The sequence below is a fragment of the Oncorhynchus nerka genome, linkage group LG7, assembly GCF_034236695.1.
Source record: "Oncorhynchus nerka isolate Pitt River linkage group LG7, Oner_Uvic_2.0, whole genome shotgun sequence".
NCBI lineage: Eukaryota > Metazoa > Chordata > Actinopteri > Salmoniformes > Salmonidae > Oncorhynchus > Oncorhynchus nerka.
In genome coordinates, this window is record NC_088402.1 from 47,177,640 (window position 1) to 47,321,818 (window position 144,179).

A 144,179-nucleotide genomic window follows, 5' to 3' on the forward strand; every position below is an offset into this window, starting at 1 on the left:
ACCCCCGAGCACCGCCTGAACAAGGAGAGGCAACGACTTCGGCAGAAGTCGTGACAGTACCCCCCCCCCCCTGACGCATGGCTCCAGCAGCGCGTCGACACCGGCCTCGGAGGGCGAGGTGCAGGGCGATCCGGATGGAGACAGTGGAAATCTTTTAACATGGAAGGATCTAACACGTCCTCTACCGGAACCCAGCATCTCTCCTCCGGCCCGTACCCTCCCGGTCCACGAGGTACTGAAGGCCCCTCGCCCGACGTCTCGAATCCAAAATGGATCAAACAGAGTACTCCGGGACCCCTCGATGTCTAGAGGAGGCGGAGGAACATCACGCACTTCAGCCTCCTGGAGCTGGCCAGCCACCACCGGCCTGAGGAGAGACACATGGAACGAGGGGTTAATACGGTAATTAGTGGGCAGTTGTAACCTATAACATACCTTGTTCACTCTTCTCAGGACTTTAAACGGCCCCACAAACCGTGCGTCTGCCTTGACGTTCTGTGAGCCTGGTCTGTAAAGAAAGAGTAAACACAAAACGAGTGAAAAACATGGCCCACCTTTCCTGGCGAGGATTCAGTCTCTTCGCCTGCCGGATGTACTCCAGATTGTGGTGGTCAGTCCAGATGAGAAAAGGGTGTTTTGCCCCCTCAAGCCAATGCCTCCATGCCTTCAAGGCTTTTACGACAGCTAACAGCTCCCGGTCCCCCACATCATCATAGTTTCGAGCTGAGCTTCTTAGAAAAGACAGCACAGGGGTGAAGCTTCAGTGGCGTACCTGAACGCTGAGAGAGCACTGCTCCTATCCCAGCTTCGGATGCGTCCACCTCCACTATGAATGGCAAAGAGGGATCCGGATGACTCAACACAGGCACCGAGGTAAACAGAGTCTTCAGGTGTCCAAAAGCCCTGTTCTCCTCAGCCGACCACGGCAAGCGCACCAGACCCCCCTTTAGCAGTGAAGGGTAAAGGGAGCAGCATCCTGACCAAAACCTCAGATAAACCTCTGGTATTAATTGGCAGACCCTAAAAACGCTGAACAAAACGAATTGTTGGAAGATATATAGATCATATAGATCATGCTCCAACAGGCGACCAAGCACCAGGGACACCTGCTCGGCGCGTGTAGCGGAGTATATCAGAATATCATCGATTTACACCACTACACCCTGCCCGTGCAGGTCCCTGAAGATCTCATCTACAAATGATTGGAAGACTGATGGAGCATTCATCAACCCATATGGCATGACAAGGTACTCATAATGACCTGAGGTGGTGCTAAATGCCGTCTTCCACTCATCACCCTTCCGAATACGCACCAGAATGTACGCACTCCTGAGATCCAATTTTGTGAAGAAGCGTGCCCCGTGCATTGACTCAATAACCGTATTTATCAGAGGTAGCGGGTAACTATATTTCACCTTGATTTTATTTCGACCTCGATAATCAATGGCCCATTCCTCCATGCAGATCTCCTCTAGAGCAGTGATGTTTTGGGGCTGTTGCTGGGCAACACAGACTTTCAACTTCCTCCAAAGATTTTCTATGGGGTTCAGATCTGGAGACTGGCTAGGCCACTCCAGGACCTTGAAATGCTTCTTACGAAGCCACTCCTTCGTTGCCCGGGCGGTGTGTTTGGGATCATTGTCATGCTGAAAGACCCAGCCACGTTTCACCTTCAATGCCCTTGCTGATGGAAGGAGGTTTTCACTCAAAATCTCACGATACATTCATTATTTCCTTTACACGGATCAGTCGTCCTGGTCCCTTCGCAGAAAAACAGCCCCAAAGCATGATGTTTCCACCCCCATGCTTCACAGTAGGTATGGTGTTCTTTGAGCTTTTGAGTTTTTACCCAAAAGTTATATTTTGGTATCATCTGACCATATGACATTCTCCCAATCTTCTTCTGGATCATCCAAATGCTCTCTAGCAAACTTCAGACGGGCCTGGACATGTACTGGAGAAGGGGGACATGTCTGGTACTGCAGGATTTGAGTCCCTGGCGGCGTAGTGTGTTACTGATGGTAGGATTTGTTACTTTGGTCCCAGCTCTCTGCAGGTCATTCACTAGCCCCCCCCTGTGGTTCTGGGATTTTTGCTCACTGTTCTTGTGATCATTTTGACCCCACGGGGTGAGATCTTGCGTGGAGCCCCAGATCGAGCCATAATTTGCAAATAAATTCATTAAAAATCCTACAATGTGATTTTCTGCATTTTTTCTCATTTTGTCTGTCATAGTTGAAGTGTACCTACGAAGAAAATTACAGGCCTCTCTCATCTTTTTAAGTGGGAGAACTTGCACAATTGGTGGCTGACTAAATACTTTTTTGCCCCACTGTAAGTTTTCATGTACAGAATAAAAATCTAAAGTTCAATGTGTTTTCATCACATTTTCAACTGATAGTTCTGTCACAAACTGTTGCGTTAAATAGCAAATGTGCCTACTCTACTCTTGGCACATGCGCTCTAGACAACAGTTAGCTGAAACAGACCTTAACATCCATCACCCAATGACACAACAACCCAGGCATTGTGTGGTGGCAGTCATGCATGTCAGAGAGATGGGTGGGGAGACAAGTCAAACTTGCCGTCTTTTCCAGGTCAGTTACACCTTTCATTATACGATTCATTGGGTGCCTGAAGCATATATTTATTTACTTATCTCTGACAATGACATGTTCTATCATGTTTCTGACTCTGAGCCATTTAATGAAATAATGGTTTCTCTTATGTCTTCTCTCATTTTATAAGAAAATAATTCTGACATTTCAGCACCAGTCTTCTTAATCCAAGTACAAGCTAAACTGAGGACGGTTGAACATAATCACTTGTGGAATGTTTTAACAGCAGTTGCAAGTGATGAAGGTTGTGATTGATTGCCTGGCACAATGGAGAGAAAGTTCCATCCCACATGGGTGTGTGGGAGGGACTGGTGGAAACTAGTGTTCACTTCTGATGTGAAAGACCTCTCCGTGACAACACTTATGAGCCACTTATGAGCCACCAAGTCTTTCATTTCGAAGGGAATCATCACCAGACTGATGTCATTGCCTAGATTCATGGCACTCTCTGGGTGCAGACGTGGTGTGTTGGCCATGCGCCTGACATTTTTCTCATATGAATCGTGCCACACATTTACTGTAGGACTACTGTATTTCTCAGACCATTATGACTATAATGTCCATCATTTAGGTACATTCAATGTACGAGTTGTAAGTGTAGTTTAGGTACACAATAGCTATATTAGGATATATTAGTGTATATTTTTATTTCCTTTGTTTTGTCTTTATTTAGTATGGTCAGGGCGTGAGTTGGGGTGGGCAGTCTATGTTTGTTTTTCTATGTTTGGCTTCTGTTTCGGCCTAGTATGGTTCTCAATCAGAGGCAGTCTCCCGCCTGTCCGGCGCTGCCGGAGTACCCCGCCGTCCGGCGCTGCCGGAATCTCCCGTCCATTTGGGACCCATGGCTAGGGTCCCCAGTCAGAGGTCGGCGGCAAGGGTCGCCGCTCATAAGAGGCCACACGGGTGGTTGAGGAGGTGGACAAAAACTGTGGTGAAGTGGGGTCCACGTCCCGCGCCAGAGCCGCCACCGCGGACAGACGTCCACCCAGACCCTCCCCTATAGGTTCAGGTTTTGCGGATGGAGTCCGCACCTTTGGGGGGGGGGGGTACTGTCCCGTTCTGACCTTTATTTCCTTTGTTTTGTCTTTATTTAGTATGGTCAGGGCGTGAGTTGGGGTGGGCAGTCTGTTTGTTTTTCTATGTTTGGTTTCTGTTTCGGCCTAGTATGGTTCACAATCAGAGGCAGGTGTCGTTAGTTGTCTCTGATTGAGAATCATACTTAGGTAGCCTGGGTTTCACTGTTGTTTTGTGGGTGTTTGTTTCCTTGTGTGTGTTTGTCATCACACGGTACTGTTTCGGTTTTTGTAGATTTCACGTTATCGTTTATTGTTTTTGTTCGAGTGTTCATTCGTCTTTATTCAAATTATTATGGACACTTACCACGCTGCATCTTGGTCCGATCCTTACTTCTCTTCAGACAAAGAGGAGATCTGCCGTTACAATATTGATATTAATTTGTTTCAAATATATATTCAATACGCACCAGTCACTGAACTTCCACCACTTGAGGGTCTCTGTTGACATTGCTTTCGGACAGCAACATATGGATAGAATAGTTAAAGTGCTTATCAAACCATTAAGAGATGTTAGTCTGGGTTACACCGTGTCTGCAGGCCGTGTCTGGAAATAGATTCCGCTAGTGTGGTCCGACTGAGTATGTTCTCGACTTTGAGTAAATACGGTTTGTTGCAAACATCATACAGCAACAAACCAATAGGACAATGACCAATAGGCATTTCACTATATAATCTTTTTCTCAATATGAGCTGCATTGCTAGACCTCAAGCAGTTGATGAGTGTCCTGAGAATTGTTTTGGGGGGGAAATGTTGAGTCTTATGATTTTAGGTACGATGTACAACTACATGAATAGTTGATATTTCAATATCCAAAATAATAACTGTGATATGTATTTCCCAATGTGCAGAGATGATACCTATAGCTCCCTGTAAACAATAAATTGTGAAAAATATAGTTTAGATTAAGATTAATTTCTAAATTAAAAAATGCAGAGTCAAAAATGCAATGGAAATAGATTGAACTTTAAATTTTTATTTGGTACATGAAAACTAAGTGAAAAGCTACATTTTGTGTGCATATGTCAACATGCACTGATTTTTATCTGCAAGAAGTCCGTTTGGTGGAAACACCACTGGTGGGAAAATACACATATTTTCTTAATGCGGATTTTTTAATATTCACATGAGAATCTGTCACCAATTGGATGGAATATTCTAACACCTCATTTGACACTTAACAGTGACAAAAATATTAGATAATATGTAAACTGTGGCTCAATTTCACTTGTGCTGATGTAAAGATAGAGTTCCACACCTTTTGTATTGTATTATTGTCTGTGTCATTAAATAATTCAGAAGAATTAGAAAGCTATTAAGAGCAAGTGAGTTGTGTATAGTGTTTGAGTACAAAACATTACTGGAGGTGACAACTGTCTAAGAGCAATGCATTCAAACCTTAAAATACTGATTCTCCAATTACATCCATAAAGCCCTTATTCTTGTGTTGAATTCCACTGAATTAAAGCTACAGTTATTGGGCGAGCTGACAAAATACACATAGAAATGTGAGTTATATATCTATCATTCTCATTGAAAGCAAGTATAAGAAGCGTTAGATCTGTTCAATGTGTGCTATTTCTATGCTTCCCGTTCTAAAGTTTATTTTTTGCATCTTTTACTTTCGGTTTTGTACGCCGGCTTCAAACAGCTGAAAATACAATATTTTTGGTTGTGAAAAATATATTTTGCAGCAGTTTACATGGTACAATGATTTTCTATACAAAACTTACTTGTTTGGTTAAATAAACTGAAATTAGGCAAATAATTATACATTTTAGCAACCAGGTTATGGTGGAGCGATTTCTGCATAGTGCATCTTTACATAAAGATTTGTTTGGAGTGCAAAAATCTTCACTCGAACATAAAAAAATGTAAATACTCAAAAGACATTGCATTTCGTATTGATACCTCATAAGTTTATTTTCATTCTTAAGGTCTTAACATTAAAATACAATGTCACCCTTTCAATACACCATTTTAACCATGCCCGATAACCCAACTTTAAAGTACATCCTTCAAACCATTTTAAAGGCTTCACAACGAAAAAATGGATACAACTATTTATATTGCATATTTTCAACCAGGTTTGTACAACATGCAAAGCAAAAATAAAATGTATCATATGAAAATATAATGAATATTGAGATAGAACATGATGATTTACAAAGGAAAGTACTTCTAAGGAAGAAAAAAAAACAAGCAATTGTCTTGGGAAATATGAACACTGGTTCACGAGGCAACAAGTGACGAAGCTAAAATATATTTTCCAAATATGTAGAATACAGTCAGTAACGATTGTCTTATACATTTCAAAACTGAATCATTTTTGTGATAAACATTTATTTAAATCTTAGCCTTGTACAAATCTTCTTAGTTTAATCTAGTGAAATAAAAGGGTGTTGATGCGGTATGAAAATATTCATACCGCCTCAACACCCTTTTATTTCACTAGATTAAACTAAGAACATTTGTATGACTGCCATGAATTTGGGAAATACCTGATGATAACCATATTATTTTTCCAGTTCTGAATCACTCAATTTACAGTATTATTCACACCTTGTAGTGTGTGAAACCCTTTCATGCATTGAATATGCAGGCACTAACAAAAACATTACAATACAGCAATTGTGATTCATGTGGTGGTGGTTAGGGCTGTTACCATATGAGATCAGATATATTAGTAGGCAGGTGTAGGGTAGAAGCAAGGCAGTACAATGATTCATTATATTTTGCATAATAAACATTAAGATCTGCCTTTTCAGAGTTATTTGTTAATAATTATCTGAAAAATAAAAAGGCTAAACTGAATTATGTAAACGTATCTCGGTGTAGTCTTAAGTGTTAACGCTAACGTTTATTTCAGCTAAGTTCTTCGTTTTGACTTGACGGTCTCAGGAAAACATAGGCTTCAACAAAATGAAGAAAAAATTACTTGAATATACAGAATTGATTTAAGATTTGTGTCTGGCAAAACGATTTCTGCTGAGAAGTTATTGCAGCTTGAGATGAGACCAGGAGTGTCCAATGGTGTTTCATGGTGATGTGAGGCATCTTTTACTTCAAGTGTGTTGGTCCATGTTTTATTATGTTGGGATTGCCATCCTTGGAATGCTCTCTCCAGAAGGATGCTTAACTGTATAAAGACTGCATATTTTTAACTGTTTGATAGTCCCTTGTAATATCACAAGCAGGGGATAGGTAGAATCCAGACATTGGCACAGTATTAGGGACAGTACAGCAGAGATAAGAAAAGATTTTGAGGCTTGGTTTTCTTGAAGCATTTGCTCCAGTATTATAATAATACATTGTTCTGTGACTCTTTACTCTGCTCTGCAGATTGGAAGTTTTGTATCTATTTCTAGATATTCTAAATGTCCTCCTACCAAACAGTTTAACAGCTTTCACATCTAATTTGGTTTGCTATAAAAATGTATACTTTAACCAAGATACTTTCTTTGATGGAATTTAATAGAATCCAAATATAATTTTAACCCAAGTCAGAAAATGTTAATTACAATTAATAACAAGCTGACTTAAAAATACAACATTTTCAATATGTCTAATATTGAAAAGGTTATTATTAATATCATTATAGTTGCTAAAAACAGTCAGCTCTTCTGTATTTAAGCATATAAATAATGCAACAAAAATGGACTTTGAAAATGTAAAACTGAATCAAATTTTGACCAAATTAACTTAAAGCCAGCAAAAATAATTACAACATATTGCTGAAAAGCCCCATAATAACCACATGCAGAGCAGAATAAAGGTAGATTATTTTTCTAATAAGAATTAGGCAACTGGGGAGTAATTGGTTTGTATTGTGGTAAAAATTCTCTCTTCAGAATTGCAGTTCCTGCCCATTGCTAATGATGTCAGGGCCTGTGCTAGCGCATCCATGCTAAATCCGCTGTGTGATCCTGCATCATATCTGCGCCCATAGCTTGTGGAGCTGAAGGATGAGGAAGATAAATTAGTGGAGAAGCCAGAGCCTGTGGCATCAAAGCTCCCTCGTCTGGAGCCTGACCTGGAGCCCGTTCTTGAGTCGGGCCGGGAACCGGATGCTGACCCAGAACTGCTAACACTGTAAGGACTGTAAAGGCCTTTACTTGACTGAGAAGACCCTTCCAACAGACGCAGGCCAGAACCCTCCTCAATCATGCTTCTATCCATGGCATCCTTGTATGAGATCTTAAGCTTTGTCTTGGGGCAGGTGAGGTATTTGGAGTATCCACTGATATCCCGTAGCTTCTGTGCAGTACGTGCATCTAGGGTGCCCTTGTTGATAGCAACATCCAGTGGAACTCTGCCATTGACATCTGGTTCGATCAAACCACCAGTTAGATATTGTACTTCTAGGAATCTCTGTCCCGCCTCATAATACAACCACCCCTTTTTTAATGCTTGTGCAGCAGACATTTTTGTTTTGGTTCGGGGATCCTCAAATCCATTGAAGGCCTTCTGTGCCAGGTTGATTCGGTCAACCATGATCTTATCCACAAGTCCCATGTTCACTGCATCTGCAACTGAGAATTTCTCTCCAGTATTTGGATCAATGATGCCACCAGTGGAAGCCTGAGCCTCCAGCAATCTTTGACCTGTGATATTGTCCACAAGATTTCTGTGCATTGCTTCTGTCACTGACACCTTATCCAATGTGTCAGTATCTAGTATTCCAGCCACAGGGCCCGATTCTTCTGTTGGGTCATTCCATATTGTTGCTGGGGGTTTGATAGAGGGGGCTGAACTATTGGAGTAAGATGATGTGGACCCAAAGGAGGATGACCTAGATCTGGTGCCACTTACGTTTCCGGACAGCATGTCCGCAAACTCTGTGATGGACAGAGTGCCAGCACGGTACTGATCCAGAGCAGACTGGTCAATGAGGCCCTTTGTGGTGGCATCATCAATATCATACTGTTGGCCAGACCTTCTATCAATGATCATGGACTTCACAACACCATCAGATGAGGAGATAGTAATCTCCTCCCACTCACACTCCTGCTCTGCAAGCTCCATGTAGGTCTGGTGATCAATAAGTCCTTTGTGATATGCCTCATAAACAGACATCTCTTTGCCTGTCTCTGGGTCAACAATGACTACTCTACGTTTACGCACAGACGATTTGGAGGATGTCTTCCTCTCACGTTTCTTTTCTTTTAACAGCAAAAGTGCAAGTCCAGTTTCCGGGTCAATCAGGCATCGCTCCATCAGCTGCAGGTAAGTGAGGTTCTCCTCAGTGTTAGGGTCAAAGAAGCCTTTAGTGTCATCAGATGGGTCTGTAAGAATGCCATTCATCTCCTCATCAAACAGACCACGTGTGTAGGCCATCTCAACTGGCAAGCGGTGACTCTCTTCTGGATCAACGATCCCACCAGTGGCAATTTGGGCTTCCAATAGTCGAATGCCATGGTCTTTCAGAATGAGACCCTTTTTCATAGCCTGGAATAGAGAGATGTTCTTGCCAGAGTACGGATCCCTGTAGCCTGTAACGGCACGCTCAGCAGAGATGAGCTTGTCTTTGAACTCTGAACCAACGACTCCCATTTTAACAGCTTCACCAACATTCAGCTTCAGGTTCTGTATTGGGTCAATTATATATCCTGTTGCTGCTTGAGCCTCAAGAAGTTCAAAGGCTGTCCCGGGTCTTATCATGTTCTTTTTCATTGCTTGGTAGATTGACAGACGATCTTTGCTAGATTCTACATATACTCCGGCAATGCAGCTTGTGCCCTCAAGGTACTTCTTCACTTCTCTGCTGACCTCTTCCACTGAGATAAGGCCTTCAGTGAGATCATTGTATGTCTTTTGGTCAATAATCTGCGAACAAAGCAGCTCATCCAAGGTAACTTGCTTTCTGAGACCCTTGAAAAGCAGCCTTCTGTCTGCCATCGAAAGTAATCGCAGACCACTCTCTTTATCAACTTTGCATCTCTTCAGCAGTTGGGCATAAGTCTGTCTCTCCTCTGTGGTTGGATCAACATAACCTTGTATATCACAGTTTGGATCAGTGATCCTGTCAAATGTTTCCTTATTGATGTACCCGCGTTGCATGGCAACATCTGTGGGAAGGTGGAAGTAGTATTCTGGATCCATAAGGCCTCCAGTGGAAGCCTGGGCTTCAAGGAGCCTCAGGGCATAATCCTCAGGAACAAGGTATTTTTTCATCGCTTGGAAGAGAGAGATTACTTTTCCACTGTAAGGATCCTTGTAGCCAGTGACTGCCCTCTCGGCAGAAAGAAGTTTGTCATGGATTTCAGGGCCGATTATCCCTTTGCGCACAGCCTCGTCAACAGTTAGCAATTCATCTTTCACAGGGTCAATGATGAATCCTGTTGCTGCTTGGGCCTCCAGGAGACTGATAGCAAAATCAGGCTTAATGAGACCTCTCTTCAATGCCTGGTAAATACTGACCTTAGAGGGGGAGTCCGAGAGGATTCCAGCAATACTGCCAGTGCCAAACAGATACTGCTTTACAGATGGCATTTCCATAACCTCACGGATAGTTTTCTTCTCTTGCTTCAACAGATTGTATGTTTGAAGATCGATAATGCGAGAACTATAGAGCTCCTCAATAGTGACTCTTCGTCTGATCACATCACAGGACATGCTCTGCTCTACTTTCAGTATGTCCCTTTGTTCAATGACTTCAATGACGATGATGATCATTCTCTCCTTTGTGATTTGCCCACGGCGATACTGTTCCAGGAGCCTTAGCTTTTCCTCCTCAGGGAGCAGGTTTGACATCATGACATCCCATAGGGTCATTACCTTCCCTCCATAGGTCTGATGAGGGATATCCACTTGACTGTTAGTCAAGTCTGTCTGTGCCTGTTCTTCTGTGTATACGTAGGACTTATCCACTGGACTTTGAGCTTCAGCTTTTGATAGTGGCAGGAAGCACAGACCAGTATCTGGATCTCTTATGCATTTCTCTTGCAGTTGTTTATACGTGTAACTTTCATTAGTGTTGGGGTCAACGAAGGCTTTGATATCCCCTGACAGGTCAGTAAAGGTCTTAGCTATCTGCTTATTGAAATAGCCACGTTGGAAGGCCACATCATTTGGGACACGGTGACTGCTGACTGGGTCAATAATCCCTCCTGTGGCCATCTGAGCTTCCAAAAGGGGAATGGCATGTTCTCGTAGCACAAGCTCCTTCTTCATGGCTTGGAAGAGGGAAATAATGTTGCCTGTGTATGGATCTCTGAAACCAGTCACTGCTTTCTCAGCTGAAAGAAGTTTCTCGTGAACCTCAGGACCAACAACTCCTGCTTTCACAGCATCATCCACAGTGTACCGCTGGTTTTTGACAGGATCGATAATGAAACCAGTTGCTGCTTGTACCTCGAGTAATGCAAGACCTGTATTTTGTTTCAATATATTCTTCTTCATTGCTTGATAAATGCTAACCTTTTCCTTTGAGTCACCCATATAGATGCCTGCAATCTGTCCATCTGTTCCTTGCAAGTATTTCCTGACTGCGTTCATGTCACTGATTTCTTTCGGTTTCTTTTCGCCCTGTTGGAGTTGATCATATGTAGCTTCATCAATTATTTTGGATTCAAACAATGAGTTGGCAGTGACAGGTGCTCTAAGACCTTCAAAGCTGGCCTGTTCTTTTTCCTGTTTCTTGGTCTCCTTTGTATCAACCATTGTGACAAGGATTGTAATAATTTGTTCAATAGTCACTGTTCCAGTTCTGTACTGTTGAATTACCTCGATTCTTTGTTCCTCTGTAATATATTCAGAGTTTATGATCTCCCAAATAGTGACTTTCCTTCCTTTGAAAGGTCCATACTGCAGCTCCATTGTTGCCTGATTCAAGGCATCTTTGATCTGGAGCTCAGTGTATTGATGATCCTCTTTTGACTTTTGTTTCTCTTTTGACTTTTGAATTGCATTCTCTGAGAGCGGAAGAAATGGAAAACCAGTCTCTTTGTCAGTGACACATTTTTTCATGAGTTGTACATAAGATGCATTCTCCCACATGTTAGGATCAAAGAATACTTTAGTTTCATCAGTGTGGTTGCTCAAGGTCTTGTTCATTTCTTCTTCAAAATATCCACGTTTACAGGCAACATCATGTGGGATGCGATAACTTTTGACTGGATCAATTATACCTCCAGTTGCAAGCTGAGCCTCTAGCAGACGGATACCCTGGTCTTTCTTAATAAGGTCTTTCAACATTGCCTGAAATAGGGATACATTCTTTCCAGTGTAGGGATCTTTGTAGCCATTAACAGCTCTCTCTGCAGACAGAAGTTTTTCATGCATCTCTGGGCCAACAAGACCTGATTTAACAGCCTCATCCACAGTGAGCTTCTGATTTTTGACAGGGTCAATTATAAATCCAGTCCCAGCTTGAGCCTCAAGAAGAGTCAATGCAGTCTCGGGAGAGAGCATCTGTTTCTTTACAGCTTGATAGAATGGTATTTTCTCCTTGGTTGACTCAACGATCACTCCAGCAATGCTAGGTGTTCCTCTTAAGGCTTTCTTAACACACTCCATCTCAGAGATTTCAATGACAGTTGTTTTGCCATTATGCAATTTGTTGAACAAGTCTTTATTGATGATCTTTGATTCTAGAAGTTCAGCTGCAGTGACAGGAGTCCTCAGACCATCAAACACAATTTCATTCTTCTTCTCTTTGTCTTCCACAACACTAATGACAATTTTGATAAATGTTTCTATTGTGATTTTTCCGGTCTTATACTGATGAATCAGATCCTTCCTCTGTAGCTCTGTAAAATACTCTGAGTTAATGATTTCCCAAATGGTCACAGTCTTTCCTTGGAATCTTCCAACTAGAACAGAGATATTTGCTTTAGTGAGTACATCTTTAGTCTCTTCAGTTGTGTAGGTCTTGTCACTTTGTGCAGCGTTCTCTGTGATTGGTAACACAAGTAGGCCTGTCTCTGCATCTGAGGTGCACCTCTCCAATAGTTGCTGATAAGTGAGGCTCTCCTGAGTGCTTGGGTCAAGGAATAACTTTGAGTCAGCAGTAGGGTTTGATAAAGTTCTGTTAATCTCAGAATCCAATTGGCCCTGCTTATAGGCTGTCTGGAGTGGTACACGGTGACTATTGACAGGGTCAATTATTCCACCAGTTGCAATCTGAGCATCCAGAAGTCTAACGGCCTGGTCTTGTTCAATCAAACCCTTTTTCATTGCCTCAAAGAGTGAGATTTTGTCTCCAGTATAAGGATCTTTGTAACCAGTAGCTGCTTTTTCTGCAAAAAGCATTTTGATATGGAGTTCTGGACCTATTAATTCCTCCTTTACAGCTTCATCCACAGAGAGCATTCTGTTTTTCACTGGATCAATGAGGTACCCAGATGCTGCCTGAGCTTCAAGAAGCATTGTGGCAGCACCAGGAGAAAGTTTATTCTCTTTCATGGCCTGATACACACTCATTTTCTGCTTGGCTGGGGTCAAGACTCCGCCAACACTATTCTTGCCTTTGAGACATGTTTTCACTTTCTCGGTCTTGCTCAGGTCTTGCACTGTGGTTTTCCCTGTTTTCAGCTTGTCAAAGTCCATTTTGTTCAGTATACCAATATCATGGAGCCTGCTGGCGGGAACCTGGTCCCTAATCCCATCAAAAGCAAATGGTGCATCTTTGTTTGTCTTTGCACCATCTACTACTTCAGACCCATTGAATACTTTATTTGTAGTCCCCACCATTGTCATTGCAATTAGCTGGTCTTCAGGGACCTCCTCAGTTTGAATCTCCCTTTCTTTAGTGTGGGGTGTTACTGATTTTTTAGGTGTAGAAAGTTGCTGCAGCTTCTCACGAAGCTTTTTATTCTCCTCACCCAACAAATGCTCTTGTTCAAGCCTTTTATTTTCAAGATCCTGCATCTCTTTCTGCTTATTGCACATCTCCTCAGCATCCTTCTGCTTTTTCAAAACGGCATCCATGGTAGCCTGGAGTTTCTTCTTCTCCTGTTCCATCTGCTTCATTTGATGATCCTGCTCATCTTTGAGGGCTTTGGCCTTCTTAACCTCATCTTCAAACTGTTTCTCAAGCTTATTTCTCTCTTCCTCAATGAGCTTTTCTTTTTTCAGCAACGTTTGTTTTTCTGTCAGGATAGTCTGCTCAATAATTATCTTTTCCTTTTTAATTTGTTTTTGTTGGGCATTGGCCATCTAATTTGGAGAGAAAAAAATAAAGATAAAATTAATACAACTTTAAAGACATTTTTGCACATGGTCTTAACATTATATTATTCTGATTATAGTTAACTGCTACATAATATAATCAAAATATGAATATATAAATATTATATATTATATACGACATGTAATATTCTTAAATGTATTCGAAATCGGTTTCATTTGAAAAACATTTGCTAGAAAATACCATTTAATTTACAAAACGCTGCAACATTCAGTTCATGAGCTGGACACTTAGTATTGATGACAGTCTCTGCAATTCACATGAATAGGACATTTGGATCTCCTTTATGTGTTAGTGTTTTTGAGAAGCTTATGGTTATTTGCAAATGGATTTTCACAAGATTATTTTACATTTCACAATACCTCTTTAGACTTAGTCTGTAGATCTGCAGCCTCTTTTTGTAATTTCTCCTTTTCTTTCTCAAGGTCAGCTATGGTTTTACATAAATCATCAGACTGTTTGCTTCTCTGTAATCTCTGCCCCTCCAGTTTATCTACAATTACTTTTTCTGAAGCATTTTGCTCTTTCTCTTGGAGACAAACTCTTATCTCATCAGCTTGTTTTTTGAATTTCATGGCCTCCTCCTCTGCTTTGGACTGAGCATCACTGAGCTGTGTCACCCTAAGCTTCAATTTCTCTGCTTCTGCAGTTGTTTCACGCTGCCTCTTGCGCTCAGCCTCTAGAGATTTTTGGAAGCCCCTTGTCTCCTCATCAAGACGCTGCTGCATTTGCTGCTTGTCCTCCAGCAGTTTTTGGGCCTGCTCCTGAGCTTTGTCCTTTTGTTTCTGGAGCTTCTCTGCCTCAGCTTTCAGTTTAGTTGCTTCTTGGATAGCCTGCATATTCTCCTTCAGCATTTTGTCAGCAAGAGCCCTCTGTTCGGCAAGCTCGGACTCTGCAATCTGTCTCTCTTGGGCTGCCTCCTGAGCTTCTAAGCTTAGCCTGGCAGCATCCTCTGCTAACTTCTTCATGTTCTCAGCTTCCTCTTCCAGGAATTTCTGAGCATTAGCTTTGTCTTTACTCATGAGACGCTGATTCTCATTCTCAATTCTAAGCTTAAGTTTGACCAGCTCCTCCATCTGGACCTTGACCTTAAATAGCTCATCCTCAACTTGAACTTTCTGCTTGACAGCATTGCTAACTTCATCCTTTTGGCGCTGAAGCTCCTCATCTAAAACATATTTCTGCTTATCAGTCTCATCCAGTCGCATTTTCACCTTTGCTAGCTCCTGCTCAACTTGTGTCTTCTGCTTCAATGTCTGTTGAGCTAACTCTTTGTGCTTGGCCATCTCTGCGCCTGCCTGCTGCTTCTGTTTCAGAGCAGAAGCCTCAGCTTCTGCTCGCTTTGCAGCCTCCTGCTCTGCTTCCTTCTTCAGTCTCTCAGCATCCCCCTGAGCCTTGGCCTGTTTGGCAGCCTCAGCTTCAGCTGCTTTCTTCTGTTTCTCAGCATTCTCTGCTTTTTGACGGAGTAAAGCAGCCTCTTTCTCAGCTTTCTCCTTGGCCTTCTCAGCTTCTTGTGCAAGTTTCTTAGCCATGTCAAACTCCTCTTTGAGCTTGGCCTGGGAAAGATTGTCCTCTTTCTGCTTGACCAGAACATCCTGTGCTCTCTTTTCTGCATCACTACATTTCTGTGCAGCCTCTTTGGCTAGAATAATCTGTCTCTCTGTTTCTTTGTCAGCATTGTCCTTCTGCTTGTTAGCATCGGCAGCAATCGTTTTGAGGCGCTCAACTTCTTTCTGAGCTACATGGCATTGTTGCGCTGCTTCTTCCTCTGCTGCAGTGATCTTTTTAACTTTCTCTTCAGCTTGCTTTCTTTTGTTCTCCTCCTCTAAAGCAAGCTTTCTGAGTTTCTCTGCCTCTTCCTCAGCATTGACTCTGTTCTTATGCGTCTCATCTGCAATGCCTTTAAGCTTGTTCAACTCCAACTCAAGATCCAACTTGCCTGTTGATGCCGTCTCAAAGTTTAGTTTTAGGATGCAAATCTCCTCCTCGACCACCCTCCTCTGATTAAGAGTTTCCTCTACAATCTTCTTCTGTCTCTCCAATTCAGAATCAGAAGTCTTCATAAGCTGGGTGATCTTTTCATCAATGTCTTGCTTGTGCTGTTTTGCTTGGTCTTCTAAGACCTTTCTCTGATAACCCTCATCTTCGGCTTTTCTCCTAAGTCTCTCATTTTCTGCCTCTTTATCCTTCAGGGCAATCTCAGCTTCAGTTTTCAGGCCAGTTGCTTCATTAATGGCTGCCAGTTTTTCCTTGAGTATCTTCTCAGCCTCTGCTCTTTGCTGAGCCGCATTATTCTCCGCTACCTGCCTCTGCTTCTTTGCCTCTTCAGCGATTGATCTCAGCTTAGTCGCCTCTTCAGCTAGATGCCTCATTTTTGATGCCTCAGACTCGAGGAGATTTCTGCTTTTCTCTGTTGTAGACATGGTCTCCTTCTCAGCTTTCAACTTCAACTGAAGAAGAACTTCCATTTCACTTCTCACTTTAGCCAGTTCGTCTTCTAGCTGTTTCCTTTCTTTTACTGAAGCATTCACCTCATTTTTCAGGCGCTGGAGCTCTTCATCCAATAAAGACCTCTGTTGCTTACCATGGTCAAAGTCAGACCTTAGGCGAATTAACTCTTGTTCTGCAGAGAGTTTCTGCTGTGCTGTTCCCTCTGCCAATTTCCTCTGTTTATCCAGCTCCTTCTCTGCCATTTCCTTTTGCTTAAGAGCAGCCTTTTCAGCCTTAGCCCTTTTCTTTGCCTCTTGCTCAGCTTCCTCTTTCTGTTTCTCTGCTTCCTCCTGAGCCTGGCTCTTCATGTGGGCTTCTTCCTCAGCCTGGAGCCTCAAACGGAGTGCCTCATTGGCTTTCTGCCTCCACTTCTCAAGCTCCTTCTCTGCTTCCTCCCTGGCTTTGTTGGCTTCTTCTTGTTGCTTCTTGAGATACTCTGCCTCTTCCTGCAACTGAATAACAGTGTCCTGTTCTTGTTTCAGCGATGCCTCAAGCTTTACTGCCTTCTCATTAAAGGACAAGCGTTTGGTCTGCAGTTCGGTGGCGGCACTCTTCTGTGCCACCTCCTCCGCAACCATGACCTGCCTATGCTTCTCCACTTCTGCCTGTTTCATGCGCCTCTCTGCCTCTTCAGCTTGCATCTTGAACTTCTGCAACTCATCCAGGGCCTTCTGCTTTTGCTTGGCAGCTTCTTGTTCTGCCTCTGTTTTGCGATTCAGCTCCTCCTCTGCGTTGCGCTTTTTCTGAGTCTCTTCATTCACCTGCTTGCGAAGCTTCTCTGCCTCCTCCTGAGTAACTTTCCTCAGTCTCTCAGCCTCGGCAGCCATGTCCCTGAGCTGCTGGAGTTGGGCCTCAGCTGTGGCCTTTTGCTTTATGGTAGTCTCTAATTGGATTCTGATGATAAGGATCTCCTCCTCCATCTTGGTACGACTATACAGTGCCTCCTCAACATGCTGGCTCTTGGTTTGGATCTCCTGCTCTGACAGGTTCTTGAGTTTGTGCAGCTCCTGCTGTATGTTGTGCTTCTGTTTCTCAGAATCTACTTTCACAACCTCTCTCCTGCTGACCTCTTCTTTCATTTTCAACTTGAGTACCTGGGCTTCTTGTTCCGCTTTAGTGATAGCTTTGATGTGTGCCTCAGCCAACTGCCTTTGTTTGTCTAATTCAGCCTGCATCTCAGCCAACTTTTTTCTCTCCTCCTTCTTTAGTATTTCAGTAGCTGTCTGTATGAGTGGAAGCAAACAGAAAAGGGTAAAACAATGTTTAAGAATTACAGTGTTAGAATATAAATGTTTGAGCTGTTTGAAATACTCAAAAAAGTTAAACGTTTAAGTACATGTAGGTAGACAGTGTGGGGTCCACATTTATTGACACCCTTGATAAAAGATGAGCAAAAATGACTGTATAAAATACATAGTTCAAATACTGACAGCTACAGTGCATTCGGAAAGTATTCAGACCCCTTCACTTTTTCCACATTTGTGACTCACCACCTGGATTTGGTCTTATGTAGCAAAAGCTGAAATTGTGTTTTTTTACATTGGATAAATTAGAGGCTCAGAGCTACACAATGGTATATCATACACTGCATTTGAGGAACAATGGGAAAGTAATTCTGCTTTGAAAGTTGATCAACTTGTAAACTCACTTTTGAGAAAATCACCTTCAAATGTTTTGATATCAAGTGATGAGCTCTTCTTTGTCTACACCGATTCAGCATCATTCACACCCTCTTAAGCTTTAGCCCCACCCATCTCGTTTCGCTCTTGGAGCGCACACTTGACGCTCTGGCTGATGATTTGTTTACCCAAATCAAATCAAATCAAATGTATTTGTCACATACACATGGTTAGCAGATGTTAATGCGAGTGTAGCGAAATGCTTGTGCTTCTAGTTCCGACAATGCAGTAATAACCAACAAGTAATCTAACTAACAATTCCAAAACTACTGTCTTATGCACAGTGTAAGGGGATAAGAATATGTACATAAAGATATATGAATGAGTGATGGTACAGAGCAGCATAGGCAAGATACAGTAGATGGTATCGAGTACAGCATATACATATGAGATGAGTATGTAAACAAAGTGGCATAGTTAAAGTGGCTAGTGATACATGTATTACATAAGGATGCAGTAGATGATATAGAGTACAGTATATACATATTCATATGAGATGAATAATGTAGGGTATGTAAACATTATATTAGGTAGCATTGTTTAAAGTGGCTAGTGATATGTTTTACATAATTTCCCATCAATTCCCATTATTAAAGTGGCTGGAGTTGAGTCAGTGTGTTGGCAGCGGCCACTCAGTGTTAGTGGTTGCTGTTTAACAGTCTGATGGCCTTGAGATACAGTGCCTTGCGAAAGTATTCGGCCCCCTTGAACTTTGCGACCTTTTGCCACATTTCAAGCTTCAAACATAAAGATATAAAACTGTATTATTTTGTGAAGAATCAACAACATGTGGGACACAATCATGAAGTGGAACGACATTTATTGGATATTTCAAACTTTTTTAACAAATCAAAAACTGAAAAATTGGGCGTGCAAAATTATTCAGCCCCTTTACTTTCAGTGCAGCAAACTCTCTCCAGAAGTTCAGTGAGGATCTCTGAATGAACCAATGTTGACCTAAATGACTAATGATGATAAATACAATCCACCTGTGTGTAATCAAGTCTCCGTATAAATGCACCTGCACTTTGATAGTCTCAGAGGTCCGTTAAAAGCGCAGAGAGCATCATGAAGAACAAGGAACACACCAGGCAGGTCCGAGATACTGTTGTGAAGAAGTTTAAAGCCGGATTTGGAAACAAAAAGATTTCCCAAGCTTTAAACATCCCAAGGAGCACTGTGCAAGCGATAATATTGAAATGGAAGGAGTATCAGACCACTGCAAATCTACCAAGACCTGGCCGTCCCTCTAAACTTTCAGCTCATACAAGGAGAAGACTGATCAGAGATGCAGCCAACAGGCCCATGATCACTCTGGATGAACTGCAGAGATCTACAGCTGAGGTGGGAGACTCTGTCCATAGGACAACAATCAGTCGTATATTGCACAAATCTGGCCTTTATGGAAGAGTGACAAGAAGAAAGCCATTTCTTAAAGATATCCATAAAAAGTGTTGTTTAAAGTTTGCCACAAGCCACCTGGGAGACACACCAAACATGTGGAAGAAGGTGCTCTGGTCAGATGAAACCAAAATTGAACTTTTTGGCAACAATACAAAACGTTATGTTTGGCGTAAAAGCAACACAGCTCATCACCCTGAACACACCATCCCCACTGTCAAACATGGTGGTGGCAGCATCATGGTTTGGGCCTGCTTTTCTTCAGCAGGGACAGGGAAGATGGTTAAAATTGATGGGAAGATGGATGGAGCCAAATACAGGAACATTCTGGAAGAAAACCTGATGGAGTCTGCAAAAGACCTGAGACTGGGACGGAGATTTGTCTTCCAACAAGACAATGATCCAAAACATAAAGCAAAATCTACAATGGAATGGTTCAAAAATAAACATATCCAGGTGTTAGAATGGCCAAGTCAAAGTCCAGACCTGAATCCAATCGAGAATCTGTGGAAAGAACTGAAAACTGCTGTTCACAAATGCTCTCCATCCAACCTCACTGAGCTCGAGCTGTTTTGCAAGGAGGAATGGGAAAAAATGTCAGTCTCTTGATGTGCAAAACTGATAGAGACATACCCCAAGCGACTTACAGCTGTAATCGCAGCAAAAGGTGGCGCTACAAAGTATTAACTTAAGGGGGCTGAATAATTTTGCACGCCCAATTTTTCAGTTTTTGATTTGTTAAAAAAGTTTGAAATATCCAATAAATGTCGTTCCACTTCATGATTGTGTCCCACTTGTTGATAATTCTTCAAAAAAAAATACAGTTTTATATCTTTATGTTTGAAGCCTGAAATGTGGCAAAAGGTCGCAAAATTCAAGGGGGCCGAATACTTTCGCAAGGCACTGTAGAAGCTGTTTTTCAGTCTCTCGGTCCCAGCTTTGATGCACCTGTACTGACCTCGCCTTCTGGATGATAGCGGGGTGAACAGGCAGTGGCTCGGGTGGTTGTTGTCCTTGATGATCTTTATGGCCTTCCTGTAACATCGGGTGGTGTAGGTGTCCTGGAGGGCAGGTAGTTTGCCCCCGGTGATGCGTTGTGCAGACCTCACTACCCTCTGGAGAGCCTTACGGTTGTGGGCGGAGCAGTTGCCGTATCAGGCGGTGATACAGCCCGCCAGGATGCTCTCGATTGTGCATCTGTAGAAGTTTGTGCTTTTGGTGACAAGCCGAATTTCTTCAGCCTCCTGAGGTTGAAGAGGCGCTGCTGCGCCTTCTTCACGATGCGGTCTGTGTGAGTGGACCAATTCAGTTTGTCTGTGATGTGTATGCCGAGGAACTTAAAACTTACTTCCCTCTCCACTACTGTTCCATCGATGTGGATAGGGGGGTGTTCCCTCTGCTGTTTCCTGAAGTCCACAATCATCTCCTTAGTTTTGTTGACGTTGAGTGTGAGGTTATTTTCCTGACACCACACTCCGAGGGCCCTCACCTCCTCCCTGTAGGCCGTCTCGTCGTTGTTGGTAATCAAGCCTACCACTGTTGTGTCGTCCGCAAACTTGATGATTGAGTTGGAGGCGTGCGTGGCCACGCAGTCGTGGGTGAACAGGGAAAACAGGAGAGGGCTCAGAACGCACCCTTGTGGGGCCCCAGTGTTGAGGATCAGCGGGGTGGAGATGTTGTTGCCTACCCTCACCACCTGGGGGCGGCCCGTCAGGAAGTCCAGTACCCAGTTGCACAGGGCGGGGTCGAGACCCAGGGTCTCGAGCTTGATGACGAGCTTGGAGGGTACTATGGTGTTAAATGCCGAGCTGTAGTCGATGAACAGCATTCTCACATAGGTATTCCTCTTGTCCAGATGGGTTAGGGCAGTGTGCAGTGTGGTTGAGATTGCATCGTCTGTGGACCTATTTGGGCGGTAAGCAAATTGGAGTGGGTCTAGGGTGTCAGGTAGGGTGGAGGTGATATGGTCCTTGACTAGTCTCTCAAAGCACTTCATGATGACGGAAGTGAGTGCTATGGGGCGGTAGTCGTTTAGCTCAGTTACCTTAGCTTTCTTGGGAACAGGAACAATGGTGGCCCTCTTGAAGCATGTGGGAACAGCAGACTGGTATAGGGATTGATTGAATATGTCCGTAAACACACCAGCCAGCTGGTCTGCGCATGCTCTGAGGGTGCGGCTGGGGATGCCGTCTGGGCCTGCAGCCTTGCGAGGGTTAACACGTTTAAATGTTTTACTCACCTCGGCTGCAGTGAAGGAGAGGCCACATGTTTTCGTTGCAGGCCGTGTCAGTGGCACTGTATTGTCCTCAAAGCGGGCAAAAAAGTTATTTAGTCTGCCTGGGCGCAAGACATCCTGGTCCGTGACTGGGCTGGTTTTCTTCCTGTAGTCCGTAATTGACTGTAGACCCTGCCACATACCTCTTATGTCTGAGCCGTTGAATTGAGATTCTACTTTGTCTCTATACTGACGCTTAGCTTGTTTGATAGCCTTGCGGAGGGAATAACTGCACTGTTTGTATTCAGTCATGTTACCAGTCACCTTGCCCTGATTAAAAGCAGTGGTTCGCGCTTTCAGTTTCACGCGAATGCTGCCATCAATCCACGGTTTCTGGTTAGGGAATGTTTTAATCGTTGCTATGGGAACGACATCTTCAACGCACGTTCTAATGAACTCGCACACCGAATCAGCGTATTCGTCAATGTTGCTGTCTGATGCAATACGAAACATATCCCAGTCCACGTGATGGAAGCAGTCTTGGAGTGTGGAATCAGCTTGGTCGGACCAGCGTTGGACAGACCTCAGCGTGGGAGCTTCTTGTTTTAGCTTCTGTTTGTAGGCAGGGATCAGCAAAATGGAGTCGTGGTCAGCTTTTCCGAAAGGAGGGCGGGGCAGGGCCTTATATGCGTCGCGGAAGTTAGAGTAACAATGATCCAAGGTTTTTCCCGCCCTGGTTGCGCAGTCGATATGCTGATACAATTTAGGGAGTCTTGTTTTCAGATTAGCCTTGTTAAAATCCCCAGCTACAATGAATGCAGCCTCCGGATAAATGGATTCCAGCTTGCAAAGAGTCAAATAAAGTTCGTTCAGAGCCATCGATGTGTCTGCTTGGGGGGGAATATATACGGCTGTGATTATAATCGAAGAGAATTCTCTTGGTAGATAATGCGGTCTACATTTGATTGTGAGGTATTCTAAATCAGGTGAACAGAAGGATTTGAGTTCCTGTATGTTTCTGTCATCACACCATGTCTCGTTAGCCATAAGGCATACGCCCCCGCCCCTCTTCTAACCAGAAAGTTGTTTGTTTCTGTCGGCGCGATGCGTGGAGAAACCCGCTGGCTGCACCGCCTCCGATAGCGTCTCTCCAGTGAGCCATGTTTCCGTGAAGCAAAGAACGTTACAGTCTCTGATGTCCCTCTGGAATGCTACCCTTGCTCGGATTTCATCAACCTTGTTGTCAAGAGACTGGACATTCGCGAGAAGAATGCTGGGGAGTGGTGCACGATGTGCCCGTCTCCGGAGTCTGACCAGAAGACCGCCTCGTTTCCCTCTTTTACGGAGTCGTTTTTTTGGGTCGCCGAATGGGATCCATTCCGTTGTCCTGTTTGAAAGGCAGAACACCGGGTCCGCTTCGTGAAAGTCATATTCTTGGTCGTACTGATGGTGAGTTGACGCTGATCTTATATTCAGTAGTTCCTCTCGACTGTATGTAATGAAACCTAAGATGACCTGGGGTACTAATGTAAGAAATAACACGTAAAAAAAAAAAAATGCATAGTTTCCTAGGAACGCGAAGCGAGGCGGCCATCTCTGTCGGCGCCGGAAGTAGAGACATTATACCTCTGGATAACATGAAAACAGCCGTTACTGACACCGGCCATATTCAACTGGTGTTATACACACGTCACGTAATGTTTGCTAACGAGCCAGCCAGCTAACATTAGCTAGTTAAGCAACAATGAACAAAGTGCCAACAACGAACAAAGTGCCAACATTAATAAAAAAATACATATATTTAACTAGGCAACAAACTAACTAAGAACAAATTCTTGTTTACAATGACGGCCTACACCGGCCAAACCCAGACAACACTGGGCCAATTGTGTGCCGCCCTATGGGACTCCCAATTACATCCGGTTGTGATACAGCCTGGATTCGAACCAGGGTGTCTGTAGTGATGCCTCTAGTACTGAGATGCAGTGACTTAGACCGCTGCTCCACTCGGGAGCCACATTAGGTTCTAACTAGAAAAGAAAACAGCTCTGGGAAATGAATAATAACGTCCGCTAGGGAGCCAGCCAGCTAACGTTAGCTAGCTAGCTAACAGTACACCTTAGCTTAAGACATATACAGTGGGGCAAAAAAGTATTTAGTCAGCCACAAATTGTGCAAGTTCTCCCACTTAAAAAGATGAGAGAGGCCTGTAATTTTCATCATAGTTACACTTCAACTATGACAGACAAAATGAGAAAAAAAATCCAGAAAATCACATTGTAGGATTTTTTATGAATTTATTTGCAAATTATGATGGAAAATAAGTATTTGGTCCCCTACAAACAAGCAAGATTTCTGGCTCTCACAGACCTGTAACTTCTTCTTTAAGAGGCTCCTCTGTCCTCCACTTGTTACCTGTATTAATGGCACCTGTTTGAACTTGTTATCAGTATAAAAAACACCTGTCCACAACCTCAAACAGTCACACTCCAAACTCCACTATGGCCAAGACCAAAGAGCTGTCAAAGGACACCAGAAACAAAATTGTAGACCTGCACCACTTGGTTTGAAGAAATCAACTGTGGGAGCAATTATTAGGAAATGGAAGACATACAAGACCACTGATAATTTCCCTCGATCTGGGGCTCCACGCAAGATCTCACCCCGTCGGGTCAAAATTATCACAAGAACGGTGAGCAAAAATCCCAGAACCACACGGGGGGACCTAGTGAATGACCTGCAGAGAGCTGGGACCAAAGTAACAAAGCCTACCATCAGTAACACACTACGCCGCCAGGGACTCAAATCCTGCAGTGCCAGACGTGTCCCCCTGCTTAAGCCAGTACATGTCTAGGCCCGTCTGAAGTTTGCTAGAGAGCATTTGGATGATCCAGAAGAAGATTGGGAGAATGTCATATGGTCAGATGAAACCAAAATATAACTTTTTGGTAAAAACTCAACTCGTCGTGTTTGGAGGACAAAGAATGCTGAGTTGCAGGAGCATTCTTTAACCCATAGCTAGCTAGCTAGATAAACAATGCACCTAATGCACCTAGCTAGCTAGCAACATTTAAGATCACATACATCACATAACGTTAGCTAACAAATCCAGCCAGGTAACGTTAGCTGGTTAAACAACAACAAACAAAGTGCCAACAATGTCACAGTGCTGGGAGCTAACCAACCAGGGCCAATGTTAGCTAGCTAGCATTAGGCTTTAACTAGAAAAGAAAATGCCTCTGGGAAACAAATAATAACTGAATGAATAATAACGTCAGCTAGGGAGCCAGTCAGCTAACGTTAGCTAGCTAGCTAACAGTACACTTTAGCTTGACATGAAACCACTTTCTGTCAAAATTACAAACGTGTAATATCTAAAAATGTAGCTAGCTATCGCTAGACTATCTCACCTGTATACATCATCATGCCTGATGGACGCGTCTCCCTGTCAGGAATGCCATACCACAGTTGCCCTTAGTTTGAAAATGTAATCTGGAGACAGCTGTTTTCTCCATCTCTTTAGCTATCATACTCATATTTCAAAACTTGATCCTCCAGAAAGTGGAAAGCAACACTTATGCAGCTCCACTACACAATACCTAAAAAAAAAGGCTGTGTTCGACAGGATTACCAACACATACTGATGAGCTCAAATAGACAGAAGCCTTCAATATGGCAGACCAATCCAAACTCCTCTCTCGGCATGTCCAGCCCACTCATTATCTCAGTCAATCATGGCTAGTGGTAAGGTTTGCCTCCTTTTTCTGTGGCTTAACTAACAAGGCTCATCATTTAACAATTGTTTTCTTATTTACAAGTTTGTTTGGCACATGAAAGTTCACATGTACGAGAAGGCATTTCTGCCAAAAAAAACACATTAGTTGCGCTTAGTTTCCTGAATCGGGTCAAATTTTGTTACGTTACAGCCTTATTTAAAAAATAATAATAATAATTAAACTCAGCAATCTACAACCACAATACCCCATAATGACAAAGCATGAACAGGTTTTTAGAAACTTGATTGATTCAATGGATTGGACATGATTTGGAAAGGCAGACACCTGTCTATATACAGTCCCACAGTTGTCAGAGAAAAAACCAAGCCATGAGGTCAAAGGAATTGTCTGTAGAGTTCAGAGACAGGATTGTGTCAAGGCACAGCTAAGGGGAAGGGTACATTTCTGCAGCATTGAAGGTTTCCAAGAACTGAGCAATCATGGGAGAAGGGCCTTGGTCAGAGAGGTGACCAAGAACCCGATGGTCACTCTGAAAGAGCTCCAGAGTTCCTCTGTGGAGATGGGAGGACCTTTCAGAATGACAGCCATCTCTGCAGCACTCCACCAATCATGCCTTTATGCTAGAGCGGCCAGATGGAAGCCACTTCCTCAGTAAAAGGCACATGACAGCCGCTTTGAGTTTTCCAAAAGGCATCTAAAGGACTCTTGGACCACGAGAAACAAGATTCTCTGGTCTGATGAAACCAAGATTGAACTCTTTGGCCTGAATGCCAACCTTCACGTCTGGAGGAAACCAGGCACCACACATCACCTGCCCAATACCATCCCTACGGTGAAGCATGGTGATGGCAGCATCATGCTGAGGGCTTGTTTTTCAGCGGCAGGGACTGGGAGACTAGTCAGGATCGAGGGAAAGATGAACAGAGCAAAGAGAGATCCTTGATGAAAATCTGCTCCCAAGCGCTCAGGACCTCTGACTGGGTTAAAAGGTTCACTTTCCAACAGGACAACAACCCTAAAAACACACAGCCAAGACAACGCAGGAGTGGCTTGAATGTCTCTGAATGTCCTTCAGTGGCCCAGCTAGAGCCCAGACTTGAACCCGATCTAACATCTCTGGAGAGACCTGAAAATAGCTGTACAGCGATGCTCCCCATCCAACCTGACAGAGGTTGAGAGGATCTGCAGAGAAGAATTGGAGAAACTCTCCATATACAGGTGTGCCAAGATTGTAGCGTCATACCCAAGAAGACACGAGGCTGTAATCGCTGCCAAAGGTGCTTCAACAAAGTACTGAGTAAAGGGTCTGAATACTTATGTAAATGTTAAATTTCCGTTTAAAAAAAAAAGACATATGCAAACTTTCTAAAAACATGTTTGAACTTTGTTATTATGGAGTATTGTGTGTAGATTTATGAGTAAACATTTTTTTTAATACATTTTAGAATAAGGCTGTAACGTAACAAAATTGTATGCTAAAAAAGTTATAATGTTTTTGAGCACACAATTTATTTTATACAGTCATTTTTGCTCATCTTTATCATGGTTGTCAATAATGTCGGAACCTAAATGTATTTCAAATGAATAAATATTCGTTATCTAGGGACAGAAATGTTTGCTATTTGCTTTGAGAAAATAATCCCATACTTAATGTATGGCTCACATAGTGAGACTTTACATTGCAACAACACTATTGAAATCTTGAATAGCATAATGCAGTTGAGGTATTTTTCCTTGTTTTTTCTTGTAGTAACCATTTCATCTTTCATTACTAAAATCAAATAAGAATCAATCAAAGAACACGTTCAATGTACTGACTTGGCTACTACTCTTGAACTTTACCTTGGACTAAGATTGTATTATATTTTACCTTCTTCAAATTCAATCCACCATGTTTTAAAATTGGAAATAAACTTGAAAGGACAGAAGCAGAGAAATAATAATGTGCAAAGACCATGCAAAGTGTATTACCCACAGAGGCTAAGTTCCAAAAATGGGGATTTGATGTCTTCACTATTATTGTACAATGTAGAAAATAGTAAAGAATTAAGAAAAACTGGTGAACTGGTGTTCTGACTGGTGCTATATACTGACAAGGATATATTTGATTTTCCATAAAGAGAGTGTTATAGCCTGCGTATGTGAGCCTGTTCGTGCCATCATGCCACTCCTTGACATGCCACAAAATGTTTGGCATGGAAAAGAGTTGACATGATAGCACAAACAGATCTTGGACCAGGATATTGTTGTTATGGTTAGTGGATAAGCAGGGAGCTGCTGCCTATTTTCAATCTGTCCCTCAATTACCTCCTCATCCTCAAGTCGGTGCTGTGTCTCCATTATAAACTTGATGTACTGGCTGGTCAGAGTCATCAATTCACTGTAGCGGGTTCTCAGAGTCACATACTGAAAGACAATTCCAGATGTTTAAAGTCCTGAAACAATTGTGAATAATGATCATACCTCCAAGACATGCTAGCCTCTCACCATAACAATAACAGGAGAGGTTAGCATTTTTGGGGGGTATGATATTTATGCCTGCATTCATCATTATTCACGACTAATTCAAGATTATCCATAATCATGGTAGCATCCACATTAATGTAGAAGTGTTAGAAACATTCTTATTCTTATTTACAATAAAAGTGATTCCAAAATGACACAAGACATTATTTACCATTCATTTCTATTGGGCAAAAAATAAGCTGAAACACAACTAAAACAAACAGCAAATGCATCCAACAAGTTTGTAGAGTCACTAGCTTAATGTAATTATTGTGTGCTAGGAATATGTGGCCAAATACTACATTTCTGACTGTTGATGATGGACTACTTTAATACACATATAATTTCTCCCAATACCTTTGATCCCCTAAAACTATGTACAAAACCTGCTGCCATTTCTAAACGGTTCACCCAATATGGATGAAAATACACTCATATTAAAGCTGTCAGTCTGCACCTTTATTTCATAATCATTGTTTAATTAAAACTGTCCCAATACTTTTGCAGCTCACTGTAATTGTAAACAACTTTAAAGCTACTGAAGCTGTAAAAGACTATTAAATAAATTCCCCATCATGTCTATATGTCTACCTCTTGGATGATATTGTCAGATGCACACTCCATTTTGGTTTTCTTTAGGGGCGAAGCCAGAGGTGTCCTCAGAGCTTTGTACGTCAACAACTGAAGCTCATAGTCCTGGGGAAAACACATTGACATAATATACAAATATCATTGATGCAACAAATCATCATTTGCATAATCTTATTTTAAGTGACATCTGATCTGCATACGCACCTTGACCGCATCAATATATGATCTTGCATGTTTTTGACACTCCTCAACCTTATCTTTGTTTTTCTCAATCTCTTCTAGGAGTTTCTGCAATAATAAAAGATTGTAAAACTGAAAAACCGAGTCTTGATAACGTAACATTACATTACATTCCATCATCGAGCTAAGAATCTTCAGCTCCCCTATTTGTAATGGAAGCCTCCTGATACCTAGTCCTGGGTGCCTCACATCGATGGTGGATTAGGTGAGTTTCCCTGTTACTATGTAAAACACTGAGCATCTTGGTAGAATTATTATTATTATCAGTTGTACAGTACCTTCTCCTGTGCCAACTGCTGCTTGAGGGCCTCGCTGTCACCGATGGGCACAGCCTGGATTTTCTCCTGCCTCTGCTTGGCATCATTGAGCCATCTGATGAGCCAGTCATAGCTCTCGCGGTAGGAGCGCATCTGCCTCCCCAGCAAGTCCAGCTCGCGTTGGCGCAGGTCTATCTGGGCGAACACGGCCTGCCAGCGCTCCTCTAGCACAGCCACTACTTGGCGAAAGTGTTCCAGCTCGGCATCGTGCTCGCTGTGGACCTGCGTCATCCGCTCGTTTACGACCATCGCCTTCTGCAGCTTTTCCTGGAGAGTGTCGAACGTATTCTGGTCATCCTCGGCCTCGCCAAGCATTGTCTACCAGAGAGAGAGAAGGAGAGAAAGAGAATAAGAGGGAGACAGAGAGCGAGTGAGAGAGTTAGAGTAAAAGAGAGAGAGTAGACAGAGAGAGAAAGCGAAAGATATATAAAGAGAGTATATATATATATATATATATATATATATATATATATATATATATATATATATATAGAGAGAGAGAGAGAGAGAGAGAGAGAGAGAGAGAGAGAGAGAGAGAGAGAGAGCGCAAGAAAGAGGGGGGGGAAGCAAGAAAGAGCGGGAGAGAGAGGAACATTGCTAGAAATGCATAGAAATCATTAAGTCACTGTCTGATAACCAGTCCATATGAAAGCATTGTCTACACACCAACGGATAGAATACAGTTAATTCTAACAGAGATACTGTACCTTTAGCTGGGTGCGGTAGTTCTCCACCTCTTTTTCGTCTGTTGGCATCTTGTTGACATCTCGTAAACGGGCTTCGTACTTTTTGAGGGTGTCCTCTACACCCTTTGTGCTGCGGATCACTATGTCGATGGTTTGCAGTCTAAACAAGGAGTGGTGTATAGTGTTAGCTGTGTGTGTATTATGATTCAGATAAACTATTTAGATTAAAGATGGTTTTGATATGCATGTAGTAACAATCAGAGTTAGCGAGGGACTCACTTGTCCAGGTACACGGAGGACAGGCTGTAGATGTGCTCCATCTTCTTCAGCGTAATATCCAGCTCAGAGCACAGTACTAGGGCGGAGCTGGACTGCTGAGCGGATGTCAGTACCTTCTGTGTCTTCTCAGCCACATTGGTCAGGTCTTTCTTCAAGTCCTCCAACACTGACTGGACTTTCTATGAGCAGAAAAGGGAATAATGGACCATAACTAGCCATTCCACCTGCAGTCTTTTTTTCATGGAGTTGCTAACAAGCAAAATAGGAAAACAAAGGTCTTCTGAAATTATTACGACAAGAATCGAGCAGATGTAACATACTACACAGCATGTCTGATCTAAAAATGTTAGTTTGCCCTTCTACTGTCTAACTTAATTTACTTGACACAAGGGAACTTGAAATAGTTTCCTAAACAATAACCCTCTGTTGAATGTGGCCTGGCTCTGTTTCAAATAGGCATGTTATCTATTTTGGGATGACAATTCATCACAGATCTACCATTAACTTCAGTCTGTTTACTTTGGGATTGGATGTGTGATTTACGGTAACCATTGCAGTGGCATGGTGACCCCCTGAATCTAAATTACATACAGTCATGTGAACAAATAAGTACACCCCCTGCAAAGTGTTTTTTATTTTGTTTTACATATTTGGACACCTGGATATTTGAGCTAAATTCCAACCAAAGGTAAACCAATTAACAAATCACTCACAAAAAAGTTAACTTTTATTGAAAAAAAGTCAGTATACCCCTACCTTTACCATGACATAAAATGGCAAAGATTTGAATCAGGTGCACCACAACAAGTGCAAATAATTAGAAAATCATTAGAGAGTAACTTGGGAAGGTCCAGAAACGTGGTCTGGTAACCATATGTGTGTGTGGTAACACATCATGCCAAAATCAAAAGACCTATCAAAGGCCCTTAGAAAAGGATTATTGATGCCCATGAGTCTGGGAGGGGTTAGATATCATTTTCCAAGCAATTCGAAGTACATCATTCCACTGTCAAACAGATCATCTACAAATGGAGAAAATTCCAGACCACTGGCAATCTACCTAGGACAGGTAGTCCCACAAAATTCAGCCCAAGAGCTGACCGAAAGATGCTCATGGAAGTCTCAAATAACCCCAGGGTAACATCAAGAGATTTACAGGCTTCTCTAGCCACAATCTATGACAACTGTCAGAAAGAGACTAACTTGGCCTACATGGGTGGTCAGGAAGGAAGAAACCTCTGGCAAGACTTGAAAATGGCTGTCTAGCAATGATCAACAATCAACTTGACAGAGCTTGAAGTATTTAAAAAACAATATTGGGAATATATATATATATATATATATATATATATATATATATATATATATATATTGTAAAATCCAGGTGTGCAAAGCTCTTACGCAAAAAGACTTACAGCTGTAATCACTGCCTGTAACATCTGTTTCCAACTCACACCCTCAAAAACGTAGATGCCCTGAACGCAGCTCACTTTCCAGCTCACACTCTCAAACACCTAGATCCCCATGAACGCAGCTCACGCTCCAGATCCCAATCAACGTAATTTTAATCACCTGGTCACACACCAAAATGTCATTATCACACACTATTTAGATCAGTTTTTTGCACCCAATCACTGTGAAGTATTGTTTGTTTTTGTGACGCGTCTTTCGGAGCGCTGGTTTCACTGTGATTTACTCCTCCGCGTATGATAGTTTTTGCCTGACTCACTAACAACGCCTTTTGCTATTCCCTGCCTGTAGTTTAGCCTATCGGATTTCCTGTTATCTACCTATTGCCTGATCTTACTAGCCTTTTCCCTGCCTGTACTGTTGCCCTTTTGGACCCCCTGTGTATGACCTTCTGCCTGCCCCTGGACCCAGCTATCTGCCTCCTCCTGTGGCCCTTTGCAATAAACATCGCCCTGCGCTTGAAACCAGCTCTGTCTCCCCTCGTGTTCATTACACCACCAAAGGTGCTTCTACAAAGTAGTGACTCAGGGTGTGAATATTTTACTTTTGGTGGGAAAATATATACTGTACACTACCGGTCAAAAGTTTTAGAACACCTACTCATTCAAGGTTCTTTTTTTTTGTTGTACTATTTTCCACACTGTAAAATACTGAAGACAACAAAACCATGAAATATCACATATGGAATTATGTAATCAAAAAAGTGTGAAACAAATCCAAATATATACTTGAGAATTCAAAGTAGCCACCCTTTGCCTTGATGACAGCTTTGCACACTCTTGCCATTCTCTCAACCAACTTCATCAGGTAGTCACATGGAATGCATTTCAATTAACAGGTGTGCTTTAAGATAATTTGTGGAATTTCTTTCCTTCTTAATTTGTTTGAGCCAATCAGTTGTGTTGTGACAAAGTAGGGGGGTATACAGAAGAAAGACATATTTGGTAAAAGACCAAGACCATAATATGGCAAGAACAGCTCAAATTAGCATCGACCTCCAGAAATCTTTTCAAACTTTATCCTATCTAGGTATTCCTTAAAGTGGGGTTTCAGGTGTCTCCGGAAGGTGGTGATTGACTCTGTCCTGGCGTCGTGAGGGGTGGAGTTTTGACAGCGGAACTGTTTCAGTGGTAGGGAGGCGAGGCAGGCCAGAGGGTGGATGACAGTCCAGCATTACTTTAAGACATGAAGGTCAGTCGATACGGAACATTTCAAGAACATTGAAAGTTTATTCAAGTGAGGTCTCAAAAACCATCAAGCACTATTATGAAACCATTTTATTTGTAAACTACACGGTAATGTAAAAGTAAAAAAAAAAAAAAATGTGATCCAATATGTAACATAGTACATGTATCATCATTTGGTTTTAATCCAGAGAAAAGTATAGAGATCCTCTGATGGTGTGGAGGGATTCTAATTGTGGATTTAAAAGAAAACATCAATCGAACAATAACACCTTTGTTTTTAAGCCCTGCATTTCTAATCCCTTCATATTATTGTTGGATCTGATTTTAACACCTAACATTAATAATAAATAGATATGCTGATATTTGACAAACTTACTTTACTCTTGACAGTTTTAAACTTTCTGAGATGTAGCCATTATTTACTATTTTACACCTATTTTACACATAACTTTAACCAATTGTATACGAGATTCTCAAATTGAAATATTCCAGGTATTTATACACTGCTCAAAAAAATAAAGGGAACACTTAAACAACACAATGTAACTCCAAGTCAATCACACTTCTGTGAAATCAAACTGTCCACGTAGGAAGCAACACTGATTGACAATACATTTCACATGCTGTTTTGCAAATGGAATAGACAACAGGTGGAAATTATAGGCAATTAGCAAGACACCTCCAATAAAGGAGTGGTTCTCCAGGTGGTAACCACAGACCACTTCTCAGTTCCTATGCTTCCTGGCTGATGTTTTGGACACTTTTGAATGCTGGCGGTGCTTTCACTCTAGTGGTAGCATGAGACGGAGTCTACAACCCACACAAGTGGCTCAGGTAGTGCAGCTCATCCAGGATGGGACATCAATGCGAGCTGTGGCAAGAAGGTTTGCTGTGTCTGTCAGCATAGTGTCCAGAGCATGGAGGCGCTACCAGGAGACAGGCCAGTACATCAGGAGACGTGGAGGAGGCCGTAGGCGAGAATATGGAGGGCTGTGCAGCCCCCCAAAGAAATGCCAACCCACACCATAACTGACCCACCGCCAAACCGGTCATGCTGCAGGATGTTGCAGGCAGCAGGACGTCCCCCACAGCGTCTCCAGACTCTGTCACATCTGTCACATGTGCTCAGTGTGAACCTGCTTTCATCTGTGAAGAACACAGGGCGCCAGTGGCGAATTTGCCAATCTTGGTGTTCTCTGGCAAATTCCAAACGTCCTGCACAGTGTTGGGCTGTAAGCACAACCCCCACCTGTGGACGTCGGGCCCTCATACCACCCTCATGGAGTCTGTTTCTGACCGTTTGAGCAGACACATGCACATTTGTGGCCTGCTGGAGGTCAGTTTGCAGGGCTCTGGCAGTGCTCCTCCTGCTCCTCCTTGCACAAAGGCGGAGGTAGCGGTCCTGCTGCTGGGTTGTTGCCCTCCTACGGCCTCCTCCACGTCTCCTGATGTACTGGCCTGTCTCCTGGTAGCGCCTCCATGCTCTGGGCACTACGCTGACAGACACAGCAAACCTTCTTGCCACAGCTCGCATTGATGTGCCATCCTGGATGAGCTGCACTACCTGAGCCACTTGTGTGACAGTCCACCTGGCCGTGCTGCTGCTCCAGTTTCAACGGTTCTGCCTTATTATTATTGGACCATGCTGGTTATTTATGAACATCTTGGCCATGTTCTGTTATAATCTCCACTCGGCACATCCAGAAGAGGACTGGCCACCCCACATATAGCCTGGTTCCTCTCTAGGTTTCTTCCTAGGTTTTGGCCTTTCTAGGGAGTTTTTCCTAGCCACCGTGCTTCTACACTTCGTTGCTTGTGGTTTGGGGTTTTAGGCTGGGTTTCTGTACAGCACTTTGAGATATCAGCTGATCTACGTAGGGCTATATAAATTAATTTGATTTGATTTGTGGGTTGTAGACTCCATCTCATGCTACCACTAGAGTGAAAGCACCGGCAGCATTCAAAAATGACCAAATTATCAGCCAGGAAGCATAGGAACTGAGAAGTGGTCTGTGGTCACCACCTGCAGAACCACTCCTTTATTGGGGGTGTCTTGCTAATTGCCACCTGTTGTCTATTCCATTTGCACAGCAGCATGTGAAATTTATTGTCAATCAGTGTTGCTTCCTAAGTGGACAGTTTGATTTCACAGAAGTGTGATTGACTTGGAGTTACATTGTGTTGTTTAAGTGTTCCCTTTATTTCTTTGAGCAGTGTATATTTCACTCCCCCCCAGTCCTTTTCATCTAAAATTTTAGCCAGGTAAATACTAACTGTCTTTCCTTATCTGTAAGCCATTACAATTATAACTAGCTATATTTATTTCAGCATTTACCATTTATTTATTTTTACCTTTATTTAACTAGAAAAGTCAATTAAGAACAAATTCTTATTTTCAATGACTGCCTCGTGGGTTAACTGCCTGTTCAGGGGCAGAACGAGAGATTTGTACCTTGTCAGCTCGGGGGTTTGAACTTCCAACCTTCCAGTTACTAGTCCAACACTCTAACCACTAGGCTACCCTGCCGCCCCAGGAAGGATAATGAAGTACACGTTACAAATCTATTTATCATTCAGAGGGGTTGGGTTAAATGTGGAAGACACATTTCAGTTGAATGCATGCAGATGTACAACTGACTAGGTATCCCCCTTTCCCTTTCCGTTTAATATATATTTGTAAACTCACCATTAAATGTACCACAGTGATTGAGTGTCCATATAGCTATACCATGATATTTGCATTGCTACTAAATTAACCTCCAATTGTTCCTCACTATTACACCCGCTAAAACCCCTCCCCATCCCAAGTTGGGTTGTCATCTCAGTGACCGGCAAACCACCCCTGTCCCCCCGGATACCAAGGCCCCGAAAGATCAGGGCCAATCCTTCGAAAAGAGCAGAGAGTGTCACCTACAGAACAGAAGCAGAATCAGCCACCAAAAGCATTTCCATCGCCCTCACCTGTATTTGTATTATATATAGCTATTAAGAAATAAAACATCCTGCTTATCTTAATTTTCATAAATAACAATTCATATTTGTCATAATGTAGGTGGTTCATGCAAAGGATTGTTACCTCTTATCAGGATTGACATTACAAAAATTACATTTTGACAAGCAATTATTATCTTAGCAAACAATTATTGTGATTCATCCTATATTGTTCCTAACATCTTTACTCCCTAGCAACAGTTGTGTGACACACACACACACACACACACACACACACACACACACACACACACACACACACACACACACACACACACACACACACACACACACACACACACACACACACACACACACAACCCCTTTCCCCCACAAACAACCATAAACACAGATGCTAAACAGTTGTTCCATCCCAGATCCCAAATCAAGAAGGGACTTGATTTATAAATACATATGCAGTTGAGAGATTTAATTAACCATTGTCAAGTCCTAGGTGATGGAGATCAGATACACCCCCTTCCCCTGAAACACCCACACGCTGGTTCCCCGTTGTGACCCTATTCCAAAGCATCTCTGCAGTCAGACCGTTGATGATGATTTTGTGCCACCAGGGCCACAACAATATGCCCCCTCTCTGAATGTCCGAGTGTGACCCCCTCCCCATGGGTTACTGCAGCTAGTGTTGCCAGCACTGCCACTGCCTGGGTGGGGACCACCAACCGGCTAGGTACAAGGTTGTCAAGGTTTTCATTAGCAGCTTTCTGATTTTCCTTCTATGTTATGCTCTCCTATCAGTAGGCTTTGGCTTTGTAGGACCAACCCTGCCAGGCAGGCTCAGAATCTTGAGGGGGCGGTGCTGCTTTAGTAGGTCTCTGACCACATTCATCTTTCTGATTTGGCTGCGTATAGGCTACTTACAGTAGGCCCATAAAATAGATAAGAACTTCTCCTTATTGTATGGGTCACTCATTTGGGTGTCTAGGGTATAGGGTTGTGGATCATTCCACCATGACAGTAAATACATCAACTATATTAATAATTTATTTTAAAATGTGTATCCCATATCTGCACAAAATTGAAAGCTCTCTCTCACAACCCCTGTTCACAAACACACATGGGCTCTGGGATTTGCTGCCCCTATCCTTTTTCACTTAACTCCACACTTTTCCAAACACAAAAACACACCCCACCTTCCATCAAAATACACATACCCACATACTGTGCCTTCTATGTCCTCTGTGTTTTATCTCTTCCATGTTGATTCAGTACTTTTGTGTTCCAGTTCCTTTATATTTCATGATGTATTATTTCACTAATGATCCTTTCTTCTAATGATGTCTTATCAATTTATTAAATACTGTAAATGGAAAGTCTAAAACATTTTTTCCCCCAATATTCCCTAACTAGAAGAGTATAGTGTAGTTGTAGTTTATTTCTTTAACAATTGTTGTATTTTATTGCTTTTCTATATATGTTTTATTACAATCTCTATCATGGCTAGTTTTGGGTCTTCCATTATTCGACGACTCTATGGGAACTTTGAAATATTTCGAATAGCCTTGGAGTAGTTTTTGTGTCTCGGAACATTTGGTTATCAATATACAGTTTGTCGACTACGAGAGCTACACTTTTTCCTTTCAATCTATTTTCCTTGAAGATTGGGTACAGAACTTTGCGCCGTTCTGCAATTTCCTTCGGGAACTGATCATTCATGTCTATTTTCGTGCCAGCAAGCCTTTTACCCAGTCTTTTAACTATTATTTTATCTTTAAAGAAAGCAAATTTGGCAACGATTGGCCGCTCATATCTCTGTCCGAAACGGTGTACACGTTCCAAGAACTTCTCCTTCTTTCTCTTGGAACCAGTAAGTACCAGATGTTCTATCATGGATCTAGTCTGTATGTCAAGTAAGGCTTCTCTCAAAAATATGTTTTCCTTTTTAAGTTCATTAACGTTGGTTTCAATCTTGTTGACTGTCCCTTTTAGCCTGTTTGTTTCTTTCTCCAATGTCACAGTTTTTTCATCACTCATCTTGAGCCTTGCCTTCAACTCCTTTATATCCTTACTGACTCATTTGAGTGTGCCCAATTTGTCATTTATCGATTTTAACAGATCAGTTCCCACCCTTACCATTCCCGGTTGTGAAAAGCGTAAAATATCTGTGTCAGTCGAAGAGTCACGTTTTCTTTCGGGATTGGTTCTCCTTTTTTACTCTCCGTCATGTTTGGGTATTGCTTGTTTTGGTAATATTTGTCGATAAATTTCTCTAGCGTTACGATTTGTTTTGTGTTGTTATCCAGATTGAAGGTTATTACCCACCAGTTTGTGATGTGTTAATATTTAGTCTAACTTACCGATATTGAATATTACGTTTTGATCTTGAGGTGATCTACACTACTGTGTTCAGTCCACCATCTTGCTCAATCTAGGGTGTGAATACTTATGTAAATGAGCTATTTCTGTATTTCATTTTCAATACATTTGCAAAAAAATCTAAAAAACATGTTTTCACTTTGTCATTATGGGGTAGGGTGTAGATGTGTGAGAAAAACATATTTAATCTATTTTGAATTCCGACTGTAACACAACAGAATATGGAATGAGTCAAGATATATGAATAATTTCTGAAGGAACTGTATTTTTGTGTCGACCACAGGAAGACTAGCTGATGCATGTGCAACAGCTAATGGAGATCCTAATAAAGAAAACAAAACAATGTCACTTAGGGGTGAAGTCACTGCAGTACCTTCTGCTCAGTGGTCCTCTGGGCGCAAGCCATGAGCGGGTTCTTGTCCACGGGCTGACGCAGACGTGTAACAGTGCGAGTCTCACAGATCTCCAGCTTCAGACGCAGGTCCTTGATCTTGGTCAGGTAGCTCAGGCACTCAGATTCTTCTTCCTCACCTGAACAGAATGGAGAAACCATTACAAAGGTGTATAAAAATATTAATTTACAGCTCAAGAGGACCAGAATCCCAGATCATAAAATAGTGCTCTGATCGCTGATTAACCTCTTAGACTATAACACAGTGTTAAGAACCTCAATGAACCGTAAAGGAAATCACCTCATTCCCTTAATATTGAATAATACAAAGAGCATATTTTTGCTTAAAATGATCAGCTTACATGGGTTGCATCCCAAATGGAACTGTATTCCTTATATAGCGCACTACTTTGGACCAGGGTTCATCTCACAGCAAGAATTGGCAAATCTGGTGCAGTCCATGAGGAGGACATGCACTGCAGTACTTAATGCAGCTGGTGGCCACACCTGATACTGACTGTTACTTTTGATTTTGACCCCCCCCCCTTTGATCAGGGACACATTATTCCATTTATGTTAGTCACATGTCTGTGGAACTTGTTCAGTTTATGTCTCAGTTGTTGAATCTTGTTATGTTCATACAAATACTTACACATGTTAAGTTTGCTTAAAATAAACGCAGTTGACAGTTTCTTTTTTTTTGCTGAGTTTATGTCATTTGTTCTTTTACTTGTGAGACACAGCTGAGTGAGCATAATCATTTGCTTCTTTTATTTTACTTGACTGATGGCCTGCATCTGATGGTCAGTCTGAGGGGAGGGAGCAGCGGTGAGGCTCTGCCTCTCACCCTATTCATCGTCCCTCCCCTCTCCCTCCCTCCGCTGAGAAAAGGGGACAATGTCTTCCACTTCCTTATTTATGCCTCATTCACCAATTCATCTTATTACTCATAATAACAACAACGCAAGCTTATCGAAACACTTTGCTACTCATTCATCGCAGCGTGAGTGGAAGTAGGGAGATTGAGCATTTCATGGCTTATAAAAGTGTTGAACAAAATGTTGACTGTGGTGAATAACAACTTAAACACTAACTTACACATAAAAACAACAGCTTCTTTGCTGTATTTGTTGAGTCTCTCTCTAGTCATAGATTTAAACGTTTATAAATCTCACAGTATCAACTTTGCTGTGTGCTCGAGGATTATTTTAAGTCAATGGCTCAAGGAAACTGCAGACACAGTTGTCTGAGCTACCTGATTGGCCCGTGGTAGTCCTATAGGTGCACGTGATTTGCTTTCTGGGCCTGCCGAATAGGTGGAGTTTTACCTTCAGACACATGTAATGATTCAAAATGGGAACACATTGCCTTCTCGGCACTAGGGCTGATGAATCAAGTGCACCTACCGCCAACAGCGCAAAATTATATATATCCAGGTGAAAGCTATGATCCCTTATTGATGTCATTAAATCCACTTCAATCAGTGTAGATGAAAGGGAGGAGAGAGGTTAAAGAAGGATTTTTAAGCCTTGAGACAATTGAGACATGTATTATGTGTGTGTGCCATTCAGAGGGTAAATGGGCAAGACAAAAGATTTAAGTGCCTTTGAACAAGTTATGGTAATAGGTGCCAGGCACACCAGTTTGAGCATGTCAAGAACCACACCGCTGCTGGGTTTTTCACTCTCAAAATCAAACTCAATCAACTGCCAGCTCATGCAGGAGAAAAATTCAGAATTATTACACATAATTAAACAACACAATGCATCAACACAGGCAAACTCATGCGATTTGACAAGGTGGCTAACACAATGAACAGCGAAGTTAGAGAAAATCTTGGATGGTGATCAATGATGGTTAGAAAGAGAGAAGTTGATGGAGTGAATCAGAACGGCCCTATTTCCAGCCTTAACTATCAAGCTTAGCCAGTCAACACTGCAGTCTGACACTGCAACCAGGACGGACACCTTACCTCCAGTGGGCACCACATTGCCTGTAATGTGAATTCAACAGTTAACCACTATTTGTAGACAAATGGCTGTGATGAAATTCAACATTTCTAACAACACATATTGAAATCATGATGTTCATGAATGGAAAATGCAACAACAACTCAGAAGGTATGCAACAAAGAGTGCAATAAAGTGTGCATAACAAAGTGCAATACTGATGTCATCAAAAATAACTTGGTTGGATGCTTCTTCTTGTACTATACAGGCCCTCTCAATGCTCGCACTCACCTTTCTCCACAGAGTGCAGCAGTCCTTCGTAGTGCTGGCTGGCCTTTTTGTAGCCACTCTCCACCTGCATTCGGTCGTCTGCCCCAAAGAGCTGGGAGTCCTGGCTGTCTCTTAGAAAGTCTTGGAGGTGGAGCTCCAGGTTCCTCAATGCTAGCCTGTACTCCTCCACCGTCAGAGTCCTAAACTGCAGTGATGGGGAAGAAAGATAGGGAGGGTGAGCCTGATCAGGAAGAGTGTTATATTCTCTTTTCCTGAATTACATTAGAAAATCCCCCCCATTCTAGAACCTTTGGAATTGTATAGCTAACAATAAATAATTCTGAGGGAGTAATATAATTCTACAACCAAGAGACACCATCTAATGACAAAAAAATATGTCCTTTATTCTCTGATCTACTGTCTCCAAAAGTGTATATTGTATGTCCCAAATGGCACCCTATCCCCTATGTAGTGCACTACCTTTGACCAGGGCCCATAGTGCTCTACATAGGGAATAGGGTGCCATTTGAGACACAACCTGTGTGAAACCTTGAGCTCACCATGGTAATGTCCCATAAGCTGATGAGGTGGATGTCTCTCATCAGGTACTGCCAGGACATGAGGCTCTTCATGTCCACGTGCAGCATCTGCCACAGGACCAGCAGGTTCTGGTGACTTTCGTTCAGCCTGTGGAGGAGGTTTGAGGTTAGTGAACCATACAAGTGCTGGGGTCAAATGTCTTTACGAGGCATCAAATGTCTGACAAAGGTTAAATCAAAGGGCTAAATCAGAAGTTCTATCCACCTTATTTTAGCCTGGTAGCCATTCTGTATCTGCTCTCTTGCCAACTCCTTATGGAATTGTCATTGCAAACAACAATGGAGTGGACAAGAGCACAAACAGATCTGGGACCAGGATAATGTTGTTAATGGTAAGGCTAAATCAAAGATTTTGGCCATGTTGTTTATGGTAAGGCTAAAACAAAGGTTTTAGTCATATTGTTTTAAGGCAAGGAGATGATTGGTTGCCTCACCCTGAGACACCGCTCACTGCGTCCTTATTGGTGGGTGGAACCAGGAAACAGATGGAGGGCACAGTGGCCTCGCTGCCTTTGGGGTTCTGTACTTTCCACTTGTATGGTTGAGAGTTATCCATCAGCGCACACTCATCCCCTCTGAGGACTGTGATCTGGAAAAAAGAAAAAGAAACTCCCATGTTGTACTGTATCTGACCAGTTCTAATGACAGGCCTTCGAACATGACTAATAAGATAAATAAAATCAACAGATACTATTGCTGTTATACTTCTAAGTGTCACTAATCTATGTTTTGAATAAACACTCAATTTCCACAGATTCTGATAAGATGCGCTTATACTAAGTAGTAACCTACGAGTGTTTGCTCCTCCACTGGAAAGCTGGTCACATGAACAGTAATATCTCCTCACCTCCATCTGTTTGAAGTCGCAGATGGCCTGGACAGGCACTTTACCCTTGACTGGTGTACCAGGGTTACGTGGCTTCAGCTGGACAATGGTCTTGGCCCTCCGGTTCAGCCCATTCAAGTGGGTCTTAAACTCTTTCAGTTGCTCCTTCTCATCCTATATATGAACCACCACAGGGGTATTTAACAAAACAGACAATGAAAGATGCTGTTGCTTTAGTAATGTCACTGAATCAGAGTTGCTGTATTTTCTCTTCACTTCTTCAATAAAGTAGAATAAGTCAACCTACAACTGCGTCCTGTAACAAGTCCTCGAGTCGTGTGACAGTGATGTTACGGTCACATGTGTATTTCTTCTTCATAGTCTCCTGCATCTTTTTCATCTTCTCCTCTGCCTCTTTCACGTCTGAGAAAAACTACCAGGGTAGAAAAAGAGGAGCACAAACCGTTTTAGAGATAGGATGATGCATTTTAATTGGACTATCTGAGGGGGATATATGAGTTGGCATACTTGGAAGTAGGAAGTGTTCTCTTTCAGGTGGGACTCGATGCAACAGCAAAGCTGCAGGATCCAACTCCACTGGGTCTGCAAGGCTTTAGTGAAGGCCTTTGGTGGGGAGAGAAAGAAATAGCTTAAAAAACCACCTATTCTCATATCCTCTGCTCTTAGAAGTAAAAGACAAAGTCAAATCCATGTTAAATATATACTGTAATGCAGGGGTAGGTGGGACAATTTTTGCGGATTTTTGCAGATAGAACATAATTACAAAATTTTGAACACCACAAGTAAGCCCAAAAAGAGATTGTATTTGAAAATAACATGATCATTTCATACCTTGATTACATTGAGGAACAATCACAAATCTTAATTTTATTAATGGGTAAATATTTTCTGAATACATTTTTTTAGCTGAATTTTTTTAAACCAAAAACGAAAATCTGAAAAACTTTGCGGTGCCAAAACAAATCACTTGTGGGACGGTTTTGGTCCATGGGCCCCCTGTTAACGACCCCTGCTGTAATGTGTGTGTTTGTATAGTGGTCAGGAAATTACAACAACTTAGAAACTCGAGTGATTGTGTTCTCACCTCTACAGACTTCTTGGCAGGGTGACCCTCCTTCAGCAGTTTGTCTCCTTGGATCTGGACACTGTTGACCCGCTTCTCTCTGTGCTCCAGCTCTTTCATCACCCCCTGAAACAAAAAAACAAAAAACAGAGTGTTATGGCATTAGGGGGGATATTACTAGATATGAAAGTGCATCCACCTAATCATAATAAATTACATTTCATTGTCAAAATAATAATTTAACATAATCTGATCAAAATCAAATTAAAGATGGGAGTACTACTGTTCTGTACAGTGCAGTACCTTTTTACTTTACCCTACAAGATCTGTATTGTGCCTAACTCTATTTAGCTAATGTTGAACTTTCCAGGTTGGGTGAGGATGAGAACAGCCATACCGAGTAGTTGTCTTTCTTTGCATTCATGTTGGTATTGCGTTCGCTCCAGTCATAGTTAACCTCCTCCTCCTCTTTCTCATTCAGCCACATAAACTCCTTGGTGGCTGCAGTGACAAAGGCATGAAGCTCATCCAGGCTGCACAGACGAGCCTTGGAAGAACTCTGAGGAGAAAAGAATTACAATGAGATTGGAGAAGCATTAGATAAATGGAAGATTGTTGAAAAGTTGTAGTTGTACGTTAATATTTTGAGTCAATAACTTACCAGAAGCTTGCTATAATGCAACTCCAGCTTGAGTAAGTAGTCTCTGTAGGCACATTTGCTGACAGGGGAGAGCTGACTCTGAAGGGGAATAGAAAAATACTAAAGATTAGAGAAGAAGCATGGCTAAAAAAAAGAAGCGATCATTTTGGCAGTAACCAAAGAGGATCAATGATGGTATGACTCAGTCTAATTTTCCCCTAACTCCAATCCCATCCCAGGTAGTTTTTCACACTGTACCTCGTCTGCTTTTGCTTTGTTGATCTTAGCATGGAACTCCTCCACTGACTGGTGCAGTCTGCGGTGGCTGCCCAGCCGGGACTCCACGGTGTGCAGGTCCGAGCCCCATTCCCCCTGGTCCACCCACCTCTGGTTCTCCTCAACCCAAGCCAGCAGGTCCTGGATGTAGCACAGGGTCACCTCATCCAGCTCGGGACGCACCCTCATTGGAACCTGCTGAAGGGTCTGCATCTGGGACATGGGTATTTGGGTGGTAGTCACTCCGGACTTCAGGCTCAGGTTGTACTCACTGCAAAGGTTCACCAGCCGCTCGTGGAGACGGTACACTCTGGAGGTAAAACAGGAGAAACAATGCTGAATTGTTCAATGACAACAAAACAGGTATTTCAATCAATTGGATTTAACAAGTTGGTTTAACAATATAGTAAGGGCTTAGGTTTCATTGCGTGTCACACAAGGCCTCACAATATTACAGTAATGCTCTGAGTGGATAAGACTGCGGAATCGCCAGACTGCTAAATAGTCAATTAATGGTACCCGAACTATCAGTACTGACTATCTTGCACTGACCCTACTCAAACTCACTAGACTATATATACACACTCACTCACACACACTACATTGACACTCCAACACAAAAACCCACACACACATTCACATACACTACTACAACCCCCCCCACACACACACACACACACATTACAAACTCACACACTTTTACAGTCATGGTTTGCGGCTGCTACTCTGTTCTTTATTTTACTATTACTATTATCTATTCTGATGCCTAGTCACGTTACTCTGCCTTCATGTACAGTACATTTCTACCTCAAATACCTCTGCACATTGATCTGGTAACTGGTACCTCCTGTATATAGCTCCATTCTTGTGTATTTTATTTTATTTATTTTTTGTTACAATTATTATAATTTTTTAACCATCGTTGGGAAGGGCTCGTAAGCAGGCATTTCACGGTAAAGTCTACACCAGTTGTATTGTGACACAAAGTTAGATTTTATTTTGATGTGGTTTTACTCAGTGGTTGTTCTGACCTGCGGTACATCTGTTCAGCTTGTAGATGGCGTCCGTTCTTCAGCAGCTGCACGTCATTGAAGAGGTACCGGATCATGCCCTCTGCCTTGTCCAGGTCTGTCTCTACCTCTGCTGTGTGCTTAGCAGGCTTTGCTGAGCTCAGCAAACGGAGATCCTAGAACATAGATACAGTATAAACACTATGACACCATGTGTTCCATCTTGAATACAGCATTAGTAGACATCAGTCCATGAGCCTGAGAATGCTTTTGAACATCCGAACACATCCAATCTCACATAACTGTGGGGTATTCAATCACTGTATCATTGACTACTCAGTCTAGCAGCATGGATTTGTGGTGACAAATCTGTAGGGCCACAGATTGTACATTATAAAGTCTACATTGGCTGTGACTGTCTGCCCCGGCAGGGTGTGAGACTCACCATCTGTAGCAAACCCTCAACCTGGTTGAGCTGCTCCTCACACAACCCAGACTCCATCTGGACCTTACTGACAATCCTCTGCAGCTGCTCCAGCCTGAGGGTCAAAGGTCAACACATCAGGTCAACACATGTTCCACAGTCTCTCCTAAATCAGCTCTGAGGCTGGGGTATTTGTCAGGATTTGGCCAGGGTTGTTCCGGTTTTTGGTCACTAGATGCCCCCATTGTGCCTTTTGACCTTTTGTTTTCCCTTGATCCCCATTATTATTTGCACCTGTGCCTCGTTTCCCCTGATTGTATTTAAACCCTTTGTTTTCCTCAGTCCTTTGCTCTGTGTTTGTATGTTAGCACCCAGCCCTAGTATTCTGTTAACTCTTGTTGATCCCGGTGGATGCTCTTGTGGAATTCTGTTTTTTGTTCTTGTTTATTTATTTTTTGAGTATCTTTTGAGGCTTTTTGTGCAATACCTACCACCTTGTGGATTTACCTTTTTTGTCTTGGAGGATTACCTTTGTTCTTGTGGAATTCCTTTTGAGGTTGTGGAGTTACATGTGTTCCTGAAGGACTTCACTTTTTACTACATTAAATACACCGTCTCAAGTACTGCTGTGTCTGCCTCATCTTCTGGGTTCTGCCGACTATTCGTGGCTCAGTTGGTTAAGTGACTGTTTCTCACTCCGGAGACCCGGGTTCGTAACCGGGTCCTGACAGAAACAACAGAGCCAAAAATGAACCCAGAGGCAGCCAGTTCCCAGGACCTTGTTGCCATGCTGTCCCACCACCAGGAGACTGTCCAACGCCACGAAGCCGCCCTGGTTCAGCAAGAGGCCTTAATGGCTAGACATTCTCATCTTCTGTCGGAGATGCTGACTTCTATAAAGCAGATATCTGATCGACTTACCTCGGCAACAGTTCCCGTCCCAGTACCTCAGATTCACGTACCCATGGCAGTTAACCCTCTGGCTGAACCTCGTCTTCCACCTCCCCAACGGTTCTCAGGTGATCCAAGTGCTTGTAAAGGGTTTCTCACCCAATGTTCTCTCTCCTTCGAGCTGCAACCCTCGTCGTTCCCCACCGACCGGTCTAAGATCGCATATATCATCACCCTGCTGTCGGAAAAAGCCCTGGCCTGGGCTACTGCTGTGTGGGATGCCCATAGTTCCTGCTGTGCCAGCTACTCTGCCTTTGTTGAGGAATTCAAACGAGTGTTTCAAGGCCCAAGCAGTGGTCCTGACTCAGCCAAACAGCTCCTGACTCTCCACCAAGGTCGGCGCAGCGTGACGGACTATGCCATCCAGTTCCGCACGGTGGCAGCAGCGAGTGGTTGGAACAACGAGGCGCTCACTGTGTGCTTTCTGAAAGGCCTTTCCGACACTATCCAAGATGAACTGGCCACTCGGGAACCACCGGACAATCTCGAGTCCCTGATCAAGTTGGCCTCACGCATTGACCAGCGTCTGAGAGAGAGAACTCAACCGTAGACCTCTAGCCCCTATCAGTCCCAGCTCCGAGTCCCCACCTTTATCCTCGCTGGCTCCACTGGAACCCATGCAGATTGGACGCATCTCCCAGGCTGAGAGAGACCGCCGGATGAGGGAGCGACGCTGTCTATATTACGGCAAACCGGGCCATTTCCGTTCCACGTGTCCCGGGCTCCAGGGAAACGCTCTGTCCCGTACAGACCGGGGGGAACTGTAACGGGAAAGATAACCTCCTCCCATCCGTCCAACTCCCGTCTGCTCATTCCAGTCACCCTTTCCTGGGACAACCACAAGCTTCACCTTCAAGCCTTGGTAGACTCTGGAGCCGCAGGTAACTTAATGGATGGGGTCTGGGCGAAGGAGAATGGCGTTCCCTTTGAACCTCTAAGTGACCCCATGAGGGTTACTACATTGGATGGAAGCCCTTTGGGATCTGGACTTGTCACTCATGTCACTACCTCCTTGCGACTTTCAGTTTCACAACACAAGGAATTGATGAACTTTCATTTGATCTCCTGTTCCGAGTTCCCTCTCGTCCTTGGATACCCCTGGCTTCACAGCCATAACCCTCACATCGACTGGTCTGTGGGCACTATCAAGCAGTGGGGTCCTACGTGCCAAGCTACATGTATTTTCCCGAATTCCCGAGTTCTACTCCCGAGTCTTTAGAATCCATCGACCTGACCCGAGTTCCCGAGTGTTACCATGACCTCAAACTGGTATTTAGCAAACAGAGGGCCACCATACTACCACCCCATAGACCTTTAGATTGCCCAATCGAACTGTTTCCGGGCACTTGCCCCCCCAGGGGTCGGATCTTTTCCCTATCTCCACCCGAACGAGCTGCTATGGATACCTACATCAAGGACGCTCTGGAAGCAGGCCTCATGCGTCCATCCACCTCCCCGGCGGGAGCAGGGTTTTTCTTTGTGGCCAAGAAAGACGGTGGATTACGTCCTTGCATCGACTACCGGGGACTCAATGCCATAACCGTCCGTAACCGTTACCCGCTACCCCTTATGGCCACAGCCTTCGAACTGCTCCAGGAAGCAGTTGTTTTCACTAAGCTTGACCTGCGGAACGCATACCATCTTGTGCGGATCAGACCTGGTGACGAGTGGAAGACCGCGTTCAACACGCCCTACTGGTCACTATGAATACTTGGTGATGCCCTTCGGCCTGACCAACGCCCCAGCGGTGTTCCAAGCGCTCATAAACGATGTGCTTAGGGATATGCTTAACATATTTGTGTTTGTTTACTTGGATGACATCCTCATCTTTTCGAGCTCTCTTCAAGAACACACAAAGCATGTCAGACAAGTACTCAAACGCCTCCTAGACAGCCATCTGTACGTTAAGCCGGAAAAATGTGAATTCCATTCATCCAGTACAATTCCTGGGATTTGTAGTGGAACCCGGTCGAGTCCAAATGGACCCCAGGAAGGTAGGGGCGGTAACGGATTGGCCCACCCCCAAATCCGTTAAGGAAGTTCAGCGTTTCCTGGGCTTCACAAACTTTTACCGCAAGTTCATCAAGAACTTCAGCTTGGTGGCAGCCCCTCTCTCAGCTTTAACCAAGGGTGGCAATGCAAGGTTTTTGTGGGGAAGAGAAGCTGAGATGGCCTTCCAAGGACTCAAGCAGCGCGTCCTCTCTGCTCCCATCCTGATACTACCGACTACGGATGAACCGTTTGTGGTGGAGGTAGACGCCTCAGAGGTTGGTGTTGGAGCTGTCCTGTCTCAGAGGGGTGAAGACAAGAAGCTTCATCCGTGCGCTTTCTTCTCACACGGCTTACCCCGGCTGAGAGGAACTACGATGTGGGGGATCGTGAACTCTAGCGGTTAAGATGGCATTGAAGGAATGGAGACACTGGCTCGAGGGGGCTTCTCACCCATTTCAAGTGCTTACGGACCACAAAAATCTGGAGTATATCCAGCAGGCGAAGCGGTTGAACTCTAGACAAGCTAAATGGTCTCTTTTCTTCAATCGATTCCAGTTTATCCTCACCTATCGGCCCGGGTCGAAGAATCTCAAACCGGATGCCCTGTCCCGAGTCTACGCTCCTGCCATTCGAGATGACACGGACATGCCTGTCCTTCCTGCTGCTAAGATCGTGGCTCCGATTTCGTGGCAAGTTGAGGATACCGTGAGACGAGCTCAAGCTATCGAACCGGACCCGAAAGGGGTCCTGCCAATCGGTTGTTTGTCCCCAAGGCAGTGAGGACTCAGGTCCTTCTGTGGGGGCACTCCTCTCGCCTCACCTGTCACCCGGGCGTAGGTCGCACCTTGGAGTTCATCCAGCGTAAGTTCTGGTGGCCTACCATAAGAGAAGACGTTGCCTCTTTCGTCAATGCCTGCCCCGTGTGCTGCCAGGGCAAATCTTCTCACCTCTGCCCTCAAGGACTCCTTCACCCTTTACCTATTCCCCACAGACCCTGGTCCCATATCTCGTTGGACTTTATTACTGGCCTTCCTCCATCCCATGGCAATACTACTATCCTAGTCATAATCGACAGGTTTTCAAAGGCGGCCAGGTTCGTCCCTCTGACTAAGTTACCTTCTGCCAAGGAGACGGCTGAGTTGGTAATTAATCATGTGTTCAGTCTTCGGCATTCCTCAAGATATGGTTTCTGACAGAGGTCCCCAGTTCGCCTCAAGGTTTTGGAAGGCCTTCTGCCAACTCATGGGTACTTCTGCCAGTCTATCTTCAGGGTACCATCCGGAGTCCAATGGCCAAACAGAGAGGATGAATCAAGAGCTGGAAGCCACCCTCCGATGTATGACTCGTAACAACCCGTCCACATGGTCGTCCTTCATTGTTTGGGCCGAATACGCGCACAACACCTTGCGCTCCTCCTCCACTGGTATGTCCCCGCACGAGTGTCAGTTTGGCTATGCCCCTCCATTGTTCCCGGACCAGGAGGCAGAAGTCAGAGTGCCTTCAGCCTTGAAGTTCGTCAGACGCTGTCGGCTTATGTGGAGGAAGACCCGTCTTAATCTTATGCGTTCCTCACAGAGGTACCAACAACAAGCCAACAGACGTCGCCGTCCCGGGCCTACCCTGCGCCCCGGCCAGAGAGTCTGGCTCTCCACAAGAGACTTACCACTACGGGTGGAGTCTCGCAAGCTGTCCCAAAATACATCGGTCCCTTTAAGGTTGCCAGGAGAGTTAACCCAGTTTCTTATCGCCTACACTTACCCAGATCCCTTAAGATTAATCCCACGTTTCACATTTCCTTATTAAAACCTGTTGTTTTTCTCCCCTTGTCCCGGCAGACAGACCTCCCCCTCCGCCTCGTGTCATTGGAGGCCAGCCGGCTTATACCGTCCATCGGATACTGGATTCCCGCCGGGTGCAGCGGTCCTGGCAGTATCTGGTGGACTGGGAAGGCTACGGTCCCGAGGAGCGCTCCTGGGTTCCTGCCAAAGACATACTGGACCCTGACCTCATTCGTCAGTTCAGGGCTCTCCACCCTGAGAGAGCTGGTAGGAACGTCAGGAGCCGTTCCTAGGGGGATTCTGTCAGGATTTGGCCAGGGTTGTTCCGGTTTTTGGTCACTAGATGCCCCCATTGTGCCTTTTGACCTTTTGTTTTCCCTTGATCCCCATTATTATTTGCACCTGTGCCTCGTTTCCCCTGATTGTATTTAAACCCTTTGTTTTCCTCAGTCCTTTGCTCTGTGTTTGTATGTTAGCACCCAGCCCTAGTATTCTGTTAACTCTTGTTGATCCCGGTGGACGCTCTTGTGGAATTCTGTTTTTTGTTCTTGTTTATTTATTTTTGAGTATCTTTTGAGGCTTTTTGTGCTATACCTACCACCTTGTGGATTTACCTTTTTTGTCTTGGAGGATTACCTTTGTTCTTGTGGAATTCCTTTTGAGGTTGTGGAGTTACATGTGTTCCTGAAGGACTTCACTTTTTACTACATTAAATACACCGTCTCAAGTACTGCTGTGTCTGCCTCATCTTCTGGGTTCTGCCGACTATTCGTGGCTCAGTTGGTTAAGTGACTGTTTCTCACTCCGGAGACCCGGGTTCGTAACCGGGTCCTGACAGTATTGTCTAATGAGGTAATGAAATAACTAGATGATGGTACTGTAAATCATGACTGGTAATACTTTACTCAAAGACAACAGTGGCCCTTTGGCCAGATCCCTTGTGAAACAAGCATTTTGACCTCAATGGGACAACCTAGTAAAATAACGATAAAATAAAATAATAATGTTGGTATAAATTTAAATCCAATGGACATAAATTTCAATACATTTCAAGAGCATCAATACAAATATCTGGAGAAAAAAAGACGTTAGGGAAATTAGAGCAAACATTACACAATCTTCTCAGAAACATTATGCAGGCAGGGTAAAAAAAACTCACTCCTTCTCCTTCTTCTTGCGAAGTAAATACTCTAAACCGTAGCTCTGACTGGCAAAGGCCATGATGGATTCTCTGATAGCTAGTCCTCCCCAGTTGCTATGATGACAGTCCATAGGATGTTGTAATGCGATAAGGTTTTGTGAGGTTAGCTGTGCTGTGACTCACAGCCCACAGTAGCTTCCCTGACTACTGCCCTGACTGCTTACTTTAAGACGGGAAGTCTTGTGATGAGGGACCAACCCTTAACAAAAATGACATATGCCCTGCTTTCTTGTGATTTGGTAAGGATGGTCCTATAATAACTTACTTATGACGTAAATAATCACATTATTGAACGTTTTTGAACTCTTAGATCCAGACATAAGTTCTGGATCTTTCAGTGTATCATCATGTGGTTGTCCAGCTATCTTTATCTCACAATGTCTTCTCACATCCACCAAACTGGTTATAATCCACATAGTTACAGTACCAGTCAAAAGTTTGGACACACCTACTTATTCAAGGGTTTTTCTTTATTTTTTTACCATTTCTACATTATAAAATAATAGTGAAGACATCAAAACCATGAAATAACACATATGGAATCATGTAGTAACCAAGAAAGTATTAAACAAATCAAAATATATTTGAGATTTGAGATTCTTCAAAGTAGTCAGCATTTGCCTTGATGACAGCTTTGCACACGCTTGGCCTTCTCTCAACCAGCTTCATCAGGTAGTCACCTGGAATGCATTTCAATTAACAGGTGTGCCTTTTTAAATGTTCATTTCTGGAATTTCTTTCCTTCTTAATGTGTTTGAGCCAATCAGTTGTGTTGTGACAAGGTAGGGGTGGTATACAGAAGATAGCCCTATTTGGTCCATATTATGGCAAGAACAGCTCAAATAAGCAAAGAGAAACACACGTCCATCATTACTTTAAGACATAGGTCAGTCAATCTGGAAAATGTCAAGAACTTTGAAAGTTACTTCAAGTGCAGTCACAAAAACCAGCAAGTGCTATGATGAAACTGGCTCTCATGAGGACCAACAGAAAAGGAAGACCCAGAATTACCTCTGCTGCAGAGGAGAAGTTCATTAGAGATAACTGCACCTCAGATTTCATCCCAAATAAATGCTTCAGAGTTCAAGTAACAGACACATCTCAACATCAACTGTTCAGAGGAGACTGAGTGAATAAGGCCTTCATGATCAAATTGCTGCAAAGAAACCACTACTAAAGGACACCAAAAAGAAGAAGAGACTTGCTTAGACCGTTGGAAATCTGTCCTTTGGTCTGATGAGTCCAAATGTGTGTTTCCCACCATGCAGCATGGAGGAGGAGGTGTGATGGTGATACTGTCAGTGATTTATTTAGAATTCAAAGCACACTTAACCAGCATGGTTACCACAGCATTCTGCAGCGATACGCCATCCCATCTGGTTTGCACTTATTGGGACAATCATTTGTTTTACAACAGGACAATGAACCAAAACAACACCTCAAGGCTATGTAAGGGCTATTTGACCAAGGACATGTGATGGAGCGCTGCATCAGATGACCTGGCCTCACCTGACCTCAACCCAATTAAGATGGTTTGGGATAAGTCGGTCCTCAGAGTGAAGGAAAAGCAGCCAACAAGTGCTTGGCATAAGTGGGAACTCCTTCAAGGCTGTTGGAAAAGCATTCCAGGTGAAGCTGGTTGAGAGAATGCCACGAGTGTGCAAAGCTGTCATCAAGGCAAATGGTGGCTACTTGAAGAATCTCAATATGAAATATATTTGGACTTGTACTTTTTGGTTACTACATGATCCCATATGTGTTATTTCATAGTTTTGATGTCTTCACAATTATTCTACAATGTAGAAAATAGTAAAACAATTAAGAAAAACCCTTGAATGAGAAGGTGTGTCCACACTTTTGACTGGTACTGTAGTTACAGAGGACTTTGGGTGTGAATGCTCTTTTTGACAATGTTTTATGTCCTGTTTAATGTGTTACTTCTAATAGACATTGAGCTTTTAATTTAACAACTGAAATACAACAGAAACACCAGTTCCCAAATCAAGAATTTCTCCTCAGAACTGCATCTAACAAAAACATCTGTAACGGAATTCAGCATCATCTCAAAGATGAAGGTATAATCTCAAACATCATTGACCCTCCACAGTGTTGTACGTACATATAATGGCAGTCTCACCTCTCATATTCTGTCCTTAGAAGACACTCTCTCTCCAGTATGACTACATGGAGACGACCCCACTCCTTCTCCACATCAATAGGCTGGTACCCAGGGGGAACCTTGACATTACCCACCTGAACTGCACCCTACAAGGACAGACAACGACAGGCACAGGCGGGAACATTTTCAAAAAAGGGCCAGCATTTACTTGATGCATTTAGATTATTGAACTATTCTTCAGATGTGTCCCAACATTCACGCTGGGCGTTGTGGTTTGCACCTTCTTCTCCTTTTAGTGGTTTAATTGCTAACCTCAAAAGACATATAGATGTGTTTGGATCGATTCTTGTCTGCTTCCTTTGCAGGCAGCTCTGTCTCCTTGAACTTCAGAAACTGGCGCCAAAGAACCTGTGGTTTTAAGATGTTGCTGAATTAATTCAACATGACAATTAAACATACGAAGCTCTTGTTTCATCACATCGCCCAGACAATTTTCAGAAATCAGAGACAAACAGGTAGATTATTTCCTTACCAAGCAAGACATAAGTTATGGAGGCTAGTACCCTTTACCAGTGACTTATTTTCTCATTGCAGACCACTTCCATAACTGTTACCCCACTGGCCCCAATAGGAACAAATTATGCTAAATGAATTCACTGTTACAACTGAACATAGCCTTTGTCATACATCAAGTCTCTAAGACAATTATAACAAATTTGGAGCAGATAGAATATTCACTTACATGTATCAAGAGATTTCCCTAATAGGTGAGGAGACTTACCTCAATCTCCTCATAGCTGGTAGGGAACTTCCTCTCCTCAAACACGATGATGTGGTGTCTGATCCACTGCAGCAGCAGGGTCACCAGCTCATAGTACTCCTGCCAGCACAGCTCCAGCTCCTGAGGGACACACAGGAGACAGAAAAGGGTTCATTAGAGAAAGGTTGAATAGACTAAATCAGTTGCGGGTAGTCACCATATCACTGCATTAAACATCACTCCACTGGTTAAACATGGTGTAGGGTGAGGTTTCCTCTAGATGCTGATCTTGGATCAGTTTTGCATTTACCCCTCTAATGGTTAATGTTAGTATTGGGGGAGGAGAAGCTGACCCTATACCTGTACTTAAGGGAAAATTCACTCCGGAGCATCAAAGACATCTTACATTTTGGGAAGATGTGATCTCAAAGGTGAGACCAGGAGGATTCCCCCTAGTGGTGATGGCCTATATGGTTCCAAGAAGACGACACTTACATTGGCTTTCACCTCATCCTGGACGTCAGGTACACGGGGCATGACGTCATACAGGGAGGAGACGTATGTGATGATGGACTTCTCGTCTGGGTGTGGCACATCCACATCTTAATAGAGGGGAGACAATGAACACCAGTTAAAAAGTGATTTTAGAAAAAGATAAATGCAAGTATTCATACAAATACGCCTATAATAGTATTGAGAGTAATTGAGAAAACGATACAAGTGAGTTCCCTTACCTTCTGGGTCGAGCAGCCGAGTGACTCCCAGGTCTCTCTCTGCCACACTGAAGGCCTGCTCCAGGTTCTCTACATGGGTCTGTCGGTACACCTTACTCATGTCAATCAGAGTAGGGCTGGGGACAGAACATAGAAAAGACTACTAAAACTATCAAATTGCATCTCAGACACTGTATTTTCTTATAGGATATAGGACAAATGGTTGTATTATATTCATCTTTGCAACCCCAAAACATTCAGGTAAAACCAATAAATTGAGGTTATTTTCTAAAAACATGAGGATAAAACATAATATAATTATATAATAATATATATAATATTGTTATGGCCTACATCATTTTGCCCCTGTCAGGCATCTGTACAACAATCAAACCCATTGACTGATCCAGCAGTTTGTTATTGTAGGCCAGGGATCATCAACTAGATTCAACCGCGGACCGTTTTTTTAACGTTTTTTTAACCGAACTTAATTATAATTAACTTGTAGCCTGAAAATTGACTGCAAGAAGCCTAAACAGATATAATATTTGACCAAAACACAATCATTTCAAACCTTGCTTGGATTTGTATACTATCACATATCTCTCTGTTATGCATGGGAATATTTGGGAACAGATTTCCAAAATGAATATCCCTTGGAGCTGATTTCATGGTGTCTTTTATGTCCAACAATGAAAATTCCCCCCAAAATAACCGCCAGGTGGGGAACCCTGCTGTAGGCAGTTTAATTGTGATGGACTGACTGCATTAGATACTTATCGACATTCCTCTCTCAGAGGAATGTTTATACAGACAGGGGCAGGCAAAAACAAGAGCTCCTACTAACAACCAAATCGTTTGAAATTCCATGTACAACTTGTTCCATGTACATTGCCAATAAAGCTAATTGCAGTCAAATAGTGTGCAGATACAAGATTTGACTGCTTGGAATGAGCACAGGGCATCTCATATATTCCAATGGATTTAGCCTAGCGTGGTTAAACAAAATACAGGGGCTTTGTAAACAATAGGCGAAAATAACTAGTGTCTAGAAGTAGCATAAAAAAGGAAACGGCTATCAAAATGTATCCCAACCACCACCTTAATGAAACAATGACATAAACCCTGCATACCCTTGCACGACTCTCTGCACATAGTAGTCTCCATGGCCCCTGGGGTAGTGCTCCATATCAGAGTAGAGGACCTGTCTATAGGAGTGTCTGTCCCTGCTCAGGTGCACTATGCGTGGGTCTGATCCTGACCCAGACCCTGCCTCCTGCTCCCCGATCTGGGAACCTCGGCTGGAGGAGAACTCCCCCGGGTTCTGGAACCCCCGATTCGAGTCAAAAGTGCTACTCTCAGCTGAGATGTCCTCACACAGCATGACAACCCGGTCTTCCAGGTCACTGACAGAGCCCTGGGTGCTGCTGGAGATGCTGTTCAACCGTCTCTTGGAGGAGCGGAACTTCTTCTTTAGACTGTGCATCATGTTGATGGTGTGTGTCCTCAATTGCAACAGTGTCCAAACTCTCCTCTTGCAGTTTTTCTTTTCAGTCTTACAAATCCATCCATGAATGAGACTATGACTTATGTTTTTCAGATTTAGCTCAGATGTAGCATCCCCTTTCCACGGCTAGATGATGTGCAAGCCTTGACTGTTGACGGTCATAGAATTGAGAGATTACTTTCTCATGCATTTCTCTCGTTCAATTAGTTGTACATGAGTCCAGACTGCTTTGTTGCTTTGTCGTTCTGCAGAGTGTGCTTCTGTCTTGCTCTTGGTCTGTGTGAAGTTTGTATGGCAGACACACCTGAGACACCTGGGCATACCTTAGCTGTGCTGCTACTTGCTGAGACTTAAAAGCACAGCCCCTGTGGGCATCTTATTTTCAAATTCATGGCACACACACCCTCAGTCACAATCTTCTCTCTTTTCATGCAACTAAATAAAACCACAAAGCTGCCTCGCCTAGCCACCTCCTGTGCCTTTCTCCTGAGTCCTGTGTGTAGTGTGCGAGCATACAGGGTGTGTGTTTGTACAGTATGTGCAAACATGAAAAGTCTCTTGTCAAACTCTATCCTGACCCCTTATGGTAGTTGTTATGCATATTCTTTTTACACAGACATTTAGCCAACTTTTTCATTGTAGATTGAATGTTACTGCTATGTGAGGTGTTGGATTTGCACCTACCTGCCTCGGTGGATGACCGTGGAAGATCTTTCACCCAGAACTGTCAATAGGCTAATTGAAATGTTGGGTTTTGTTGTTTCTTGCTGTAGTGAAAAGTCCTATACAAATTACATCTATTATTATTATTATTATTATTATTTATTATTGCTATGTACGTGAATGCATACCTGGTTATGCATGATTGCTACATCAAATGAAAACAAATAAAATAACGAGAAGTACTTGCAACTGACTGCATAACTGTAGCAGAAGAATGAGATAAGGTGATACTTGCGACTAGCGACTTGCAGGCGCTGAGAACCAGCGTGATGACTCAATCACGATTTATGCCATTTGGATGGTTGACCATTTGTGGGCTATCACAGGGGTCAAACACAACTTATCTGTGGCTTTCTCTGGGGTGGGACATTCCCCCAAAACCCTGGGAGCATGGACACCGTTGGACAGATGAAATCCACTAAATGAATGTTACTATGAATTACATCACTGCAACTCTAAGTTCCGCGATGCATACAAAGCCCGCTCTCCCTCCGGAAAATCCAACCATCTTGCATCTACAGTCTTATAGGCAGAAACACAAACAGGATGTACCAGTGACGAGAACCATTCAACGCTGGTCCAACCAATTAGAAACCAAGCTTCAAAATTGTTTTGATCACGCGGACTGAAATATGTTCCAGTCAGACTCAGAGAACAACATCGACCTATACACTGACTCGGTGAGTGCGGTTATAAAGAAGTGCATTGGAGATGTTGTACCAACTGTGACTATTAAAACCTACCCTAACCAGAAACTGTGGATGGATAGCGGCATTTGTGCAAAACTGAAAGCGCGATTCACCTTCCATTTAACCATGGAAAGAGGTCTGGGAATATGACTGAATATAAACCGTGTAGTTATTCCCTCCGCAAGGCAATCAAACAAGCGAAATGCCAGTACAGAGACAAGGTGGAGTCGAAATTCAACGGCTTAGACACGAGACGTATGTCTACTGGAAATCACGGACTACAAAAAGAAAACCACCGACGTCACGCTCCCAGACAAACTAAACACCTTCTTTGCCCGCTTTGAGGGTAATACATTATCACCGCCGCAGCCCACTGACAAGGACTGCCCCCCCCCCCCCCTCTTCTAGGTTGCTGACGTGAGTAAGACCTTTAAACATGTTAACCCTCGCAAGGCTGCTGGCCCAGACGGCATCCCTAGCCGCGCCCACAGAGCATGCGCAGACAAGCTGGCTGGTGTGTTTACAGACATATTCAATCGCTCCCTATCCCAGACTGTTGTCCCCACATGCTTCAAGATGGCTACCATTGTTCCTGTACCAAAGAAGGTAAAAATAACTGAACTAAATTACTACTGCCCTGAAGCACTCACTTCTGTCATCAAGTGCTTTGAGAGACTAGCCAAGGATCATATCACCTCCACCTTACAGGCCACCTTAGACCCACTTCAGTTTGCATACCGCCCCAACAGGTCCACAGACGATGCAATTGCCATCACACTGCACACTGCCGTATCCCATCTGGACAAAAGGAATACCTATGTTAGAATGCTGTTCATTGACTACAGCTCAGCATTCAACATCATAGTACCCTCCAAGCTCATCCTCATGCTGGAGGCCCTGGGACTAAACCCCGGCCTATGCAATTGGGTCCTGGACTTTCTGACGGGCCGCCCCCAGGTGGTGAAGATAGAAAATAACATCTCCACTTCACTGACCCTCAACACTGGGGCCCCACAAGGGTGTGTGCTCAACCCCCTCCTGTACTCCCTGTTCACCCACTACTGCGTGGCCATGCACGCCTCCAATTCAATCATCAAGTTTGCAGACGACACAACAGTAGTGGGCTTGATTACCAATAACGATGAGACAGCTTACAGGGAGGAGGTGAGGGCACTCGGAGTGTGTCAGGAAAACAACCTCTCTCTCAACGTCAACAAAACAAAGGAGATGATCATGGGCCAAAGGACACAGCACTGGGAGCACCCCCCTATCCCCATCAAAGGGACAGTAGTGGAGAAGGTGGAAAGTTTTTTAAGTTCCTCGGCGTACACATCACAGACGAACTGAAATGGTCCACCCACACAGACAGTGTGGTGATGGAGGTGCAACAGCGCCTCTTCAACCTCAGGAGGCTGAAGAAATTTGTCTTGTCACCCAACCCCCTGACAAACTTTTACAGATGCACAATCGAGAGCATCCTCTCGGGCTGTATCACAGCCTGGTACGGCAACTGCACCATCCTCAACCGTAAGGCTCTCCAGAGAGTGGTGCGGTCTGCTCAACGCATCACCGGGGGCAAACTGCCTGCCCTCCAGGACACATACAGCACCCGATGTCACAGGAAGGTCTAAAAGATCATCAAGGACATCAACCACCCGAGCCACTGCCTGTTCAAACCGCTACCATCTAGAAGGTGATGTCAGTACAGGTGCATCAAAGCTGGGACCGAGAGACTGAAAAACAGCTTCTATCTCAAGGCAATCAGACTGCTAAACAGCAATCACTAACTCAGAGAGGCTGCTGCCCACATTGAGATCACTAGACACTTTATTTAATGACACTCTAAATAATGCCACTTTAATAATGTTTACATATCTTACATTACTAATATCACGTGTATATTGTATTTTATATATTGTATATTATTATATATTATTGTATTCTATCTATTGCATCGCTCATCCATTTACTTACATGTACATATTCTCATTCACCCCTTTAGATTTGTGTGTATTAGGTAGTTGTTGGGGAATTGTTAGATTACTTGTTAGATATTACTGCACTGTCGGAACTAGAAGCACAAGATTTTCGCTACACTCACATTAACATCTGCTAACCATGTGTATGTGACAAATACATTTTTATTTGATTTATGTTTGGATTGTTTCAAGTTCAAATGTTGATATACTTTATTGTACAGTAAGTGCTATGGATTTATTGTTACAGGGAAACTGTGTTATTTGTTCGGTGGACTGAGGAGATTTCAAAGAGGAGTGACACATGGGTGCTCTCCAATCATTTACATTTAGTTGATTCGATTAGGATCTGGGTGTGTTGTTCCTGTCTATTGTTTTTCTAGCAAAGTGCAAAGAAATTTAAATTTAGCTTGAATTGGGAAAAAGGATGGTGAATTTAAGAACTTGTCAGAAAGCTCCATACTTTTTTCTCTTAGAGAATATTCTGAACTGAAGACAAGTCACCATCTTAGGTCTTGACGACCTACCCCGGCCAAACCCTAACCCGGACGATGCTGAGCCAATTGTGCGCCGCCCTATGGTACTTCAAATCACGGCCAGGGTCTGTTGTGACGCCTCTAGCATCACTACATGTACACTGTAATAGTTTGAGGGTTAAATCTTTCGTGGCTAATAAATTATATTAGTTGAATTGAGGAAATGCATTCTTCATTTTACAGAGTAATTATTTTATTGACTATACGCTAATAATTTAGTAGGTCTATTGGTAGTTGTTATTTACACTATACAAATAGCATATGATTGGGTAACACCTTGACATCCCTGATCTGCTTGCCTCAATAAATTAATGCCAGAACATTGGCCATCAGGATTAGCTATTTGTATCTAGTCTCTTAATAATTGCGTGCAAATTAATAGTAACGGTGCAAATTAGACACGTTCATTATAGTCATACTAAGTGGTGACGCAAGGCTCACTACCTTGACTAGATCCTCTAGGGAGGCATAGGGCCTGTTGCATTTATTCACATAATATTGGAGTCAGATTGCTAAATGTAGTTTATTATTATATTCAACATTTCTACATAATTGTTGGATAATTTCCATCCAACTATAAATGGTGACCCCTCCTCAGTTGACAGGGATTTTTACACCCTTACATAACTACCTGAACAAGTCAGCCTTTCTGCAGTGCACAGCAACTATGAATTTCACAATCCTCTCTTTGTGTGTACAGTAATAAAGAAAACATAACATGTATGTGGAGACTTGCAAGGATCACAGGGGTTCACTACGTCCAAAGGATGTATATAATAGCAAGTCCAGGCAAGCGCATGATCAGGCATAGCTAAAAAAATTTTTATTGCATGTCCATTTAGCCCCCTGGCACAACCTTCATCCGTGACCCCATAATTTCCTCAATCCCCAGTCAGATCACCTCAACACTACTTCTTCAAGGCTGCATCTCACCTGTGTTTGTGTATGACAGCGTTGAAGAGCTTGCCGTCCCTCCAGCTGGTGGTGAAGTTGTCGCAGCGCATCCCATGGTATCCCTCCACCATTCGCTGGGACCACAGCAGCAGCTTCTCCTTCGCCGTCATTTCGTCTGACTGGCCATTCACCTGGATGTCTGAGATCTGGGGGGGGGGGGGGTATTGGTATTGGTATTCTATAGAGTATTCTTTAATTGTGGGATCCATAGGGTATCCCAATAGTATTAACACATCCGATTTGAACTAGTTTGATGATTAGTACATTTTTTGAATCGGGTGTGTTGGTACTGGGCTTAATCAAAAACCTGCACAACTTGTAGGTCTGAATAACACTGTTATAGATGGTTCAAGGTGTGCTGGTTTGGCAAAAAGGCTGGCAAAAAGGGCAGTGGATAAAGTGCACATACTGGAAGAGAACTGTACATGCTTTAGTCATTATGCATGGATTTAAAGTTCAAAGCCACTTGACTTGACCCAGGCAGATGATACATTTTCAACCTGAATAACCAACAGTCAGATGTAAAAAGCACATGGAATTCATTGAAGTTTACTGCTGTGAAACCCTCCTGAACAGCTTTATGTTCCCGGGTGCAGAATCCAACTTGTGAAAGTAAAAACATCCATGGGGTACAGAATTGAAGGTGAAGCAAATTACTGCAGTGAATTCCTGCTTGAAAGAAGATGGAAGACAAAGCTATGAGTCACAGGTACAGCCTTTTGAATCTCTCAGCAGTCTATTTCCCTCAGTAGTCTATGGTGGAGCTGTGTTTACTTTAGTGTTTTGTTTCTGATGCTCAACGCTCAATACTATGTGTGCATTGCGTACTGTGTTCAATGCATTGTTAAATAATTTATGTATTTTTATTTATTATTTTACCTTTATTTAACCAGGCAAGTCAGTTAAGAACACATTCTTATTTTCAATGACGGCCTAGGAACAGTGGGTTAACTGCCTGTTCAGGGGCAGAACGACAGATTTGTACCTTGTCAGCTCAGGGGTTTGAACTCGCAACCTTCCGGTTACTAGTCCAACGCTGCATAATATTTCTAGCATGGCATGGGGCGGCAGGGTAGCCTAGTGGTTAGAACCACTAGGCTACCCTTGCCGCCCCATGCCATGCTAGAAATATTATGCATAACTCAACCCCTCTCAACCACCAAAAATAAAACAATAACCAAAGAAAAAATAGATGATCAATGGAGTCATGGTTGATTTTAGTCATAGCAAGAGACTTTATTGAGCTTTATTAGAACAACAAAGATTACTTTATGACCAATGTGACATTTCCAATGTGGCACACTGTCAGGCGTTCTAATATTACTTTCAGGTTTTTGTTATGGTAAGGGTGGAGAGCGAAAATATTTAGGACTTACCGTCTCATCCCTCTCGCTTCTTCTCTGTAGTGGGGGAACCCCACTACTATGTACACTCTCACGATGTGACTCACACCACATTGAAAGAGGCCCTCTGACCTCTCAATTCACCTTCATGAGAATCTAGAGAGATTCCTGCTTCCTTCCACTTCATCAAGGCATCATGTTTTGATGAGAGGACTCAAAGGACTAAAATAACATAGAGTCTGCATCTCAAATAGCCCCCTATTCCCTATAAAGTGTGCTACTCTTGACCAGAGACCTATGGGGTCCTCTCATCAAAAAATAAGTATAGCCAATAGTGGGACTAGAGCCGCTACCTGCCACACCCACCTCTCCTGCCTGTCAACGGGAAGCACTGAGTCCCCCTGAAGTGGACGGAATCCCACATGATGTTAATCCCAGTATAACCAGTATACCCATTATAGCATCAAAAAATATCCTTGTGCCCTTCTTTTTCCATATTTCAAAATAGTCTCAACTGCTAAACAAATAACCAAATGCTCCTGGCGTCTTCCATTCGGGGAGAAATAAGTTCCATCCGAGTTATATTGAGGATGAAAACCTCACATGGTCTTCAAATAAGTGTTTCAATATGTTTTTTCAATGTTCAGTCTGAAATCCCTCAGACATATGGTAATCATGAGAAGTAGAGTTGTATATAGATAGTGGGTGCCAAATGCTAAAAGTTGCCGATTTGGAATAATTGAATTTTACTCAAATCTGCACTGTCAACATAAGCGGTGGGCTTGGGAATTGATTAGTTGGCCAAGACAGGTCATACTGTAGCTTTTCCTACTATTATAGGCAAGGATAACAAATTATCCTTCCAGGTGAAATATACCAAACAATATACCAAATAGGATGTTGTACCTGGATCCCATCACCCTGGCCAGGCTTATCATTTTAATGATAATAAACATATTGGTTGTTGTTATGCTATGAGTGAAGCATGATATACCTGGAAGTGAAGGATGATGGTCCATATCAGGCCCAGGGTCAGCTTGGGGTTTCCATCGGCGATGTCATCATTCCTGATGTTGACCAGTTTAACCTGTCACAAAGGGGACACAAAGTATGTACAAGCATCTTAAAGAAAATTGTCCCTCTAGATGAAGTTATATCTAGATGGTTATCTAATGAATTATAAGGTATTGGGACTGTTAGTTTACATTATGAGAATCAGTTCAAAGTGAAAAAAATATGTTAAAAAACACTGAGTGTACAAAACATTAGCAATACCTGCTCTTTTCATGACATAGACTGACCAGGTGAATCCAGGTCAAAGCTATGTCACCTGTTAAATCAACTTCCGTATAGATGAAGGGAAGGACACAGGTTAAAGAAGGATTTGTAAGCCTTAAAACAACAGACACGGATTGCACCACTCAGAGGGCAAGACAAAATATTTAAGTGCCTTTGAACGGGGTATGTTAGTAGGTGCTAGGCACATCGGTATGAGTGTGTCAAGAACTGCAATGTTGCTGTTTTTTTCACGCTCCAAAGTGTCCTGTGTGTATCAAGAATGTCCCACCACCCAAAGGACATCCAGCCAGCTTGACACAACTGTGGGAAGCATTGGAGTCAACATTGGCCAGCATCCCTGTGGAACGCTTTCGACACCTTGTAGAGTCCATGTCCTGAAGAACAGAGGCTGTTCTGATGGCAAAATGGGGAGCAACTCAGCGTTAGGAAGGTGTTCCTAGTGTTTTGTAGACTCAGTGTTGATTGACGCAATTAATCATTACATTGTACCTGTCTGTGTTTGAGGAAGTCCAGTCCGATCTGAACATTCTGCAGTTTGTGGAAGCGCATGCGCCCCTTCTCCCTGGGCTGTGAGAAGAGAACAAACTTTAGAGGGAGAAGAGACAGCACATACAATACCAATAGGGAAAGGAAGAGAAGGCCCCATGACTGCAGGCAAAGTATTTCAGATTGAGAAAACATTTTATATGGATAACAAGCAGCAGTCATGGTCCTATATAATCAACCACACTGAATGGACATTACAGAACAGTTCATAATAACAGAGCAAATGGAATAACACCAAACACCTGAAAACCATGTGTTTGATGTATTTGATACCATCCCATCTATTCCGCTCCAGTCATTACCAAAAGCCCGTTCTCCCCAATTCAGGTACCACCAACTTCCTGTGAAGGACATTGAATTTGAGATTTGACTCCAAATTTCATTGAGTTGTGGTCAGAGATGAACACAGTATCTCATGACTGTCCAGTCCCCCCATCATTTTACACCTGGCTTTACATGGCCCTATTGAAAAGCATTGTAATAAGATCCAGGCATGAACATTCTAAGGAAAATGGGTGAAGATGAGAATGTTAAACCTGGACCACATGCTACTGGATTCTTCCAATCATCAATCACTTCCATGTTCAATGCATCGATCTAAACATTACAAAATCAAAAAAAGACATGAAAGCTACCCTTTAGCCCAGGAGTTGGACCCTGAGAAAAACTACAATTATTTTTGCAGATAAATGACACCTAAATGACATTATTACCATTTGATCTACAACACAATCCATTCTTACCTGAAGTTAAGCAGAGGTGCTAAGAGACTTTATGCTTCTTAATCTCTAGATAATGGTCAAGTGTGCAGGAGACCTGCATATTTGGTCCACCATTACATGCATCGGTACAGCAAGTCACAAGCTCTCAGTCAACCACAAGCTCAACTAGCGTACAGGTCGATCTCTTATTGGCTTGCAGTATCACTCTGGCTTCTGTTTACAGTAAGTTGGGTCAAATGAACGGATGCCTGCATCTCTTTCTCAGAACTCAGACTAATACGCAAAGACTTGGAGGGAGGGCACAGACGAAACTAGAAGACTGAACATGAAATGATCTAGGGCTGAAACTGAAGGAAATATCCCATCTTTATTCATAATGTTTTTTATACAATGGGTGGGGCTAATCCTGAATGCTGGGTGGTTAAAATCGCATTCTAGCCGGTGTCAATTCCACAAGTTACCACCAGCTAAATCTATGAAGTTAAAATGCATATTTACTCTGTTCCTTCTGACTGCACAATCCACTGTCTCATCAGTCCAGCCAGACAATTTATAAACTTGATCTCCACTATAGAAAAACATTTAGACATTCTCACATTTATTTTAGACTAACATTTCATTTTCAACAGCAGAGATTTGTTTAAACCTTGCTGTCTATCTCTCTGAAATTTGCAACCTTGTTTCAATATTCCAAATCGATCTTCAGCTGTCCCATAGTAAGTTGGGTCGAAAGCACATATTTCTTTGCCAGGCAATATCACGCCTCATTAGCTCATTGTTATGGATGTATCCAAATAAATGTCACTAGAAAACATCTTAAACAAATGCAAATGCAGCTACTTTGCTGTTATTCTGGCTAGATAGCAAGCAAGGGATTAGAACATTGGAACATTTAGAATGAACCACATAGATACAGAACAAAAAGACTGAACGACTGAACGTCTCTGGCTACCGAACCGATAGAACGAATGACCAGTCGGCTTGGGTAGCAACCCTAGAATTGTGTCGGGACTATATCTAGTTGAAGGATGAAATAGTGTGAATAAATTAATCAAATTAATGTGTTTAATGAAAATATGTCAATCATCATGAATATGTTGGTATACAAGTGATAATGTCTCCAAAGCCGGTGTTTGGAGGATATATTGACTTGTCTCAGGCCTAACGACACCCGTGCCAATATATCTTACAAACACCAACTTCTCAGGCATTATAACTTAAATAAGTAAACAAGAAACATTCTCCACCCACATAGCTTATCACAGCACAATGACTAGGGACTACCAGTCATTTACCACACAATATCCCAAAATCGAACACAAAAAGGACAATCTCATATTTTCATTCCCTACTCAGTGATGCTCAGCTCAACCTTTTTGCAGAGTTGGGTTGGATTTCTTCTTGCAGAGTTGGGTTTCTGTGATGCATCCCAAATGGCACCCTGTTCCCTACATAGTGTACCACTTTTGACCAGGGCCCATAGGGAAAGTATTCAGACCCCTTGACTTTTTCCACATTTTGTTATGTTACAGCCTTATTCTAAAGAGCATAAATAAATAAATAAAAAATCCTCATTAATCGACACACAATACCAGATAATGACAAAGCAAAAATAGTTTTACCATTTTTATTTACCCCTTCTCCCCAATTTTGTGATATCCAATTGGTAGTTACAGTCTTGTCTCATCGCTGCAACTCCCGTTTGGACTCTAGAGAGGCGAAGGTCAAGAGCTGTGCGTCCTCCGAAACACAACCCAACCAACCTGCACTGCTTCTTGACACAATATCCACATAACCCAGAACCCAGCCATACCAACGTGTCGGAGGAAACTACGTACACCTGGCGACCGTGTCAGCTTGCACTGTGCTCGGCCCACCACAGAAGTCGCTAGTGCGTGATGGGACAAGGACATCCCTGCCGGCCAAACCCTCCCCTAACCCGGACAATGCTGGGCCAATTGTGCCCGATGAGTCTCCGGTCACGGCTGGCTGCGACAGAGCCTGGACTCCAACCCAGAATCTTCAGACCCCTTGACTTTTTCCACATTTTGAAGATGTTTTCAAGATGTTTTCTAGTGACATTTATTTGGATACATCCATAACAATGAGCTAATGAGGCGTGATATTGCCTGGCAAAGAAATATGTGCTTTCGACCCAACTTACTATGGGACAGCTGAAGATCGATTTGGAATATTGAAACAAGGTTGCAAATTTCAGAGAGATAGACAGCAAGGTTTAAACAAATCTCTGCTGTTGAAAATGAAATGTTAGTCTAAAATAAATGTGAGAATGTCTAAATGTGGCACAGCTAGCACTGGGATGCAGAGCCTTAGACCACTGAGCCACTTGGGAGGCCCCAATTTTTACAAACATTTAAAAATATGATACAGAAATACCAGGTGCATCCTGTTTCCATTGATCATCCTTGAGATGTTTCGCACAACTTGATTGTGCATGTCAGAGCAAAAAACAAGCCATGAGGTTGAAGGAATTGTCCATAGAGCTCAGATACATTATTGTGTCGAGGCACTGATCTGGGGAAAGGTACCAGAACATTTCTGCAGCTTTGAAGGTCCCCAAGAATACAGTGGCCTCCATCATTCTTAAATGGAAGTAGTTTGGAATCACCAAGACTCTTCCTAGAGCTGGCTGCCTGGCCAAACTTAGTAATCGGGGGAGAAGGGCGATGGTCACTCTAACAGAGCTCCAGAGTTCCTCTGTGGAGATAGGAGAACCTTCCAGAAGGACAACCATCTCTGCAGCACTCCATCAATCAGTCCTTTGTGGTAGAGTGGCCAGACAGAAGCCACTCCACAGTAAAAGGTACATGACAGCCCACTTGGAGTTTGCCAAAAGGCAACTAAAGGACTCTCAGACCATGAGAAACAAGATTCTCTGATCTGATGAAACCAAGATTCAACTCTTTGGCCTGAATGCCAAGTGTCACGTCTGGAGGAAACCTGGCACCATTCCTATGGTGAAGCATGGTGGTGACAGCATCATGCTGTTTTTTTTTAGCGGCAGGGACTGAGAGACTAGCCAGGATCGAGGGAAAGATGAACGGAGCAAAGTACAGAGAGATCCTTGATGAAAACCTGCTCCAGAGGGCTCAGGACCTCAGACTGGGGTGAAAGTTCACCTTCCAACAGGACAATAACCCTAAGAACACAGCCAAGACAACACAGGAGTGGCTTCAGGACAAGTCTCAGAATGTCCTTGAGTGGCCCAGCCAGAGCCTGAACTTGAACCTGATCTAACATATCTGGAGAGACCTGAAAATAGCTGTGCAACAACGGTCCCCATCCAACCTGACAGAGCTTGAGAGGATCTGCAGAGAAGAATGGGAGAAACTCCCCAAATACATGTGTGCCAAGCTTGTAGCATCATACCCAAGAAGACTCGAGGCTGTAATTGCTGATAAAGGTGCTTCAACAAAGTACTGAGTAAAGGGTCTGAATACTTATGTAAACCTGATATTTCATGTATTTTTTATTAAATTACTAAAAATGTGTAAAAACCTGTTTTTGCTTTGTCATTATGGGGTACTGTGTGTAGATTTATTAGGGGGATAAAACGATGTAATCAACTTTAGAATAACGCTGTAACATAACATGTGGAAAACGTCAAGGGGTCTGAATACTATCCGAATGCACTGTATGTAGGGAATAGGGCGCCACTTGGGACACAGTCCTAGTCTCTACAAGCTCGTCGACAAATGGAAAAAGAGGACTACGTTGCATACACAGAGAGGGCAAGACAAGGAGGTGACATCAACATGCACAACCCGGCAGCCACCTGGGGGAGTGACACATGCCACGCCTGAGGAGGCACTACACAGTCCACGCCCACTCACCAACCGCAAGTTCCTGGCAATGTCACGCTCCATCGGCTACCACAAGCAAGATCATCACAAGAGAAGAGGCAAAGGAAAAGGGGGCAAAGGTTAGGGCAAGACGGGAAGTAGAAAAGGAAAAACAGGGGTCAAACAAGTGCAAAGGCAGAGAATTAGAGAGAGTGAGAGAGAGAGAAAGAGCGAGCGACAGAAAACGACACGCAAATTATGAAATAAGTGTTAAATTAATGCTATGAGATATTATTTCCAAAAACACCTTCAAATCAGTACTATGTATAGGCTAAATCAAATTGTGAGGAATTCTTAAACATGTAGTGTATTGTTCGTGGACCACATACTGTATCTCTGCAGGTTTTAACACGAGCTGGTAAAGGTAAGGTGGTAAAACCAAAACCTACCAGCCTAGGTTGTGTAAAATATATAATGCATAATCATGATTCTTTATAAACTCAGCAAAAAAAGAACTAAGGCAGGTCCTAACCAGACATCACGGTCAACAACGTCGCCTATGGGCACAAACCCACCGTCGCTGGACCAGACAGGACTGGCAAAAAGTGCTCTTCACTGACGAATCGCGGTTTTGTCTCACCAGGGTTGATGGGGGAATTCACGTTTATCGGCGAAGGAATGAGTGTTACACCGAGGCCTGTACTCTGGAGCGGGTTCGATTTGGAGGTGGAGGGTCCGTCATGGCCTGGGGCGGTGTGTCACAGCATCATCGGACTGAGCTTGTTGTCATTTTGCAGGCAATCTCAACGCTGTGCGTTACAGGGAAGACATCCTCCTCCCTCATTCCCCCTTCCTGCAGGCTCATCCTGACATGACCCTCCAAGCATGACAATGCCACCAGCCATACTGCTCGTTCTATGTGTGATTTCCTGCAAGACAGGAATGTCAGTGTTCTGCCATGGTCAGCGAAGAGCATGGATCTCAATCCCATTGAGCATGTCTGGGACCTGTTGGATCGGAGGGTGAGGGCTAGGGCCATTCCCTCAGAAATGTCCGGGAACTTGCAGGTGCCTTGGTGGAAGAGTGGGGTAAATCTCACAGCAAGAATTGGCAAATCTGGTACAGTCCATGAGGAGGAGATGCACTGCAGCACTTAATGCAACTGGTGGCCACACCAGATACTGACTGTTACTTTTTTGACCTCTCCTTTGTTCAGGGACACATTATTCCATTTCTGTTAGTCACATGTCTGTGGAACTTGTTCAGTTTGTCTCAGTTGTTGAATCTTGTTATGTTCATACAAATATTTACACATGTTAAATTTGCTGAAAATAAAACGCAGTTGACAGTGAGAGGAGGTTTCTTTTTTTGCTGAGTATACAGCATCATGACAGATATTTAAAAAAAGATAGTATAATGGACTGAAAAGTAGGATGGGGAAAAGGGACAGAAGGAAAAGAGAGTTTGGGAATGAAGGTTGGATAGGTTGTAGAAGAAGCAGAGGTCCTTCTCCTTCCAGTCAGAGGTCAAAGGTCATAGGGACTCACCAGTGTCTCTCCAGAGAGCACCTCCAGCAGGGAGATGAGGTTGTGTCCATCTCTGAGGTCCTCGTACAGATCAGTGATATGCCGCTGGGCCTGGGGAGGGGAGAGGTCAAGAGAGACAGTTTGAGACTATTCACAGAGATGCAAAATGGGTTCATTATGACTCAATGCACTTGAAGTTAAGGTATTGTCTCTGTATTCAATACACTGATCAGCTATGAGGAATGAATCATGTACTGTAAATACTCATGATCCAACAAGACCAGTGCTCAGAAAAGCTCTGTTTGTGAAGGAACAACATAGTTCCTGAGAATTGAATCTGGGATTTATGGGCCAATTTTCAGTAAACCAAATTCGCAATCACCACTTTGACAGACTGGAGTGGCCTTAGTATTTATAACTAAAGAAACCTCTAGTAATGCTATAGTATCTCTGTCAGTATATCTTGATTGTAATCATACTCCACTACTCACACACGGCAAAATGATCACACAATTGTTTTATTTTTTTAAATTAAAAATGGTATTTGTCACATGCGCCAAATACATCAGCTTTACAGTGAAATGCTTACTTTACAAGCCCTTAATCAACATTGCTTTAAGAAGTTAAGAAAAATAAATGTTAAGTAAAAAAATCGATTTTTTTTTTTACAAATAATTAAACAGCAGCAGTAAAATAACAATAGCGAGGCTATATACAGGCAAGGGGTACCGGTACAGAGTCAATGTGCTGAGGCAACGGTTAGTCAAGGTAATTGAGGTAATATGTACATGTAGGTAGAGTAAAAGTGACTATGTATAGATAATAAACAGAGAGTAGCAGCAGTGTAAAAGAAAAGTCTAGGTAGTCCTTGGATTAGCTGTTCAGGAGTCTTATGGCCTGGGGGTAGAAGCTGTTAAGAAGCCTTTTGGACCTAGACTTGGCATTCCGGTACCGCTTGCCGTGTGGTAGTAGAGAGAACGGTGGCAGCAGCGTAGCCTAGTGGTTAGAGCGTTGGACTAGTAACCGAAAGGTTGCAAGATTGAATCCCGAGCTGACACATGTACAAATCTGTCGTTCTGCCCCTGAACAAGGCAGTTAACCCACTGTTCCTAGGCCATCATTGAAAATAAGAATTTGTTCTTAACTGACTTGCCTAGTAAAATAAAAGAGAGAACAGTCTATAACTAGGGTGGCTGAAGTCTTGGACAATTTTTAGGGCATTCCTTTGACACCACCTGGTATCAAGGTACTGGGTGGCAGGAAGCTTGGCCCCAGTGATGTACTGGGCCGTACGCACTACTCTCTGCAGTGCCTTGCGGTCGGAGGCAGAGCAGTTGCCATACCAGGCAGTGATGCAACCAGTCAGGATGCCCTCGAAAGTGAAGCTGTAGAACCGTTTGAGGATCTGAGGACCCATGCCGAATATTTTCAGTTTTCTGAGGGGGTATAGGTTTTGTCGTGCCCTCTTCAGGACTGTCTTAGTGTGTTTGGACCATGATAGTTTGTTGGTGATGTGGAAACCAAGGAACTTGAAGCTCTCAACCTGCTCAGTCCTCCTTTTCCTGTAGTCCACAATCATCTCCTTTGTCTTAACTACGTTGAGGTGGTTGTTGTCCTGGCACCACACGGCCAGGTCTCTGACCTCCTCCCTATAGGCTGTCTCATCGTTGACGGTGATCATCATTGTGTCATCGGCAAACTTGATGATGGTGTTGGAGTCGTGCCTGGCCATGCAGTCATGAGTGAATGGGGAGTACAGGAGGGGACTGAGCACGCACCCCTGAGGGGCCCCCGTGTTGAGGATCAGTGTGGCGGATGTGTTGCTACCAACCCTTACCACCTGGGGGCGGCCCGTCAGGAAGTCCAGGATCCAGTTGCAGAGGGAGGTGTTTAGTCCCAGGGTCCTTAGCTTAGTGATGAGCTTTGAGGGCACTATGGTGTTGAACACTGAGCTGTATTCAATGAATAGCGTTCTCACATAGGTGTTCCTTTTGTTCAGGTGGGGAAAAGGGCAGTGTTGAATGCAATAGAGATTGCATCATCTGTGGATCTGTTGGTGCGGTATGCGAATTGGAGTGGGTCTAGGGTTTCTGGGATAATGGTGTTGATGTGAGCCATGACCAGCTTTTCAAAGGACTTCATGGCTACAGACGTGAGTGCTACAGGTCAGTAATGATTTAGGCAGGTTACCTTAATGTTCTTGGGCACAGGGACTATGGTGGTCTGCTTGAAACATGTTGGTAATACAGACACCGTCAGGGACAGGTTGAAAATATCAGTGAAGATGCACGTCCTGGTAATCCGTCTGGCCCTGCGGACTTGAGAATGTTGACCTGTTTAAAGGTCTTACTCACATTGGCTACGGCGAGTGTGATCACCCAGTTGTCCGAAACAGCTGATGCGCTCATGCATGTTTCAGTGTTACTTGCCTTGAAGCAAGCATAGAAGTAATTTAGCTCGTCTGGTAGGCTCTTGTCACTGGGCAGCCAGTGGTTGTGCTTTGCTTTGTAGTCTGTAATAGTTTGCAAGCCCTGCCACATCCGACGCGCATCGGAGCTGATGTAGTACGATTCAATCTTAACCCTGTGTTAACACTTTGCCTGTTTGATGGTTCATCGGAGGGGATAGTGGGATTTCTTATAAGCTTCCTGGTTAGAGTCCTGCTCCTTGAAAGCGGCAGCTCTGCCCTTTAGCTCAGTGCGGATGCTGCTTGTAATCCATGGTTTCTGGTTGGAGTATGTACATACAGTCACTATGGGGATGACGTCATCGATGCACTTATTGATGAAGCCAGTGACTGATGTGGTGTACTCCTCAATGCCATTGGAAGAATCCCGGAACATATTCCGGTCTGTGCTAGCAGAACATTCCTGTAGCTCAGCATCTGCTTCATCTGCCCACTTTCTTATTGACCGAGTTACTGGTGCTTCCTGCTTTAGTTTTTGCTTGTAAGCAGGAATCGGGAGGATAGAATTACGGTCAGATTTGCCAAATGGAGGCCGAATGAGAGCATTGTACACTTCTCAGTGTGTGGAGTAAATGTGGTCTTGAGTTTTTTTTTTTTACCTCTGGTTGCACTTTTAACATACTGGTAGAAATGAGGTAAAACGGATTTATGTTTCCCTGCATTAAAGTTCCCGGCCACTTGGAGCGCCGCCTCTGGATGAGCGTTTTCCTGTTTGCTTATGGCCGTATACAGCTCATTGAGTGCGGTCTTAGTGCCAGCATTGGTTTGTGGTTGTAAATAGACAGCTACGAAGAATATAGATACACTCTCTTGGTAAATAGTGTGGTCTACAGCTTATCATGAGATACTCTACCTTAGGCGAGCAAGACCTCGAGACTTCCTTAGATTTCGTGTACCAGCTGTTTTTTGTTTGGTGCAAATATAGATCGTGTGTGCTAAGCTGGCATCAAGGCAAAGGTTGGCTATTTGAAGAATCTCAAATATAAAATATATTTTGATTTGCTTAACAATTGTTTGGCTACTACATGATTCCATATGTGTTATTTTATAGTTTTGATGTCTTCACTATTATTCTACAATGTAGAAAACAGTAAAATGAAGAAAAACCCTTGAATAAGTAGGAGTTCCAAAACATTTGACCGGGAGTGTATAGCTCAAACTCTTTTGGGGAGGGTGGGGATAGCAGGCGTAATTGTTCATCCATACTGTAAGAGGCCCTAGAGGCCCTTTGCTAGGGGCCTCAGCATTTACTGAGAGTGACAGAAACATCTCTCTGCAAGCAGTGATTACTTATCAATGACACAAGTCATGTGAATGTGCATAGAGGCACTGCAGATAGTCCAGATGACTGGGAACTCGCCCCCAGTGATGAACTGGTCTGTCCACCCAAGCCCAGCTCAGTTAATGCCTACCATTGTGTCATTGAGTCGTCATAATACTTTAGCAAATGTATGTTATACCAGGGGCATTGGTAGACACAATGTAAGTAACCTAATGTATGTCCCTCTAACGTCCCTCTCTGCCTCTGCTGATCTTACAGTTATTGTATGCAGCAATCATGTGTCTATGAATCCAGATGTATGCTGTTAGCACTGAGGCGGTGTGCCCTAGTAGGAAGTCCACTGTGTGCAGCTCACCCTGCACTAACATGAGAATCCAGGAAAAGTCCTCAAAATAGCCCACGTTAACATATGTCGCTTAAGAAACAAGGTTCATGAAATGTATAACTTGCTAATAACAGATGACATTCATATTCTGACTATCTCTGAAACTCACTTAGACAATACATTTGATGGTACAGTGGTAGCAATACAGGGTTATGTCATTTATACAGAAAATACAGAAATGCCAGTGGTGGAGGTGTTGCTGCTAATATTCAGAACACTTGTGTTCTGCTTGATAATGTATGTGATATCAACAGAGAGGTATATTTTCTGGGTGATTTAAATATTAACTGGCTTTCATCAAGCTGCCCACTCAAGAAAAAGCTTCAAACTGTAACCAGTGACTGCAACCTGGTTCAGGTTATCAGTCAACCTACCAGGGTAGTTGCAAAACAGTACAGGAATTAAATCATCAACATGTATTGATCAGATCTTTACAATTGACGCAGAAATGTGCTTGAAAGCATATATCCAGATCCATTGGATATAGTGATCACAATAAAGTAGCCATATCTAGGAAAACCAAAGTTCCAAAGGCTGGGCCTAATAGAGTGTATAAGAGGTCATACAATACGTTTTGTATCTATTCCTATGTTGTTGATATAAATAATTTTTGTTGGTCGGTGGTGTGTAATGAGGAGCAAACAGATGTTGTACTTGAAACATTCATGAAATTAATTATCACAGTTACAAATAAGCATGCACCCATTAAGAAAAGGATTGTAAAAACGTACATCTCTGTGGCTTGATGAGGAATTGAAAAATGGTATGGTTGAGAGGGATGAGGCAAAAGGAATGTCAATGGTGAAGGCTTGGTGAATGGCGCTGAAGGAGATGGCTGCTGTTTTACGATCCCGTAAACAATTGTGCTAAACCCTAGACCCACTCCAATTTGTATATTGCTCCAACAGTTCCACAGATGATGCCATCTCTATTGCACTCCACACTGCCCTTTCACACCTGGACAAAAGGAACACCTATGTGAGAATGCTATTCCTTGACTACACTTCAGAGTTTAACAACATAGTGCCCTCAAAGCTCATCACTAAGCTAAGGACCCTGGGACTACACACCTCCCTCTTCAACTGGATCCTGGACTTCCTGACGGACCGCCCCCAGGTGGTATAAGGGTAGGTAACGACACATCTGCCACGCTGATCCTCAACACGGGGGTCCCTCAGGGTGCGTACTCAGTCCCCTCCTGTACTCCCTGTTCACTAATGACTGCATGGCCAGGCACGACACCATCATCAAGTTTGCAGATGACACAACAGTGGTAGGCCTGATCACCAACAACGATAAGACAGCCTATAGGGAGGAGGTCAGAGGGCCTCCTCTGTGGGGGCACAGGACAACAACCTTTCCCTCAACATTATCAAGACAAACGAGATGATAGTGGACTACAGGAAAGGAGGGCTGAGCACGCCCCCATTCTCATCGATGGGGCTGTAGTGGAGCTTCAAGTTTCTCCGTGTCCACATCACCAACAAACTATCATGGGCCAAAGACAGTCGTGAATAGGGTACAACAAAGCCTATTCCCGCTCAGGAGACTGAAAAGATTTGGCATGGGTCCTCAGATTCTCAAAAGGTTCTACAGCTGCACCATCAAGAGCATATTGACTGGTTGCATCACTGCCTGGTATGGCAACGGCCTAGTAGTGCGTACGGCCCAGTACATTACTGGGGCCAAGGTTCCCGTCATCCAGGACCTCTATACCAGGCTGTGTCAGAGTAAGAACCTAAAAATTGTTGAAGACTCCAGCCACGCTAGTCATGGACTGTCCACTCTACAACCGCACGACAAGTGGTATCGGAGCACCAAGTCTCGGTCCAAAAGGCTTCTTAACAGCTTCTACCCCCAAGCCATAAGACTTCTGAACAGCTAATTAAATGGCTACCCAGACCCCTCTTTTACTCTGCTGCTACTCTCTGTTTATTGTCTATGCATAGTCCCTCCCTACCATGTACATGATACCTCAATTACCTTAACGGTACACCTTGACTCTGTACTGGTACCCCTCGCCATTGTTATTTTACTGCTGTTGTGAATCATTTGTTACTTTCTACTTTTTACAAAAAACATATGTATTTTTTTACTTCTTAAAGTATTGTTGGTTAAATGCTTGTAAGTAAGCATTTCATTGTAAGGTCTACACCTGTTGTATTCGGCGCATGTACAAATAACATTAGATTTGAAGTCTGGCTGTACAACCGATTGGCAAACATACTGCAAATTGAGAAATCAAATGACTGAACGGAATAAAAAGAAACTACACAATGAAACTAAGTTAAATGGCATATCGAATGATAGTAAAAATGTCACGATCGTCATAATGATTGGACCAAGATGCAGTTCCATCCCTTTAATTAGGAATAGAAAACTCAAAGAACAAAAACAACAACGCGAACAAAACGAAACGTGAAGCTCAAAATAGTGCTAACAGGCAACTATACATAGTCAAGATCCCACAAAGCACAATGGGGAAATGGCTACCTAAATATGATCCCCAATCAGAGACAACGATAAACAGACATTTAATTGCCCTAGATAACCCACCCTTAATCGCGTGACAAAAAAGCTTTGGAACATCTTGAATGACATTTTGGGAAAAAAGGCAAATTCAGCTCCATGATTCATTGACCAAACAGACTGATATTGCCAACTACTTTAATGATTTTTTCATTGGCAAGATTATCAAACTTAGGCATGACATGCCAGCAACAAATGCTGACATAACACATCCAAGTATATCTGACCAAATTAAGACCAAGACATGAATTGTCATTTTGAATTCCGTAAAGTGAGTGTGGAAGAGGTGAAAAAATGATTGTTGTCTACTAATAATGACAAGCCACCTGGGTCTGACAAATTGGATGGAAAATTAATGGATGATATTTCCACTCCTATTTGCCATATCTTAAATTTAAGCCTACTAGAAAGTGTGTCCTCAGGCATGGAGGGAAGAAAAATTCATGTCGCACTACCACATCTGTGATGACAGGTGACAGAGCTAGAGCGGTGTTTGTCAGACCCTGAGACATCCCAAAAATCGGTCTTCTCATAACAACGTTTGTAGCGTCCAAACGGTTTGACCTACAAACTAATGTGAACCCAATGTGGAAAGAGGAGATGGAACATGATGGTGTTCTCAATTTTGCTCTACGAACCCCACAAGTGTTACGAGACTCGTCTGAAGGTAACCAGTACCGGTTTCAAAAAGTTAATGGAGGTTCATACCTTGTGCCCACACAAAAAAGGGAATAAATATGTTCAAAAATGCACTACCGTTCAAAAGTTTGGGGTCACTTAGAAACTTTTTTTTGTCCATTAAAATAACATAAAATTGATCAGAAATACAGTGTAGACATTGTTAATGTTGTAAATGACTATTGTTGCTGGAAACGGCTGTTTTTTAATAATGGAATATCTACATAGGCCCATTATCAGCAACCATCACTCCTATGTTTAAATTGCATGTTTTGTTGGCTAATCCAAGTTTATAATTTTAAAAGGCTAATTGATCATTAGAAAACCCCTTTTCAATTACGTTAGCACATAATCCCTGTTGTGCTCAGGGATAGGCGTCACGTAATATTAAATATTCATGAACATCTTTAAAAGCTTAAATTCGTGTTAATCGAACTGTGTTGTCCGATTCAGAATAGGCTTTACAGCGATGGCATACCATGCGATTGTCTGAGGACAGCGCCCCACATCAACATATTTTTCAACCAGCACAGGCTTCACAAAATCTCAAATAGCGATTAAATAAATCACTTACTTCTTCAAATCTTTCTTTGTTTGCAATCCCATGGGTCCCAGCTACAACATGAATGGTCGTTTTGTTAGATAAAATCCGTCTTTATATCCCACAAAGTCAGTTTAATTGGCACCATTGATTTCAGTAAGGAGTCCAAAAAGCTACGGCTAAACTTCGTCCAAACAAGTCAAACAACATTTCTATTTAATCCTCAGGTATCCTACAATGTAAATAATCTATAATATTTCATACGGAAAGTAGTATGTTCAATAGGAAAGTAAAATTAGTAAGTGAGCGTCCTATTCTACATGCGCCGAAAGACTGATATTGTCCTGGTGCTCTCTTCACCAGAACTCAAAATTCTTGCTTGGTTTTCAAAAAACAAGCCTGAAACCTTGAATTAAGAATCTAGTGGAAGCCATAGGAATTGCAATCTAGGAGCCGGAATTACATAGCCTGGGACCTAAAAAAAAGAAAAAATCTGGTTGGTTTTTCTTTGGATTTTCAACTGCCAAATCAATTCTGTTTTGTAGTCTTAGACATCATTTGAACAGTTTTAGAAACTTCAAAGTGTTTTCAACTATATGCATATCCTGGCTTCTGGGCCTGAGTAACAGGCAGTTTACTTTGGGCACATCAGTCAGGCGGAAATTCATAGAACACATAACACATTTTAAAGAAGCAGTAAAACTGGCCTTCTTTAGACTAGTTGAGTATCTGGCATTTGTGGGTTCGATTACAGGCTCAAAATGGCCAGAAACCAAAACTTTTTTCTGAAACTCGTCAGTCTATTCTTGTTCTGAGAAAGGAAGGCTATTCCATGCGAGAAATTGCAAAGACATTGAAGATCTCGTACAACGCTGTATACCATGGTCGCCTCTGTACGCCTACGTAGATATTCCATTAAAAATCAGTCATTTCCAGCTACAATAGTCATTTACAACATTAACAATGTCTACACTGTATTTCTGATCAAGTTAATTTTAATTGACAAAAAAAACGTGTTTTTCTTTCAAAAACAAGGACATTTCTAAGTGACCCCAAACTTTTGAACGGTAGTGTATATATATTTCCTGAGCTTTCTGATATCTCAAATAGGACAAAACACTTCAAAACCTTGTTTCTTATGATTTATTTTTTGACTGTATTTTTTTGCCATTCATGAATGTGTTAATGTTATGAATGTGTTTCTCTGGACTATAGTAGTAAATGCCAAATTCAATATTTGATCAAATATATATTAATTATTTAATTCCTAAATGGGTCCAAAAAATCAAATAGCTAAATGATCCATCGTATGACCATGTTTGTCACGCTCTGACCGTAGATTGCTTTGTATGTTTCTATTTTTTGTTTGGTCAGGGTGTGATGTGGGTGGGCATTCTATGTTTGTATGTCTATGTTTTGTATTTCTATGTTTTGGCCGTGTATGGTTCTCAATCAGGGACAGCTGTCTTTCGTTGTCTCTGATTGAGAACCAACAGTGTTTTCCCACTGTTAGTTGTGGGTGGTTATTTTCTGTTTAGTGTTGGTTGCACCTTGCAGAACTGTTTCGGCTATTCTTTTTGTATTCAGTCAGTTCATTATATTAAAGATTAACACGTACCCCACTGCATTTTGGTCCAAATGCTTTTTCTTCTTTTTGCAAAAAAGTTGTGTGTAGTTCCAGTAGTTGGCTACATATTGAGCGATTTCAGTGCCAACAGAAAATGGATTTGGGTTCTATAATTTCTTATTTCTATTAGGATATTGACTTTCAATATAATATTTGTAATGCACACATTTAATCATTGAATTCATGAATTAACTTATTTCATGATTTGAAACTGAATTGAGTGAATATTGCATTACATTTTCAAATTCAATTTAACCTTTTCACAGGTACCAACAAACGGGTGTGATCCTTCTACAGTGGTCCCTGTGATTTAGAATGCTTATTCAGAACGTGCAGTTTTGATTGACGCAACAGTCAGCATTTGAGCTAGCCAAATTGTTTTTTCACATAAACATTTTGCACAAACACAGTCCTTACAAAGTTATGTCCAGAATGTGACCAGTTTATTTTGAATGGAGACATTTACAGAAGTAGCTACAGCATAACACAATCATCCAAACTGGAAAATGTAGGCTAAATATGTCTTAGCGCTAACTGAGTAAAGTTTGATGTAATACAAGAGGTCATATTTTTATCATTCTCGGCTGACAGAAACTACAATATAAATTGGGTAATAGCAATTACTATTTATAATTAATCACATCATGGGTGAGCTTACCACTGATCGAAATTATTGAGTAAAACACTTTCTAGAAAGTAATACGACGATGGTTACTTTGTGCGCGCTGCCATGTTTTTTTCTCGCATCAGCCAAAGATAATAAGGAGTCAAGATGAGTTTGGTCTGTTCATAGTATGCATGTTGAAGGGGGTGTATGTATGGTCTACACCCCATCATTCAAGTTTGTGAGTGAACCCTCCCTCATGTCATTTTGTTATAATATCTTTGGTCTGATAGATATTTACTTGTCAACAAACATGTCTCCAAAAAATAGCTGGAATTAGCTTAGCTCATCATAATCAGTACAACCTTCAAAAAAGTAGCTGGTGGGAGACATCGTAGAGGAGACCAATTGCTATGCCTTGGAGCTACAGGAGAAGAGAGAGACAGGAGTGAGGGGGAAACTTGCTAAATGGGTGACAACCACAATTAGTGAAATGTACACCTTCCTGGTGACTGTCCTCATGGGACACATTCTTTTGGAGAGATTGGAAACCCAAATTGGTCTACACGGACAAGTTCTGGCCTGGTTTAGATCTTATCTGTCGGAAAGATATCAGTTTGTCTCTGTGAATGGTTTGTCCTCTGACAAATCAATTGTAAATTTCAGTGTTCCTCAAGGTTCCATTTTAGGACCACTATTATTTTCACTATATATTTTAAATCTTGGGGATGTCATTCGAAAACATAATGTTAACTTTCACTGCTATGCGGATGACACACAGCTGTACATTTCAATGAAACATGGTGAAGCCACAAAATTGCCCTCGCTAGAAGCATGTGTTTCAGACATAAGGAAAGTGGATGGCTGCAAACGTTCTACTTTTAAACTCGGACAAAACAGAGATGCTTGTTCTATGTCCCAAAAAACAAAGATCTTCTGTTAATTAATTAACAATTAATCTTAATGGTTGTACAGTCGTCTCAAATAAAACTGTGAAGGACCTCGGCGTTACTCTGGACCCTGATCTTTTCTTTTGAAGAACATATCAAGACTGTTTCAAGGACAGCTTTTTTCCATCTACGTAACATTGCAAAAATCTAACTTTCTGTCCAAAAATGATGCAGAAAAATTAATCCATGCTTTTGTCACTTCTAGGTTAGACTACTGCAATGCTCTACTTTCCGGCTACCCGGATAAAGCACAAAATAAACTTCAGTTAGTGCTAAATACGGCTGCTAGAATCCTGATTAGAACCAAAAAATAGGATAATATTACTCCAGTGCTAGCCTCCATACACTGGCTTCCTGTCAAGGCAAGGGCTGATTTCAAGGTTTTACTGCTAACCTACAAAGCATTACATGGGCTTGCTCCTACCTATCTCTCTGATTTGGTCCTGCCGTACATACCTACACGTACGCTTCGGTCACAAGACGCAGGCCTCCTAATTGTCCCTAGAATTTCTAAGCAAACAGCTGGAGGCAGGGCTTTCTCCAATAGAGCTCCATTTTTATGGAATGGTCTGCCTACCCATGTGAGAGACGCAAACTCGGTCTCAACCTTTAAGTCTTTACTGAAGACTCATCTCTTCAGTGGGTCATATGATTGAGTGTAGTCTGGCCCAGGAGTGTGAAGGTGAACGGAAAGGCTCTGGAGCAACGAACCGCCCTTGCTGTCTCTGCCTGGCCGGTTCCCCTCTTTCCACTGGGATTCTCTGCCTCTAACCCTATTACAGGGGCTGAGTCACTGGCTTACTAGGGCTCTTTCATACCGTCCCTAGGAGGGGTGCGTCACTTGAGTGGGTTGAGTCACTGATGTGATCTTCCTGTCTGGGTTGGCGCCCCCCCTTGGGTTGTGCCGTGGCGGAGATCTTTGTGGGCTATACTCGGCCTTGTCTCAGGATGGTAAGTTGGTGGTTGAAGATATCCCTCTAGTGGTGTGGGGGCTGTGCTTTGGCAAAGTGGGTGGGGTTATATCCTTCCTGTTTGGCCCTGTCCGGGGGTGTCCTCGGATGGGGCCACAGTGGCTCCTGACCCCTCCTGTCTCAGCCTCCAGTATTTATGCTGCAGTAGTTTGTGTCAGGGGGCTAGGGTCAGTTTGTTATATCTGGAGTACTTCTCCTGTCCTATCCTGTATCCTGTGTGAATTTAAGTACAGCAGTCTCTAATTCTCTCTTTCTCTCTTTCTCTCTCTCAGAGACCTGAGCCTTAGGACCATGCCTCAGGACTACCTGGCATGATGACTCCTTGCTGTCCCCAGTCCACCTGGCCGTGCTGCTGCTCCAGTTTCAACTGTTCTGCTTGTGATTATTATTATTTAACCATGCTGGTCATTTATGAACATTTGAACATCTTGGCCATGTTCTGTTTATAATCTCCCCCCGGCACAGCCAGAAGAGGACTGGCCACCCCACATAGTCTGGTTCCTCTCTAGGTTTCTTCCTAGGTTTTTGCCTTTCTAGGGAGGTTTTCCTAGCCACCGTGCTTCTACACCTTCATTGCTTGCTGTTTTGGGTTTTAGGCTGGGTTTCTGTACAGCACTTTGAGATATCAGCTGATGTATGAAGGGCTATATAAATTAATTTGATTTGATGGGAATAGTAAAGAAGAACTCTCTCAGAAAATACTGGAAACAGATCTTATGTTTGTAACCCACTTCTTGCCACCCTCTTTTCTCCAAGACGACTTCCTGTGATGCCTGCAATTCATCAACAATGCTACTGCCAACCACAAAATAAGAAAGGTTCTTACCAGCCTGACATCAGCATTTGGCTGGGTCTTTGTACCATACAAGGAAGGACTTATGCATTGATGAGTCCCTGATGTTATGGAAGGGTAGACTGGCGTTCCATCAATATATTCCCTCCAGAGGCACAGGTTTGGGGTCAAGTTCATTGTTATGTGCGACATGAAGCCAGGTCATTATAGCCTTCACAGGGTCCACCACTGACATCCAACATTATGAGGGGCTTGGGGTGTCCGGGTCCATATTGATGACTAGTAGTAGTAGTTTAATTAAATGATAATAAATAAATTGGGGTGCACATTGTTAACACATCGTCCTATTTATTGTTATCACATCAATTCAGGCAAGTGTTGAACCAGCGCAACTGTAGATCCGAGTCATTGTAACCATTTCTTAACTCTTTTTGAACTGCACTGTTGGTTATTGTCTTGTTAGTAAGCATTTCACGGTAAAGTCTACACCTGTTGTATTTGGAGCATGTGACAAATAAAGTTTGATTTGAGTCCAGTGGCAACACTGTAAACAATTTCACGCTTGCCTGCTTAGAGAGTACTGCTTCCCCCTGATTCTGCTGATATGGAGACTCAAACTCAGGTCTTCTGCCACGAACACACGTGTGTTAGTTTCAAGTCTCCGGCAAGGGTAGTCATTATAACGTTAACACAAAATCTGGGGAGCGGCCAGCTGAGTATAAGACTGTATCATCTGCATATAAATGGATTAGAGCTTCCTACTGCCTGAGCTATGTTGATGTAAATTCAGAAGAGCGTGGGGACTAGGATCAAGCCTTGGGGTACTCCCTTGGTGACCGGCAGTGGCTGAGACAGCGGGTGTTCTGACATTATACACTGCACTCTTTGAGAGGTAGTTAGCAAACCAGGCCAAAGACCTCTCAGAGATACCAATACTCCTTAGCCGGCCCACAAGAATGGAATGGTCTACCGCAGTGGTTCCCAAACTTTTTATAGTCCCGTACCACTTCAAACATTCAACCTCCAGCTGCGTACCCCCTCTAGCACCAGGTTCAGCGTACTCTCAAATGTTGTTTTTTGCCATAAGAATGAGTGTTTTTGTCACAACTCGGCTCATGGGAAGTGACAGAGAGCTCTTATAGGAACAGGGCACAAATAATAATATAATCATCAATAATTTTGCTCTTAGCCATCTTGCATATAAAACCTTAATTGTTCATAAAAAGGTTAATGAGAAGGGTGTGCTTGAAAGGATGCACTTAACTCTGCAATGTTGGGTTATATTGGAGAGAGTCAGTCTTAAATAATTTTCCACACACAGTCCATGCCTGTGTTCAGTTTTCATGCTAGTGAGGACCGAGAATCCACACATACAGTGGGGAGAACAAGTATTTGATACACTGCCGATTTTGCAGGTTTTCCTACTTACAAAGCATGTAGAGGTCTGTAATTTTTATCATAGGTACACTTCAACTGTGAGAGATGGAATCTAAAACAAAAATCCAGAAAATCACATTGTATGATTTTTAAGTAATTAATTTGCATTGCATGACATAAGTGTTTGATACATCAGAAAAGCAGAACTTAATATTTGGTACAGAAACTTTTTCTCCCCACTGTAGGTACCTGGTTGCAAAGGGCGTCTTAACAGTGCGATTTGACAAGGCAAGAAACTGAGCGCAGTACTATCCAGAAATCTGGCAGTGGCTTCTGATTAAATTCAATTTTCACAGAACCGATTGTTGCAATTTCGATGAGGCTCTCTTGTTCAGATATCGGTAAGTGGACTGGAGGCATGGCATGAAAGGGATATCGAATCCAGTTGTTTGTGTCGCCTGTTTTGGGAAAGTACCTGGGTAATTGCGCACCAAGCTCACTCAGGTGCTATATGACATCTTCCGTAAGCTTGAGTTCATTTGCGCACAAAAAAAAATCATACAATGATGGAAAGACCTGTGTGTTGTCCTTGTTAATGCAGACAGAAAAGAGCTCCAACTTCTTAATCATAGCCTCAATTTTGTCCCGCACGTTGAATACAGTTGCGAAGAGTCCCTGTAATCCTAGATTCAGATCATTCAAGCGAGAAAAAACACCACCCAGATAGACCAGTCGTGTGAGAAACTCGTCATCATGCAAGGGGTCAGACAAGTGAAAATTATGGACAGTAAAGAAAACTTTAAGCTCGTCTCTCAATTTAAAAAACATTCCAATACTTTGCCCTTTGATAACCAGCGCACTTCTGTATGTTGTAAAAGCGTCACATGGCCGTTGCCCATATCATTGCATAATGCAGAAAATGCATGAGAGTTCAGGGGCCTTCCTTTAACAAAGTTAACCATGGTTACATACGGACCGTTAGTGGAATTTCCGCGAGAGTAATGGTTAATGTGGTTGGATGTTAATTATTTGAGTAGGCTACCTGTATTTGACATTGTTATTTTGCTGAAACACTAGATTAAAATGTATAGCCCCGTTGGAAAATATAAATGTGAAGATTCACTTCTTTTATTTATTTATTTATTTATGTGAATCACATTTTATTTGGCATACACGTACCCCAGTTTGGGAATACCTGGTCTACTCTATCAAAAGCTTTGGGCAAGTCAATGGGTGACACCCTCCAGGTGTCACCCATCTTTCCCACTTATCCCCTGGATATTTATACCTGTGTTTTCTGTCTGTCTGTGCCAGTTCGTCTTGTTTGTCAAGTCAACCAGTGTTTTGTCTCAGCTCCTGTTTTTCTCTAGTCTCTCTTTTCCTCGCTCTCCTGGTTTTGACCATTGCCTGTCCTGACCACTCTGCCTGCCTCTGACCCTGAGCCTGCCTGCCATCCTGTGCCTTTGCCACTACTCTGGATTATCGACACCAGCCTGCCTTGACCTGTCATTTGCCTGCCCCTGTTGCTGTAATAATCAGTTTCTGCATTTGGGTCTTACCTGAAACTTGATACCTATAAGAGTTAGGATCAGCTTGATCTCCCCCTTTAAATAAATGACAAACCGTGGCTGCCTTCCAAAGAAATGGGAACATCCCCAGAGGGGAGAGACAGGTTAAAAGGATCAGAGATAGGCTTGGCGATTATATGGGTAGCAACCTTTTAAAGAAGAAAGTGTCTAAAACATCTGACCCAGATGTTTTTTTGGGGTCAAGTTTAAGGAGCTCCTTTAGTGCCTCGGACTCAGTGACTGGCTGCAGGAATAAACTTTGTAGCAGGGCAGCTTCCAAAAAGCTCCAAATCATATTTGGGAGTCACAATGGAATTATACAGTGCAAATCCATCTTTTTATGCAAACCAAGCTTCTGTTGAGTAATATCGGATGATTCATAATACTAAGGCAGCACCACAGGCCAGTGCTTTCCTTTTCTTACCATAGACACTTACACAACAGGCAGTGATAATAGTAGTACCAGTTATGTTTTATGACCCGCAGGCTGGATAGACTATAGTACCACACAGAAATTGCTGCAGCAATTAAGCTGAGGAGCTGAGGGATGTGCTCAAAAGTGAGGTGTTGTATATGTCCTCATCTCACCTTCATCAAGTGCTTGTTGACCCATTTTGTGAAGGTCTTTTTCTGTACCCGGTCCCGTTCATCTATGGTAGAGAGAGAAAGTGATGGTTAATATCAACAGCATGCAGACACTCAACTTCAACTAAGAGACCAAGAGTTATATACAGGGTAGATATAGAATTCTGGGGTGTTTGAGGTAATATCTATTGGGATCACAAACATGTGAATATTTCATACAGTCAAGTGGGGTGGTATGTTCACATCCATAAAACTGGATCAGAAAGGATAATAATGTTGAACAAAAAAGTTATTAAAAAAAAGTTCCATCTAACAGTTCTTACAGTGCCTTGGCAACACACACTTTATATATAAAAGTATGTGGAACCCCCTTCGAATTAGTGGATTTGGCTATTTCAGCAAGTCCATGTAGGAATGTTACAACATCTAGTGGAAAGCCTTCCCAGAAGAGTGAAGACTGTCCTGCTATCGCACTCAATCTACCAGCAGCAGGCGTGAGTTGTGCAATGTTTTCCACACAGTCTAACAAACCAGGAACCTGATCCAAGCCTGGCAAGACCAATACCAAGGCAACCAAATTCTCACTTCCCTATTCAGTCTCATTCTGTACAGTAGTTTAACGCAGCATTAAGATAAGCCAGCTACCGTATTATCTAAGCTTGAAATATATAAGAGAGTGAGAATTGAGTACAGTTCATCTGTATCAAAGCAAAGCCTAGCATGGGAGTTGAAGCTATAATTCATTCATAAGTCATCTGTGACTTGATAAATAGAGTTTGATTTCATCCTCAGAATAAGCTATTAGATCAAAGCAGATCTCATGTGACAATAAGAAAGAACAGAGCAATATCACGGGAGTCATGGGACAGGGCAAAAGAGAAGAAGATGTGCCCCACCAGTGCCAAATCCCTTTACTGGTACTGCCTGTGTAACAACACAGAAGTGGCAACGTGAGGTGCCTTTCAGGTTGTGCCAATGCAGCAACCTCGTGGTAGGCAGCTAAGTCAAATCCCACTCAGATATGTCTTCACCAGTAAAACTGTGTACGTAATGGAATTCTATTCCCTATAGTGCACTACATTTGACCAGCACCCCATATGACTGTACAGTGCACTATACAGGGAATAGGGTGCAATATGCGACAGAGCTTAAGAGTCCCCCTGCTGTGACACTGACTATGATCTACAGAAGCAAAAGTCAAGGGGTACCTGAAACAAACACTTATCATTCAAACCCCAAAGACGTTCCATTTCAAAACATCATAATAGGAACTTAAATCCATTTATCATGAATGTGTGTTTTTGGTTGTAAAGCTATACAGTCTGGAACAATTTACTCCAAGCCATGGCTATAGCCGTTCATAGGTTGGGATACTGAGACAAGGATTGGAGTTAATTAAGGGGTAGCCTTTCATAGTCTGAAAACGTGAGACAAGGGTTAGAATTAAGGGTTAGCCTTTCATAGTGTGAGATACTGAGACAGAGGTTGATGTGAATTTGAAAGTTTATCTTTATTTTATATTTTTATTTAACCATTTTTTTTAGAGGGAAGTCATACTGAGACTAGGGTCTCTTTTACTGATGAACCCCGCATAAATACATCAAACACATACAATATAAAATAGACAAAACATGTTAAACAGTCATTTCAAATCAAATCTAATGTTATTGGTCCAAAAGACATATTTAGCAGATGTTATTGAGGGTGTAGCGAAGTACTTGTGTTCCTACTGTAGCTCCAACCATGCAGTAGTATCTAACAATTCACAACAACACACATCTAAAGGTTTAATGGATTAAAGAAATATACACTGCTCAAAAAAATAAAGGGAACACTTAAACAACACAATGTAACTCCATGTCAATCACACTTCTGTGAAATCAAACTGTCCACTTAGGAAGCAACACTGATTGACAATAAATTTCACATGGTGTTGCAGAACACCAAGATTGGCAAATTCCCCACTGGCGCCCTGTGCTCTTCACAGATGAAAGCAGGTTCACACTGAGCAAATGTGACAGACATGACAGTCTGGAGACGCCGTGGAGAACGTTCTGTTGCCTGCAACATCCTCCAGCATGACCGTTTTGGTGGTGGGTCAGTCATGGTGTGGGGTGGCATTTCTTTGGGGGGCTGCACAGCCCTCCATGTGCTCGCCAGAGGTGGCCTGACTGTCGTTAGGTACCGAGATGAGATCCGCAGACCCCTTGTGAGACCATATGCTGGTGCGGTTGGCCCTGGGTTCCTCCTAATTACAAAACAATGCTAGACCTCATGTGGCTGGAGTGTGTCAGCAGTTGCTGCAAGAGGAAGGCATTGATACTATGGACTGGCCCGCCCGTTCCCCAGAGCTGAATCCAATTGAGCACATCTGGATCATCATGTCTCGCTCCATCCACCAACGCCACGTTGCACCACAGACTGTCCAGGAGTTGGCGGATGCTTTAGTCCAGGTCTGGGAGGAGATCCCTCAGCAGACCATCCGCCACCTCATCAGGAGCATGCCCAGGCGTTGTAGGGAGGTCATTCAGGCACGTGGAGGCCACACACACTACTGAGCCTCATTTTGACTTGTTTTAAGGACATTACATCAAAGTTGGATCAGCCTGTAGTGTGGTTTTCCACTTTAATTTTGAGTCAATCCAGACCTCCATGGGTTGATAAATTTGATTTCCATTGATCATTTTTGTGTGATTTTGTTGTCAGCACATTCAACTATGTAAAGAAAAAAGTATTTAATAAGAATATTTCATTCATTCAGATCTAGGATGTGTTATTTTAGTGTTCCCTTTATTTTTTTGAGCAGTGTATAAATATTAGATTGAGGCAATGTCGTAGTGGCATTGACTAAAATACAGTAGAATATATTTGTTTATTTAACCTTTATTTAACTCGGCAAATCAGGTAAGAACAAACTCATTTACAATGGCGGCCTACTGGGGAAACAGTGGGTTAACTGCCTTGTTCAGGGACAGAACGATAGATTTCTACCTTGTCAGCTAGGGGATTCAACCTTTCGGTAACTGGACCAACGCTCTAACCACTAGGCTATATGAGATGAGTGAAGTAGTATGTAATCATTCAGTGACTAGTATTCCATTATTATCATGATTATTAATTCCATTATTCCAAGGCAGCAGGCACCAAAGTGCAAGGTTGCGTAACAGGGTGGAAGGTGGCTAGTGATAGCTATTTAATTTAACAACATTAACCCTAACAGCAAACTAACTATGGAGTACAGCAAGGATAACATTCATTTTTTGGACCTCGACATTAGTCAAAATGACAAAAGTTTTTTTGCACACATCAATCTTTAGGAAACATACAGATGGGAATACCATTCTGATGACAGACAGCTTTCACCCCAAAAGGCTAAAAGAGATTATCCCATATGGCCAATTCCAAAGAGTCAGCAGAATTTGCGATCAGGAAACAGACTACAGTGTCAAATCTGCTGAATTAGAGAATCGCTTCTTGAATCGAGGCTACAGCGTTCAGTCGCGAGCAGTCGCATCCGCACTTCGGTCTGCACTTCGGTCTGCACTTCGGTCTGCACTTCGGTCTGCAGGTAGTATAACTTTTCATTACATTTCATTACATTTCATTATAGTACAACGGTTTGATTTGTCTAATCTTAGCAATTTCTTCTTAGCTAGCTAGCAATTTCTTCTTAGCTAGCTACATAGCCGTCTTTGTATCAAAGATAATTGCGTAATTATCGTATTTCGTCGTCCTAACGTATCTGCCCAGCAGCTCTGCCCAGCAGCTAGCCAGCTAGCTAACGCCCACCGTCTACATAGCTAGCTACATAGCCGTCTCTGTATCAAAGATAATTGTGTAGATAATTGTGTAGTCTAGAGCGATTTTCTAGGTTACCTAGCCAGCTATTGTCATTCTTTTAACGCAACGTAACGTAATCAACACTGCTAGCTAGCTAGCCAGCTAGCCCCTGAATCAACAACGCAGCCAGCTATTTGTCGTCCTTAACGTAGGAGACACTGCTAGCTAGCCAACAGCTAGCCAACGTCTACCGATTAGAACTCAACAACCCGGTCGCATTCCGCCTCGCTCCACAGGTAGTATCACATTTTCATTTCATTTCATTACAGTACAACGGTTTGATTTGTTTGATCGTAGCTAGCTACATAGCTAGCTACATAGCCGTCTCTGTATCAAAGATAATTGTGTAGTCTAGAGCGATTTTCTAGGTTACCTAGCCAGCTATTGTCGTTCTTTTAACGCAACGTAACGTAATCAACACTGCTAGCTAGCCAGCTAGCCCCGAATCAACAACGCAGCCACTGCCAGCTAGCCTACAAAGTCAACAACGCAGCCACTGCCAGCTAACCTACTTCAGCAGTACTGTATCATTTTTAATCATTTTAGTCAATAAGATTCTTGCTACGTAAGCTCAACTTTCTGAACATTCGAGACGTGTAGTCCACTTGTCATTCCAATCTCCTTTGCATTAGCGTAGCCTCTTCTGTAGCCTGTCAACTATGTGTCTGTCTATCCCTGTTCTCTCCTCTCTGCACAGACCATACAAACGCTCCACACCGCGTGGCCGCGGCCACCTAATCTGGTGGTCCCAGCGCGCACGACCCACGTGGAGTTCCAGGTCTCCGGTAGCCTCTGGAACTGCCGATCTGCAGCCAACAAGGCAGAGTTCATCTCAGCCTATGCCTCCCTCCAGTCCCTCGACTTCTTGGCACTGACGGAAACATGGATCACCACAGATAACACTGCTACTCCTACTGCTCTCTCTTCGTCCGCCCACGTGTTCTCGCACACCCCGAGAGCTTCTGGTCAGCGGGGTGGTGGCACCGGGATCCTCATCTCTCCCAAGTGGTCATTCTCTCTTTCTCCCTTACCCATCTGTCTATCGCCTCCTTTGAATTCCATGCTGTCACAGTTACCAGCCCTTTCAAGCTTAACATCCTTATCATTTATCGCCCTCCAGGTTCCCTCGGAGAGTTCATCAATGAGCTTGATGCCTTGATAAGCTCCTTTCCTGAGGACGGCTCACCTCTCACAGTTCTGGGCGACTTTAACCTCCCCCACGTCTACCTTTGACTCATTCCTCTCTGCCTCCTTCTTTCCACTCCTCTCCTATTTTGACCTCTCCCTCTCACCTTCCCCCTACTCACAAGGCAGGCAATACGCTCGACCTCATCTTTACTAGATGCTGTTCTTCCACTAACCTCATTGCAACTCCCCTCCAAGTCTCCGACCACTACCTTGTATCCTTTTCCCTCTCGCTCTCATCCAACACTTCCCACACTGCCCCTACTCGGATGGTATCGCGCCGTCCCAACCTTCGCTCTCTCTCCCCCCCGCTACTCTCTCCTCTTCCATCCTATCATCTCTTCCCTCTGCTCAAACCTTCTCCAACCTATCTCCTGATTCTGCCTCCTCAACCCTCCTCTCCTCCCTTTCTGCATCCTTTGACTCTCTATGTCCCCTATCCTCCAGGCCGGCTCGGTCCTCCCCTCCCGCTCCGTGGCTCGACGACTCATTGCGAGCTCACAGAACAGGGCTCCGGGCAGCCGAGCGGAAATGGAGGAAAACTCGCCTCCCTGCGGACCTGGCATCCTTTCACTCCCTCCTCTCTACATTTTCCTCTTCTGTCGCTGCTGCTAAAGCCACTTTCTACCACTCTAAATTCCAAGCATCTGCCTCTAACCCTAGGAAGCTCTTTGCCACCTTCTCCTCCCTCCTGAATCCCCCTCCCCCTCCTCCCTCTCTGCAGATGACTTCGTCAACCATTTTGAAAAGAAGGTCGACGACATCCGATCCTCGTTTGCTAAGTCAAACGACACCGCTGGTTCTGCTCACACTGCCCTACCCTGTGCTCTGACCTCTTTCTCCCCTCTCTCCAGATGAAATCTCGCGTCTTGTGACGGCCGGCCGCCCAACAACCTGCCCGCTTGACCCTATCCCTCCTCTCTTCTCCAGACCATTTCCGGAGACCTTCTCCCTTACCTCACCTCGCTCATCAACTCATCCCTGACCGCTGGCTACGTCCCTTCCGTCTTCAAGAGAGCGAGAGTTGCACCCCTTCTGAAAAAACCTACACTCGATCCCTCCAATGTCAACAACTACAGACCAGTATCCCTTCTTTCTTTTCTCTCCAAAACCCTTGAACGTGCCGTCCTTGGCCAGCTCTCCCGCTATCTCTCTCAGAATGACCTTCTTGATCCAAATCAGTCAGGCTTCAAGACTAGTCATTCAACTGAGACTGCTCTTCTCTGTATCACGGAGGCGCTCCGCACTGCTAAAGCTAACTCTCTCTCCTCTGCTCTCATCCTTCTAGACCTATCGGCTGCCTTCGATACTGTGAACCATCAGATCCTCCTCTCCACCCTCTCCGAGTTGGGCATCTCCGGCGCGCCCACGCTTGGATTGCGTCCTACCTGACAGGTCGCTCCTACCAGGTGGCGTGGCGAGAATCCATCTCCTCACCACGTGCTCTCACCACTGGTGTCCCCCAGGGCTCTGTTCTAGGCCCTCTCCTATTCTCGCTATACACCAAGTCACTTGGCTCTGTCATAACCTCACATGGTCTCTCCTATCATTGCTATGCAGACGACACACAATTAATCTTCTCCTTTCCCCTTCTGATGACCAGGTGGCGAATCGCATCTCTGCATGTCTGGCAGACATATCAGTGTGGATGACGGATCACCACCTCAAGCTGAACCTCAGCAAGACGGAGCTGCTCTTCCTCCCGGGAAGGACTGCCCGTTCCATGATCTCGCCATCACGGTTGACAACTCCACTGTGTCCTCCTCCCAGAGCGCTAAGAACCTTGGCGTGATCCTGGACAACACCCTGTCGTTCTCAACTAACATCAAGGCGGTGGCCCGTTCCTGTAGGTTCATGCTCTACAACATCCGCAGAGTACGACCCTGCCTCACACCGGAAGCGGCGCAGGTCCTAATCCAGGCACTTGTCATCTCCCGTCTGGATTACTGCAACTCGCTGTTGGCTGGGCTCCCTGCCTGTGCCATTAAACCCCTACAACTCATCCAGAACGCCGCAGCCCGTCTGGTGTTCAACCTTCCCAAGTTCTCTCCACGTCACCCCGCTCCTCCGCTCCCTCCACTGGCTTCCAGTTGAAGCTCGCATCCGCTACAAGACCATGGTGCTTGCCTACGGAGCTGTGAGGGGAACGGCACCTCAGTACCTCCAGGCTCTGATCAGGCCCTACACCCAAACAAGGGCACTGCGTTCATCCACCTCTGGCCTGCTCGCCTCCCTACCACTGAGGAAGTACAGTTCCCGCTCAGCCCAATCAAAACTGTTCGCTGCTCTGGCCCCCCAATGGTGGAACAAACTCCCTCACGACGCCAGGACAGCGGAGTCAATCACCACCTTCCGGAGACACCTGAAACCCCACCTCTTTAAGGAATACCTAGGATAGGATAAAGTAATCCTTCTCACCCCCTTAAAAGATTTAGATGCACTATTGTAAAGTGGCTGCTCCACTGGATGTCATAAGGTGAATGCACCAATTTGTAAGTCGCTCTGGATAAGAGCGTCTGCTAAATGACTTAAATGTAAATGTAAATGTCCTGAAAGATGCAGGTATAAGGGCTGGATTACTTGACAGAGAGAGCTTGTTGGGAAGGGGAGTGCCTCGTGACACATCAGAGAGTGTATTTTGTTACAAAATATAGCACTGAAGCAGAGAACATTAAAATAATCATGAAAAATAATTGGGGAATCATCCAAAGTGATACGCTTCTACGCCAAGTCTTTCCTGAGCCACCAGTCATAAGCTTTAAGAGATGTCCTACCTTAAATGACAAATTAGTCCACAGTTATCTTCCGGGTGACTCTCAAAAAACTTGGCTTGACCACAAACCCAAGGGCTCTTTTAAATGTAACCATGCAACCATTGCAGAAATATAGCACAGAAGAAGCATTTTGTTCACACAGCTTCCAAAATGTAGTATTACGTCAAGCATTTCATTAACTGCAAAACCACTCATGTCATTTATAGATTTGAATGTCCACGGTGTTCTACATTGAACGGACAAAGAGACGCCTTCAAGACCGCTTAGCGGAACACAAGTACACCATACGGGTAAGCAATGAAGACTACCCCATGGCAAGTCCCTACACCATGGCAACCCTGCCAAGCTATGGGTATTGATCATGTTCCGGCCTCTATTAGAAAAGGGGACCCGCTTCAACAGTTAAACGAAAGGGAAGGTGTTTGGATTTACAAACTACAGGCCACTAAATACCCTGGTTTAAATGAAGATATGGATTTCTCACCGTTCCTGTAGGGTCATGATGGGTCCATTTGCTGTCATCTAGTGGACATTTTGCTCAATTGTCCTCAGCTATGTTTTGACTGTTGTTGTTCATGTTTTGCTGTGTTCTAGTGTACTAGGGAATATATTTCTTTCTTATTTTTGACACTTCTCCCAGTCATATTTAAGGTTAGAACAACCTCTCTAAGTGTTCTGATAGTTCTAGCTTGGAGTTGTATCTTTATGATAACATAGCTACATAATTTCACCATATAATGTGTATATTATTGCTTACTAGGTGTGTCCAATCAATCTTGTAACCACTCCTTCTTTCAATTAGGGCTAATTGGAAAAGCTGTTCAAAAGAGGACATTGTATTCCTTTTTTTTTTTTGTACTTCCTGATGAAGGCCATGCAGCCGAAACACGTCGTTTTTTTTAAACGTTGTTTCTATTGAACATGCCATACTAATAAAGGCATTTTAATTAATTATATGAAGAGTGCCTTGGTCCTCCTTTCTTTTTGATGACCAATTTACCCCTTTTACCAAAGAGCACCTTCTATCTACTAAAATGTACTATTGACTATTGTGTACCTTAGTAGCGCTTCCCTCCCTCCTCTTTCTACAAATACAGGTTCATCTGACTCTGGGGAAGTAGATAAAGGGCCTCATTACCAAAATCCCTTTAATAGTTTCAGTAGACTATATGGATGCAGATACTGATGTGCTTCACCTGCAAGACAGTAAATTCTGCTTCAATCCTATTCCAACGACCGTTCACAGGACAGCTAAAAGAGCAGTTCAATTTTTTGGAAACATTCATCAAGTTTGCAAACAGGAGCAGAAAAAAAGTCACAAAAAAACAAGAAAAAAAAGGCTAGATAAGTAGACCTCCCCTCTTCTTACTCATGTTGGAAAGGTTTAGCCATACAACCATACAGTAAAGTTTCACTAGAATCTGCTTTAGCTACGTGTTCTGGCCAGTGATTCTAAGTGTGTGGTGAGAGATAGAGGAAGAATGTACATGCAGCTAAAATGATCACAGCCAGCCCACACTGAATGAAAGGCCTGTATTATAGCAGACCAGACCAGACTAGGGGGTATGGTACAAAGCAATAGAAATTAGTCATCAGCCATTCCACCACATGGCACAATCACAAAATAACCCTTTTCACAGGGCATTTGTTTCCATCAGCACTCAATTTGAGGGAAACCTCCATTAATAAGTGTTTCCATACAGTGTACACTGTCCCAAATAGCACCCTATTCCCTAGATAGTGCTTTTGACCAGAGCTTAGGGAATGGGACGCAGCCCAAGACAGGAGATAATGAATCAGTTGCAGACAGATACAAAGTGCTGATCAGTTTCCATGTTTGACAGGAGTGGTTAATGTTATTAAGCATTTGGTTTGGGTGTTTTTCCAAACTTATGTCACATCTAATTTGGTTTGCCAAACTACCCACACTGTTGTAAAAAAAAAAGGGAATCCATTTGTGTCTGAATTGAATGGAGGACATCAAAACAAGACTGATTTGATGCTATGAGTGTGTCTCACTTGATAAAAACTTTCCATAACTAATGCAAAAAAATGATGTGGGGTGAAAGTTGAAACTGGACTTGAAATTATGAACTGTGTGTGATTTGCAGGGGTCAAGGTCATAGCACAAGCACAGACAGACATGATAGCTGGCGGCAGTAAGCCCCCTTCTCCCTTCAAAGATCACCACAGGTGTGTTACATAATAGCACCCAGATACCTCTTACACCTTTAACCTTCAAGATCATACATCTTTCTCTTTAAAAGGGGACATTTACGTATTATCATGAAGAAGAGCAGACTTGGATGACTGCTTAGGGCTTGTTTGGGCTTGAGCAGTGGAGAGTGACACTGCTCTTCTGCCAGGCCCTGTATCTCCGCAAGGCAGGTAAAGTTAGAGAGTAAGTCCATGTTTAACACTTTTCTGGTTACTACACTTTTGATTGGTACTGTATATGAGAATTCAAATAGGAAATGTAACCCTATGCAAAACTGATAGATACATTTATGCCTGGAGGGTCAAAGTCAATGAACAACAACCACTGTCAATCATTAACAAATATGATAAAACTGTCAGCTTTGGTGGAAGGAGAAGCCTGTCACTATACAGTACATTCGTGCTGGGGTTGTAAAGTGCGGTACCCACCCTTCCTACAGACGGGGAGCCACCTCCTCATGATAACACACCAATGGCTACATCTTCGACTCTGCCAACCCATCTCTGCGTGTGCGAGCATGTGATGGCCATTGCATAATGAAGATAGGAATTTTAACAAAACACAATAAATAATATGGCTTACACACATGCACAGCAGGTTCTGATTTATGATGTATGTAGGAATACTATGAATCTTGGCGAGCTCCCTAAAGCAAGGCCAGGGTATAGAGACCTGTGGGCATCGGAAGGCAAAAATACTAGCTACTCAAATTCACTACTGTCATCGTTAATGCAGCAGCATGTCTCTTGGCTTGGGAATATTTTTGTTGGAATGTATTCTTCGAGCACATACAGTGCCTTCAGAAAGTATTCATACCCCTTGACTTATTCCACATTTTGTTGTGTTACAGCCTGAATTCAAAGGATTAAATAGATGTTTACACACTATGAAAACATGATGAAATGGAAACTTGTTTTTAGACATTTTTGCAAATGTGTAAAAAATGAATTACATAAATATCTTATTTACGTAAGTATTCACACCCATGAGTCAATACTTTGTAGAAGCACCTTTGACAGTGATTACAGCTGTGAGTCTTTCTGGGTAGGAGCTTTCACACCTCGATTGTGCAACATTTGTCCATTATTCTTTTCAAAATTCTTGAAGCGCAGTCAAATTGGTTGTTGATCATCGATAGACAACCATTTTCAGGTCGCCATAGATTTTCAAGTAGATTTAACTCAAAACAGTAACTCGGCCACTCAGGAACATTCACGGTCCTCTTGGTAAGTAACTCCAGTGTAGATTTGGCCTTGTGTTTTAGGTTATTGTCCTGCTGAAAGGTCAATTAATCTCCTAGTGTCTGGTGGAAAGCAGACCACGTTTTCCTCTAGACTTTTTTCCTGTGCTTAGCTCTATTCTGTTTCTATTCATCCTAAGAAACTCCCTAGTCCTTGCCTATGACAAGCATACCCATAACACGATGCAGCCACCACGATGCTTGAAATTATGAAGAGTGGTACTCAGTGATGTGTTGTGTTGGATTTGCCCCAAACATAACAGTTCATAATGTGTATTTCATTGCCACATATTTTGGCAGTTTTTCTTTAGTGCCTTATTGCAAACAGGATGCATGCATGTTTGGAATAATTTTTATTCTGTACAGGCTTCCTTCTTTTCATCATCAGTTTTCTCCATCACAGCCATTAAACTCTGTAACTGTTTTAAAGTCACCATTGATCCATTGCCGCAGGAAGTTTTTTATTGTGAAAAATATTAAATCAGACCCCCCCCAACCCCCTCAACGAAAAAAAAAATTGCAGCACCCCCAAACTACTTTCCACGGCTAAGTATCGGCCTCTAGCTAAAATCCATGTGTTGTTTCCTTCCTTTCCGACAACTGAGTTAGGAAGGACACCTGTATCTTTGTAGTGACTCTGTGTATTGATAAGCCATCCAAAGTGTAATTAATAACTTCACCATGCTCAAAAGGATAATTAATGTCTGCTTTTTTTTTAACCCATCTAACAACAGGTGCCCTTCTTTGTGAGGCATTGGAAAACCTGTTTTTGTGGTTGAATCTGTGTTTGAAATTCACTTCTCGACTGAGGGACCTTACAGATAGTTGTATGTGTGGGGTACAGAGATGAGGTAGTCATTCAAAAATCATGTTAAGCCCTATTATTGCACACAGAGTCCATGCAACTTATTATGTGACTTAAGAAAGTTTTTACTTGTGAACTTATTTAGGCTTGCAATAACAAAGGGGTTGAATACTTATTGACTCAAGACATTTCAGCTTTTCATTTTTTATTAATTTGTAACAATTTCGAAAAACATAATTCAAATCAAATCACTCTGACATTATGGGATATTGTTTGTAGGCCAGTGGCAAAAAAATCTCTATTTAATAAATGTTCAATTCAGGCTGTAACAACAAAATGTGGACAAAGTCAAGTGGTGTGAATAGTTTGTGAAGGCAGTGTATGTGCCCCTATTTTTTCCAGAGGTCCAAATTATAATCTCATGTCATATATTATGCATGTGTTATTGCATCCAAAACTATCGCACAATCTTGTGACTCAAAAATGACACGTGACATTGATCAGCCCACATACATATACCATAGTCGTATGCTGTATACATAAATCAGATGGGATGCATATCGTGTATAAACTGCTCACTTCCAAAATGCAATAACTACCTTCTTAAAAAATACTGCAAGGAACAGATCTCAAATATGGTACATTGGTATGGAAAATGTATAATATTATTTCAACACTGAAGATGGGGCCAAATTGTAAGTATCCCAGGCATAAATCTGTGGTTGTCTCCCTCTTCTGTTGAAAACAAGGCACTACAGAAACATGCCACTGTTGATCAAAAATGTTAATTGACGACCTGAAGAATTTCTATACAAAATCATCAAGTTAATCAGGGTCAACTAAACTTGAACTAAACTCCCCCTCCTCACTTTATTTCAATAGTTTTTATTGAGTCGTCAAAAGACAGTTTATCCTTACACCATAAAGGAACCTTTGATGTCTCGCTTATCACCGAAACCTTTTCCCTCTGCACATCTACTCTACCTCCTAATCAGCATTTTGACTACTAACATCCAAGGTCAACATTTAATGGAGTTCTGAAATGTTAGTTGACAGTCATGTAAAACTGTGTAAAAAATGAAATGCGAAAGCCGTTTGTTTCCAAGACAACAGACCAAAACACACAGGAGCCAGGAGCCCATTAACTAGTATTTATAGATGTGTGGTTTTGGCCAGAAACCTCTCTGGAGCACCAAAAAGTCTGTTAGAGCCTGAGTCAGAGGGAAAGGGGGGTTGGGGGTGTGCTCACTTTTCTGGGAAGTAGAACAGTTTTGTCAGCTAGGGCTGCCCTTTAATTCCACAAGATCCACTACATCCATCACACTGTGCTTGGCTACAATTACAGTACTGTTATGCATTGGTCTAATTGGAAGGACATCATATAAATCAACCTACTACTTCAGACACACTAGTGGTGGAAGTCACATACAATAAACCACACACAATATAGGTCTTGATAAGAGATTTACTGGGGTTTTTTGTTCTCAAAATAATATAGCACACATTTTTTTAACCATAGTAGGCTAAAACCACAATGATAACAATACAGTCTCTATAACTTATATTTTAATATTACTGCAGAGATTACTTACACGTCTCATTTGACAGTTTTTCTACCCTGGGCGAACAGTCCTTTACAGTCTTGTTTACAAGTGCAAGTTAATGTTATCTGCCCGCACCAACGCCTGCCGGCAGACGGAGTGTTGGACACTGTCGTGCTTACCTGCGCAACACATTCTGTTGTACAGATGGGACCCACCTTTCCGCAGCTCATTTCATGGATGTAATTTGCACGTCCATAAAAAATTCCCTGTTTGGAGCCGACATATCGGGAAGACATAGCAGCTGCGGCGGGAATATCTTTAGCATCCCCCATACCCAAACAGTCCTCACGGCACACAGTTGTGCCGCTTGAACTCTTCTTTGTCGAGAGGGCACGGCACTCGAAAACAAAAGTTTCCTTTCTTCTCTATCTCTAATAGATTATCGTATCACGTAACGTCGTATCACGTTTCATGGAGTCAAATCTTCACCTTCTCAAACCCAGCCCACACTATTTTGTGTAGGGAAATTACCCAGCGAACGCAGTCTTCCGTAGTTGTATTCTACTGTACATTCCCCGCCGCAGCGGGACATTGCGTTCCTATTGGAATGCAATTCTAAAGGACATCCCCAATATAGCAGTCTGTCTGGACTGTTTCAGTCCACATGCGATGTTTCTTTTTTTTTTGCTAGTATGCAGGCCTAATGTGTTTCTTCCAACCATTAGGCTACATAATGCACCTTGGAATGGTGTCAACAGCACTAGTCACCAAATGCACATAACAAAGGTGTTACACTTCTTGCATTTTAAACTGCCTTTTGGCACTATTTATTTTGATACATTTATTCTATAATTTAGCAGATGCTCTTATCCAGTATCCTTTTTGTACTGGTCCCCTGTGGCAATCAAACCCACAACCGTGGCATTGCAAGGGCCATGCTCTACCAGCTGAGCCACACAGTACCCTTTTCACATATATAATCTAATTACATATTATTAGACAGGCTTACACTTCTGAGATTGAGAATTACACTGAAGTTTCTATTCAATCTGAGTTGTGAGGAGTTGTTGGGAGTTCTGATGATATCCTCTACCCATGCATTATAGGCTATTACATCTGTTAGTCATAAATTGTTTCAGCAGAACCAACTGGTTTTCATTGCCATGGCACAGAATCCTCAAGTGCTCCACAGTTATCACACACAATTGTTTTCTCTTTCACAATCTTCAAATGATGAGAAATGAACATGAAAGGAAAGGGTGATAACAAAATGTACATTTCAGATCGAGAAAAATAAACATGCATTGAGCCATAAATAATGTGTTCGACTGCATTCAATTATTAAAATAATAACACTAAATCATTTACGCATAGAGAGATGGAAGTAAAGGATATTGGGAGATTCATAGGAGCCCTTTCAGGTCACCTCCCTTGCACTTATCTGATTGTCTGATAGGATCAAGAGATTGAATACAATTGTATAGCACACTCATTTTAATAGAAAGCTACAAACTATGTTTAGGGCTATGATAGAAAAAGTTTCACATGTCAAAAAAGTCCTAATCCCTAGTCACATAATGTAGACATTTATTGTCAATGCTGACTACAAATGCATTTTGTAGTCTATGAGACGGAAACCGGTTTGTCAGCATGAACGGATTGCTTTATTACCCCCTATTGCTATTAGGAGAAGCCATTGCCAACATCAACTTAAAACCCACGCTAAAAGCTCTTAATTTGGCCAAAGATTTATAAAAACCAACTGGCCTGGGCAACGTTGAGTAAAAGCTATACAAATAATACACCCATTCACTCAGCAGAGACATTAAAACCTTGCTCTGCGCTAATGGATCTTTGATTATTGAAGTGCACACCAAATGGCGAATAGGGCCGAATAGGGCCAATAGGGCTATGGCCAAAAGTAGTGCACTATGAAACGAATAGGGTGCCATTTGGGACTGTGCCAGTGAATAGCACACATGCCTTCAAATCCACTGAACCATTCTGGGATCCTGAGGAAAAGTCAAGGGGAACTTCCAGTATGTTATGGTTGTATCTAGCAGCCAGTTCTTTATTTAAACTTGTCGGGGGGAAACCTCCCCTATAACTGAACTAGGTCGAAGGTCTACATGTCAATCAAAGTACTGCCTAACATAAGTGCTCTCTGCCAGGCCATGTTTGTCCCTCCCCTCCTCATCCAACATGTGACCTATATAATATATATGTATATATGTTAATCAAACATAAAAGCCATCCAATACTCTGCTAAAAGAAGTCCAATACGGTATGGCAAGAGTGAAAACAGTGCACTGACATAAGGTAGCATTAGCCATGAAACCACAAACGTGATAGACTTCTGCACTTCCTTATGCATTGTCTGTAGTGCAACAGCTGCAATGCTGAAAGGAGACCAGGTCAAATGTAAAGCAGCTGAATATTAACACGCAGAGTTAGAGATAACCCACTGCCTAGTTTTACAAAGCAATGTTAGTCATTATTGGTTAGTATGTCTAGTGGTGGATTCAATTAAACGCAGTAGCATATATGTCGTCTTCAATAAAGATGTGGTTCATGCAGTAAGGATATTACTTAACAAAACAAGTAGGACTCACTTGAAAAAGGGATATCAATGTCAATGTGACTTCCCTGTTTAAATAAAGAATAAATAAAGTAGAAAGCTGTAGAAATCTCCTTATCTAAATAGGTGGTTCCTCTGTGAGACTGATCTAGTCTGCAGTCTACCAGCGAGAACACTGGGAGAGATATGGATAGGCCTGTTGTCTGTCTGGACAGAGAGCCGCTAAGAGTCATTTCCAACCATGGTACGGTACAGTACAGTACTTGGCCAATGTTCAGGAAAACAACAATTTGACTCAAAAATCTACAGCTTTACTTTACCATTGTCCTGTCCATCATACTTGTTGATTTAAAGTAGGGGGGTCATATGGGTGAGTGAGCAAGGCTAGAAAGTAAAATACTATTATCCTCTCTCTCTCTCTCTCTCTCTCTCTCTCTCTCTCTCTCTCTCTCTCTCTCTCTCTCTCTCTCTCTCACACCTGCAGCCTTTCACTCAGGCATCCTGTAATTTGCCTCAAGCTGTGTCAACAGGAAATTACATTTGAAACAAAGAGGTGTGTCAAGTAAGTGTCACATACATAGAGTAGTAGCTAGCTAACCTTTATGAGGTTATCGGAGTAGAATAGTGTGTGATCTATTCTCCAGAGACCAGAAGGCCCAAGTATAGCCCATGTATAACTATTAACATTGTGAACATTCCATATAGGAGCACTGTGAAAGCCTATTGAACAGGCTCATAAACAATAGAAGACTTGTTGCATAACTCAGTTATGTTTAGAAGGAGAAAGCCAAGAAGGGGGAAAAAAATCAAAGGAGGATTTTCCACAATTCAAGACTTTTGAGTTCACCTTGTAAGCAAGTCTATTCTACACAAGATCAATCAATCAAATGTATTTATAAAGCCCTTTTTTACACCAGCCGAGGTCACAAAGTGCTGTACAGAAAAATAATTCAGATTTACCATGTAACAGATTAAACATTATTATGTTATCATACAGTTCTCTAACCCACTACCCACTAAAACTGCTCCACTCTCACAAAAATAACAAATGATCTTTAAGTGAATCAAAATGATAATATCTGTCATAAGGCCCCATGCAGTATCAAATCATTTCTGGGTAACAATTCAGTACCTTACTGTAATAGATTTCCATTAACCCCTTACACTCATGGAAATTGACCTATATGAATAGGGACACATATTTCTAACAGAATAACTATAAAAAGCATATGCATGACCACGTTAGCAATTGAAATAGAACACTTGGATATTATGGGGAAATTATCAGACCAAAGGTGAAGACACAACAATCCAAACATCACGCTGTTGATTTTCTGTGTATTTTTTAAAGTAGTTTTCACAGCATTTGTTAATAAAGAAATCTGAAAATACTCTGGATACATTCAATGACATAATAATAATATTCATTGAAATTTGGGAGTATGTGCAAGTTAAGAAAAAACTATTACAAGGGTTTCAGTGAGAGGTCTAACTGGTGTCTAACTGGTGTCTCCAAGTGGCCACACACATCTCTAAACTGTGCACACACTTCTCCAAACTGTCATTTCAATGCACTATTATGACTCACAGAAAGAGTCTTCAACTATAAGGTGCTTGTTTTTGCTCTCCTAGCTTTGCCATTGAGGAACCAAAGCAAGCACACTTGTAGTTTTTTTTGGAACCCTGTGTTCCCACCATCACGCAATTACGGTTCATGTTTACGCAATCCAAAAACGTTCAATTATAAATCGCATTTTGGGTCATCAAATGATGCCCACCTGATTATTGCCAACATGCTAGCTAAGTTAGCTAGCTAAGTTATGAAATATGATCTTACAGTGTTAGGCTTTCAAAAGGTCCTTCACACAAACTACTTGTAATTTTGGTGTGCATAGAATGGAGTCATGAATGCATTCAAGTGCATGTTCCGTGGCAAATTTCCTTCACAATCTGATAAACATAGAAGATAGGCTCATTCTATTCAGGACAACCCAGGGTATAAAGCATGCCATCCTCGTAACTGTGGATCAAACATAACAATCATAAACGTTTATATTGTAAATGACATGAGTTTTCAAATATGGAAATGTGAAGTGCACATTTGGACTCATGGGTGTGTGGTTTGTTTTTATGACATGAAGTATTTATTATAATCCTTAATGTCTGATCTTTGAGAACACATTGACTCCTCTCGATGTTCAGCATTTCCTTCACTCAGACACCAATAATGTGCAAAAGTAGCCCAATTATTAGGATACAATAGTATGTGGACACCCCTTCAGATGAGTGGATTCTGCCATTTCAGCCACACCTGTTGCTGACAGGTGTATACAATTGAGCACACAGCCATGCAATCTCCATAAACAAACAGTGACAGTAGAATGGCCTTACTGAAGAGCTGAATGCCACCTTTCCAACAAGTCAGTTCATCAAATTTCTGCCCTGCTATAGCTTCCCCTAATTTCTCCTAACTGTAGATTTTCCCTGTCCATCTGCTCATTTGAATTCAATGCTGTCACTTGTCCACTCAAGCTTAACATTGTTGTCATCTATCGGCCAACCTGGTGCCCTTGGAGAGTTCCTCAATGAGCTTGACACGTTGATAAGCTAATTTCCTGACGACGGCTTACCACTCGTCGTACTTGACGACTTCAACCTCCTGACGTCTGCCTTCGATTAATTTATTTCCAACTCTTTCCCCTCTTTGCCTCACCCTTTCCCAATCCCCTTCAACTCACAAAGCAGGCAATACGCTTGACCTCTTCTTTACTAGAGGCTGTTCGCCTACTAATTTCACTGCAACCCCCTCCAGGTCTCTCATCATTACTTTGTTTCCTTTACTGTCTCCCTTTCCTCCAACCCTAGCCACTCAGCCCCTATCCAGATGGTCATGTGCCGTTGCAATCTACGCTCTCCCATTACTCTCTCCTCTTCCATCCTATCATCTCTTCCTTCTGATAAATCCCTCTCCCTCAGGTCCTGATTCTGACTCTTTGACCCTACTCTCCTTGGATTGTATCCACATTGTTGGATTGTATCCTACTACCAGGTGACATGGAGAGGATCTGTCTGCAGCAAACTCTCACTACTGGTGTCCCCCAGGGCTCGGTTCTAGGCCCTCTCCTCTTCTCTCTGTACACCAAGTCACTCTGCTCTGTCATATCCTCACATGGTCTCTCCTATCAATACTATGAGGATGATACTCAACTACTTTTATCCTTCCACCCTTCTGTCACCCAGTTAGCGAATTGCAATTCTTTTTTTCAATTTAAAGTTTTATCAAGTTCTTGTTTTTCAATCAACCAACAAAACACATTCCACATTCACAGATGTGACAGGCTTTGAAAAAATAAAAAGTCTAAAAATAATAATACATTTGAAAAAATAAAAATACAATTAAAATGAATGATAAAGTCAAATAAAAGCATTTATTTTTCTTAATCTATATATTTTCCTTGGTACATATATATACATACATACATACATACGCACATATACATACACACACACACACACATACGCACACATACTCAAAAACTAAATTAGAATAAAAACACACAAAAAAAAAACATATAACACTTGCAGCAGCACTATCAAGGTTCTTATCAGCTATTTCAAGCATTCGCTGAGACGACGGGCCAATAATTTGTTTTTAGGTTTTACAGTACCTTACACAAAATGTATCTGCGCATTTCCGTAGTCACCCCGTTCACTCTGTCCAGTTTGAAATATAGTTGAATAGTGGGGACCAGAGTCTATCAAACTTGGGCTGTCTCTTGTGGAGGTCATAAGTGAGCTTTTCAAGAGGAAGAAAGTCAACAATCTGGTCAATCCACATTTTAAATGTAGAGGGGGTATTAGAGGCCCACAATAGAATAATACATTTCTTAGCAAAGTATGTAATAGTCATAAGCAAATTTTCTCTGTCAGGATCAAGAACAAAGTCCTGCTGGGCATTAAGAAGATAGATACACGGGGTCATATCGAACTGTACCTCTAGTATTTTCTGTGCAGCAGTATGTACAGATTGCCAGAATCTGGCAATCTCCCTACAGCTCCAAAATACATGCATATAGGTTCCACATTCAGAGGTACATCTTTTACAGTTAGGAGACATATCTGTTTTCATTCTATGGAGTCTCAAAGGAGTATAATAAAATTTGTACAAAAATTTGTAATTAGATTCTTTCATTTTTACACTGGTAGAGGAGCAGTATACCCTGTCGCAAACCTCCGCACATAACTCATCACTAATAGTCAGACCAAGGTCCTTTTCCCAGATTATTTTCAAAGGAGTAAAGGAGGAGCTTCCTTTCTCAGAAAGGAGTCTATAGATTTACATTTACATTTAAGTCATTTAGCAGACGCTCTTATCCAGAGCGACTTACAAATTGGTGCGTTCACCTTAAGACATCCAGTGGAACAGCCACTTTACAATAGTGCATCTAAATCTTTTAAGGGGGGTGAGAAGGATTACTTTATCCTATCCTAGGTATTCCTGAAAGAGGTGGGGTTTCAGGTGTCTCCGGAAGGTGGTGATTGACTCCGCTGTCCTGGCGTCGTGAGGGAGTTTGTTCCACCATTGGGGGGCCAGAGCAGCGAACAGTTTTGACTGGGCTGCGCGGGAACTGTACTTCCTCAGTGGTAGGGAGGTGAGCAGGCCAGAGGTGGATGAACGCAGTGCCCTTGTTTGGGTGTAGGGCCTGATCAGAGCCTGGAGGTACTGAGGTGCCGTTCCCCTCACAGCTCCGTAGGCAAGCACCATGGTCTTGTAGCGGATGCGAGCTTCAACTGGAAGCCAGTGGAGAGAGCGGAGGAGCAGGGTGACGTGAGAGAACTTGGGAAGGTTGAACACCAGACGGGCTGCGGCGTTCTGGATGAGTTGTATATAGATGTAAGATATTTTGCCTTTAATGGATTGTGCTGTGACAAGAAGGGTTTCAACTTCGTTCAACTGAGTTCTGAACCTCCTCTTGGAGGTAAATGAGGAAATTACATGTCTAATTTGAAGATATTTTAAAAAAATGGGATCTTGGCACATCGAATTCACTGCAGAGCTCTTGAAAGGATTTCAGTGTAGTGGTTTTCTGATGAAATAGGTCTTAAAAGGTCCTGATTCCTAGAGTATGCCAAAGATTAAAGTTGGCATCCCTCAGGGCTTTTGGCAAGTCTGGGTTGCCTACTATAGGCGAGTGAGAACATATTTGGGAGGAAATGCCGCGAATTGCAATTCTGCGTGCCTGGCAGATATCTCAGCTTGGATGTCGGCCCACCACCTCAACCTAGACAAGATGGAGCTGCTCTTCGTGTTAAGTGTTAAGTAAAAAATAAAAGTAACAAATAATTAAACAGCAGCAGTAAAATAACAATAGCGATGCTATATACATGGCGTACCGGTACAGAGTCAATGTGCTAGGGCACCAGTTAGTCGAGGTAATTGAGGTAATATGTACATGTAGGTAGAGTTAAAGTGACTATGCATAGATAATTAACAGAGAGTAGCAGCAGCATAAAAGACGGGGGTCAACGCAAATAGTCTGGGTGCCATTTGATTAGCTGTTCAGGAGTCTTATGACTTGGGGGTAGAAGCTGTTAAGAAGTCTTTTGGACCTAGACTTGGCGCTCCGGTACCACTTGCCGTGTGGTGGCAGAGAGAACAGTCTGCGACTTGGGTGGCTGGAGTCTTTGACAATTTTTATTTTAGGGCCTTCCTCTGACCCCACCTGGTAGAGAGGTCCTGGATAGCAGGAAGCTTGGCTCCAGTGATGCACTGGGCCGTACGCACTACCCTCTGTAGTGCCTTGCGGTCAGAGGCCGAGCAGTTGTCATACCAGGCAGTGAATCAACCATGTTCTCGATGGTACAGCTGTATAACATTTTGAGGATCTGAGGACCCATGCCAAATCTTTTCAGTCTCCTGAGGGGGAATAGGATTGCTCGTTCCCTCTTCACGACTGTCTCGGTGTGTTTGGAACATGATAGTTTGTTGTTGATGTGGACACCAAGGAACTAGAAGCTCTCAACCTGCTCCACTACTGCCCCGTCGATGAGAATAGGGGCGTGCTCAGTCCTCATTTTCCTGTAGTCCACAATCATCTCCTTTGTCTTGATCACGTTGAGGGAGAGGTTGTTGTCCTGGCACCACACGGCCAGGTCTCTGTTCTCCGCCCTATAGGCTGTGGTAGGGCGGGGCTCCCGTCCATTACAAGACCATGGCGCTTGCCTACAGAGCAGAAAGAGGAGCTGCCCCGCCCTACCTTCAGTCTATGTTCAAACCCTACACCACAACCCGAGCACTCTGTTCTGCCCTCTGTTCTGCCACCTCCGGTCTCTTGACCCTCCCACCCCTCAGCTCCCGCTCAGCCCAGTCCAATTTGTTCCATTTCCGTGCATCCCAATGGTGGAACCAGCAATCCCTGAAGTTAGGACAGCAGAGTCCCTACCCATCTTCCGAAAGCACCTGAAACCCTACCTCTTCAAAGAGTTGCTTAATAATCCCCCCCCCCACAAAAAAAACTCTCCCGACTCCCCCCTTTCTGACTCTAACTTTGCTGATAGCTACATTATTGAGGAACATTGTACATACTATGCCTGTGATATGTAGCTTTCGTAAGATTAAATCACTAACTGTGAATTGCTCTCGATAAGAGCATCTGCTAAATGACTAAAATGTAAATGTCACAATGGAAAGCGAAACTCCCACCCATGCAAACCTGCTAGTTAGAAGGCCCTGTGTAGATTGTATTTTCAACCAGCAACTACCAAGAAATAAAGCTTATAAAAATGTTAGTTAGTTCATCAGCTGCTGTATAATATGATATGAAACACAGGAAAACTTCATTTTGACTGCACTGGGCCTTTAAGGTTATTTTGCAATCATAGAGAATCATTCATTTCTCCTTAGCGCATGTAAATCCATAACAACACAAAAAAAGTCAGACAAGGCTGAGGCGGAACTAGAAGTCTTGAGTCCAACTGTGAAGCAACGCTAGTCAACAACAATACCACTGCTCCTATGTCATCATATTACAACCAGCATTTGCAGGGTTAAACCCATCTTCTTGACACATCAGGAAATCTAGCTGGATAGGAGAAACACGAGGGGAAGCAGTGTGAAATACAAAAGCACAGAGGGAAGAGAGAGCAGACCATTTAAGACGACGAATGGTGAAGACTAGAGACCGGACCCGTTCACACAGCAGCAAACTTCTGATCTCTCCTCATGTGCCCCAAAGACATACAGTAGCATCATCTTTCCTGAAAGACAGTAAGCCTCATAACAAGATTGTTACCCAGCTGGTCTTACCTTCTCTTAACTGCCTCCTATGTTGCCTCCACTGCCAAACAGCGATCAAAGTGACAACATGTCCTACAACCACCAGGGTTGGGAACACGTTTCCAGGGGGGCTTGCAGACATCAGGCCTTGGACAGAGTGAGAAATCGCAGGCTCCAGAGATAAGTGGGAGGGCCTAGGGTGAAATGTGATGGGGGAGTGTAGGACGGGGAGGTCAGCCAGGGGTGTGGTGCCACCGTCACGGACTTTAAACCAAAGAGGCAGCCAACTTTCGCGACTTACGAGAGAGCAGAGCAAAATAGCAGCTCTTCCACCTTTTTTCTCTCTGTCCGATTCAGACTGCTGGCAAAAGTGGCTGAGCTCCCTCCCTCTCGCTCTTTCCCTCTCGCCATTCCTTCCTTCACAATCTCTGGTCTCTGCTTCTCGTTTGTACACTCATACCTACATTCTTCTCTTCTTCATTTAGCCTGGTACATTTAAGTCTATTCACGTTAGCTTTCAGGAAACAAATTAAAAACTCCTAGTATAGTTAGAATAGTTTCCTCATCTTTTGTTTGCTATTCATACACCAACTGCTTTGCTTTGTTTCCAGTCAAGGGCTGTCTCACCGCAGCCTATCTGGCAGCAGTTAATAATACATGAGACCTTTTTTTGTAACGCACACACTTAGGCCAGCCCTGATAAGGAAAGTAAGTGCAGAGCATTGAGATTGAGATGTAACCCTGTCATGCTCATAATTATTCAATACAGGTTTCTCCTCACAAACCTCTAGTAGTAAGCTACTCATTATTTCTCACCTTCCCCATGATTCATGAAAAAAGGATCCTACTTTTTACACTATTTATACAAAACTATGTGGACACCTCTTAAAATTTGTGGATTTGGCTAGTTCAGTCCCACCCGTTGCTGACAGGTGTATAAAATCGAGCACGTCACCATGCAATCTCCATAGACAAACATTGTCAGTAGAATGGCCATACAGAAGAGCTCAGTAACTTTCAACGTGGCACCGTCATAGGATGCCACCTTTCCAACACGACATGTCGTCAAATTTCTGCCCTGCTAGAGCTGCCTCGATCAACTGTGTCAAGTTGATCAAGTGCTGCTATTGTGAAGTAAAAACATCTAGGAGCAACAACCACTCAGTCGTGAAGTCGTAGTCCACATAAGCTCACAGAACGGGACCGCCGTGTACTGAAGCGTGTACAAATCATCTGTCCTCCGTTGCAACAGTCATTACCGAGTTCAAAACTGCCTCTGGAAGCAACGTCCGCACAATAACTGTTTGTGGGGAGCTTCATAAAATGCGTTTCTATGGCCGAGCAGCCACACACAGGGCTTGAACATCAGTGCTCGACCTCACTAATACTCGTGGCGGAATGGAAGCAATGTTCCAACATCTTTTGGAAAGTCTTCCCAGAAGAGTGGAGGCTAGCAGAAGTGAATAGTGTTTATAGCATCAAAAGGGGGACCAACTCCATATTAATGCCCATGATTCTGGAATGAGATGTTCGTTGAGCAGGCATCCACATATTTTTGGTAATGTAGTGTATCATAGAGATCCTGTGATGATGCTGTTTTTGCAGAGCCCCACAATGCATAAGTCCTCCGAGTGTATTCCCCATCATTTCGCTACACTCGCATTAACATCTGCTAACCATGTGTATGTGACAAATAAAATTTGATCACTAAAGAAATCATGACTTGCCACAGAAGAGGCAAGAGTGTTGCTTCCAGTGTTTTCTGTAAGCAAAACGCAGTGAGGTGAACTTTAGATGGGGCAGAGAGTGTCACTTACAACTCAAATGACACATGGTAACCCAACACCACGATCAGTGTCTCTGCTCCCATAGAGGAAGAAGGACCATGCCAAACGCACCGGCCCATAAAGAAGAGACCAAAATAGACATTGCGACAGACCACAAGTCGCCTAAAGTATGTCCTATGGCACAGTCAATGACAATTTATATATGGTAGACAATCTACGGAGGTACGTAGGCTACAAACATACAGTATGCTCTAACTGAATTAGTAAGCATGCCCAGTAGCCTCTGCCAAAGGAGCGAAGCAACACACAGGCACACTTCTATCAACCTACCAGGCATGATCATCTATAGAAGATTGTAAGAGAGATATTTATTCTAAGAGAAGCAGCTCTTCAGGATGTCAAATAGAGCTGTGTTTGAATACTGATACTAACCGCACTAACCATACTATTTGTGACGTAAATTTAGTATGTAGTATGTGTATGGGTCATTGTATGGATATAGTTAGTATGCCAAAAGTTCCCGGATATCGTACCACATTCGCCAAAATAGTATACAAGCAGTGGACACTATTTCCGTGATTTTAGGGCCCATAATACAATTCTTCAAAAAATGGTTGTAGCTTCACAACGTTTTCAGTTTTGAAGAAAATCCGAAAAGCCGAAATCCGAGAGAGCAGATACAAATTCATTGCTTTAACTAATTATGACAAATGTTAAGAAAATGTTGAGCAATGTAATAAAGTATGGACTTTTATATAAGTTACGTTACACATTATGTTGGCAGACAATTTGTTAGCTACACTATCCTTACGAACCACATAGCATACAGCAGTATGTACCGGATGTTTGCTAGCTACCTAAAGTTAGTTGGCTATTAATACATCAAACTTGCCAGTATATTATATGCTATCTAACTAACTACCCAACTGTGTGTTCATAAACGCTCTGGGCGTTCCTAAATTAAGAGCTTTGTCAGATTGTCTGTTTGTAAATTTGGAGCGTTCCGCTCTGAACCATTGGCACACTGGATTCTCTGGCCGTGGAGTAGGGTTGATCCGAGTGTTCTGTCCTCCCAATGGCAGTCAAGCACCCAAGCTAACTGGATAACGTTGGCTAGCTTACTAGCTACTTGCAGACACAACTAAGAGAACACCTCACTGACCATTTTACTCGCCCTAGCAGAACTGGTTAGGCTGTTTTCATGTTATCCAGAGTGTTGGTGACTAACTGTGCTGCTGGCAAAAGTTTTATCATGCTTCTTTGCTGATGTTTACTGACACCGGCCATATTCAACAGGTGTTGAGCGTTTGTAAATTCGTAATTTATTCTGCGCCCTTGCACACTCAGACGAGAGTGCTCTGAAATCGGAGTAGATAGCCAGAGTGAATTTACGAACACAACCTATTGACTTGATTATTCATGTCATTCTTAGCTTAGCTAAGTGGTATAGTCGTTGTGAGTTCCAAATGGACATTGTTAATGAAGTTGTAAGATGTCTAGCTAGTAATTTGTTATGCTAACAAGCTAGCAAGAAGTTGAATAGCAACATCATCAACTTCCAGTAGACAGGCGAAGCGCTAGTACGCTCAACTGAAAGTATACCGTTTGTTTACAGGTAGTAAACACACTCATTAAGTATATAGTATACATTATGCAAATGACAATGTACTGTAAATGTTTGTCATACAAGATCACTGTACAGTACACTGTCCCATAACACCCTAGAGCAGCTGACTGCCATTGGAAGAGAGAGGTCAGGGAGTAGCCACTCAGAGGAGTCACACCCCTGGATTTAGCCTAGCTCTGGGGAACCTGAACCCAGCGAGAACCTGACTGTGTGAGTTGGAGGGAGCCTGCCCTACAAATATTGGTCTTGATCATAAAGTTTGAGCTACAACTCTGCTTCACAGTCTTATTGTCAAGATAAATCAGTAAATCCAAATATATAGAATGTAGGCTGTAGATTGTTGGCTAACAATTTATTGACCATAAATCTGTACCAGTAGTTAAAATGTCCTACCTTGGCCCTGTTCTTCCATGAAGGATCTACCATTATCAACCTCCATAATTGCGTTTTGTTTTACCCTATTCACAATAACAGAAAAAACGTTTAAAAAAGCATCTACCACTAGCTACTAGAATCTAGTCTGTTTGCATGTATTCTATTTTAATACGTCCAGCAGCAACAGCTTGGGCTGAAACAGGGAGTAAAGGCCAGATTTAAGGTGGCAGCTGCCACATGTTCTCACCTGAGCTCGATTATGTAGGAGCCGAGGCTTCGTCCCATTCACCAGGAAAAAGGGAAGGAAAAGCTGAGTGTTCCCTTTTTGGACTCTCATTTCCCAATTACTTGCTGAGTCATTTATCAGCCTGCAGAGAATGGAAAGTTCTCAGGCTGCATGGGTGTAGAAGTCTGAAACAGGCCATGTGGTTTCATGTGTTTAAAATGGTTTAAAATGGTTTCATGAGTTTAAAATGGTGACTGGTGGTGAGAAGGAACTGTGGTTGTAAGAAACAAACATCTAATAAAGCAAAGATAAATGAGTTTGTTTATTTTCTGTAAATAAATACAATTTCAATGAATCTTGCTTTTGCTAATTATAAAAAGTAAGTTTTAGCTTGCTGAGCTGATTTCAGTTGAGATTAGAGATTTATTTAAAAGTCTGTTGCATTCAAAAACATGATTTTACTGTGTTTTATATATATTTTCACATTATGTAGTTGGAATAAAACTGTGAAAATGATGATAATTCCCTCAATTAGCTAGCTGCACTTTTTGTGAAAGCATTTATGACATTTTTTCTTTTAAAAATGTATGTAGGCTTCATAATTCATTATGGTCATGTTAACAGTTAACTGACTGCTTTTATTTCATAGAACAAACTGTTTAAGATCTCCTAAGCCTGTATTAACCTCAGACCTTATTTTTGGCATTTATCCCAAAATCCTATTCTTTCCCCATTCATTTTCCCCTTAGGAATGGCTGAACAAACCAGAGGTAACTAATTTCCAGTTTTTAGGACTACAAACTGACGAGCTCTGTTGGATCTTTAATCAGACTCACTTTGACTTCATATAGTGCTCCAAGAGATCTTCTCTTGCTTACGTCCATACCAGATCTCGTCAGATGTCAGAAGCTAAGCAGGGTTGGGCCTGACCAGTACTTGGATGGGAGACTGCCTGAGAAGACCAGGTGCTGTAAAGCTTTTTGTCCACTAGGGGGTGTTCTTGAATCATTTCATCAGCAACACAGCCTTCTAGTATTCATTTGATACTGAATGTTTCTTTGACTAAATGCATCTTGTATGGGCTAGTCTCCCTGGTCCTATTAATAGAATCATTGATCCTTTTGTTGTCAGGGAGCAACTGCCTACTAAAATGTGTGCATCTTTGAGTTACCCCAGTGATCTTACTGTACTGTACATTCAGTGTGACTGAAAGATCCACAGGCCAGGATTGAAAGAATCAGCCATACCTTTTAATTTTATTCTATCTTTATCTAACTAGGCAAGTCAGTTAAGAACAAATTCTTATTAACAATGATGTGACAGATGAAAATCTGTTAGAAACTTAGAAAGAGGGGGAATATAATAGTAACTACTATGATGGGTTGTTAATATGACTGGGATTGTGCCGTTGGCTTCTGCACAATGAAAGAAAGTTGATATGAAAACCAACAGAACAGGAGAGAAATGCTGGTTAATGGCATGAGGCCATCTTTATAAAATAATTGCCTCCACTTTTCTATGGATAGATTTTCTAAGGGCTACTTTGAAGCAAGGTAAGACGTGCCTCATTATTTAAAGTAAAGTAAAATGTTCAGGTTTCAAACAATTATGCTGCCTCAAACTCGCATTGCAAAGTAGTGGGTGACTCGCTGATAGTCAAAGGTAGTCAGGCTATAGTATGGAGCGAGATAGCTGTCACGCCCTGATCTGTTTCACCTGTTCCTGTGACTGTCTCCACCCCCTCTAGGTGTTGCTTATTTTCCCCAGTGTATTTATCCCTGCGTTTCCTGTCTCTCTGTGCCAGTTAATCTTGTATGTTTAGTCAAGTCAACCAGCGTGTTTCTCCCCGTAAGCCTTTTGCTATTCTCTTTTTCTAGTCCTCCAGGTTTTGACCTTTGCCTGTTTCTGGACTTTGTACCCGCCTCCCTGACCATTCTGCCTGCCTTGACCACGAGCCTGTCTGCCACTCTGTACCTCCTGGACTCTGATCTGGTTTTGACTTTTTTGCCTGTCCACAACCATTCTCTTGCCTACCCCTTTGGATGATTAAACATTGTAAGACTCCAAACATCTGCCTCCGTCTGCATTTGGATCTCGCCTTGATAGTTAGGATCGTAAGAAAAGCCAATGCGTGAAACATGAAATGTAAATGTTAATTAGGTCTGTAAATGTACAAACCCTATGTTACAACTATGAATTAACATTTTACACATTCAAATCCTACTTTATGTCTAACTTTACTCGGTTACAAACCTTTGTCAGTAATGTGGCATCTGCAAAGGACAAGAACCGAACGTAGCTAGTCAATCAAGCAACTCTAGCCGAGACTTTAGTTGTTTGCAGCTTCTGGTTTCCAAAATAAAAGTCTAGAGCTGGTTTTAGAATAACAACGACGTTACACCAGTAGATGGCGTACTATAGGCTTGGGCCTTCAGCAAATGACTTGTGAGAACGAAAGACCCAGAAGAGCCTTGTCTAGAATAACTGCCTAAGCTGCAAAGTAGAAAGTAAATATGATTTAGGCCTATTCCACTCTCTAAATATGCTGTTGTGTATAAGTCAATGGTCATATAATTGCATAATACATTTATATACCCTTTGTTGGCAATGACAGAGGTCAAACGTTTTCTGTAAGTCTTCACAAGGTTTTCACACACTGTTGCTGGTATTTTGGCCCATTCCTCCATGCAGATCTCCTCTAGAGCAATGATGTTTTGGGGCTGTTGCTGGGCAACACAGCCTTTCAACTCCATCCAAAGATTTTCTATGGGGTTGAGATCTGGAGACTGGCTAGGCCACTCCAGGACCTTGAAATGCTTCTTACGAAGCCACTCCTTCATTGCCCGGGCAGCGTGTTTGGGATCATTGTCATGCTGAAAGACCCAGCCACGTTTCATCTTCAATGCCCTTGCTGATGGAAGGAGGTTTTCACTCAAAATCTCACGATACATGGCCCCATTCATTCTTTCCTTTACACGGATCAGTCGTCCTGGTCCTTTGCTAATGTCAGCTGGCTGACTCGCTAGCTAACTTTACGGGTATGATCTTATTATTCGTATCTCAGAGCCATTTGCTTGGCTAGTTATAGCCTAATGTTAGCTAGCTAACATTGAACCTGGTTGGTTATCTACCTGCAGATTCATGCAGGGTAGTAACGTCATGAGTTGGGATTATAGTTTATTGTTTAGCTAGCTAGCTACATGTCTTAACAAAAGAGGTACCAAAAGTAGGTACCAAAACATTCAAATGCATTTTCTCATAAGTGAGGTTACAAGTTTATCAACTTTCAAAGCAGACTTACTTTCCCATTGTTCCTCAAATGCCGTGTATGATATACAATTTTCTAGATCTGAGTCTCAACTATTATCCACCACCTGAATCCAGGTGGTGGGTCACATGTGTTCATGACCTGATTCATATAAATCATGTACAATTATTTTAAATCCGTATTAACCCCTCCTTCAGAATATGCTTTGGCAAGATTTTGAGTGATGAAATAAGGATAAAAATATTAAATAAAAAAATATTTTGAGTGGGCTCTGTCATACATAATTCACAGATTCACCAAACATCTATTATTATTCTATGTTTCATTATTCCTGGTATATACTACTGGTTATGATTACAGACAAAGCCCAGAGAACGGCATGGTGCAATATTGAATTGGTCATATTTTGATAAGGTGTATGCATGGGGATGTCCGCATCACCCAGAGATATGTTCATGCTGTAGAGATAAACTTAGCGGACTGAAACATTTACATTACATTACATTTAAGTCATTTAGCAGACGCTCTTATCCAGAGCGACTTACAAATTGGTGCATTCACCTTATGACATCCAGTGGAACAGTAGTGCATCTAAATCTTTTAAGGGGGGGGTCAGAGGGATTACTTTATCCTATCCTAGGTATTCCTTAAAGAGGTGGGGTTTCAGGTGTCTCCGGAAGGTGGTGATTGACTCCGCTGTCCTGGCGTCGTGAGGGAGTTTGTTCCACCATTGGGGGCCAGAGCAGCGAACAGTTTTGACTGGGCTGAGCGGGAACTGTACTTCCTCAGTGGTAGGGAGGTGAGCAGGCCAGAGGTGGATGAACGCAGTGCCCTTGTTTGGGTGTAGGGCCTGATCAGAGCCTGGAGGTACTGAGGTGCCGTTCCCCTCACAGCTCCGTAGGCAAGCACCATGGTCTTGTAGCGGATGCGAGCTTCAACTGGAAGCCAGTGGAGAGAGTGGAGGAGCGGGGTGACGTGAGAGAACTTGGGAAGGTTGAACACCAGACGGGCTGCGGCGTTCTGGATGAGTTGTAGGGGTTTAATGGCACAGGCAGGGAGCCCAGCCAACAGCGAGTTGCAGTAATCCAGACGGGAGATGACAAGTGCCTGGATTAGGACCTGCGCCGCTTCCTGTGTGAGGCAGGGTCGTACTCTGCGGATGTTGTAGAGCAATGAACCTACAGGAACGGGCCACTGCCTTGATGTTAGTTGAGAACGACAGGGTGTTGTCCAGGATCACGCCAAGGTTCTTAGCGTTCTGGGAGGAGGACACAATGGAGTTGTGAACCGTGATGGCGAGATCATGGAACGGGCAGTCCTTCCCCGGGAGGAAGAGCAGCTCCGTCTTGCCGAGGTTCAGCTTGAGGTGGTGATCCGTCATCCACACTGATATGTCTGCCAGACATGCAGAGATGCGATTCGCCACCTGGTCATCAGAAGGGGGAAAGGAGAAGATTAATTGTGTGTCGTCTGCATAGCAATGATAGGAGAGACCATGTGAGGTTATGACAGAGCCAAGTGACTTGGTGTATAGCGAGAATAGGAGAGGGCCTAGAACAGAGCCCTGGGGGACACCAGTGGTGAGAGCACGTGGTGTGGAGACGGATTCTCACCACACCACCTGGTAGGAGCGACCTGTCAGGTAGGACGCAATCCAAGCGTGGGCCGCGCCGGAGATGCCCAACTCGGAGAGGGTGGAGAGGAGGATCTGATGGTTCACAGTATCGAAGGCAGCCGATAGGTCTAGAAGGATGAGAGCAGAGGAGAGAGTTAGCTTTAGCAGTGCGGAGCGCCTCCGTGATACAGAGAAGAGCAGTCTCAGTTGAATGACTAGTCTTGAAGCCTGACTGATATGGATCAAGAAGGTCATTCTGAGAGAGATAGCGGGAGAGCTGGCCAAGGACGGCACGTTCAAGAGTTTTGGAGAGAAAAGAAAGAAGGGATACTGGTCTGTAGTTGTTGACATCGGAGGGATCGAGTGTAGGTTTTTTTCAGAAGGGGTGCAACTCTCGCTCTCTTGAAGACGGAAGGGACGTAGCCAGCGGTCAGGGATGAGTTGATGAGCGAGGTGAGGTAAGGGAGAAGGTCTCCGGAAATGGTCTGGAGAAGAGAGGAGGGGATAGGGTCAAGCGGGCAGGTTGTTGGGCGGCCGGCCGTCACAAGACGCGAGATTTCATCTGGAGAGAGAGGGGAGAAAGAGGTCAGAGCACAGGGTAGGGCAGTGTGAGCAGAACCAGCGGTGTCGTTTGACTTAGCAAACGAGGATCGGATGTCGTCGACCTTCTTTTCAAAATGGTTGACGAAGTCATCTGCAGAGAGGGAGGAGGGGGGAGGAGGATTCAGGAGGGAGGAGAAGAGCAAAGAGCTTCCTAGGGTTAGAGGCAGATGCTTGGAATTTAGAGTGGTAGAAAGTGGCTTTAGCAGCAGAGAGAGAAGAGGAAAATGTAGAGAGGAGGGAGTGAAAGGATGCCAGGTCCGCAGGGGGCGAGTTTTCCTCCATTTCCGCTCGGCAGCCCGGAGCCCTGTTCTGTGAGCTCGCAATGAGTCGTCGAGCCACGGAGCGGGAGGGGAGGACCGAGCCGGCCTGGAGGATAGGGGACATAGAGAGTCAAAGGATGCAGAAAGGGAGGAGAGGAGGGTTGAGGAGGCAGAATCAGGAGATAGGTTGGAGAAGGTTTGAGCAGAGGGAAGAGATGATAGGATGGAAGAGGAGAGAGTAGCGGGGGAGAGAGAGCGAAGGTTGGGACGGCGCGATACCATCCGAGTAGGGGCAGTGTGGGAAGTGTTGGAGGAGAAAAGGATACAAGGTAGTGGTCGGAGACTTGGAGGGGAGTTGCAATGAGGTTAGTGGAAGGACAGCATCTAGTAAAGATGAGGTTGAGCGTATTTCCTGCCTTGTGAGTAGGGGGGAAAGGTGAGAGGGTGAGGTCAAAAGAGGAGAGGAGTGGAAAGAAGGAGGCAGAGAGGAATGAGTCAAAGGTAGACGTGGGGAGGTTAAAGTCGCCCAGAACTGTGAGAGGTGAGCCGTCCTCAGGAAAGGAGCTTATCAAGGCATCAAGCTCATTGATGAACTCTCCGAGGGAACCTGGAGGGCGATAAATGATAAGGATGTTAAGCTTGAAAGGGCTGGTAACTGTGACAGCATGGAATTCAAAGGAGGCGATAGACAGATGGGTAAGGGGAGAAAGAGAGAATGACCACTTGGGAGAGATGAGGATCCCGGTGCCACCACCCCGCTGACCAGAAGCTCTCGGGGTGTGCGAGAACACGTGGGCAGACGAAGAGAGAGCAGTAGGAGTAGCAGTGTTGTCTGTGGTGATCCATGTTTCCGTCAGTGCCAAGAAGTCGAGGGACTGGAGGGAGGCATAGGCTGAGATGAACTCTGCCTTGTTGGCCGCAGATCGGCAGTTCCAGAGGCTACCGGAGACCTGGAACTCCACGTGGGTCGTGCGCGCTGGGACCACCAGATTAGGGTGGCCGCGGCCACGCGGTGTGGAGCGTTTGTATGGTCTGTGCAGAGAGGAGAGAACAGGGATAGACAGACACATAGTTGACAGGCTACACAAGAGGCTACGCTAATGCAAAGGAGATTGGAATGACAAGTGGACTACACGTCTCGAGTGTTCAGAAAGTTAAGCTTACGTAGCAAGAATCTTATTGACTAAAATGATTAAAATGATACAGTACTGCTGAAGTAGGCTAGCTGGCAGAGCCTGCGTTGTTGACTATGTAGGCTAGCTGGCAGTGGCTGCGTTGTTGACACTACACTAATCAAGTCGTTCCGTTGAGTGTAATAGTTTCTACTGTGCTGCTATTCGGGGCTAGCTGGCTAGCTAGCAGTGTTGATTACGTTACGTTGCGTTAAAAGAACGACAATAGCTGGCTAGCTAACCTAAGAAATCGCTCTAGACTACACAATTATCTTTGATACAAAGACGGCTATGTAGCTAGCTATGTAGCTAGCTACGATCAAACAAATCAAGCTGTTGTACTGTAATGAAATGAATTGAAAAATGTGATACTACCTGTGGAGCGAAGCGAAATGCGACCGGGTTGTTGAGTGCGGAAGTTCTGTTCGGTAGACGTTGGCTAGCTGTTGGCTAGCTAGCAGTGTCTCCTACGTTAAGGACGACAAATAGCTGGCTAGCTAACCTCGGTAAATTAAGATAATCACTCTAAAACTACACACTCTAAACTACACAATTATCTTGGATACGAAGACAGGAAAGACAACTATGTAGCTAGCTAACACTACACTAATCAAGTCGTTCAGTTGAGTGTAATAGTTGTGCTGCTAATCGGTAGATGGTGGACTTTAGCTAGCTGGCTAGCTGCAGGGCAGATAGCAGTGTAGACTGCGTTAGGACGACGAAATACGATAATTACGCAATTATCTATGATACAAAGACGGCTATGTAGCTAGCTAAGAAGAAATTGCTAAGATTAGACAAATCAAACCGTTGTACTATAATGAAATGTAATGAAATGTAATACTACCTGCGGTCCGAGTGCGGATGCGACCGCTCGCTCCAACCCGGAAACTTCCCTGTTGTAGGCATAATACAGCTAGTGCTATCTAGGCTTGCGCTGTCAAACAAATCCATTACATTAGCTACCTAGCTACCTAAATGTGAAGTAAACTCAACTGAGGAGTAAAGAGAATTGAGACATTTAACTAGAAAACGTGCAGGATACCTCTTTCCGGTTTCCCTAACATCTGTGTTTTTTATTCTGTGTTAGCATAGCACTCATCACAGGCAGATTGGTGTACGTTTTTTTTGTTGGTAACATGAAACTGTCAAAACTCTAAAATGCATTATTGTTTGTCAGAATTTGGGGGCTCCCGAGTAGTGCAGGGGTCTAAAGCACTGCGACCTCAGGCTGTATCACAACCGGCCGTGATCAGGAGTCCCATAGGGCGGCATAAAATTGGCCCAGCATCGTCCGGGTTTGACCGGCATAGGCTGTCATTGTAAATAAGAATTTGTTCTTAACTGACTTGCCTAGTTAAATATAGGTTAAATAAATTAAAATAGCAGCAAGATTTGTTCAAGTCTAAAATGTTGATCGGTTATCGTAACCTGGTCTTTGTATGTTCACAGATTAAATGTTGATCGGTTATCGTAACCTGGTCTTTGTATGTTCACAGATTAAATGTTGATCGGTTATCGTAACCTGGTCTTCCAATTTGTAAGTCGCTCTGGATAAGAGCGTCTGCTAAATGACTTAAATGTAATGATGTAAATGTCTTTGTATGTTATTATCAAATTATCAATGAACCTACCAGGTACCCCCCCAAAGCCTTAAACACGGGCACCCTCATAGATATCATCCTAACCAACTTCCCCTCTAAATACACCTCTGCTGTCTTCAACCAAGATCTCAGCGATCACTGCCTCATTGCCTGCATCCGTAATGGGTCAGCGGTCAAACGACCTCCACTCATCACTGTAAAACGCTCCCTGAAACACTTCAGCGAGCAGGCCTTTCTAATCGACCTGGCCGGGGTGTCCTGGAAGGATATTGATCTCATCCCGTCAGTAGAGGATGCCTGGATATTTTTAAAAAATGCCTTCCTAACAATCTTAAATAAACATGCCCCATTCAAGAAAATTAGAACCAGGAACAGATATAGCCCTTGGTTCTCCCCAGACCTGACTGCCCTTAACCAACACAAAAACATCCTATGGCGTTCTGCATTAGCATCGAACAGCCCCGTGATATGCAGCTGTTCAGGGAAGCTAGAAACCGTTATACACAGGCAGTTAGAAAAGCCAAGGCTAGCTTTTTCAAGCAGAAATTTGCTTCCTGCAACACTAACTCTAAAAAGTTCTGGGACACTGTAAAGTCCATGGAGAATAAGAACACCTCCTCCCAGCTGCCCACTGCACTGAAGATAGGAAACACTGTCACCACTGATAAATCCACCATAATTGAGAATTTCAATAAGCATTTTTCTACGGCTGGCCATGCTTTCCACCTGGCAACTCCTACCCCGGTCAACAGCACTGCACCCCCAACAGCAACTCGCCCAAGCCTTCCCCATTTCTCCTTCTCCCAAATCCATTCAGCTGATGTTCTGAAAGAGCTGAAAAATCTGGACCCCTACAAATCAGCCGGGCTAGACAATCTGGACCCTTTCTTTCTAAAATTATCTGCCAAAATTGTTGCCACCCCTATTACTAGCCTGTTCAACCTCTCTTTCGTGTCATCTGAGATTCCCAAAGATTGGAAAGCAGCTGCGGTCATCCCCCTCTTCAAAGGGGGGGACACTCTTGACCCAAACTGCTACAGACCTATATCTATCCTACCATGCCTTTCTAAGGTCTTCGAAAGCCAAGTCAACAAACAGATTACCGACCATTTCGAATCTCACCATACCTTCTCTGCTATGCAATTCTGGTTTCAGAGCTGGTCATGGGTGCACCTCAGCCACGCTCAAGGTCCTAAACGATATCTTAACCGCCATCGATAAGAAACATTACTGTGCAGCCGTATTCATTGATCTGGCCAAGGCTTTCGACTCTGTCAACCACCACATCCTCATCGGCAGACTCGACAGCCTTGGTTTCTCAAATGATTGCCTCGCCTGGTTCACCAACTACTTCTCTGATAGAGTTCAGTGTGTCAAATCGGAGGGTCTGCTGTCCGGACCTCTGGCAGTCTCTATGGGGGTGCCACAGGGTTCAATTCTTGGACCGACTCTCTTCTCTGTATACATCAATGAGGTCGCTCTTGCTGCTGGTGAGTCTCTGATCCACCTCTACGCAGACGACACCATTCTGTATACTTCCGGCCCTTCTTTGGACACTGTGTTAACAACCCTCCAGGCAAGCTTCAATGCCATACAACTCTCCTTCCGTGGCCTCCAATTGCTCTTAAATACAAGTAAAACTAAATGCATGCTATTCAACCGATCGCTACCTGCACCTACCCGCCTGTCCAACATCACTACTCTGGACGGCTCTGACTTAGAATACGTGGACAACTACAAATACTTAGGTGTCTGGTTAGACTGTAAACTCTCCTTCCAGATCTCCAATCCAAAGTTAAATCTAGAATTGGCTTCCTATTTCGCAACAAAGCATCCTTCACTCATGCTGCCAAACATACCCTTGTAAAATTGACCATCCTACCAATCCTCGACTTTGGCGATGTCATTTACAAAATAGCCTCCAATACCCTACTCAACAAATTGGATGCAGTCTATCACAGTGCAATCCGTTTTGTCACCAAAGCCCCATATACTACCCACCATTGCGACCTGTACGCTCTCGTTGGCTGGCCCTCGCTTCATACTCGTCGCCAAACCCACTGGCTCCATGTCATCTACAAGACCCTGCTAGGTAAAGTCCCCCCTTATCTCAGCTCGCTGGTCACCATAGCATCTCCCACCTGTAGCACACGCTCCAGCAGGTATATCTCTCTAGTCACCCCCAAAACCAATTCTTTCTTTGGCCGCCTCTCCTTCCAGTTCTCTGCTGCCAATGACTGGAACGAACTACAAAAATCTCTTAAATTGGAAACACTTATCTCCCTCACTAGCTTTAAGCACCAACTGTCAGAGCATCTTACAGATTACTGCACCTGTACATAGCCCACCTATAATTTAGCCCAAACAACTACCTCTTTCCCAACTGTATTTAATTTATTTATTTATTTTGCTCCTTTGCACCCCATTATTTTTATTTCTACTTTGCACATTCTTCCATTGCAAAACTACCATTCCAGTGTTTTACTTGCTATATTGTATTTACTTTGCCACCATGGCCTTTTTTGCCTTTACCTCCCTTCTCACCTAATTTGCTCACATTGTATATAGACTTGTTTTTTTTACTGTATTATTGACTGTATGTTTGTTTTACTCCATGTGTAACTCTGTGTCGTTGTATGTGTCGAACTGCTTTGCTTTATCTTGGCCAGGTCGCAATTGTAAATGAGAACTTGTTCTCAACTTGCTTACCTGGTTAAATAAAGGTGAAATAAAAATAAAAAATGTTCACAGATTAAATGTTGATCGGTTATCGTAACCTGGTCTTTGTATGTTCACAGATTAAATGTCACATTTATGTTTCATGTTCCAGAGCGTTTGTTCTTACGATCATAACAATTTACGTAAGGATTTGTGTATGTACATTCAACCTTTTGGCAGGTATCTCCCTCAACACTATAGCCTATGCTTGGGTAGTCCTACAGTTGTCCAATCGTCCAACATCAGTTGATTGACGCCATTTCCGGTCACAACTTGCAGACTTGTTTACGTGTTGCTGTGCGTTTTGTTGCCAACCTTACTTTGCTACCTGACAACTTTACGGTTTTTACTTTTTAATTACCGTTTATATTTTTGGTTTTCCCTCACTCAACTTTTTTTCCCTCAACTTTTTCACTCCGGACGCTTTATCTGGACATCGTTCGTCAGGACCTCCAACAGCTGAAGCTAAGTAGTAACATTAACATGATGCCTTCTAATTGCAGTCGCTGTACTCATAACATACAGGAGAACGATCGCCTTACGGCGAGGATAGCTGTGCTACAAGCCCAGCTTCAGACGCAATCGTTAGGCAAGGGTAATTTCAGTGTAGGAAAGGATGAAACAGCGTTTGTGCCACCAGTAAGTACAGATAGTAACGTTAGTATAAATCCCGCAGCCGGACAACATTCTCACGGTTTCTGGAGGGAAATGCTGTAGGAATGCTCAACCGGTGTCACTCATTCAACCTACAGAAACTTTCAACCGTTTTTCTCCATTAAGCAATGAGTCGGAGTCAGAGGCCGAGCCTTCTCTGGTCTCTCCTCCTCCCGTTACGGGGTCTGAGACGCTGAAGCTTCCCACCATTAGCTCTGACAAATTGAAAACTCTAGTCATTGGCGACTCCATTACCCACAGTATTAGACTTAAAACACTGAAGTGGATGGCGGGAAATGTTTTACTTTTAAACTCGGAATAAACAGAGATGCTAGTTCTAGGTCCCAAGAAACAAAGAGATCTTCTGTTGAATCTGACAATTAATTTTGATGGTTGTACAGTCGTCTCAAATAAAACTGAAAGCCCTGGGGCATTAATCTGGACCCTGATCTCTCTTTTGATTAACATATCAAGACTGTTTCAAGGACAGCTTTTTTCCATCTATGTAACATTGAAAATCTGAAACTTTCTGTCCAAAAATTATGCAGAAAAATGTATCCATGCTTTTGTCACTTCCAGGTTAGACTACTGCAACGCTCTACTTTCCGGCTACCTGGATAAAGCACTTAATACACTTCAGTTAGTGCTGAACATGGCTGATAGAATCTTGACTAGAACCACATTTTTTAAATCATATTACTCCAGTGCTAGCCTCTCTACACTGGCATCCTGTTAAGGCTAGGGCTTATTTCAAAGTTTTACTGCTAACCTACAAAGCATTACATGGGTTACATGGTTTTGCTCCTACGTATCTTTCCGATTTGGTTTAGCCAATTTGGCCCTGCCGTATAAACCTACACGTACGCTACAGTCACAAGCCTCCTCCTCCTTACTGTCCCTAGAATTTCTAAGCAAACAGCTGGAGGCAGGGCTTTCTCCTATAGAGCTCCATTTTTATGGAATGGTCTGCCTATCCATGTTAGAGACGCAGACTCGGTCTCGACCTTTAAGTCTTTATCGAAGACTCATCTCTTCAGTAGGTCCTATGATTGAGTGTAGTCTGGCCCAGGAGTGTGAAGGTGAACGGAAAGGCTCTGGAGCAACGAACCGCCCTTGCTGTCTCTGACTGGCTGGTTCCCCTCTCTCCACTGGAATTCTCTGCCTCAAACTCTATTACAGGGGCTGAGTCACTGGTTTACTGGTGCTCTTGTATGTCGTCCCTAGGAGGGGTGCGTCACTTGAGTGGGTTGACTCACTGACGTGATCTTCCTATCCGGTTGGTTGCCCCCCTTTGGGTTCGTGCCATGGGGGAGATTTTCGTGGGCTATACTCGGCCTCGTCTCAGGATGGTAAGTTGGTGGTTGAAGATATCCCTCTAGTGGTGTGCGGGTGGGGTTATAAGTGGGTGGGGTTATATCCTGCCTGTTTGGGCCTGTCCGGGTGTATCGTTGTCAGTCTCTCCCGACCCCTCATGTCTCATCCTCCAGTATTTATGCTGCAATAGTTTGTGTCGGGGTGCTAGGGTCCGTCTGTTATATCTGGAGTATTTATCCTGTCTTATCATGTGTCCTGTGTGAATTTAAGTATGTTCTCTCTTTTTCTCTCTCTCTCGGAGGACCTGAGCCCTATGACCATGCCTCAGGACTACCTGGTCTGATGACTCCTTGCTGTCCTGTCCACCTGGTCGTGCTGCTGCTCCAGTTTAAACTGTTCTGCCTGCGGCTATGGAACCCAGAACTGTTCACCGGATGTGCTACCTTGTCCCAGACCTGCTGTTTTCAACTCTCTAGAGACAGCAGGAGCGGTAGAGATACTCTGAATGATCGGCTATGAAAAGCCAACTGACATTTACTCCTGAGGTGCTGACCTGTTGCACCCTCTACAATCACTGTGAATATTATTATTTGACCATGCTGGTCATCTATGAACATTTGAACATCTTGGCCATGTTCTGTTATAATCTCCACCCGGCAGAGCCAGAAGAGGACTGGCCACCCCTCATAGCCTGGTTCCTCTCTAGGTTTCTTCCTAGGTTCCGGCCTTTCTATGGAGTTTTTCCCAGCCACCGTGCTTCTACATCTGCATTGCTTACTGTTTGGGGTTTTAGGCTGGATTTCTGTGCAGCACTTTGTGACATCAGCTTATGTTAGAAGGGCTTTATGAATACATTTGATTGATAACTCTTCCTGGAAGCGAGCATGGCTAAGATCTCATCCTGTGATGTGATCCTAATGATTAATAGCCATCTATGTACTTTATTGGGATATATCATATCGTAAAAGCCTGAGGATTGGTATATTGTCAGTGCCAACAGGATCTGGCACATACAATCTGGTTTCATGATGGTTATGAAAATAAAAAGTCTTTACTTTTGCAAGCCCCCTCACCCTGAGCTGTGGTCGGGAACGTTTTCCTAAATGATTTAATCTGCTTCCTCGTTACCGAAGTTGGCACGATTTTAGCCATACCACATTGTGACAAGCCAGCATTGAAATTAACAAATGCTTTAGTTTAGAGACAGCAAAGATCAACAACCTGGTGGTCCATCCATTCCATAATCATCTGACAAGGAAGCTGTCTGTGTGGTCTTACTACTGACCAGTGACTGAGCCATAGGGTACTGTGTACAGTAAGCATGCTCTACAACCCTCAAGTCTATCTCTCTCAAACATGTTTTCTAAAACCAAACCAAAATAAAGGACTGACCAAGAAGAACAAGGAACACAAACATTTGAGGAAATCCTCTGGCCTTCATGGTTTGCTGGCTTTGAAGTTGAGGTCTTTCCCCAGTGACACTAGCAGGTTTTGCTTTGTAAAGACCACACTATATAGCTGGGGAGCCAATAGGCTTGCTCCAGTCCAGAAGAGCTCAACCAATAGAAGCACACTTGAAGCAAGCCCCCTTAGCAGTACACATTCAATCATAATAGCACTGCTCCTTGGCAAGAGTCCAACAAAGTCACTGTAACAGGGTGAGAAAAGCAACAAATGACGGAGTACAGTAGTTGTCAAGTTCACCTGGCTTCGACTGAGCTTTAGTTTGTTCACAGAGTTAAACTTGGTATGTATTTTATCCATGACTGCTCTGGGGCCTTCAAAATCCACCTCCTTCCTCTCTCTGTTCTCACAGCTGGGAATGCAGGGCCTAGTCACAGCCCATTAAAGGTTACGGATATCATTACTCTTTGTGGTGGGATGGACATCATCACTGTCTGACAAACAAAGCAGAAAGGACACACAAAGGACTTATGTTTCATCAACAGTGGCTGCTCCACTCAGGCTGAATATGTGATAGGTGGTCTTTTTCTTGGCTCTTCATGGATAGAGTGCCATTAGCAGGGTCATATATAAAGCATTTCCCACCTTGTAAACAAGGCTTTTAACAGTGAGAGAGCCCACTGCTGTAACAAAAAACTTTTCTGTCTGATCCTTGTCTACCAGAACCCATAGACCCCCACCACCCGTCCCCTCCACGGTCTGAGCTGCATTTGCAGTCTGAGGAACACTAGACTTAACACCCCTATGAGAGAAATGCTGGATACCGTCAGGCACCTCACAGTGTACAAAAAATGGGCAATCTTCCCATGAGGCCCTTCCCACTCCTCTCCTATGTTCTGGAAGGAAGATTGCCCATTTTTGTACACTGTGAGGTGCCTCCCTGGCCCTCTCTCTGAGAGGGTTTATAATAATCAGCTCGAGCAATGAGAATGGTGAAGAATGGAAAGCTATATAACTCAAAAGATAAATGTCAGTGGGAGAAAAATGAAAAACATGTGAGTTACTGCAAATAAGTGGAGGCAGAAGCAAAAAGCAGCCTTACATAAGAGTGGAAGGGGTATCTAAAATATGCAGAGGAAGTTGTCAAATTGTCACATAGGGCTCTGGTCAAAAGTGCACTATGGTGTCATTTGGGACTCAAGTCAATGCTTAAAACTTCTCCAGAGACAAGCTATTTTACCGAGTGACCACTTGAATGGCCCGTAAGTGGATTCAGTGACTGAGTTATCCTGCCCCTTCACTCAGGCGTAACATCACAGCATGGAAATGACTGCTAGCTTCCATTCCTGGTGGGCAGAACCATTGAGACGCAGGGTAAATCTGATTGAGTTATGACTCAACGTGTCGTATTTGTGTATGACATGGTGACATGTGTTTAATCATGGTACCTTAGTGCACAGGTTTGCCAATCATTATTATTAGAGGGGAAGTTCAAACAAAATGGCAGTCATTTTTTGAAGATGACATTAATCCATAATGGTAGGCTTCGACCCAAATGGCACCCTATTCCCTATCCATTTGGGACGCAGACGTAAAGTATGCTGACTCAGTGCAATGAATAGACAAATAAAAAGGATGAAAGACACAGCATTGGTACAGGGTCTTGTTTTCGACTCTGAGAAATCAAGCTGTGTGCATATCAACCAATGGGCAATAGACGTACAGTATACAGTGCGTTTAAGGATCTTGATAAATGGGCATAATCATTCAGTCTGACAAGACCACATAGAGATTCCTTACTCCCAGCCTTTGGGGGAAAAAACATGATATGCGTTCTTTATTTCTGTATTAGAGAGACAGGTTGATGTGATAATCTTTCTCAAGGCACACTTCTGCACTTCTGGTCCTGACAAAGACACATTTTTTTATATTTTCACATACACCAGATAGGTGCAGTGAAATGTGTTGTTTTACAGGATCAGCACCCCGGAAACATTGTCAATTTCTCATTAAACACTTTGGGAGCAGTATATACATTTTGTTTTTATGTGCCCATTTCACCATTCCTGCACTTTACCCTCTCTCTGCCCTTCTTCATTACCTGGCTCCAAGTTGACACTGCCACACCCACAACCATACAACAAGACTGGAACAGCAACTTACCTGCAAAAGACAAGAAACAAGAACACACAGACAGAATGAACATTACTGAAATAGAATGAAACCATATGCAGTTGTCTTCACGACCACAGCCCAAGGGCATAAAAAAACTAAGAACAAAACACCTACTCCCAAATGTTAAGTGTTATTGTGTAAGTTAACACATTAAATGCTGCTAGGTTTATAGTATGAAAAAATGTGCAAACTATTATTATTATTTTTAAGTCAGGAAGGATAAAACAAGACAAATACACCTCAGGAGGAAATTGCAGTGAATGTACCATGGAGAACCTGGACAGGAAATGGTTATCCACTTCATAACACTTAATCTCTAAAAAAATCACTTGAAACCATAGTCTTAAAAAGAGGCCTCGGCAGTGCCTGGGTAGGTAGCATATGGTGAACTGGGAAGCAAACCAGAACGGTATGCAGTTGCTTTAGTAACAGTGCCACCTTCTGGTTGGTTCAAGCTAACGTTTCCTGAGATGCATTGCAGTCCATTACAGGATGTCTTGTGAGCTTCGGACTTATGTTTCCCCTTTGTACAGGTCTAGGATCAGCAAATGCAAAACTGACCCAAGATCAGCATCTAGAGGAAACTTCAACATATTGCCGCCTACTCCCTGACAAAATACAGTGTGAGGAATGTATTACGGTGCCTTCAGAAAGTTTTCATACCCTTTATTCCACATTTTGTTGTGTTACAGCCTGAATTCTAAATGGATTTAATATATATTTATTTTGTCACCCATCAACAAACAATACCCCATAATGACAAGGTTGTTTTATGCTAACTATATTTCAAATGAAATACAGAAATGTCTAATTTATATAAGTACCTACCCCCCTGAGGCAATACATGCTAGAATCACCTTTGGCAGGGATTACAGCTGTGAGTCTTTCTGGATAAGTCTCTAAGAGCTTTGCACGCCTGGATTGTACAATATTTGCACAATATTATTTTAAAAAATATTTAAGCTTTGATAGAAAGCCATTCATCAACACCAACACATCAAAACCTCTATCCCAGAAACCCTAAACCCACTCCAATTTGCATACCGCCCCAACAGATCCACAGATGATGCAATCTCTATTGTACTCCACACTGCCTGTGGGAATAGGCTTTGTCGTGCCCTCTTCACGACTGTCTTGGTGTGTTTGGACCATGATGTGTTAGCGATGTGGACACCAAGGAACTTGAAACTCTCGACCCGCTCCACTGCAGCCCTGTTGCTGTTAATGGGGACCTGTTTGGACCTACTTTTCCTGTAGTCCACGATCAGCTCCTTTGTCTTGCTCACATTGAGGGAGAGGTTGTTGTCCTGGCACCACACTGCCAGGTCTCTGACCTCTGCTTGGCCACACAGTCGTAGGTGAACAGGGAGAAAAGGAGGGTTCTAAGCAAGCACACCTGAGGGGCCCCCGTGTTGAGGATCAGCAGGGCAGATGTGTTGTTGTCTACCCTTACCACCTGGAGACGGCCTGTCAGGAAGTCCAGGATCCAGTTGCAGAGGGAGGTGTTTAGTCCCAGTGTCCTTAACGTCTTAGCTTAGTGATGAGCTTTGAGGGTACTATGGTGTTGAACGCTGAGCTGTAGTCAATGAATAGCATTCTCACACAGGTGTCCCTTATGTCTAGGTGGGAAAGGGCAGTGTGGAGTGCAATAGATTGAATCATCTGTGGATCTGTTTTTGCGGTATGCAAATTTGTGTGGGTCTAGTGTTTCTGGGATAATGGTGTTGATGTAAGCCATTACCACCTTTCAAAGCACTTCATGGCTACGGACGTGAGTGCTACGGGTCTATAGGCATTTAGGCAGGTTGCCTTCGTGTTCTTGGGCACAGGGACTATGGTGGTCTGCTTGAAATATGTTGGTATTACAGACTCAATCAGGGACATGTTGAAAATGTCAGTGAAGACACCTGCCAGTTGGTCAGCACGCGTCCTGTTAATCCGTCTGGCCCCGCTGCTTTCTGAATGTTGACCTGTTTAAAGATCTTACATTGGCTACGGAGAGCGTGACCACACAGTCGTTCGGGACAGCTGATGCTCTCATGCATGCCTCAGTGTTGTTTGCCTAGAAGCGAGCATAGAAGTGATTTAGCTCATCTCGTAGGCTTGTGTCACTGGGCAGCTCCCGGCTGTGCATCCCTTTGTAGTCTGTAATAGTTTGCAAGCCCTGCCACATAAGACGAGCGTCGGAGCGGGTGTAGTATGATTCAATCTTAGCCCTATATTGACGATTTGCCTGCTATACCCTGCGCTTCGTCGCAGGGTATAGCAGGATTTGTTATAAGCTTCTGGGTTAGAGTCCCACACCTTGAAAGCGTCAGCTCTACCCTTTAGCTCAGTGTGAATGTTGCCTGTAATCCATGGCTTCTGGTTGGGGTATGTACGTACAATCACTGTGGGGACGACGTCCTCAATGCACTTATTGATAAAGCCAGTGACTGATGTGTACTCCTCAATGCCATCGGAAGAATCCGGGAACATGTTCCAGTCTGTGATAGCAAAACAGTCCTGTAGTTTAGCATCTGCTTCATCTGACCACTTTTTTTATAGACATCCTTAGATTTCGTGCACCAGCTGTTGTTTACAAATATGCACAGACCGCCCTCCCTCGTCTTACCAGAGTGTGCTGCTCTATCTTGCCGGTGCAGTGTATATCCCGCTGGCTGAATATCCATGTCATCATTCAGCCACGATTCTGTGAAACATAGGATATTACAGCTTTTGATGTCCCGTTGGTAGGATATTCATGATCGTACCTTGTCTAATTTATTGTTCAATGATTGCATGTTGGTAGTAATATTGACGGTAACGGCAGCTTTCCCACTCGCCTTCTGCGGATCCTCACGAGGCATCCCACTCTGTGTCCTCTGTACCTGCGTCTCTTCCTCTTGCAAATAACTGGGATGTTGGCCTTGTCGGGTGTTATGAGAATGTCCTGTGCGTCCTGCTTGTTGAAGAAAAAATCTTTGTCTAATCCGAGGTGAGTGATCGCTGTCCTGATATACAGCTCTTTTTTACCGTAAGATACGGTTGCAGAAATATTACGTACAAAATAAGCTACAAATAAGGCGAAAAACCAACATAACAGCACAATTGGTTGGGCACCCGTAAAACTGCTGTCATTTCTTCCTGCACCATTTTAATAAGTGGAACGCAACCTGTATGGAGTGTAATCAGCTTGTTCAAGCAGAGAGTGTGACCATGACTGCCTGAATGTTGCCAACAGGATTGGGGCTCAAAGCGTGAGCAAAAGTATGATTTATTTTCATACTTCTCAGGGCTTGACATTAACCTTATTAGCCACTAGTAGGATGGTTTTTCACCTGTCCGAAAACTTCTTAAATTGACATACCGGTATTGATAATACCAGTCAAACTAAATCAACTTTCAAACAAGTGAGAACAGGGTAAAATAATCACATTTTAAAATAACAATTTATAAATACTGCAAAAACAGAAATGCAGCTGTTTCTTTAAGTTCCAGAGCTAGCGTCTGATACAGATTTCACAAATACCCCTCTTCAAAACAATGGTGTAATGCTCATCATCAACATTAACGATCCCAACCTATGAGGTTAACGATCCCTCTATTTCCCTATGTTCCAAATGGCACCCTATTCCCTACATAGTGCACTACTTTTGATAAGGAACTAGAGGGCTCTGGTCAAAAGTAGTACACTATATAGGGAACAGGGTGCCATTGGCATGACCTCTGGAGAGGAAACTGAGACACCTGATGACCCCAATTCTCCACAGACTTATGACACCATTCTATAGGGCTGTAGCCCTCTCAGCACTCTGGATTCATATCCATTGTTTGGTGTCCTGAATGACACCCTACTCCCTATATAGTGCATTTCTTTTGACCTGAACCTACGGACCCTGGTCAAAAGTAGTGCCCTACATAGGGAATAGGGTGCCATTTGGAACACACATAATGTCACTGTGAGCCCAGACACCGTCTATCTATTATAACTACTCCCACCTACACTCAGGGAAACAACAAAGGGTCGTCTCAGGAGGACGCATAGGCTAAATACAACCTGGAGTTTTTCCTCAATCAGAAAAACTCTTGAAACTGAGGTTTAAGTATCATGTACCTGTTTTCTGAATCAATTAAACCAGACTCCATTTTCTCAACACTGTGACGATCAATGCTGGAGACAGGAAGCAGGAACAGGGAGAACAATTTAATAGACAACAGACATGAAACAGGACAGGAACAACGTCTGGACATGAACGCCAGAGGGGGAGAGCGGGAGCAGGCCTGACATTACCCTCCCCCCCAGAGGCTCCACCCGGCGTCCCACCTGGGTGAGCCTGGCGGGCCGGCTGAGGCATGGGCACTGGACAAGCTGGCTGGGGCGTAGAAGCCCGACGAACCGACAGAGGCGTGGGAGCCAGGTGAACCGGCTGAGGCGTGGGAGCCTGATGATCCCGCTGAGATGTGGGAGCCTGATGGCTGGCTGAAGCATGACGTGGGGTGGGCGCCTGACGAGCCCAACGGAGCTTGCTGAGGCACCCCAGGTTCCTTCGGTGACGGCACCAGGACCCAACGTCACCAACAAAAAAACAAGGCCTCCCTGATGCTTCCAATTTTGGTGTCAGCATTCTGTGAGGATCGACGCTGGAGACAGGAAGCAGGTATAGGGTGAAAACTTTATAGATAACGGACATGAAACAGGACAGGAACAGAGCATGGACAGGGGACAAAATAACATCAGTGCAGACACAGGTAACAAATGGGGGAGTAGACAACTATAGACGGGGCAAACAACAAAGGGAAGGAGTCCAGATGAGTCCAATGAGCGCTGCTGCGCGTAATGATGGTGACAGGTGTGTGTAATGAAGGGCAGCCTGGCGCAAAACGACATTACGACAATAATGTTGACACAGGGAACCAACTGAGGAACAGACAGATAGAGAGGGGGCAATCAACAAAATTAAGGAGTCCAGGTGAGTCCAATGAGCGCTGATGCACGTAATGATGGTAACCGGTGTGCACAATGAAGGGCAGTATTTGGTTTTAAATATACTTAAGTATCAAAAATAAATGTAATTGCTAAAATATACTTAAGTATCAAAAGTAAAAGTATAAATCATATAACATTCCTTATAATTAGCAAAGCAGTCGGGACCATTTTCTGGTTTTTTAAATGTTCAGATATCCAGGGGCACACTCCAACACTCTGACATTATTTACAAAATATGCATTTGTGTTTAGTGACTCCACCAGCCCAGAGGCAGAAGGGAAGCCCAAGTGTTATCTTGATAAGTGCGGGAATTTGACAATTTTCCTGTCTTACTAAGCATTCAAAATGTAACGAGTACTGGTCTGCTCCTGATCCCCGGAATCGTCATTTTGGTCGGCGTCCTGTGGCTGGAGCCGCGAGTCGGGGAGCGGGTACTGTCACGTGTGTTCCCTCTCCGGGCTCTACCACTAGGCTGCTTGTTATGGCACACACCTGTCACCGTAGTTACACGCACCTGCGCGTCATCAGACTCACCTGGACTCCATCACTTTCCTGATTACCTTCCCTATATATGTCGCTCCCTTTGGTTCCTTCCCCAGGTGTTATTGTTTCTGTTCCAGTGTTAAGTCTGTGCGTTGTTCATGTTTCTTGTTTTGTTTCATTTTATGTTGTGTTTATTTATTACCCTGTTGCGACGAGCAATCCCGTATCCGGGAGCGTAATTATAGCCTCAAGCTCATTACCATAACGCAACGTTAACTATTCATGAAAATCGCAAATGAAATGAAATACATATATTGGCTCACAAGCTTAGCCTTTTGTTAACAACACTGTCATCTCAGATTTTCAAAAAATGCTTTTCAACCATAGCTACACAAGCATTTGTGTAAGAGTATTGATAGCTAGCATAGCATTAAGCCTAGCATTCAGCAGGCAACATTTTCACAAAAACAAGAAAAGCATTCAAATAAAATCATTTACCTTTGAAGAACTTCGGATGTTTTCAATGAGGAGACTCTCAGTGAGATAGCAAATGTTCAGTTTTTCCAAAAATATTATTTGTGTAGGAGAAATCGCTCCGTTTTGTTCATCACGTTTGGCTAAGAAAACCCCCAGAAAATTCAGTCATTACAATGCAAACTTTTTTCCAAATTAACTCCATAATATCGACAGAAACATGGCAAACGTTGTTTAGAATCAATCCTCAAGGTGTTTTTCACATATCTATTTGATGATAAATCACTCGTTGTAGTTTGGTTTCTCCTCTGTTCAAAATGGAAAAATGCACGCACCTGGAGATTACGCAATAGTTTCGACGGAGGACACCGAGCGGACACCTGGTAAATGTTGTCTCTTATGGTCAATTTTCCAATGATATGCCTACAAATACGTCACAATGCTGCAAACACCTTGGGGAAACCACAGAAAGTGTAGGCTCATTCCTTGCGCATTCACAGCCATATAAGGAGACATTGGAACACAGCGCCTCCAAAATCTGGCTCACTTCCTGTATGAAATTTCATCTTGGTTTCGCCTATAGCATTAGTTCTGTGGCACTCACAGACAATATCTTTACAGTTTTGGAAACGTCAGAGTGTTTTCTTTCCAAAGCTGTCAATTATATGCATAGTCGAGCATCTTTTCGTGACAAAATATCTGGTTTAAAACGGGAACGTTTTTCATCCAAAAATGAAATACTGCCCCCAGAGGTTCAAGAGGTTAAAACACTCACTCCCTGAACTTGCTTCCCAACTCTCAGCGCACATTGTTACACATACCCCCAAAAAACGACTTAAGTAGTACTTTAAAGTATTTTTACTTAAGTACTTTACACCACTTTTTTTTCTCAAACTGATAGAGGCTAGACTGGACACTGGAGTGGTGGTTTGTTTTCATACCAGACCCACTGGGATAGACAAAGCATTGCAGGGCCAAACAAAGGTCAAAGGTTAAGAGTTTTTGCAGGCTAACAGATTAGTTTACTGTAAATGGAGTGTGGCATCACCTCAGTAAGCAATCGTAGAGGCAGAAAAGAGGTTATGCTGCATTTCCATGATCAGGCTTTGCACCAGTGTTTGGTAGACCAGTGCTGACACCATTACTGCAGTGGTGTCAGCACTATTAAAAGTATCCATTCCCTCATCTGGACATTTCGGGCCTTATGCACTTGATTCAGCATCTCACCATCTTTCACAGTAGTTTGTGGTCTGTCCATGCAAATTACATAATGACAGCCTTTGTATGTAGTAAACAACTGATTTGTCAACCCCGTAAAAAGTGAAAGTGAAAGGGGGATACCTAGTCAGTTGTACAACTGAAATGTGTCTTCCGCATTTAATCCAACCCCTCTGAATCAGAGAAGTGCGGGAGGCTGCCTTAATCGACATCAAGTAATCGGCGCCTGCAGTACAGTGGGTTAACTTCACCCTAAATTCCTGTACCCTCCCACAGTTTCTATGGCCACATACAAATTCTGATCTTAAAAAGCCTGTTACCTAGGCTAATTAGAGAGCTGCACTAAGCTCAGAGAATGTAGGTCAAGACCCTGAACTGGGCATGAGAGAGGTACTGTATGAGTGGGGCAAAGCTGAGAGGAATCTGATGCCATTCTAATTGGCACTCAGACATGTCAGAGCCAGATTGTGTCTGAAATGGCACCGTATTCCCTATATAGTGCACTACTTCTGACCAAGCCCCATAGGAAATAGGGTGTCAATTGGGACGCACCCTCGGTTTCTATGATGCTTACCCCCACTATGACGAATGTGAACACATCCCCAATATAAGACTTATTAGGTGGATTATCTAAGTCTAACTGCACAGGCTACATAACATCTTAAAAAGCTGACCCTCAGGCCAGCAGCTGTGTATTGAACTCTCCTTTGGAAAGCATGCTTACAAATGAACCAACTGAGCAATCAATGTCAAACCTATTATGTAACTCCAATGGGCAGCGTTTAATAGGGTGAGCAAGCTTTCGCCTCTTATCCTCTTGGGAAAACATTGACAGTGTCCCAATGGCACACTGTTCTCTATATAGTGGACTACTTTTGACCAGCACCCAAAGGGTTTGCTCAAAGTAGTGAACTATGTAGGGAACGGGGGGTCATTTAGGACACATCCATTCTCAGCGAGTTCAAGTGCTTGGACCCGCTGAGTCATCTCTCGTTGAATGACAACAAACACTTAATTGAAGAATCCCGTCCATAGTTCCCACTCTTAGTGTTGACCATTCAGCGACAAAGGGGCGTAGACTTCAGCTACCGAACTTTGACTTGCCTCGAGAAACCATGTTTGTACGAGAAATCATGTTTGTACGACAGGCTTTAGCACTAGTTCAAACACCGCTCCTTCGCCACACCGAACAAAAAAATGTGCAGTGCGCCTCAGACTCTTGAGACAGTTTGGCAGCCTCTGCTGCTCTTTCGGGTGAACGATGCCTCTTTTTTCATGCAGCGCGCCAGAGCAGTTCTTCCACTGTTGGGAGAAATGGTAATGCATGTGAATATATATTAATTGCATGGAAATAAAGGTTGTTTCGCTTCTACACCCACAACGGAAGCACAATCATAGCCTCGGATTTGCAGGTGAACGCATTAAAACAGACCCAGTATCTCTTTCTGTGGCTGCAGAAATGCTAAAAGGCTCATGGGTGGTGTCCTTTTTGCTACTAATTGAAACCAGCAACTGACGGTAAAAACAAAACTTCGCAACACAGAGTTTGAAACATTCATAACCAATGGGCACAACATACAAATCGTTTTGCAAGCTCAGGATAAAATGTCTACATTGCACAGTAAAATCGCTATTGCTAACATAGCTCATTGTTTATTATAGAAAGTATAGAACCAACAGGACCTTAAACAGCTTTTCCCCCAAAGCCATAAGACTGCTAAATAGTTAACCTAACAGCTACATGGACTATCTGCATGGACCCTTTTTGCACTAACTTTTTTGACTCTATGCACACACACTGGGCTCTACCCACACATACACACTTGAATATAGCCAAGTTATCGTTACTCATTGTGTATTTATTCCTCATGTTACTGGAATCGAACCAGGGTCTGTAGTGATGCCTCTTGCACTGAGCTGCAGTGCCTTAGACCGTTGCTCCACTTGGGAGCTCATCTTCTCTGCATTGTTAACCAGTTGGATATAGGGGGCGCTCTTTTAATTTTTGGATGAAAAACGTTCCCGTTTTAAACAAGATATTCTGCAAAGATATTGTCTGTGAGTGCCACAGAACTGATGTTACAGGCGAAACCCAGATAAAAATCCAATCAGGAAGTGCCGCATTTTTTAAAACCGCCTCATGCCAATGACTCCTTATATGGCTGTGAAGGAGCTAGGAGTCAGCTTGCGTTTTCCACGTTTTCCCCAAGGTGTCTACAGCATTGTGACGTCTTTTTAGGCATTTCCATTGGAGAATGGCTGTAAGAGACCATATAGGGCGAGTGGTCGCATGGTGTCTCCCGGAGAAAACCTTGCGTAAAATACTGAGGTAGCCATTTTCCCAATCGTTTCTTATGAGAAACCAACTGCCTCGACGGATATATTATCGAATACATATGTTAAAAACACCTTGAGGATGATGAACAAACGGGAACTATTTAGCCTACAAAAATAATATTTTTGGAAAAAAGGAACATTTGCTATCTAAATGGGAGTCTCCTGAGTGAAAGCATCCGAAGTTCTTCAAAGGTAAATTATTTAATTTGGTTGCTTTTCTTATTTTCGTGAAAATGTTGCCTGCTGCCAGCAGAGCTAGCATAGCATTATGCCATGATAAACTTACACAAATGCTTGTCTAGTGTTGGCTGTAACGCATATTTTGAAAATATGAGATGACAGTGTTGTTAACAAAAGCTAAGCTTGTGTTTGAATATATTTATTTCATTTCATTTGCAATTTTCATGAATAGGAAAAGTTGCGTTATGGTAATGTGCTTGGGGCTATGATTACGCTCCCGGATACGGGATTGCTCGTCGCAAGAGGTTAAGGGCCCCGTAAGTAAGCATTTCACTCTTAAATTGATAGCAATTTACAAATTGTTGTTTACGAAGCATGTGACAGATAACATTTGATTTAATGTAGATTTTAGGGATGATGAGAATCTTCATGATTCCTTAAGGGAGTTATGAAATCTGAAGACCTGTTACGTTAACCAAGACACATTAAACCGTTCATATTCACTATTTCAAACATTAACTTCCACTCTGCACAGGTGTGCCAACTGTCTTGCTTTCCCTTTTTAGTGCAATAATCTGTTTTGCCTGAACTTAGACCCAAAACCAATGAGGAAGTCTGCAGTGTTGAAAGTGGTTGCATGAAACCAATCGTTACATCAAGAAAAGGTCTCAACCGTGCCAGCCGCTCTTAATTTAATGTATATTCAGGTTGACTCACCATAAATTTGCTGTCACCAGCAAAATTTCAATGGCTATGCCTCCGGAAACTGAATTAAAAGACCTTCTGCAAAGTTTGCCAATAAAAGCTCAAATTACAAACAATTTTCACACAAGGGCTTTAAATGGAGACTACAGTTAAAGGTCATGGAGGATCTTGGGGGACCTTTTCTTTACAGTCTGCGATTCGGAAAAACAACAAAATGGCAGCCCCACCACTTGTTTTGAGGGATGGCGCTGGAACATTTTTACCACCCTAAAATTCAAAGCTATGACTGCAAGGACCATCCATGAAATCAAATTATAGTTTTCAAAACCATGTCTTGAAGATATAGTGTTTGCAATTACATTTTTTACAAACATTAGAGAAAACAAGCTTATACTTTGGATTGTGGGGTACGACAATTGAACTAAACCTATGAGACATTTACATTAAGTTATATTCTTCAAGAATCAATGACTATACAGTGGGGCAAAAAAGTATTTAGTCAGCCACCAATTGTGCAAGTTCTCCAACTTAAAAAGATGAGAGAGGCCTGTAATTTTCATCATAGGTACACTTCAACTATGACAGACAAAATGAGAAAAAAAATCCAGAAAATCACATTGTAGGATTTTTTATGAATTTATTTGCAAAATATGGTGGAAAATAAGTATTTGGTAACCTACAAACAAGCTAGATTTCTGGCTCTCACAGACCTGTAACTTCTTCTTTAAGAGGCTCCTCTGTCCTCCACTCGTTACCTGTATTACTGGCACCTGTTTGAACTTGTTATCAGTATAAAACCTGTCCACAACCTCAAATTGTCACACTCCAAACTCCACTATGGGCCAGACCAAAGAGCTGTCCTTACAAGACCAGAGAGCCTTGTAAGGACATCAGGGATAAAATTGTAGATCTGCACAAGGCTGGGATGGGCTACAGGACAATAGGCAAGCAGCTTGGTGAGAAGGCAACAACTGTTGGCGCAATTATTAGAAAATGGAAGAAGTTCAAGATGACGTCAATCACATCGTGGGGCATCAATGATCATAAGGAAGGTGAGGGATCAGCCCAAAACTACACGGCAGGATCTGGTGAATGACCTGAAGAGAGCTGGGACCACAGTCTAAAAGAAAAACATTAGTAAAACACTATGCCTTCATGGATTAAAATCCTGCAGCGCACGCAAGGTCCCCCTGCTCAAGTCAGCGCATGTCCAGGCCCGTCTGAAGTTTGCCAATGAGCATCTGGATGATCCAGAGGAGGAATGGGAGAAGGTCATGTGGTCTGATGAGACAAACATAGAGCTTTTTGGTCAAAACTCCACTCGCTGTGTTTGGAGGAAGAAGGATGAGTACAAAACCAAGAACTCCATCCCAACCGTGAAGCATGGAGGTGGAAACATCATTCTTTGGGGATGATTTTCTGCAAACGGGACAGGACGACTGCACCGTATTGAGGGGAGGATGGATGGGGCCATGTATCGCGAGATCTTGGCCAACAACCTCCTTCCCTCAGTAAGAGCATTGAAGATGGGTCGTGGCTGGGTCTTCCAGCATGACAACGACCCGAAACACACAGCCAGGGCAACTAAGGAGTGGCTCCGTAAGAAGCATCTCAAGGTCCTGGAGTGGCCTAGCCAGTCTCCAGACCTGAACCCAATAGAAAATCTTTGGAGGGAGCTGAAATTCCATATTGCCCAGCGACAGCCCCGAAACCTGAAGGATCTGGAGAAGGTCTGTATGGAGGAATGGGCCAAAATCCCTGCTGCAGTGTGTGCAAACCTGGTCAAGAACTACAGGAAACGTATGATCTCTGTAATTGCAAACAAAGGCTTCTGTACCAAATGTTAAGTTCTGCTTTTCTGATGTATCAAATACTTATGTCATGCAATAAAATGCTAATTAATTACTTACAAATCATACAATATGATTTTCTGGATTTTTGTTTTAGATTCTGTCTCTCACAGTTGAAGTGTACCTATGATAAAAATTACAGACATCTACATGCTTTGTAAGTAGGAAAACCTGCAAAATTGGCAGTGTATAAAATACTTGTTCTCCCCACTGTATGGGCTGAGTAGTAGCATTACATTTACATTTAAGTCATTTAGCAGACGCTCTTATCCAGAGCGACTTACAAATTGGTGCATTCACCTTATGACATCCAGTGGAACAGTAGTGCATCTAAATCTTTTAAGGGGGGGTGAGAGGGATTACTTTATCCTATCCTAGGTATTCCTTAAAGAGGTGGGGTTTCAGGTGTCTCCGGAAGGTGGTGATTGACTCCGCTGTCCTGGCGTCGTGAGGGAGTTTGTTCCACCATTGGGGGGCCAGAGCAGCGAACAGTTTTGACTGGGCTGAGCGGGAACTGTACTTCCTCAGTGGTAGGGAGGCGAGCAGGCCAGAGGTGGATGAACGCAGTGCCCTTGTTTGGGTGTAGGGCCTGATCAGAGCCTGGAGGTACTGAGGTGCCGTTCCCCTCACAGCTCCGTAGGCAAGCACCATGGTCTTGTAGCGGATGCGAGCTTCAACTGGAAGCCAGTGGAGAGAGCGGAGGAGCGGGGTGACGTGAGAGAACTTGGGAAGGT

The 144,179-nt window shown here is 43.2% G+C and overlaps 1 protein-coding gene and 1 long non-coding RNA gene across 2 annotated transcripts; one reads left to right on the forward strand and one right to left on the reverse strand.

The window, feature by feature from the left end:
• Nucleotides 1-4,648: 4,648 nt before the first annotated feature.
• LOC115137205 (plectin-like) lies at nt 4,649-110,650 on the reverse strand. Its single transcript, XM_029673366.2, has 33 exons — nt 110,458-110,650; nt 102,406-102,411; nt 86,971-87,032; nt 70,632-70,721; nt 64,503-64,580; nt 63,709-63,801; nt 61,351-61,517; nt 55,008-55,123; nt 54,769-54,875; nt 54,295-54,414; nt 53,826-53,921; nt 53,532-53,659; nt 45,494-45,587; nt 45,070-45,224; nt 44,021-44,348; nt 43,784-43,861; nt 43,520-43,681; nt 43,144-43,248; nt 42,567-42,662; nt 42,346-42,471; nt 42,060-42,212; nt 41,647-41,801; nt 41,174-41,300; nt 40,635-40,818; nt 38,377-38,534; nt 30,022-30,200; nt 29,764-29,902; nt 29,018-29,374; nt 28,704-28,787; nt 28,500-28,604; nt 27,711-27,809; nt 14,244-17,594; nt 4,649-13,850 (listed from the first exon to the last, which is right to left on the reverse strand). Exons 1-33 carry the CDS (start codon nt 110,567-110,569, stop codon nt 7,491-7,493), a joined length of 13,770 nt encoding a protein of 4,589 aa, XP_029529226.2. The 5' UTR covers nt 110,570-110,650; the 3' UTR covers nt 4,649-7,490.
• A 15,220-nt stretch (nt 110,651-125,870) lies between these two features.
• LOC135572507 (uncharacterized) lies at nt 125,871-128,728 on the forward strand. Its single transcript, XR_010464352.1, has 2 exons — nt 125,871-127,685; nt 127,952-128,728. It is a non-coding gene; the product is annotated as an uncharacterized LOC135572507 (long non-coding RNA).
• Nucleotides 128,729-144,179: the final 15,451 nt, after the last annotated feature.

Excerpts from the sequence above, each read along its gene's own strand:
- LOC115137205 (XM_029673366.2), bottom strand. The coding sequence starts at position 110,569 with ATGTCTGCAAGCCCCCCTGGAAACGTGTTCCCAACCCTGGTGGTTGTA. Across the intron at positions 64,581-70,631 it reads TGCTCTCTGGAGAGACACTG|CCCAGGGAGAAGGGGCGCAT; the intron begins GTGAGTCCCTAT and ends CTCTTCTCACAG. Across the intron at positions 40,819-41,173 it reads GCTTATGGGACATTACCATG|TTTAGGACTCTGACGGTGGA; the intron begins GTGAGCTCAAGG and ends CCATCACTGCAG.